We start from the raw sequence: 144179 nt of genomic DNA on the forward strand, positions 1-144179 counted from the left end.
TATTTTGGAACTGACAGACAACTTAGGAAAATAGCTTATTTTCAAATAGTAAATGAACCTATATATAATATGTAAAGTATCTTTATTTTTAAAGGGATACGTTCTTATTCAAAAACAACGGTTTAAATAAATAGGCAACTTCTTTCACAATCTAACACACATTTAAAAACATTAAAAAAAACCATTTTGCTATTTTGTTTGTTCTTTAAACGTAAGTTTTTTAACCTTTAGCCTGCTTTCGGCAAGTGATTCTGCCTTTGCGACCAGTGCAGACCATGATCAGCTGGTTTGTATTTTTACGCTATTCCAGTCAATAAATTTTCAGTGAATATCCCTTTGATAAACAAGTGGTGCTGTCCAAATTGAATGATAGACCAGTCCATTTTAGAAATTTAGCAGGGTAAAGGTTAATGTTTACAGGCCTGTATACTGATCTCCTGTATAACGTGGGTGTAAGGATTCTGTATTTCTGGCATGGTATTTCTTTTATAAAAATCTTGTAACAATACGCAATAGTCACGTTCAAACAAAGTCGTTTTTCGTCAACGATGCCTATTTATCTATGTATTGTGTGTGCAGTTCTATCACGCATGCATGCATGTATATATATTGCAGGGTGTCAACTTGAAAGTGTACGGAATGGAGACTTCATTATCTGAAACAGGCTTTTTCTTTTGGATCTTTGTTTGTTCGATTATTTCAAGTGTCCTTGTAGGCAACACACATCATGTAGGATCACAGACAGATGTGGCCCAATGGAGTGAAACATGTGAGTTTACATACATTTTAGCATTTTAGCTAGAACATGGTATAAGACAAATGTTTATGGTACGCATTTTAGAACTTTGCATGTTGCATGTAGTTATTGTACCCTCCGACAACGAAGTTGTAAGGGTTTGTACTGGTTTAAGGTTGTCTGTCTGTCCGTCCGTTTGTCTGTCCGTCCGTAGACACAATCCTGTGCGCACCAACTCTCCTCATCCCCTTGACACAATTTATCTTAATGAAACTTCACAAAAGTGATCAGTAACAACCCTACTTGTGCATTGTTCATGTTAGGTTATTTCAGAAAAAAATTGCAGAGTTACGGGACTTTGCTTTTTGTTACTATACTGTATACATAGAGTCTGCATATGCAAACTCAGTTCAATTAAAAGTGGAGAATAATTGTGTAAGTTATCTTGCAGTTCAGGTGAACTCAGAGGCTATGTGCGTACTTACCGTTCAGTTCAACAGAATTTGGAGGTTGTGTGTATACGATACCTTTTAATTGCAGGCTGTTATGACATATTCGACTTATATATTGTTTAGTTTTGGCAGGCTGAGACAAGAATATTTGAATGGCCTTGACCTTTTATGCAAATGGTGATTCTAGATATTTTCTTTTCATTACGTTCTCAAAGTAAAAAACTGGGGTATATATTTTTATGTCAGTATCTTAACCTCCACATTTACATGTCAAAAAATTAAAAAACATGTAATAAAATACGAGGAGTGTTCTAATATGGATTTTTTTCCAGAAATCTTGCATTAACGGTGGCTTATTCTAAATGACATCGACTTTTATTTAACATTTTGTAGCAACTGTCATGGACATGTTGTAAGTGTTTCTCCTTGAAACTTTTGACATGTCTTAATGTATGAAAGGTCAAAGGATTGTTTTAAGTACTTCTTTTTGTTTGGTTACATTATACTTAAAGATTATTCATAATTAAAACCTCGTTTGGTTGCAAATGCATCCTCTATAATTTTGAAACAATAACAAAAACAAGTTATTAAAATTCTGAGCACATTTTAATCACGTAATACATATAGAAAACCTTTCTTGAAGAACAGTATAATAAAGTAATAATGGAAGTAATTAAAATGAAAGTATACAATGAAAACATGTGAAAAAAAACAAGAAAAAAAGAAGAAACAAAATATTAATAAAACCCATCCATCAAAAGAATTAAATAATACACGAATACGTTAACCTTAACAGACACAAAGTTAATGTCACTGAATGCCCGGATATTATCCACAACCGTTTAAAAAAGAACGGGAACGTGTTTTAATTCACAGCTCCAAAAACCATTCGTGTCTGAGGCGAAACTTTAAATTCAGTATATAACAAGACAGTTACAATGTTCGGCTGGTATGATGTAAACAAATGTTTCTTTTTATATTTTGATACAGCATGATTAAATCTCGACAACTATATTTTTCTAGTGAAATTTTCTCTTTACTGAGAAATTAACAATTCAAATACAATTAAGTACATAGCGTGAAAGGACTTTTCTTAACAGCTGATTACTGTTAAATACCAAGACGTTCAAAGTATTGAACCAGAAACACATTGTATTGAAGCAGAATACTATATTCATGCTGAAACATATAACTTTGGCAAATTAGGTTTTTTTTTCCAATTTGAACTAAACTAGTTAAATCAAGTATTTCTTTTAGAAAAAAAAAGCCAAATATAACATAATTTAATTAAATATTATTTAACGGTATACAGACAAATTATTTAAATGTAAACCTTCCATACTCGGTAGAAAGTTCAAGTATTATTGTTTTCAACAATAAGTTTTAAAGCTTTCTGGGTTTAAATGAAATGCTCTGGGTATAAACTTAAATAGATATTTAAATGTTTTCAAACTATCTTAATGTTATAAATGAGCAAAGCGTCTGGCACGCGTTTAAAGTAGTAAATATAATTAATCTTCAGAGTATTTTATTTTTAGAGATATTTAATACTGACTTCATTTTATACTCTTGTTATTTCTTAATGTCATAATGTACATGATATAACCTCAAACATTTTTTTGTATATGAAGACTATAGGGCAGTACTACCAGGAAATCAAAATTAAAATGGGAAATCTTGAGATAAAAATATAATTATTTCTGGAGGTACTTTCTCACTGCATTAGAAATACATAGGCATGAAAAACAATACATGTTTGCTTGAACAGCTTGGGCGATATTTTGTAAATATGCAAAATAAAATCTGAAATTTTGAAATAAAAACACCAACAAAAGAATATCAAATGGGCATCTTCGAATATTGTTTTTCAAACGCGTTCCCAATTTCAAAATTTGGAAAAGTCAGTTGCAGAGTAAAGTTTGTTTTCTTTATATTGTCTCAAAATAATTCCTATTGCTGCTGGTGCTGTAAAACCTCAGGGAAACTATTCTGTTTCATAAACATTTCACAGTCCATGACTTAAAAAGAACAATTTATGCAAGGTGTTTTATTTAAGACAAAAATCGTGCAGAAAGGCATAGTGCGAAAATAGTTGTAAAACATTTACAGAGGTAAATCATTAGCGTTTTCGAAAAAAAAAGGAAAAGGAGTTTGGACAATAGAAATTATACTGTGCTCAGTAAATAAAAGAATTAACAAAACGTTAATTATATATCCAGTGTCATTAGTGTTATTTATTCCATTACTTAAATCAATCAAATTTAGAATAGACATTACTTTACCCTACCTAGGTGAAAATAAATATTTATTAGCATATACTGTTCTTATGAAAACAAAACCATTTAAAACAAAATCCGAAGCGCGTAATTTGTAAATTTTATTTTACCATTTCAAAATTAAATTAAAAACTTTTTACACCAGAAAACGTCTTTTAACGTCATATTTAAAAAGTGCAATTGGCCCTCTTTTTAAAAATACAACTTAGGTTATCTGCAGTCACGGGAATAAAGTACTGACACAACAAAAGTACTTAAAACATGATTTACCCTAAATTATGAATAACTAAACTTCAGATACTTCCAAAACTTTTGAAACAATGTTATTTAATGATAATGTTTAAGTCTTTTCTTCAATAAACTTTATTACAATGCATGATAAGTTGCTCCTTACTCTTGAACAGTTTACTAGACAGCAATACTCGTGAAAATAGCAAAATGAATTGTCCAGTACACGTGAATATAGCGCACCTCACTGGATAGCGAAATAAATGACCAATACTGGTTGCCAGGTTACTTGATTGGTAGGCCACCAGAAGTTTTTTCCTGCTTATTAGGTGTAGTTGTAAAATTCAAAATATTTGTCAGTATTTTGTAAAATATCTTGTCCAAATCATTTAAGTAGTTTCATTTTTTTATTCAATATATGAGATATATTCTAAACAATTTATCAGGATAAATAGTCCTTACTGTCTTTAATACCCATGATGTTGCGATGTTGACAAAATCATGAGCAAAAAACAACAACAAAACCCCAAAGAAATTCAAATACTTACATGTTGTTCTTAATATTGCAACAAATTTTCTACTACTAAAAGTAAAAATATTATGAACTATTTTATATCTTTGCAGTTTTTGTGTTTCCTGAGATAATGCAATTGTTGATATTTTTAGACCGAAGTTTTACGGGCTATAACCAAATATTTTAAAGTGACTATTTCTAAACAAAGGAAAGAAAATCTGTTTTACCACCAAGATAATAAAAAGTAAAATACTGTATAAAATGTCAAATAATAAAACTGTAAGTATAACATATTCTGTTGTGCTTCAGTTTAAATTTTCTTAACAATTTAGACAGAAAAATTGAAAACATACAGAAATGGTAATAAAAGTACATTAATAACTATGAACCAATTTCTTCATGCTATTGGTATCATTCTATATATTGTTCATTTTTTTTTATCTATTTCTTATTTTGTCTTATATTTCGAGGTATTCTATGTGTAACATTAATTCCGTCTTAGAATGACTTTACTGAGTAAATATTTAGAAAATTTAATTAATTTTTATTAAAAACAGTATGTTAACTCAATTTTTCATGTGAAACAACAACAAAAAAGAAAAAAAAAAACAGCAAAAATCCTTGTACTGTTGCTAAATTACCTGCTATATACTTGCGGATCATATAAATTCTACTCAGGCGTTGGGCAAGTCATTAATAAGGTAGATAATTGTATTCTTTCCCATTTTTAACAAGTAAAGGAATTTCTTTCGAGGCTTTTAAGTCCTTAATTTTCGCATTCCCGTTTCACTTCGGAAATGAGAAATATACATATGGTATAATGCTTTTTTAAAAGTATGTCAGATTTTCTCTTAATTTTACCCCAAAATATAAAAAAAAAATATTTGTGAGCGTTTACATAGTACACTTATTTTTTCAAAAAATACATTTAGCCTTAGATCATACCATACCATACTAGTTTGCGATGCCGGGTTATATGAAAGTGAGCTCCAGTTTTGAAAAATTGTAAATTTCAACTCGCATTCTACATCAAATGGTATAGTAACATTAGCTGTCAAATAAGAATATTACGTCGAATAATATTTCGTATACGTAAAATTCAAACTGAAATTACATTCACACGGGACGCGCAACCAATAAATTTATTGATATATTCTATAGTCATAACATAATGTCAACACATAAATTACATGGAAATTGCAGGGACATTTATTTTCAAACATACTTACTCACATTAAACGCACATTAGTATTCTATTTTTACCAAAATGCACTACCCAGAACAACTTCAATGATTTTCAATGAAAAGCATTTCGAAGGTCTTGCGTGGGACGCATGTAAGTTCTCTGTGTGTGTATATCTTGCACTGATTCATTGAATTTGTAATCTTGTAGGCAGTCATTGCAAAACTGCATTTATAAATAAATCTTGTACATCTCCTTTCAAGAACAAACTATTGTAAAAAGTTAAATAGAAGACATATACTTTTATGCACCATGTTACTAAATGCGAAGTTTTGACATTCGGAGTTTTTAGTTTCAACCTGGTTATAAAACAAAAACATTTGGCATTTGTTGTAATTCATAAGATCCCTCACAGAATCAAGTAATATGTCGTCGTGCCGTTTATCAGGTATCCTGAGGAGTATACATCTAGTCTCCTGATCACCTCAATCCTATGACTCTTTCCCAAGTACACTGACACTTCAGATGCTTTAATTTCAATGCAATAATATTTCTGAGAACTGATTTGAAATAATTTTCAAATTTATATCAGAAAACAAAATCAGCAGTTACTAGCTTCCTCCGTTCTCATTGGCTCATATGCATTCCCATATCGGGAACATCCGGACTATCGTTCTTGTCCGAATCACCGTCATGTTTGCTGATTTTTTTCGCTTTAATTCTTCTGTTTTGAAACCAGATTTTAATCTGTCTTTCAGATAAATTGATAAGTTGTGAAAGCTCCCATCTTCTTGATTTTGATATATAAGTAGAACTGTTATATTCGCGCTCAAGTTCCGCAATTTGAAATTTAGAGTACGGACGGCGGCGTTTTCGTAAGGTCACGGCCGTTGGCGCTAAAGTTGTTGAAGGTAAATGGATCGCATTCTGCATATCCCCTGGAAGTAGAAAAGAAGAATAATCTTTATGTAGCGGACCAGTTAAGGATAGCCGCTAAATGTTACAAAATTGTCATACTACTGCAATGTCTTTGCGGAGGGAACTATTTTATATCAATAATATATCAAACAAATTACCCATTTTGTATTGATTTATTTTAAAACAGATTATATTAGTATTTGTTATTTCCTGATTTATCTATTTAAAATTATGTAACAAACTAATGATATAACATATATCTGTATATCTTTTGTTAAAGGAATGCAGTTGCAAAATTAAACAATATTCATATCACCCTCCTTTACAGGGTGTTAAATTTTAAATAAGAATATGATAGAAAAATATTTACACGGTAATATCGAGGCTGTGTACAGTATAAAGACATTTATTTAATTATTTAAAGAATTACTGCCTGGCTGCAGCAGCTTAACAAAAGAGCTTACTCCGTATCCAAGGGACGTTTGGACGCATCAATATGACAATTGGCTAGTGTATTCCTTTAAATTGTTTCAGGGAGTCAATTAACTGTCAAAAGTATAATTGTTCATCTTTATTGTTTTAAATTAATAGGCTAACATCACAAATCTAAACAAAATAATTGATTGCCCAACAACATTTAGATCCTGCATGACATCAAACAAAAATTACAAAAAAGAATATGAAAAGACGTACACAACTGACATTCGTATTTGAACTTTCATTTATTAGACTGGATACAATTCATCATTTGCTGCAAAAAGAGGCGACAGAATATGCCCCAATCGAAAATGATGCATGATGATGATCAGCCAAATACAATTTTCATTAAATAAGACACTTAACAATGAAATGTATCAGCAATATTTGAACAAAAAACTTGCATGTCTATCTTTTTAATGAATCGCTGAAATTGTATGCATAGAGAAAAAAAAAAGAAATATACAAGCTGAGGAGGCAAAAACATTTTTACAGTCATAAAAAGGCGAAAGGACAAATTTGATAGACAGCCAGCCAGCCAACCAGCCAGACAGACAGACAAAGCAAATTGTATGATTTAAAGAAACGTTTTCTAGTAATACGATTATAGACCTGTGTATGTAATCTTTTCTTTTAAAATTCCAACTCTTAACAATTGCTAGGCCATTGTTTACTGAGTAAATTTACGATGCTTATGCAATGTTACTGTTCCAGTATATACTGAATTTCATTTTAGTTTATGTTTGAATTTTCCAATGCTTTGACAAGTTTCAGCAGACTGGTACTTCATAATTCTGGTTCTGAGAAATAGTTTCAATAAAGTTTTTAAAAACTAAATCTTTTCCAAAATAACACGTTCGTTATATTGATCTGCGTTGTAAAACCCTACCATAACATAGTTTTTGCATTTTTATTTCAGTAAGATACAAGTTTCGGACACTTTTTTTGATGAATGTGATATGGGAAAAAAATTATCATAATACGCGTCGCAGGTTTTACCTTTATTGTAAAGCCAGACAAAATGGGAGACAACGGAGTGAAATCAAAGGCAACAAAACTTTTGTGATTCAAGATTATTACATACGTAATAAGCCAGCGTCACGGTGGTCTGGTTCATTTGTCATCCTGTGACAACGTTATGAATTGTACACCTAGTAATTAGTTGTCATAATTGAGTTTAAACGCCACACGGCGACGTTAACGACACTACCACACACGTTAACGTAACTTGCATAATATGCGATGGAAAGCGTAAATTTTCAATACCATAATCTAAATTTACCGTTTTATTACCCTATGATTTGGTTTTAACTGTTTTCCGCGGTAAAATGTCGCCCGTAAATAAATCTGTTACTTTAGAAACGGTGTTAGAAGTTACGTTTAACGTTTACCATAGAATTTTTATTACCATATCTGTGACTACATATGAGTTGGCGTTTGTAGCCTTACCTTTTATAATAGAATTTAAATGTATAGAGATACGAAGTTAAAGGTATCAAACAAGATTTTTTTTTTTGTTTCAAAATTCCGACATCGAACGTCGACATTTCCTCCTTTGTTTTTTTGAATGATCCGTTTGTAATGACATCTTGAAATATCCACAAGGAACTAATTTCCTTAATTTCAATTAGACAATAGAACAGCGGAGTCTTCTCTGTCACGTGACCTGTTCTAGGGACGGGTTAGGGAGGAGGCTGTTTCTTGGAGCCTAGCTGACCTTTGACCAGTCTATAATTCTATACTAGCGGACCGCCTTGCTTTGAAATGTACCAGAAGTTTTGTTTGTTGAAAGCTCCAAAATCCTTTATCAGATTTTCTTCATTAAAGCAAAAGATTATAAACACTCGATTACTAAAATAATGTGCAGATCAAAGATGATGTATACTATGTAATCATTTTTCTATCACCAGTTTTCATTTAATAAATAACAGCAAGGACGGCATTACTTCTATTACGGATATAAAATAAGACATGTTCAGGTAAAACGCTTTCATTTCGAATTAACACGACAACTTTCCCTAGCATTTTCAAAGCTCATGAAAAATAGAAAAATAATGGAAAACTTGGTAGAAATTTATCGTAATCAAAGCAACCAAAGCCACACGCCGTAAATCAAACAACTCCTTAATCGATTTTTATAACACATGGAGTATTTATATCAGTCAATCTACGGAAGAAATCGGTTTATTTAAAAATATAATATACAAACATGTCCAGATACAATTTCTGTTAAGAAAGTAAGGGAAAAAACAAACTTCATTCAGATTAAGATATTGAGCTAGTAGATTTGCAGAATCGTTAGTGCACATTGTGTACTGATGACGCTATTGATTCTGAATATCACTTACTATGTTGTCCTGCATATTCAAATATTGGTTATGTACCATGGCCATCAGTTAAAAAGTTTGTCTCTTTGATGTCTTAAAATAGAAAACCTGTATTGTTTTTAAATTGCAAAATTCTTAAATGACGCTTTTAAATTAAGAAATAAAAGACATTTGAAAATATCTTTCTTCATGAATGTATGGTGTAAAATTCTTAATGTTTGGCATCCTGTGCTTGGAAGTTTATGGTATATGTATATGGATACATTTGTATTGGACATTTACATTCTTGTTGAGTCTTGGCCATATTTGTTTGAATGTTTGTTAATTGTAAAATACATTGCTATGTGTCGATTTGCCAATGAAGAAAACGAAACGAAACAAAAAACAAAAAAAAATATCTTGTATTTTGTACAACTGAATTATGCTAATAATCACAACCAGTATTAACTTCTTTGCAAGTGTTTTCAGTTTAAAAAGTGTTTAATATTATATTAAACTTCTGTACATTGTATTGAAAAATTATAATGATTTAAAAACTCCGCCCACATCTGAATATATGATGAATTTACCAGTCATTTGATTTAATATATTGCATTCTTGTTGTTACAGTCAGATTGTCTACGTACGAGACGTAAATTATCTATATATTGGCAATAATTAGGTCGATCATTCCGCCAAACCAAACCGAAACAAGGAGGTCAGTACAAGTTTTATTGCTTGGTTAACGCGGACAAGTTTTGTCACTTTTCAGATTCTTGCATCATTTTTCTCACAGCATTGCTTCATTTTATTTATATCAAGAACCGTCGTCGCAGGGGACGTAGCTCAGTTTTAAGACATAAACTTGACGGCAGTCAATTGAATAACTCTACTCAATAACTGAACAAAAATAAAAAAAGGAAAAAAAATCCCACCAGTCTTAGCCTTCTCCCCACCGCAAAGCTAATTCCAATTTAGCATGCGGAAAAAAACTGAGTTCTTTATTATCAATTTATGATTACCAGCGGTGGTCGTCGTAGCCAACAAGACTGCCTTATCCGTCAATTTTGACTTTATTATTACCCCGCCATCCACAGAATTGCACAAACATTCGTGGGAGATAACCTAATGTAATCATTATTAAACAATATTTCGCACTAAATCAAATAGTATTCGACGGATATGATCATGTACAATGACAAGAGACTAGCAATTTCTGTCCCGTTGAAAACTTACAAATTTAAATGAGCATCATTTATAATGAAGGAGACTACGTCCCTATTAATTCATGTACCAAAAGACAGTTATTACCTACAGATAGCAATTTATTTATTTAAATCCCATATATGTGCATTACAATAACACATTCTTACAAAAAATGTCAAAGTTAAGGGGATCTGGCGAAAATAAGTTTGTAACATTTTTATTTATACCTTTTTACCTTTACAACACCATACCTTTGGTGGAGTTATATGAAGTAACGTTTTTATTTTAAAATATTTTTTTCACTAAGAAAATATAACATTACGAATTTCAGCGTATCTATGAAGCAATGAAAAGTTTACTTTTAAACACTTATAAACACTTAAAAACTTAAAAAGAAATACTTAAAGAAATTTATATCTAAGTTCACCCAACATTTGTAAACAGAAAAATTTGCAATATTAGACTCCGGTTTATTTTATGCACTGGTACCTTTGTTGTATTTTATGACAACGCTTCAAGTGCAAGAAAGAACAGCTTAAGACCGTCCGTTTTCCCTTTATTTCGGATAAGTCATAATTCGAACATTTTAAGGTGTACAGACCATGTCTGAGAGATAAGAGACCTTTGAGGTGAAGTCGTGGTCGGGTTCAAAACGGAATAAAATTTTCATTAGTTATTTCTGCACCAATTAAATCAGTATTATTGTCCATGTGGCCAACAATATAATCTCTAAAATCATGAAAGATTTGCAGCGAATAGGATGTTTTTGTAATAGATACCGACAAGTTAAACTTGAGCGTGAAATGGCACAGATTTCAGAGTCATTTGGGATTTTATTAATTGTGACCATCCGTACTAAAATAACCATAAAATAGTAGATAATACGGCACAGTGCTTCTATCGCTTACACCGGTCAGCGGAATTATGGGAATAATGAAAGAGTCACAGTTTATTTGAAATTTATTTCTTTGAAATTTCCAATGCAACAAAAGATACTGCACAATATCAAGTTTTACCTTTATATATGATAGAAAAAGAAATTGCGGCTTGTGAAGGTACGTTTAATATAAACTGCACTTTTTAAACAAAAGGATTAACTAGCCCAAATTCTGAGGGAGTAAGATTGTATTAATTTCAGCATCGTTTATACGAAAATCACTCCATAAATGTTTTGAATATTGCACATTCTCATTAGGTGTCAATATATTTGATTATGCAAATACACGCACTTTTTAACACAGGCGCTCGAGTTAAAAATCTTGATTTTTTACCTCATAAGACTAACATAAATTGTTATGAAACACACTGTATATCATTTGTTTATATGCAAGTGTACATCTTGCGTAAAAATATCTCCCCTACACTAAATGTCCGGTTCGAATGAGTTCGTCGCCGTGGACACTGTTTCTTACTGATATATTTATTTAGATATTCTGATTTTTATAGACATATCGCCTTTATTCCTAATGGAAGGTTACCAGTAAATGACGTGTTTTTTTTTTGGCTGACCTCATTGACATGAGCATAACGCCAAGAGGTTATTCAAAATCCAGTCTAGTTTGTACAACCATATAAAATCAAACCCTTTAAACAATCGATTTGGAGAGACTCTTAATTCAAATACTTAGCATAGAGGTAAAACCAACTTTATTGTCACATAAACCCATAGATCAAAGCGTTCTTTAAGGAAAATACAAAATCGTACGAAACAACGGCTAAACGACAAATAACATAAAATAGTTTTATTGTCCATTTTTAGTGTCTCTTAGCCTTTAAGAGAGGTTCCTAGGTTGTACCGTGTAATGGTGGTGAAATCGGAAAAAATAGCGTGATGTAAAGACATTTTCCGCACCGTTCATCATAGCTTAATTTCAGCTCAATTTATCTTTAATTTGATCGCACCTTGTTTAGTATTTCTCACCATGCGCAGTTCCATGCATGCTTTTGAGAGAGTTATATCTATGGTGTAACATCACCAATATCTTATTATTATTGATACTTATTTTTTCTGAAGCAGTTATGTTCTTTTAATGTGAACAAATATTTCAATTAATTCATCTCTGAGACAAAAAAGTAACATTTTGGATTGAAATTGATTAAACAATTAATTAAAACTAGTGTCTGTAATGTAAAGCCAAGAAACATCTTGGTATTTTCAAATAATTAATTTAAGTAAGGTAACGCAAATAATCAAAGAACTTGCTATGTACATGAATGGAATGCCCGTTTAAATGGTTATGTAAATCCCGTAAGTTGATAGTTATGAATGAATAAAAATTCTGAAATTCTGAAAACTTAAAATTGTTAATACTGTTGTTAATATCGATTCCGTATTAACATCTTTGAGCAATCATAATTATAACAACAATCCGGTAAATAATAATTGCAAAATACTAACTTTTTTTGTAACAGGTATTTAATCGTTTTAAAATTCTATCAATACAAAAGACGTCTAAAATTCATTTCCCCAGCATTTTCCGTTGTATTTCCACGCAAGTGGCGAAACATAAAATTGTTGTTCCAACGTCGGCGGTTGGCTGATGGATAATAAACACAATTTTTTTTAATACGAAAAACAGAACTTTAGCTTTATGGCCGTTTTAAGTGCTCTATAAATGTTTAGACATATCAAAAGAAGCTGAATATTTATTGCAACAAGGAAAGACGACATTGGTGGGCTTCATTGAGCCTTAGATAAAAACATTTTAACGCTTTTCTAAAAACATACTGAAGAAAACTTGACAAAAAGTGTAAAATATGAGGCTGATCAGATCAGGAGATTCTTCATCTAGATAAAAAAAATATTTCAATAAATACAGTTTAATGATGACTGAAGCGTTTGGTAATATTTTTGTACCGATTCCGAATGATATCATGGAAGTATCTTTTCCTAATCAGTTCAAGCCAAAATATAATGATTTTTTTGTGATGACGAAACAGGAAACTGAAAGAAAAAGTTAAGACTGAACTTCCAGATTGAACTTTCTGGTGCCAAAACCACCCAAAAAAGTTAACCGGAAATACATGTTTTCGAACGTGGCAACCAACTAACGCTCAGGGAGCAATTATCGCCATAAATTTCGCACAAACTTCTACTAGCAGACGGTAAATTTTATCAAAGTACACGAAAGATCTGGGCGATGTCTACAATAAAATTCAAGATTTTAACACTCAAAATGATGCTCCGTTAAATAAATACCTTCCAAATTGGCTACAACCGTCATGATTTTTAGACAACGAATAACAAACAACATTGCGGCTAATGTGTAAATAAAACGCACGCCATCAAAAGTTAATGACTAACCAGCCTACCCTGCTTCCTTTTGGAAAGTTGATGACTACCTTGCAAAAAGTCTTCGTAATCTATATTTAAACTTCGAACTTTTGTTTTCATTCATTTCTTTCCTGGAGTCTTTAATAGTACGTTATGAATATAAATGGAATTTTAACTTGTTTTTAAGATATTTTGTGCATTGTAATAAAGTTGTTCATGTGTTAAATTTCTCCAAAATGCTGGAAATGCAAAATTATTAATACCGTACCTCATCTCATCATTTTTCATTCACGTACAGTCTATATGATATTGTTTTGTTTTTTTTTATTTTAAGTTATTAGATTTAATTGTCTCTAAAATAAATATAACTGAAAAAAAAAAAAAATGAAATTATCAGCATTTGTAGTATTTGTTGATTTAAATAACAATAGCATTTGGTAATATTTCAAATATCTTTACTTTATAATTATTTACCACAACTGAAACTGACAAATTATACAAGACAGGCAAAGCAGATTTTACAATGGAATCTATACATATATTTCGTTTTGTATTAATTTCATCAAATGCATATACATTCAATTAGACATATTTTTTTAACCTATACATTTTCAGGCTTTATATCTTAAAAATATGCGTTTTTTGAACCCATATTACCCTAGTCGGTCGGAAAACAAAATAAGCACAATGCACATCTCTGTACACGAAAGGATGACAACTCCAACGGGTTGAGAAAACACACAGTCGATGATGATACAAAAATGTAGGTAATAAAAGGAAAAATTACAGCTGTGTGTTGATATTGTATTGTATTACGTTTCACTGGTTGCATTACTGTTCGCATTACCCTTGCCCTTCGAATATTAGAGAGTGAATAATGAACATAATTATGTTATATAAAGACACATATGAAAATGCAAACCATCAAAGAAAGAAACGCACAATATGGGAACAGATTTGAAAACGGGAAAAAGAAAAAAAAGAAAGAAAATAACATAAATATGAAAAAAAATGTCATCAGGATTCGAAATCGTATAAAACGATTTTATGATTTGCACTCAGTATGTACATTTTACCCGACTGAGCTGTTTTTTTCATATACTTATTGTACAGTTCAAATGAAACAAATATTGATATTTACTTGTCAGATATTGCTCAAGCAATATGAATTGCTATTTGATATATTATCATGAAATGGACACTTCCTCACCTTTGTGCGGGAATATTAGGGATTAGTACATAGTCGAAACAGAAACATAACTTAATAAAGCATTTCTAACTTTGTTAATTTTGATACTGTACTGAAACTAGAGGAAATTCACAAGGCTTTCTATTTTGAAATAGTTTTATATAAGATCAACTATTTATTTGTTTTTTTTTTGTTTCTTTTTTTAAATAAACTCAAATAAAATCAGCATATGCTATTTTGTCCGATTATTCAAGAATTCTGCCACAGAGATAAGCTGTTCCTTGACCATTTAGTAATTTATCACAAGAACATACCTGCTGAGTATTAATGGTGAGTTTATTGCCATTGCCCTATTATGAATTACATGCTAGATCAGAGGCAAATCACAGATTCTGCTGAGATTTTACCCTATGTCCTATAACTGTACTGTTGTTCATCCTCTATACTTTGTACCTTTAAAAATCGTACACTGTATAATTTTTTTTTGCAACAAACATGATCACGTGGTACAAAATATTTGTATTTATGTACAATTTGTATGATGATGTAATATGTACAAGTCCTAAATAAAATTTATGTTCTGTTCTGTTCTGATTAAACGTAACACAGGCCCGTACCAACACACCAGTTAGCATACTATTTCACATGTATCAGTTTTTTCGATCACACGTAAGTTGAAGATAAAAGGTGAATGTATTTTTATTCAGCATAATCAAACCTCGTTAACTTTTAAACACATGTTTCATTATCTAATCAATAAAAACTGTGATACAGATCTGCCATTTCTGTTTTCATTCATTTACATGTGATCTTCATGCATTGCTTTATATCAGATGTAACGATATTTCATATCATATTCATATGTTCATATGTGGAATGAAACATCTCTTCTCCATGTCCAATTGTGCATCATTTACCGTTTAACACTCCCAAGGCCGGTCAAATCAGTGTCCACTAAGTTCCTTTATATGTTTATATAATAAGTATGTTTAACTTTATCTATATATATTGTATGCATTTGTTTCATGCATACTGTTGTAGAGTTTTGACATCAGAGAGTGTGGTTGAGGGGGTTGCGTTCGTCAATATTGCTTTCCCTTTAGGACCGATGTCTTTGTTATAATTGTTTTTACCTATATAAGGTGAATGATACAGGATGGGATGTCGAAACCATTTTTTTAAATAGTGTATTTTCTCTGTCTGTTCATACGCATAAGTATTTTTTTATATTTTCTAGTTATTATTAAATCAACGTAGCTATTGTCTGACTGCTATCATGGCGTATTGTTTTTGGTATTTTTTTTCTAAAATATCTTCATATTTTCTTGATGTTTACGGCTGTTTTTGGACACATTTGTACGTCAGTTGTAGTCAACCTGAAGTCATGTTCATAACTATAACTAAAATTATAGCTTAAAGTAACAATTTAATACATTTTCTTATAGTATTGCTGATGCTTTAAAAAGTCAGAGCAATGACTTTCTCTTAACAAGGAGCAAAACAATGTCATTCCATAGAAAGTTTTATATAAGCTTTACACCAGGTATATAATTAACATTGTAAATAGTAATAAAGCGGCACAAAAAGTTTTAAAAGAAAATAACCAGTTAAAAAAATCAATTTCCATAAAAACTTTAATTGCATGTGGAATTTGACAGCGCTAATTTCTGTTTGATTAAATGGGCTAACGTGATTAAGAAGCCATAAAATAATGCGAAAATTAATTAATTGTAGACATTGCAAGACAGAATTTGCAATTTATACAGTTTATATTTATACCATCAAGCTCAAATAGACTTGCACGTCATAAAACTAGAATTAGACAGATGAAACTAATTCTAGGAACATTACAACGTTATATTCCTCCGAACATTAATTGATACAAAAAGAGCCAGTTTAAAGTTGTGCAATGGTTTAAAGGATTTTCCTAGCATCATGTTCACCTAGCTGCAGTTAATTAGCAACTGAAACCATCTAATGTAGCCAAGAGATAAGACTTGTATCAAACTCTTTCCTCATCATAAGGTAAATCATTGATCTAAATGCTGATTTATATGATCTCCACGGTGATTTATGGCAGAATGTACTTGTACCTACCATGTCAAAACTAATTTGGATTTCATGCATTCGATATCTTTCTCATAAGACGGGAGTTAAGATGTCGGATGAGCTTTTGCCCTACTGCCGTAGCACAGTTGATAACATATCACCCAATTTTTGGTGTTGATAACAAACGTAATTTTGACCGTAAACGGGAAGAAATATTCAAGCTACCATAGTGTGGAAGATCTTCCTTATATATGATCGCAAAAGAGAAGTAATATTCAAGCAACCACAGTTTTGATTACGTCACTTTGATTGAAGGAGGGAAGAAATATTCAAGCTACCGCTGTTTGGAAGACTTTAATATGACCACAAAACAGAAATAGTATTCAAGAAATTATAGTTTTTATGCTGGATATTATTGATACATGTGAACATTCAGCAATAAAGGGCTGAAATATCAATAAAATATAAATATCATTAAGTTAGTAAGTTACTTAAATGTAACCGTGGAAGGTGTGAAATATTCAAGCTTCCAAAAAAAAAAAAACAAAAAAAAAACAAAACAAAGACAAATATCAAACAGGGAAAAACGCAGCCTCCTCAAAACGAAACCCACAGCACGCAGACGCGTGCACCACACACACACACACACACACACACACACACACACAGAGCCAACACATTAGGACAAAGCGAACAAACAAAGGAACACACACACACACACACACAAAGCCAACACATCAGGACAAAACGAACAAACAAAGGAACACAGTGGGGCACCGCCTTGGAACGGTCAGTGGCAAAAACACCACTAGGGAGCTTAAACCGGTTTATGGTGCGCACCCAACCTCACTCTTACCCCCACCATGTTCCAAAGACACGGGACAGTGTAAATAAAAGTAATCCCCTCCAGGTGAATCTCTTACACACGTAATGGAAACAAAAAGGCATGGCATGTAAAACACAAAAATGCTCGTGTATAAATATATAAAAAGCAAACCTTAAGAACCAGGTTGGTAAAATATCACGTGCTCATCTTAAGGAAGAAATAATCGGGATGATGATGAAATATTTATATGTGACCGTAAAAGAGAAGAAATATCCAAACAATCGAAGTTTGGAAGAGATAATTATGACTGTAGTAGGGAAAATATTCAAGACACCAAAGTTTGAAAGATGACGTATGTCTGTGACCATATAAGGATTGAAATATTCAAGCTACCATTAGTAACTATAGAATAGGAAAATATTCAGGTCACCAAAGTTCGAGAGACTGTGTTTATCTGCGGCCAAGGAAGAAAGAAATATTAAAGTGAAAATAATTTTGAAGATGACACGTCAGCAGTATATCCATGCCAGCATCCATTTTGCTTTTCTATGAAGCTTTAAGTTGTATATATCTCCTTGTTGCAGACTCAACGAAATGAAAAATAAAACTTTCATATAAATGAGGAAATCTTTGAATGTCAGTATCGACATTACTAGATAGCCAGCTACGGGTAGGGTTTGTGGTAAAAAATGTTTCAGAAGTGTTGTGAAAAGCACATATTCGCTTGCAAACCATATTCTGACTGATATTATCTAAATGCATATCCGCACATAAAATTATGGTTGTGGTTTTTGTTATATCAAATAAATTCTGAACTGAATATTTAATATGCAATATTTTTCTTCTTCCGAAGCTTGTTTGTATTTTTTGCATTGTACAAAACCAACTGCATATACTTGCCGTACTGATTAATTGTGTATATTCTTTATGTCATCGAAACTGGTTTGTATATTCTGCATGTACTGAACCAATTATATGTTACTTTGCCGTACTGATTTTTTGGTGTGTATATTCTTAATGTTTCCGAAGCTAGTGTGTATACTGTGCATTGAAGTAACAAACTATGCCGTACTGATTTATTCTTCATGCGTCTGAAACTTGTATTCAACCAACTACATGTACTAACAGATATTTGGTGAGGTCTAATCAAAACCTATAATTGTAGTACTCGCAATGACTTTCCCATGTTTAGAGGTAATATCTATAATTTGCAATGTTTGACCGAAGTGACCGTCCAATGTAGGTAAACCACCGTCTTTAATACAAAATGTTTCATCATTGTAATAGATGAACCCTTCTCCGGTACAGTATAGGTTTTTAGACAAGAAGACAAATAAATATCATAGATAACACAGTAATGGGAAATTATCCTAATCCATTTATCTATAGGCGTTAAAACTTCATTTCAGTCCTTAAATCTCGTTACGTTAAGACACAGTCGGGTGATTAGTTTGCTGTATAGGTGCATAACTACTTTACTTAATGTTGTTACATTTGTATAAAATGCATTTTTGCTGTAATAATATAATCATATATTTGTATTAAAATTGCCATTTTCCATATAAATTGGAGTATTACCATTTGTTAAACAGATGTGTTTTGCTCTTGTTATAATGCACAAAAATAACGTTAATCCAAAGCATATTGCAGGGTATTAAAACACATCTCTCAGCGGAAAGATTTATATCAATTTTATTTACCGATGCATATTTAGACGAGGGTGTGAGAATAAAAAGACAATTTTGTTCTTTAGAGGCCAACACATTTGAAATATATGTGTCTCCTGAAAATATAATAAAATAACATAGGGTAAGTTTGAGTGCCATTAGTGTCTTAAACACTTTTATGAACTTGTTTCAAGATGTCGACACTGAATATATATATGTTTATTATTTTACAAGTTATGTGGTAACTAAGAAGTTAAGGATTACGTTCTCAATCGAAATTTTGATACATTTATGTGAGAACAAGAACGCACTGACATCGAGTATTGCATATATGTCTACTAAAAGTCTGCACCATACCGTTTCTCTGATGTTATGATTCACTACCAGAGCTGATAAGAATAAGGGATCTTTGTTGCCTATTGGTTAGTTGCTGATTTCGAATTCAGGTCACTCAGATTCAAATTAAGCAAAGGAGAAATAATAAAAACTGTAAGAAGGTCCTTTAGAAGCACAGAACACCACCAAGCAATATTGATTGATATTTGACTGGGTCTCTTCGTGAGAGGTAATAAAATGTGCAGCACTCCTAAGCTTCTGACAGCGGCTTAAGTGGAATACAGACAAACTGAGTGGATTTGATGACTCAAAAGAACCAAAAAATATAACGAAACTAAACCAGCGAAATAAATTTTGACCTTGTGTTACGTTTTGGTAATGTTGCAAAACTTGAAGCGACCCTAAGGAAGGTGGTGTCTTCATGTCATCTTGGCTATTGACAGGCCATCGTTGTTGGGATGATAAGGTAAGGTTGTGAAGTTATGAAATATATGTCAAAATTTAAACCTATTCAATAATATTATATGTGTATAGCATGGCTTTATCAACAAAAGAATTTTTCCCCATAAATTTTATATCTATTGTAAGGTAAGCTACTGCACTTATTACAGCTAATTGCATATTAATCATCCGTTCAACCAGTCACAACACTCGTTACAAAATCCGATACGCCAGTCCCCGATTCGTCGAACAAACATACAGGCACGCACGAGAATATATAGTAACTACAGACAAAAAAATGCACCTGTATACAAAGTAGGAAACATAGCATTTGAAGAATCCTTCCCTACCTGCTCAAAGTAATGTACAGGAACAATTATTTCAATTAAAAACAGTTTGCCTTTCTTCACTAATGTAGAATGAGCACCCGCTGTAATTTTGCCACTTAATAAGTAATAAAGTGGCCTTCATATTCCTCGCTAGACTGGTTTAAGTTTTCATAAAATCGTCAGGTAGCCAACAAACCGAAAACATCCTTTGACAATTTTTGTTCATTATTTCAATAAACTAAGCTATTTAGAGCTGCATATCAAAGTCTCATATTTTAACGCCAGTTCTCAATTTCAGTAATGAAATCATCACCAGTTTATGAATTATTCAGCATCACAAACTCTCCTTCATTCAATAGGATTAATTATCAATCGATTTCCAATATTTTTTTCCAGATTTAGGCATCGTAGTAAAAGAATAAAATCGATAGAGGATCCTTTGGAAGCAGCCAACCTACAGCAGATTCGGTTTGGTTGAGACATATCGAGGGGTTAGACTGAAAGAGGTATAAATGCATGCATGTAGCAAAAGAAGACGTAAGACTTTTCTTTCGAGATAAAGATATTACAGTATGTAGCACTCCTTTTAAATGTAGGAATTTTCTAGGTTTAGACACTAGTTAAGAACATAGAGCAACGCATAATGTAAAACATCGCAAGTATACTTCATTCAGAGATAAAGAAAAAGTAAAGCGCCACAATCCATTTAGCAAAACCATTATTATAGCAGTTATATACAACATTCTATCGATAGTATGTTTAATATCTTAAAATATATTTAAAGTTTCTTAGACACTTTTTTTTATAATATAGTAGTATAAACGCACTACAAAACTTCACATGTTTCAGTTTTAGACAGTACAGTATTTTGGTACTTATTTACCACTAAAGTGATACGATAATTCGTACATACACAACCGCTTTTGATAAAAGTCCCTGTAAAGAGGGGGTAGGGGCGGGGACAATATTAACTCAAAGATTAATGTATTCCATTGTATTCTTTGAAAGAAAAGCTCCAAGGTGTTGTTTCTATCAGATTCTGAAATTGCTTGCATTGTCCTACACCTTCAATCTTTTTATTTACTATTCTGAAGTGCCTTATAACTGTATTTCGTAAGCATCCCTAGTAATATTACCTACTTTTATCCTTCGAATTTTGCCACACCTTATAAGCTTTGCCATTTAGGTACACCAGATAGGAATCCAGTCCTCGTTATAATTTGTGGCAGTTAGTATGATCATAAAAGACAAAGAATTAAAATGCAATATCCATGCTACTTGGGGAAAAACATTGTGGAATAGAATGTGTCAAAGGATTATATTTGATTACCAACTGGCTTCTTAATCGTAACATGTTTGTCTTTAGTTTAATCAATATTGTTCACACAATATTAACCAAAGGTGGTGGCGTAGGATGAGAGACAAGGTGGATCAAAAAATGGTAGGATCACAGACCGTACTCCTAAAATGTATATGATCCATGTAACTGCTTATTTATTGTATGTATTACGATGAGAATAAAGTTTTAATATATTAAATATACTGGGTAATAAAGTGAGTTTGGGGAAGGCTCTAATAAAAGCATCTTTCCCCTTCTTAATGAACCATAAATAGCATAAAAATACCTGTTTGAGAGACCAAGCACACTTCTTCATTTCCCCGGGGTGGGGTGGGTTCTTTACAGACATACTTTACTTTATTTGACAGGTATTTCTGGGGTCAATCTTTATTTGACAAATGGTTAAGGCTTCAAAAGTAAAACAACTTGGAAACTGGAAGTTTACGCCGAATTCGGCCTTTTAAGTTTTAGGCATGCTATTTCTGGCGCCCTTAAAATGATGAAACATTACTAAGGTATTCAATATAAATATTATTTTGATTCCATATAGTTTGTAAACAAAGAATATAAACTATTTTCAATTATTCAAGTATAGTATTCGTATTGAAAGAAATCTATGGCGCAGCATACACTCTGCATTTTAAATGGGAAGGTGAAGATGTATTTTTTACTTAAAGAACGTATTTTAATGAAAACTTAATCTTTAAAAGCTTGACATTGTAATTTACATACATCTGATCATAACAGAAATTTATCATAAAAGAAAATAAGCAAAAATGTTCTTATGTATCTCGTTTGTTCGTATCCCATCTAAATTTTAAAATTCATATTAATTTGTACTTTATCTTTCTTATTGATGTACGCCTTATGTAATAATACCGGATCAAATGGGAAAAGATTGCGTAAATTTGAAATTGCTAAAACAGAAATTTTAACCAGAATATTTTGCGCCTGTGTGTATGAACATTTAAGCTGCACACCAGGGTCGGAGGCCCATTGTCTATTGATACGATCTGAACATGTAATATGGCTTACTCGATAAGACTGGAGCGCAAAACCTGATACATATATCTACAACGACATAATTATGCAAGCAGGGCGGTATAAGATCGATGTACATTGCTTTTAAGCTTCCCAGGTTTTGATTTTGTAACTTCTTTACAGCTTAAAATCAAAGTAAGAAAAATAATTTTCAAACAGTATACATGGAACGATCTTTAGTTTTATCTACATTAGTTTTGTGCAAAATACCTGGAGAGGTTACTACATATATACAACGTTTTTAGCATTTGATTTTATATACTCAAACTCGATAATGCGTGGAATATAATTATTTTCTCCCACTAAAATGTAAAAGTGAAAAAATAAGTTTTGATTTTTAGTTTGCTTTTATGGATACTGCATTTGATATTTATTTTGTCTAAAAGATGACGAACTCATTCCGTATTAAATCGTTGGTTCTAAAATCTCTAAGACAGGTAAAATAGTCAAAACACTCCTTCGACATTATGTGTACATACACTTTTTATAAGAACTATATCAAATAAGATTGTTTTATAAAATGCTTTTGTTCTGTATAACGCATTTTGTTCTAAATATTGTAACATCGGCAAGTTCAAGAACTTGTGCAAGTACCAATTTATGGTTTACTGTGGGCTGGTTCTGCTCAAATGGACTTGAATATAATTTAATTCGTGGTGAAAATGCACTCATAAGAAACAAAATAACAAAAGAAAGATCACAGCCTTTGGCGTTAAGATTTGGTCAAACTTAAAATATCACATTAAAGTAATTATCAATACCTAATTATTTCTTTTTATATTCTCATTGAAAACATCTTCTTAATTATGCCCTTTATAAACCTATGACATAATCATATTGTATTCATATATATATACATTGTGAGCAGAAATAACTTTTTGCAAATGCATTAGTGTTATTGTCAATGTTCAGTATAGCGTATGTCAATCTATCTGCATCAGGAAATAAATCTAAACAATTTGAAGTCTGTGGTTTCTTTAGAAACATAGACACTGCGTTGTTTATTTTGATGACTACTTGGTTCGTGTTAAAACTAAAGTCAGAACCAATGCATTATTTGTTTACGAGGACCAAACACATTTCATGTTTTGCTTGGTTGCATTCCATACGCCCAAAGTCTTCTTATATGGATTTCTTCACTATAACAACACCAGGGCCGTGTGGCTGCCTGGCGATTAGACTCGGTCATGTTATATTTTCTGATCCTTTGAGACCACTGAATCTATTCATTGCTTTTGTTTTCGTACAATAAAACAATACTAATGGGCGTAAAGGGTACTGCACATTTCATTACCTCACAAGAACGGGCTCTGCTATTGTTTTGTTTTGGTGCATTCTTTGCTTCTAAAGGATCTTCTTATAAATTTTATTTGCTAATTGTAAAGACATTGCCATTTTTTCTGATATATTCCATCTCAAGTTTTTTTTTTACTTCATGATCTTTCACAGATATAACAGCTCGTTCAAATTACAAACTAGCACGACATCCGGGGATCTGCCTATTTTTTGTGATAATAAACATCATTTTATGTATGAACATCTGTGCAAATCTGAGGAACACATAAAACAATTTAAAATAGCTCTCCTACACGAAAAACAAAAATGGCCGACCTGGTAGGTTATTTCAATGTTTAATGTTACAAGACCACCTTGTATTAAAATATCCTCTTTTAGTTTTGTCAGCATGATATCAAAATTCTCTTTCTTAAAGGCAAAAAAATACATGACATGTTCTCAAATGTAAACATAATTAAATTGTAGAAAAAAAATGGTTCATTTCGCGCGGCTCGGTAATTAATTCAATTAACTTAACATTTGCTCTAGTGCTATTACAAAGTTTTTACATTCTAAAACAGTGAAAATGCACCAAATGGCATAAAACCTGGCCAATGATACGCATCGTTATGACACAACCTGCTCTTGCGTTTGACATAGATTTTAGCTAAATTTCCTCGCTGTTGTTTTTTGTACAATTGAAACGTAAAGAATATCTTGTTTTTTTATGAAAACATTAAATTAATTCTTATTTAAATGGAATTCATAATTAGATGAATTTGAAAACTTAACATACTAATTATCTTTTTTTTTGCAGGGACAAATGGAAAATGCATTAAAACTGTAGGAAATGGTATGTGATGGTATAAAAGGGACATGTCATCCAGGTTTTAGAATGTTTGTCTAAGATAAATGCATCCTTTTGCCCTGGCGACTAAAAGGCCTGATGTTAAAATTTTAACAAGGTTTTAGTCAAAGAAATCTTTTGCATCACTTTTTAATACAGTGTAAACGAACGTGTATAATGTATGATGCTGGTATTAGTCAAAGAAATCTTTTGTATCACTTTTTAATACAATGTAAACGAACGTGCTGGTATTAGTCAAAGAAATCTTTTGCATCACTTTTTAATACAGTGTAACGAACGTGTATAATGCATGATGCTGGTAAAATTAATTTAGGAAAAATCAACTTATTTCGAGCTTTTGAAATACTGTTGAAAATGGCGTTAAACCCAAACAAAGAAAAACAAAATTTAGCTTTTAGTAAATCTAAACCATGGAAACAGTTCTACGTATTTACTGGAACAGCTTTTTTTCTAACGGAACTGCTGCTTGTAGTGATTTTGGTTTAACTACTGCTTGTAGTGCTTTTGGTTTAACTGCTGCTTGTAGTGCTTTTGGTTTAACTTCTGCTTGTAGTGCTTTTGGTTTAACTGCTGCTTGTAGTGCTTTTGGTTTAACTGCTGCACTGGTCTAACTGCTGCTTGTAGTGCTTTTGGTTTAATTTCTGCTTGTAGTGCTTTTGGTCTAACTACTGCTTGTAGTGCTTTTGGTTTAACTGCTGCTTGTAGTGCTTTTGGTTTAACTGCTGCATGTAGTGCTTTTGGTCTAACTGCTGCTTGTAGAACTTTTGGTTTAACTTCTGCTTGTAGTGCTTTTGGTCTAACTACTGCTTGTAGTGCTTTTGGTTTAACTTCTGCTTGTAGTGCTTTTGGTTTATAAAACCAAACTATTTATATCCATGTAGCAGAATGAGTTTTAGCAATATTTAAAGATACCCGGTGGCCATCTTTCAGTAAAATATTTAATCTTAAGATATTTACTTCAGATGTATAAAATCCTTATCTAATGTACTTAACTTTACACGATTTATAAATAATATATTTATATAAAGCTACATCCATAATTAAATGTTGATTGTTAAAAATACAGCCAGTTTTTAGTGGTAGTACACATTTATACTGTTTTTATCAATACACGTATGCAGTGTGTACTATGTCAAACCTAATGCATAGTATGTTAATTCTATGTTTACATAAACTGTATAAACGAAGTAACTGTTATACAAAAGCTTTGATTCCAGCGGAAATCATGCACTTCTCTATCTAGTTAAAGTCTGCGATCTTCGGAAGACATGTTACTACATCCTTCATTTGATTTAAATTTCTTGCCGACTGAACATCTAAATCATCTGTAAAACTTGTTCCGTTTATATATTTGCGGCCGTAACTATTTCTCTTATTGTGCAAAACATTAACATCAGCCGAGCAATCTTCTGACGACGGTGTCCACAGGCCATTGATGGATGTGGTGTCCTTTATATTTCTACTGTAGGAAAATATATCTAGTGTGCCACAGATTTAAACCTGTTCTGCAATTTGTCTGCGAAGAATATCTTTACAATGTATAAAATGGTACAATTCTGAGAATCTGTAACCATGTGTTGAAAATCATGTATGCTGTTAATTAATGACACCATATCATGCAAATTTCCTCAAGACAGTAAATTAAATATTTCGTTTCCATAATCTGCGGATCCGGTCTATAGTCAACATGTACCTGCAAATTCTAATTAGAAATGGGTAAACTGATATAAGAATAACTTTGGTGTAGTACTCTGGCGTTTTGTTCCACATGTTTATTTTATGCCAATATTGTTAAGCTTTCTGTTTTTCTGGTCAAGCACAAATGACAGTAAAATAGTCTCTCGTAATGATTACACATTGGGAAGCGCCTCTTCTGGGCACCGTCCTTGGTTCAGTGGCATAACAAGTTTTAGTTATTGCCGACCATTAGGCATACATTAAACAATATGTGTATTCAAGAATACTGATCAAGTTAATACAATTTTTGCATAGGTGGACACATATGCAAAATGACAGGATGATCCGAGACGACAAATTAACACCTATATAAAACATAATATAAGTTTGCCATATGTATTTTGTCTTTCCGATGTATGATTTGTGATCGTTTAGACAGGTCTGGGTGGTCCGTAATTTGTTCAGGGTTTTGCTCTGACGGAGATGTCATAAGCGGGATGCAAGCACGAGACTTTGTGTCTTGCTTTCATCGATGTTTGAGGACGAACCGGTAAAAAAACAACACGAAATGAAGGAAATAAGAAAAACAACCAGTTTTTGCCTATGTTTCCACTTACAAGTTAGTTCACGCGGAAAATGTAGGTTGATAGGCACGAAAGGTATATGGCGTTGTAAACATACAGAAGGTAGGTGAACATTTCAATATCAAAATTACTAGTTATGAATACACTTCCCCATTTATAAAAATCGCTGGACAATTACAGATCTAAGATTTTCTTGAAATTCCTTAATTAGTGTTCTTCTAAGAAGTTTGTTAAATGTTTGTTATGTCGGGTTTTAAGTCGCACAGACACAATGTTAGATCATATGGTGACTTTAAGAGTTGTTTTATGGTGGAAGAAGACTCAGTGTGCTCTTCCCCGTGGGCATTATTTCAGGCACAACCGGGCACCTGGGAAGAACCATCTACCGGCTGGATGGCTTCCTCACATGAAAGAATTCTACACCACAAGCAAAATTCCAAACTCACTGCAGAGAAGGGCAAGCGACCAAAACCATGATGCCCTGGTTAAGATGTTTTATCTCTGCTGTTTAACAGTAAGATGAAAATTTTGGGACATGCATAAAAATAACACTTTACAATATCGTACATCCTCTGTAAAGTACAATACCATGTTGGATAAAACGCTCAATTGAAAACGAACGGTTGAAACAAACATTTTGTTTAAACTGATCACCAAGACCACACAACAGAAACAATGAATTACTTGTCACGTGATCCAAGGTCGCAAGGTGCGGAACTTTTCATCAGTTTTTGTCAAACGTTGTCAGTCGAATGTCTCCGAATGTCAGCGGAGATAGCATCATGGGAATTCTTTTTTGCTTCCGGCTGATTGGATGGAGTTGATTAGAGCACCAAGAATCAATAAAAAAAAAGAGTTCACCTGTGAATTCATTCTACTATTGTCGACAAGAACATGTTAATTTCTAGGGAAAACGTCTGCAAACAATTACAACAATTGTTTTAATTGGATAATTAATTGACTCAGACAATAAAGTTAGAAATTTACACAATGTTGCACACACACACTGATAAAAAGATGACACATTAAATAATACTACCTTATGTAAATTCGCCTGATTATTTCAGTTAAGCAATGCATGAACATACGGTTTACACTAAAAAAAACTAGTGTACGGATGAACTTCGACGATAACAAGCAAGTGTTTGATCCCATTTACTGACACTTTGAATTCTAATTTACGCGGGAAAATATGCAAACTGTCGCTTAAACATAAAACAACCTGTTTTTCTTCTACTGGCAAAATCACTCATTGTATTAAATGTGCAAAGTGGCAAGTAAAAGCTTATAAAGTAAAGAATAAACACTAAAAAGCTTACTTTAACAAATTGCTGACTTCAAAGGGAAATAATTTGATTCGGACAATTGAATTCATTTTAAAAATCATAATAATAATACCAAATTTATGATAAAGTATCTACGTCCTTGTAGCATCCGCTGCAGTTTGAAAAAATTCGATAATAAAAAGTATTTCATTGATCCAATTCTTACTTGGCCTCCAAAGCTAAGCAATGAAAAAAAAAACGTTTTCATAAAACTAAACTTCATAATTCAAATGTTTGGGAAACTCATAAATACGTTGCGTATGATGCAATGTTTCTTATTAACTTACACTTATTTTGAAATAAAAATAATTATGAACACTGCACACTGTTATTTTTTTTTTTTGAAAATATTCCCAGAATGTTGTTACGTTTAGAAGATAACTAATTATTGCTTTATGGCATCAAAAATATAGAATGATGCAATTATGAAATCCCCGAATACCTAACAAATCCTCTTGTTATTCTCAGAATTCATAAAAACTTAGTTAGAAATAACAAAACTGCTCTGTATATCACGTTAGTTTATGTAGTCGATATTTTATCATTTTGAAATGTATATGGTCTTTTCGGAATCAATACACATGTTCAATTGATTAAAATGGCCTTTTCGGGGTTTGAAATAGGGTCTATACGGAAACGGTACACTCTGCTTCGATCACACATCATTAGAGAAATATGGCTTCGTAATGGTTTCCGTAAACATGAATTAATTTTCTTCACATAAAGTAGTATGATCTCCCCATGGTGCAATCATTTCTTTTGCTCATGCTGTTCAAAGAAAACTGTGGTTTAGTTATGCGTTTCAAATGACGAATTGTAAAACGGGATACTAATGAAAAGCAAAACAACGCCGCAGTTCTGATATAAGTAGTTTTCCTGATTTTCAGGAAAGCATTCAGGAGCCACAGAATTGTTGTCAAAGATTTGTAATGGGCCATTTCACGTTCCGTGACTTTGAATGCCTTTGAAATGCCGATAAAGAGATTAAGTGTTTCGTTTTAATTCTGTAATAAAATGCGAAATGGGATACTCATTATTTAACCGATAGTTTATCTTTCAAAAATTATAAAGCAATTAAATCTCGAATACAGTTGCAGGACACCAATCGTTCCTCCAACGTACCAAACTAATGCAATGTAACAGCCAGCAAAAATAACTGTCAGTGTAAAGGCATTGAATATTCCCGCCAAAACAAAAAAAACAAAACAAAAAAAAAAAAAACAACAAAACAACAAAAAACAATTTATATATACTTTTCCAGAAGTCTTAATTTTAAAATATATATTGCAACAAAGTTTATCATTTACAATATGATTATATTATGCCATATCAAAGTTTAATAATAAAATGTACATTGTGCATTGTGTACTGAAACTGAATGAAATTCCCAATTTGTGTTTGTTTGTTTTTTTCAGCCAACAATCTTTGATAACCCAGCATCTCTATATTCCTGATTTAAGGCAGAGAAACTTATCACATTCTTCCAAAGGAATAGAAGGTTACCAGTTACCTTTGAATGTTACAAAAGCAATGGAAACCGATATCTTAATTTTAGCACGCATTATTTCTTTTGATAAAACACATCATAAAACTCTTTCATTAGCCATTCTAATTATGAATATGCCATAAAACACGTAGATTATTATTACCTGCGTTTTAAGGGCGATAGAGATTAAAATAACCTCTGATACACAGATTAACTATTAGCGTTTTGCTAATCGTACACAAACATGCATAGCAGTTTTACAGCGTCTTTTAGGAATTTATATTCTTACGGCGGAGTTTTTTTTCTATCATAAAAGCTTACGTAATAAACAAACATGAGAAAACATACCGGAGGCTCTTTGCACTTTTGCAGGAACATTCCTTTGCACAAAGATTTTCAATAGGAGTACAATGTGTTTCAAATTTGTAACCATTATAAATATGTCCACTTTTAGTAAGGAATATATCTTATATCTAAAACATATGAAATCATGGTAGCTCTATTTCTTGGCCGCTGCGGGTAGGTTTGTGTGACGTCACTTAGTTGATGACGTCATTTCCTTTATGCTGTGTAAATTCCCCCTTTCGTGGCATTATCGTTAGCAAACTTTCTGCATAGCAAAATTCTGATTGATACAATGTGACACCACGTGTTTTTCGATACTTCAGTGAGTTTTCATTTACCAGATTTTTAAATTCCATGAAAGTCAGGTACGTATTTTATACAACTTCATACTGATAATTTTCTCACCTGTTCGAAATGATAATAAAAGTTTGATGGCAATTTCATTTTAACGAAGATGGGCTGTTAAATTCACTAGCATTTAGGATAAAGCTCACAAATTACCATGCACCATATAGTTGCAATATATGTATTTAAAGCCAAATTTATGACTACGTGCAAACATGAACATTTGAAAGTGTTTATTTTTTGCAAAAAGGTAGAAATGCTAGATGTGCATCTTTTATAAAAGTGACAATAAAATCAACAGATGGAATTTTTATTACTGGTTAGGCTGTACCAATTTTACATAGAAGTAAAAACATAAGCCATATTAATATAAAGGTATTTTAGATCCTTATTTCATATCTGAAAATATGAACACATTCTACATAAGGTTTACCTTAACAAAAAAGTAACAAGTTTATGTGCATTCAGAGTAATATGTATCAAGTACAAAATAGTACTCACTGAATAAATGTATAGCTTAACACAGTAAAAATGTTTGTTGTATACCTATATAAATTCTGTAAAAAAAATTGGCTTGTATTTCACAATTAAATATGAACAGGCAGAAAAAAAATCCGTATTGTACCTTTTAAATTCAGTATTGTACCTTCCGTATTGTATGCCGCCGTACTACTTTCATTAATATGCATGACCTGACAGTTCTATAAATATAAAACTTCACATAGTTCCATTTAATATCGATTCGTTCAATAACAAGATAACAAACGAAAAGGTAGAGGTATAAAATAAAACGGTCATTATAACAGTAGCTAGATCTGGGATTTTTGTATTCGGCTCTCGTCGATTTTGCAAAGTCGGATCACACTCGCCGCTTGCGCGCCTCGTGAGATCCGATCTGGCAAAAATCCACTCAAGCCGAATACAGCATCCCAGATCGAGCTACTGTTATAATAACCCTATTATACTACCACTAAAACTAGGGGTTTTTTTACAACCGATACTTATGAATGGAGCCCAATATACCCAATAATTTGATATATAAAGTAAAGTTAAACACAACTGGTTAGGACTTTCTACATTTGAAATGCAGGTACGCGCACTTGTACAAGTCTGAAATCATACGTTGTATATTATCGATCTGTGGACACCAGATGCTTCGCACCAAACCAAATAATAAGCAAGTACATCATATAAAATATAGACCTACTGACACAATGTCAGGTAAGTGGGCTTTAAAAATATCATGTGGCATGTTGTGCGGTAATCAATATTGCTCAACATTTATCTCAGTTCTTTCGCTTTTTATGCTATTGATTCCATTTCTTGTGTGTGTGTGTTTGTTTTAATTTAGTAACTTTGATGCGTCTCAAAGATCTTATTGTTCTGTTGTGTCTGCTGATAAGCAAAGGAGTGACGTTACTTTTAATTGTATTGTTTTGTTTTATTAAGGCCAATCTCGATACACTGAGTAACGAGAAGTCATAGAATATCAGTGCACATCATTTGATTTTCGGGACTTCTTGAATACGCTTTGTTACATTAGAGAAAATGTACTCCATTTTGCAAGGACATGAAATGATTTTTTATCATATTTTATTCGTTATACTTTTATAAAAAAAACACATTTTGTATTTTTGTCATATTTCATAAATTTACATTCAGTTACATTATTTTTTTGGAAATTACGTATTTTATCACATTTCATAAAAATGTTACACATTTCATAAATTACATTTTATAATATTTCACAAATTACATTTCTATGATATTTCATAAATTTACAAATTTATCAATATTTCTTTTAAAGCAAAAACAGCAGTTTATTAAAAGTTTTCGTTATCTAAACTGGTTAAGAGAGAAGATCATCACTGTAAATTCCTCCATCACGACGAAACATTTTTCTGAGAGGGACATGGGTGGTCACTGTGTCCTACTTTTTTGTTTATTTGGCACATGTAACCGCTTGGAAAAAGTTGGTTCATTTCAGAATAACAAATGACTTTTAATAAACAGCAGAAATGAGCTATTGTGTGATTAGTCTATGCATTATTTATTTTAGGTCGATTGTGAAGCAAGTTCTACAACTTATAATAATCACACTCGGCACCTCACTTCTGATGGAATCCATCGCCACGAGGGTATGAGAGAAGAGAAGGAAGTTTCCCTTATAATGCTGAGCGTCAAGCAAGGGAGCAACTGGTACTATTTTTAACGTCTTTGGTATATGACGTGGCCGGGGATCGAACCCACGTCCTCCGGCATTCGAAGCGGAAGCTCTACCACTAGGCTATCGAGTGATTGTGTGTTGGAAATCAGCAGCTGAAATATTCTAGAATAAAAATTGTGCACCACTGTTTAGTTTAAAAGAAACTGTAAATAAGATATAGAAACTAAATGTTTTTTTTTTTTTGGGGGGGGGGGGGGGGGGGGGGTTTAGTAATTAATATGCTGAACTCACTATCTATTTCTATGAAATATTATTTTATTCCGGAGAACGAACAAAAAAAGATATTCTTTATTTTTCAAAAAGTCTGTAGCAATAATTCATTTACCATTTAGATCTATCAGGAGGTAAAGGTTTTGATTGTTAATCTATTCCTCTGATCTTAAGATTAATGGAATAAGAGTCATTTTTATGATATCTACGCCACCTTAACCGCCAACTGTCGTAAAAAAGGTTTCAATGAAAAATTGTAGAAGTCACCACACAAGGTGAGATGTCATAAAATCTGCTCAATTTGGGAGATACATTTCTCTAATTATGGTATGTTTATGACTTGGTCACACCACAGTGTGTATCTGATTTACAATTTAAATTTGTCACGCTGTTTAATGCTGTCATTTGTAGACTTGGGAAAATTAATCAATTCAATCAAAGATTAGTCGCGAAATTGCCATATGTTTCAAAATATGCATTAAATCATTTTATGAATGTAACTTCAAAAGATTGACAGCTTATGCTTTTTAACCTTTTATCGACTACTAGTGCATTTAAGTGTATTTTACAATAAAATGCACGGATTGTGCAGTAAAAGGTTTAGTGCAACAGTGAAATGGAGGTTACAATACACTTTACCTAAGATTTTATATTTGAAAAAGAAAACATGTTTGCGTTATTAAATTGTACTGAGTGCTAGGTCCAAAATACTACACATATAAGCAAACACAGTAGGAATATGTCACGAGACGAAAAACGGTTGGCAGTGTTGTTACAATATGCCATTCAAATGTATTGCAACTCTACGTACACAGCTATGTTATATATTTAGCCACGTTAAATATACCTATATTCCAATGAATCTCTAATGCTAAAATATTTTAGTCAAAGATAATCATAGAACGACGTTAATAAATCTTGATATTTTACCTATCTTGACGACCCTTTGCAAAGAGTGTTCAAATTACTCTGATTCGTCACTTGGTCACCTTTTCTTACACCAATGTAGTTGAAGCTTTAAATCCCTTCTTTTTTAAATGATTACACAGGAATACATCTTCTGGTGACACTTTACCAAGTTTGTTAAAATCACTCCGGTTTGTCAAAAAAAAAATTATATGACAACAAGAGGTTTATTAAAACAATCCGTGAACGAGTATTCTCTAATGGAGTAAAATGATATGACAGAAAGGCCATGATGACCCTACATTGCTCAAAAGATTATTAAAGTTTTTTCCTATACAAGTCTATGTTAAACAAATGAAGACCTTGGGCCAAATTTGTCCCAAAGGGACTTGATTTGAAAAAAAAAATGACAGAGGACTATACACCATGCTACATACCAAATATCTAAACTCAATCCATTTTTGGGGGATTAAAAAAATGTTACGGTTACCATGGCAACCAGAATTCCGCAAGGAATTGAATTCTTTGGACATCTTTGATAGATATTCCAAAGGATAACAAAGCCATGTTTCATCAACTTCTACCATATATTTTAAGGAAAATGTTGACGCAGGACACAGGAGGCTGGGCCATCGACCTATACGAAATAGTTAAGATGCGAGGCTCTGTCGAGCAATATATCCGTTTTGATTCAATGACTTTAAAGCGGAAAGACACAAATGTAATATTATTTTCTTTGCATGTTAGATTTTCAGCCGAAACATTGAACATTTTTCTTTCATTACCTGTCATAGAAAAGTCAATTCGACCAAAGTCTTATATACTTGAAACTACTCGAAGTGTTACAAAAACTATGACATGACTTTATCTCACTCACTTGTTGTCAAACATGTGATTAAGGTAGGTATTTTTATAAATGTTCCTAACAACATTTTGTTCTAAACGTATTAAATTAAAAAAAAATCAATAGCTCTAAAGTATTGACAAAATATCAACGGGGGCGTTCAAATTTTGATAACTGTAATTGAAATGAATCGTTTAGTTTGTGGTATTTACTTATACTTTTAAGAATATTTTTCATCCCTACAGGATTCTAAAATTGATATGATAACGTAAACTGTTGTTCAATTTTTATTTCTTTTTATAGCAGATAGTGTCTAACAAAAGTCAATTTTGGAGACATAGCTAAATATTATCAAGCACATTAGTTAATTATTTAAGTACGTAAAGTTTATTCAATTACAAAATTAAAATCATAGGTTTTTATAATGTTTTGGGAAATCATTTTGTCCTGTAAATAAAACAAATTCCTGCCGAGTGTAACAATTATTGAATATAGCAATAAATACTCGCGTTTAAGAATACGGTTTTGCATGAAACATTGAGAAATTGAAGAAAGATATATTATGCTTAATGTTACAAGCTAAAAAGGATTTAAGAATACATGTTCTTTTTAAAACGTGCATAGATATGTAAACATTGTACAAATGATTGCCAAAAAAATTACATCCCCGACCCGTCATGAAAATCGAAATTTTCCATTAGATTACGTTTACTCCGAATGTTATTTTGTCATTTTCCGAATATTATGAAAAAGAACTTTCTGCTATGACCGAAGGATGCCGAAAACGCATTCGGAGATCACGTAAACTCACGGAAATTGCCAATTGTCATTACGGGCTAATTGTCTAAATTTTGTGAATTTTTGGTATGTCAGCTTCTTGATATATGTAAGGAGTGGCAAAGACTTTTTCAATGGTTGCAAACTGATATATGTAAGGAGTGGCAAAGACTTTTGCAATGGTTGCAAACTGAAGTGCAACATCATTGAAATAAACTTGCCTATACTGGTACGCCAATTTCATAAATGCATTTTCAACAAAATGACATTTGGGAACACCCCTTATTTCTAACCTTTATACTTTATTTGTATTTATTTATTTATCCAGTAGTTTTGTAGATTGTTTAGCGAAAAAAAGGTGTTTTAATCTTAAAATATAGCCGACAAGAAACAAACAATAATTTTCATTATGAATAATTGTGTAGTTATCAGCACAATTCTCTCATTTTACAGCTGTGATTATGATGTAAGTACTTAATATATATGTAATAAATGTAGGATTCAGGAAATTGTTCGTTATTATGTAATAAAGTAAAATCGAAGATTGCATCCACACGCTAAGCTTTTTATGGCTGGATTTATTTCAGCTCAAAGTGATTTATGGTGTATTCTGTAACATATGTTATATGGGAAAAGCATGCATTCCGTAGATGGCGCTCGAGTGCAAAGAAAGCACACATAACACGTAGATATAAAACAATCGCGCTTTGTCTGTACCATGCTTGGGATATTTGATGCCAATTGGTATCCGTGGCCGAGTGGTTAAGGTCACTACTTCCAATCATTTACAGCTCACCACTTTCGGTTCGAAACCTTGCTTGAGATGTGGAATTCTTCCATGTGAACAAGCCATCAAGTTGTCTCACGGAAGATCTGTGGTACTACCCACTTACTTACGTGCTTGAAAGTTTGCCCGATCTTCCTACGCCATCAGAACTGGCTAGGAAATATCGCCATATGACCTAAGCTATGTCGGTATATCCTTGCAAAAAAGTAACGTTGACATTTTAATGGATTTAAAACAAATTTCCCCATTATTTGATAAAATTAATATAGATAACAACATTTGAAATTCTTTGAACACAAATACATGAATCTCTTCCGTTTTACATGAACTATTTGCGTCACTAGTAATGTATTGCTCATCCCTGAATACGATAATATTTGCAAGCTTATTGTTCTTCGTATGGAAATAGCCTTTTATCCATATTATAATCTTGCCATTTAAAGAGATTTTGCCAGTATTATGAAGGGGTGTAACTCTTGTGGGAACGTCATATCTCAGTATTAGTAATATAATAATATCAATAAAGGTAATAACCAAACGCCATGCCGGTAACAATACAATACACCTTTGTTAATGCTTCGATGACAATATCTTTTCTATAAATAGAGCAAACCTGCAATCACACAGTACAAAATCGCAGACGTAACCCGTTGTAATACAGCAATTTATCTCGTCTCATGAATCATATGTAGCATTGAAATTCTCAATAATATATTATTTTATTTATATACGTAAAAGACATTAGTAGCACCTTTATTTTTCTAGTAGTTTTTGCCCATGGAAACCATGTGGTATCCATATTTACAGCTAGACAGACTTTCTTTCCATGTAAATGATTCATTTGCGGTGGGGATATTAGTACAAAAAAGATATGGAGGGACTTTAGATTTGTTAGAATAATGTTTGATATGAATCATTAGACCCATTGCTGTCTCCTGCAACTGAAAGACTGTACCTGCAGAAAAAGGGTACATTTAAAGGTCCAATACTAAGGAAAGTGAACATTTTAATTTCTTTTAAAAAGCACAGAAACTATTTCATTTTATTGGAAAATGAAAGTTGGTATGTAGAAATTCGAAATAAATCGCAGCACATGAACAATTATTTTTCTATGAAGTATGAAGAAAGTTAAAAAGACCTGGGGGTCATTCTGTCGATGCATTGAAATTTCAACATAATACACATACATTTCTTTGAGTTCCATAGACCTTCTGTAAATTTTGACCTGCCAATCTTCATTATTTAGTGTCTTGCAGAAGTCTATGCACTGGCTATGAGAAAAATTGCCAACTCACTTTCCCTTAGTAATGGACCTTTAACCCATGCCGACGTTTTGTTTAAGTACCACAACGTAATTTTCTAATTCTTTCATCGCGATTCACTTGCATTTTGTCCCTCTCTTAAATAGTATGCAATTACTAATAGTAAGTGGATTTATAATTCACTCTTGGAATACTTAATCATATTACATTAAATACAAAACGTCTACTGTGACTTTAAACATTACCTCTTGAACCTAACATAGCTCAGTCCCAAACAACCGGTGGATATTTTAATTATCATTACGCACAAAGTATAAACAGGTGCACAATTTACATAACGTTTTCATTTAAGTAACACAAATGCCCAATTGCTTATATATAAGTTTATTCGAGAAAAGGGACGTTTAAATGTTTTCATTTTCACAGCACAGATGTTTGAAAAAAGCATTAGATCCAACAAAGACCATAATCTTCAAACCTGTCCAAATACAGTTGTTAAGTTTCGCATGTGACATATTTGGACCACATACATCGCTTATCTATCATGTATTAACCACAGGTGTTTTATTGTATATATACACAACAAATTTACATCATTAATTAGTTAATTATCCAACTATTAATTCATGCTACTCTTACTTGCGATGCATATTTAGCTAGCTTGATGTATCTGCTTATCCCTTAATAGCATGCTAATTGAATTCAGATTTAACTGTTACTTAATCTGAATGTTTGCTACACCCTTGGATGATTAAAACAAAAACAAAACAAAACACGACTGTAAACAGTACACAAGCTGAGCACATTGGAATCGAACACGTTTGAAAGCTTTAAAATCTACAATCTTCAGTACTGTAATTTAGAGAATCTGATATAGAAATAAACATTGAATAACCAAAACAACAAAAAAGTAAGCAAGTAAAACAAGCAACAAAGGATCCCTGACTGTAGTCTATACATGGCTCTGTTTAGTAAGCATAATGAAAGGCAAGGGTGAAGAAGAAATATATTTTTGTTGTATGGGCATTAACCTCTGTTCGAGGTCAATAACAGTACAATATATTTACAAATAAAGGATTGCTCTGCGCTACCTTTGGCGTCTTTCGCGTCTTCATATTGCGGCTCAATCAATAACTGTCTTTGCAATAACGTGGCGGTGCTTTACAACAGACCAAATACAGATAGCCTAAGCAAATTTTGATGGCATCCAGGACACATAGTCCTTAAATAATCTTTGTCTCTCGTACCAAACACACGATATCCATATTCTATTCTGATACTGTCTCGCCAAATACATTGCCATGCATGTCTGGAACTAATTCATCCATTCATTCACTATTTCAATTACTTGGTAGACCTTTAATATCATGCACTCTAGCTGCTTAACCAGCTGCTTGCGTTCATTCATAATTCCAGTTACTTGGTAACGCAGCAAAGCTTGCTGTCTATATCATGTATTCGTTAGGGCCTTGGAATGATCGCACTGTAGAACAACGCATATGACGAAATTCTAATGGGGCTTTAATAATATCATTAATTTCAAACATTTCAAGAAAAATTTTCATAATTTATTACACTCAGCTGCCTGTTGAACTCCCAACAAGTGAACATTTTGTTATTTTCTACAAGGAGAAGACACATAGACAGCCTGTCCTACTTTTTGGTTTTGAATTAAAGGGAAATGGTCTTTCATAATCTGTTTTGCACGTGGACATTTTTAATCTTTTAATTGTTCTGCTGAAATTTTTTACAGCTGCACTTCATGAATTCCGATTTTGAAAACTCCGGTGATTGAACATTAAAAAGCAGATAAAATTTGGCAGTTCAGAACTTAATTTTGGTCTATACCATATGATACAAACTAGATATATACAACAAGAAAACATGTTAAAACTTTCAAAAACTAATCTGAAAAATTGGTAATCGTCCAAAACCATTATTCTGAGAATTAGCCAATATCAATTAAACATTCAAAATGAATAACATATGAATTACATTTTCAAAGTGTGAATCTATATCTCATGCAAAATTATGCATTTTCCTTGCCATAATGTTCCTGATCCACATTCAGCCAAAACCCCTTCGTACACCGGGACGCCTCATTATGATCATATGTAAGCCATTATGCAATATGCTGTGGAATCAACTAGCAGTTTTAGCAAACATTTGCTCTTCTGCAAGTACCGATACATTAAGATAATTGGTAATTTATAAAATCGTTACCATGCATTTATGCTCAAATCTTGTAGTGAGAACCTTACTAATGGGCAATAATGCATACTCGGAAATCATTGACGATATCCAAAGTCGTTGCTTTCGAATATTATGATCTCAAGACATGTGTAATTATTTATTAAAAACATCGTTTTAGTAAGAGGAAATCTTCATGTTTTCGCAAGTGCGTGAGTAATAAATCATAAAATATTCGTGAAAACATTTATGAACAGCCGTCTTACAATTTGAATTGTAACCACTTTCATTAAGTACCAACTTGTCGAAAAAAAGCACGATAGGAACAATAACACTTCTAACTTAAACAATATCAGGGATAGTATACTCGAAGATATTCTAGGTGCAAACGAAAATCATTCCCTTAATGATGTTATGAAAACTGTTAACGTTACTTTTCATGTCAGCACCAAGGCCGCCATTTTAGATATGACCTTAAATTATTATTGAAAAGAGTGATTTCAATCAAGAATCATCGAGATATCAGGGAATGTTAATGGGCATCAGACTTTATGACTATACGGTGTAGGGAGACGTGGCTTTCCCTGTTGAATATTCATCCTTGCTCCACTTTCCCCCAACACCTGACCCTTTTATCTACCCCTTATCGCCCCCACACCCGCCCCCATTTCTGTATGTTGCATATGATTAAGATGTACTTGTAGTTAGATGTTCGAAGCAACCCGTCGACAATATTTTTCCGTTACAGGTTCTTTTTGTTGTGGGCCTACTTTACTGTGCATGGCGGCTCTATGGCTGTGTTTGGGGTGTTCTGTGCTTCCGGGAAATCTACTCTTACCTTTTATCTTTTATGAGAAGAAGGAGAAGCACTGTGCATACATATAGGTCTATCGATGCAATGTCTGGTCAATAATTAGCAAAGGTCGAAACCAAACAAGAACAAATAATAGCATAGTTAGTTAGGATATCAAAGTTAAGTTCATTTATTTCTCTCTGCTTACATTATGTATCAAGGACACATATCACCATGACAATTTTTAAGACGCTATACTTATTGATAATGTTTGTCAAAAGAAAAGAAAATAAGACAAAGGGTAACAAAATAAAACCGTCTGACAACGGCTAAAAGAAAAACCATCAAACGGCATTGAAGCCATTTATTAAGGCACCTAAGCGGGCTCTCATACTCACTATGAAGTATTACAATTTGTTAAAACTCTCTGGAAAATATTTTCGCTACACATAATACGAATCCAACTATAACGATTTTGTAACCTCTGCTGTCCAGTAATATATTCAAGTTTACCGTGTTTCGAATTTAATCCTGCAAGACTCATTCATTATGCATATCTGAAGACAATTTGTCGGCGCCTTTGATATAGGGGAATTTAGAGTGTAATAGCATACCATAACATAAATTCTGAAACGATTGCAGCATTTACAAGTCCGATATAAATATTCCATTCACAGTTTTCATGTAAAGGATGTCTAATGTTTTGAAAAACCTTTGCTGCCAGTGTACATTCGTTAAATTTGTGGCACTACTTAAATGAAAGTCACCGGACATGAAAATATCGTGCTTCTTTGAGTCTGCATAGAATACAGTGTTTACACGTGGCATCGACTTGGGAAAGTAAATACTATGTGAGATGTAAGATGGCCGTTGGTGTACATGAAATGCTCAGCAACGGAAAGATGAATGAATGACGGGACCTTGTTTTAAATATTTAATGGAGACAAAAAGCGGAATTTCACATGTTTAGAAGTGTTTAGCCGTGGATTAAATTAAATGAAGGAACTTGTTTAATTAAATATTTAATCAGCTACACAACATTACAACGAATTCAAGCAGATTTCAAAGAAAAAAGCATGATTAAAGCCTTAATGATGAATAATTTTTATGACAAAACGCACGTTACATTTGTCATGTCAGATTTAAGCTGTTAAAATGTCGATTGTCTGAAAAACATCATTTAACTTTGACAAAATTTTAACTAGGGTCTGCAGAAATACAAGGCAGTCTGAAAGACAGCTAAATCCCCCGCCACTGCTATGGATAGTGAAAGGGTAAAACCTTTGATTTTAGCTGTGACCTTGACCTTGAACTTACAAGGCTGACTCATGAATTCTGCACAACGTCTTGATGAGGTGATCATTTGACCAAAGTTTCATGAAAATCCTTCAAGGGGTTTAGGAGATACAGAGCTGAAACCTTTGACCTTCAGTTGTGACCTTGACCTTGAGTTGACATGGCTGACTCATGAGTTCTTGATGAGGTGATCATTTGACCAAAGTTTGATGAAAATCCTTCAATGGGTTAAGGAGATACAGAGTGGACACCAAATGGAAGGCTCAAACCTTCGACCCTTAGTTGTGACCTTGACCTTAAGCTGGCATGGTTGACTCATAATTTCTGCACATCGTCTTGATGAGGTAATCATTTGACCCAGGTTTTATAAAATTCCTTCAAGGGGTTAAGGAGATATAGAGTGGACACGAAATGGAAGGCTCAAACATTTGACCTTCAGTTGTGACCTTGACGTTGAGCTGACATGGCTGACTCATAAGTTCTGCACATTGCCTTGATGAGGTGATCGTTTGACCCAAGTTTGATGAAAATCCTTCAAGGGGTTTAGGAGATATAGAGCGGACACAAAATGGAAGGTTCAAACCTTTGACCCTAAGTTGTGACCTTGACCTTGAGCCGGCATGGCTGACTCATGGGTTCTGCACATCGTCTTGATGAGGTGATCATTTGACCCAAGTTTTATAAAATTCCTTCAAGGGGTTTAGGAGATATAGAGCGGACACAAAATGGCAGGCTCAAACCTTTGACCTTGAGTTGTGACCTTGACCTTGAACCGACAAGGCTGACTCATGGGTTCTGCACATTGTCTTGATGAGGTGATCATTTGACCCAAGTTTCATGAAAATCCTTCAAGGGGTTTAGGAGATATGGACCGGACACGAATTTGTTACGGACGGAAGGACGGACGGAAGGACGGACGCAGACCATTCCTATAATCCCTCCGCCACGGCGGGGGATTAATAAACGTAAAGTATAAAAGAATTTGTTTTTGTCATGGGTATTTTCCTAACATCTATTTTCGGAAACTGTTTTATCAGATTTTATAACATCAATTCTCGCACGAAGCTAACAGTTTTAGTACTATTTTTCTTAACATCACGACATATGCTTGATTTTTAAAACTCAATTATTTTCTAAAGTGTAACAGGCAATAAAATGTGGCTTTTGAAGTCTGCAAAAAATCGTTAAAACTTTCAAATACCATGTTTATCAATGTAAAAATTATTTTGCATCTGGGAATCAAACCCGTATGTAGGGATTGATTATTCAATTGGAACTGATGAAAGTTATCAATGCAATTGCTAAGTATTGCCTCAAACTTGAGCTAAAGAGCTTTTTGATTTCTAAGAGAAGTTTTCCCTTTGAGTAGATCTCATGTTGAGCAGATCTCATGTCATGTTGAGCAGATCTCATGTTCATGAAGAATACATCGATTTGAAAATCAGGTGCTTTAGGCTGAATAAGTAAACATGATTCACGACTCAAAATAGTGCGGGGGAGTAATACATCTCAAGTCTTAATTAGCTATCCTTGAAAGCTAACTTCAAAACAGCATCATCTGGTTAGGAAACAAAAAACCGACAAGTCATTCATTTATTATTTTGAAATTATCGATCATGTGCGTTAAAATGCAATTGGTCACGCATGCGTTGATCTGTGACAGCGGTAATCGATTGCGCCATAAAACAATAGGCTACGTTAGCTAATCTTGATAATATAAATATCTTACTCTATCTTTGAAAGGGCAGCCAAGCGAATAAGTACGGGGGTCATGACGGGACAAAATATAGTCGATACGAAATGATGGATCATCTATGTTATATTGACAGGCGGGGAGAAGCGTGTTTTGACAGGTCTTAAACTCGTAACGGCCTTTTACCATCATTACTTATGTCCGTAGTTTTCCTCGTGTTTATGACATAAACCTTGGTGAAAATGGGCCAAATTTTCGGCAATAAAACTTAAGCCATAAAACGTTGAGGAAGGTCTTATGAATATTATTCATAAATATTGAAAGTTACTTAATAAATAACTATGAAAGCTTCCTTATTCCGAAATTTATCTAACACTTAAACATTTAATACTGTGGCTGAAGGCAATGCAATACGAAACTGCACATGTATATTTCAGATAGGCGCAGCGGCTAACTTTGTTGGTCAGGTGTCTTTAAACAGAGACATCCGCTTCCATCAGAGAACTGTCGATCCATATTCAGGTAACCGAATGGATCTTTCATTTATGTAACATCATTTAAGAATCGAAGACGTATGTAGGTTCACTCGAGTCCGCGAAGTTTGATTTAATTAGAAATGATATCAATACGCATGATTTTTGTTGACAGAAAATCAACGAGTGTAGAAAGATGATAACGATATTGTCATTCGTGTGCAGCATATCAGACGTGTCAAGTACCGTGCCTTAAGCAGAAAACGCGTGTCTGCCTTGCTTGTCAACAGTGACCTAAAGATAAGCGTCTCAAGGAGAATAATAATTCTAAATGTATCAATAATATAAAAAATATCAAGAAGTAATCTTGTTAATGTTTAGAGAAATACCAGAAAGAATTTGTCAGTTTTTTTGTTTTATGTTTTATGTCAAACCAACACAATTTTAGGTCATATGATTTCAATGGCATAGATCATTCTGATGGCGTCATTTCAGGCACGGGCAGGCACAACCAGCGACCTTCTGTAAGTCAGCTGGATGGCTTCCTCACATGTAACACACCAAGGGAGATTTCTGAGAAGCAGGAGTATCAAAGTCAGCAGTCTAAAATTTACACACGGACATGGAGCCATCACAAGCATTTGTTTGATGTGTGTTTTTTTCCCCAGTACAATATATCCTATTAATATATAGAGATTTAAAAGTTCATTGTATGAATAAAAAAGCATATAGGCCTACCTAATTTTAAAACTAATTTAGATAATACATGTGCATATAATTGTCTAATTTCCATGTCTAAACAAGTGCATTATTTGCGAAGTTGATGCCGTATTTAATTTGACATTGACCTTGAAAATACATTATTTTATGTGAGTTGACAGCGTACACGTTTTTACGTGTATATGAATTGTTTGCATAGTACCACTACATGGATATATGACATAGTTACTTCAGAAAATTTCTTGCTTCTGGTGTGCCACAGAGTCGGTCAATGCACCGAGATACTGCGGAAAAACAGCAGCGTTAAACTAATAGCATAGGAATCAAACAAACAAGGCATCACATTGACAACTAGTTTGGTTTGGTTTAACAGTGTTTTTCAGCGCTATTTTACTTATTTATGAATTAGTTCTTACCAGTATTTACCGCTTCTCCGTAAATGTATCAGATATGAAGGAAGAAGAACCTCCAATATACTGATATCAACAAGAACGTATCTTCGACCGGAGTTCCAACTCTTCTGACCTACTGACTTAACCAAGCGAGGGGCGCTGGATCGATTTATCATGTGAAACTGAATAATGAATTCTCTTTAACCTCTTACCTGTTGATATTGCTCATATTTGATTCTTAAAATCTTTTTAAAAAATCATTTCGTTTCCATTGATATGTTCCAAACCACAGACACTTTGGGTTTGTAAAGGCCAAGTGAACGGCTCTTTACCATATGAAACATCTTGCCCAACTTCGTGTCTTTGAAATCATTCCATGGGCATAAAATCTGACAAATTTAGTCATTTCAACATGCTTAAATATACCATCAAAGCATTAGTTGCATGAAGTTCAGTCATCCAAAATTTCCAAAATATACTACCAATGCATTACTTACAAACTAGCATTTTCTATGATATCATCAAATAATCCATACGGACTAAAGTTATTGTTTAACCATATTTCAATTCATCTGAATTTAATGTGTAGTAACTTTGGTTATGAAAAATATATAAAGCTATTTTAGGAAAAACAGTATTCTACGTATAAATTGACATGTACATTGCATATAAGAAATAAAGAGAAGTCACTCGGACTATCCGAACCCTGTGTGTCTGTGTTCCTAACTAACTTATATCCGCCTACGCCTTGTGGTGTAATTGCTACATATGAATAACTGTAACATTTTCCAACCTGATTAAAATAGAACTGTTGACATCACAAATTACTATGGAGAGTCGAAATAAATGTTAAAAATGGCAAAATACAAATACCTTCCTAGTTGGTTTATACATTAGAATATAAAACTAAAATAAGATAGCACAATACCTTTAACAATTCTTAAAGAGACATAGTTCATTCGGGTAGCTCAGAATGTTTATTTCATTTATGTATTTCTACTTACAATTTTAGTTCTGTTACTGAATACCATTGCATCCATAAAAGATAAAAAAATGATGGACAAAGATGGCGTTCTTATTCAGATTCTTTTCCCGGATTTTCGTGATACATTCGTGTACGAATTTAATACAATTATGATAGAAAAAAGAACCTAGCTCAATATGAACTACTTTAATTATGAACCACTGACGTCAAAATGACGTCATTTCGAATGTCAAGGTCACCCCATGTCGACGCATTAGCCATACACATAAGAGTAGAGCTATATAATACGAATAGTAGGCAAAGAAAAACTATCGTGAACTTCGTTTATTTCAACATACATGTACTGTCAGATCTGAAAAGGGATACTAAAAAATTCATTTAGTTACGTTCAAGTCGTAGGGTAAAGCTGTTGTTTTGCTTGGTTCTGTTCTTATACGTCCGAAAGACCTTATAGACATTTTTCAACAGCATGCAGACGAATGACTAATTTTATTTTTCATTGCTAGGACAATTGTTTTCTGATTTTAAAGCAGTTCTTTTTTTCTTTTGGTGTTAGTACAAAGAAGATATGAATGAAATACATTTGACTTGAAGCTGCGTTACAAATTGCCTATTTTAATAGCTCATATTAGACGAAAATTGAACAATTTATTGCCTTAACATCGGAGAGGCTTAAAACATTTTTACTTAACAAGAAAAACAGCGCCAAATTGGCTAAAAAAGCAATAAAAACGACTCAAAGTTATAAAGCTGATATTTTTCATTACAGAATATGAAAGATTTCTCCTTCTCTTGCCATGGATCATAAATTTCAAACCATTTCAATTAAACGTATGTGAGGTAGTTAAGGTAAAGAAGTGGAAATAAAGACATATTTCACCCGATTGAACAATTCATTTTGTACAGTTAAAATGATTCTTACATCCAAAATGCAGATCTTAAATATGATATGTTTAAAGACCATTAACTTAACAATAATTTATATCCACCCTGTGTTTTATGGGATTAATGTGCAGCATTGGTTTATTGTGTCTACATTAGGGCAAAAAGGCAAAGAAAGTTAATGTTGCAACGGGAATATTAAGACAAAAAGTACAAAAGGAGCCAAAAGAGAACTCTTCCTCTCATATTTTGAACATTAATATTGCTAAATCGGGCATATGTGCTATTACTTACTGATTTATGCATACTGTTCTTTTTCCATTTCCTTTGTCGACAATGGCGTAACAACACTTCTTATTTTCATCGCATTATTTAACATAATATTATGTACTTTGAAGAATACATCCTCTTTGATGCTTACTGTTTTGTGATAGAAAAAGTTTCAAGTACAATTGCAAAAGGGCATACAGTTTATCAAACATGTGCCTTTAACAAAAAAAATAAGTTTTAGCAATTTTAGAATGACATGCATGTGAAATAAGATATATGTTTTATATCGTGTGTTTGTGACAAAATTAATACAGAATAAAGTACATTGTATAGCAATATTATGAGGATAAATATGTTCGACGCGACTGTTGTGTGAAATGTTACTGAGAAAAAAGGATGTGTTTGATATAAATACGCAACAAGTACCCGTCTCTTTCATTTACAAAGATGCTACATGAACGACAAGCACGATGTACGCGTATTTCTATTCGCAAACAATACAACTAGAGGCCAAGAACGTTTCAAAAATGTAAAAGGATAAGCACCAGTATTCTCACAATATCTTCGACAAGTATTCAGCATGTTATTTATTCATTGCCTTGCCCAACCGGATTCTTATTAAAGCAGCCTTTGAATACACAAATCGGCATAAGTTATTCCCAACAATGCCAACATCGGCATTTTTCACTATACTACTTTATTTCAGGAAAATGATGGCGCAAAGTTTGAAGTGCACCCCTTCCACTGACGACAGAAAACATTGGATTCGACATTAAATATATTTAAACTGCCCACACTTATAACAGAATTTACATATATTTACTGTTAATGTAGAAAATGATGGACATTTTTATAAATTGAACACAATAAGAGGTACCAGATATTTTGTCTGGACTGCTGCAAAAGTTGTGCATATTCAGTACCATACACATACTGTATTCGGCAATATGTACATAGATGTGAACCAGTGTCTTTAAAAGAAGTTTAAGCAGGCGATCGACAGAAAAACAGACACAAAGATCCAAGCACAGTTTTTACCTGAAATTAATTAGTACACATGCCATCGAGGAATTCTAGAAATGCATATGATATTGGCATTACTAAAATTCTAGCTTTCGTTAAATCGTCAAGAATTTAAATAGCACGCTAATTACTATCCGTAAAGCATAAACATTTGATTAATATTCATTTTGTTGCCGCTTCTAGATCTCGTATTTTTTGTATAATCTCGCGAGAATTTCCAAGCTCTATACCGTTATATATTTATGGCCGAATATAAAACTTTATATATGGGTATAAATTAGCAATAAATCATTCCTAATGAGAACAATATTGGCAATTATATTGACAATGTAAGGGCAACATATTTGAAACAATATCAAAAGAAACGCTCAGGAAACATTACTAAATGCTGGCATCAGATACAATAAATGATATTTTCGACAGTTCTTATGGCAGTTTGTTGTTCTTTCGAATCTGTTTTTATAAGTACACATATCATTTTCTTAAACTTGAACTTGCTGAAGACGATAACAGAAAAATGTCAATGTCCATTACAGAGTGAACAAGGCCATATTTAAAATCGTTTTCTTAGTGCATGCATGTTTTTTCAGTGAATTATTGAAAGCATCATGTATATTTCCCGTTATTTGTCACTGGTATAGAACAACAAAATGGATTAAAATTGAATAATAAATATTTCAAAGACTTCAAATATAAAGAAAACGCGTTTATTTAACATACAAGATCGAAATTTATTACACATGTGAACAACAGATCTTGTTTCTACGCCACCCGTTAAAATATTGTATCATGTGTTCACTCAGTGGACCATAGTACGATCTTACACTGAAACAAACACATATCCTATACATGTATCTTTTTTTCTGGCATGGAAATTAACCATTTTAAAGTCTTCAATGTATATATTTGAAGAAAGCTTTGATATTGCGTACTATTTCTGTACTTGAGAGGTCAGAGAAAAGTCACATGAACATGTATTCATATTTCAAATCTTTGTCTAAACCGTGGTCACTTATGAAATATAAATGAAATACCAAGTGAGGTTTGTGATGTACTAGAAAAAGTAGAACTTTGAAAACTACATTAATAGAAAAAAGTTTGAGAAACAAACGCAGTTGACGTTATACAGATATACGTATTATATACCAGTAATGAATCGTTTAAACTGACCATTTATGTTCCCAAGACTGTGTGTGTTCTTATAAAGCCAAAACGTGTTAGATATGAATTATGTATTATATGATATACATGTGCTTTTAACTCTTTTTCATCGTATAATTAAAGGAATAGTCTGATCTTTATATTATGAAAATCTTCCGTGTAATTACATGTTTTAGAGAGGTTCACCATTTAACATCCAACTATCTGGCGATACTTTTATCTACATGCGCAATCTAACACAAGAGAAAGCTTTTTAGCGAAGATTACATTGTTTTACGTGTAGTTTTCAACAAAACATACTGTTCCTCAAACATCAAAGAAATTTCGATTTAGACAAACAGCTGTCACGTGACGTTTCTAGAAGCCGGAAACCAGGCAAGAGAGATAATTTGGTCAGATATATTTTCGAAAAATAACGTCGACGCAAATGATTTTGCTGTAGACAAATGCAAAGAAAAAAGAGCACGCTTCATTCCGTTTGAAAAGAAGTGCTATGGAAGTTTTGACAAGGATAAGACCACAAAACATTTTGGTCCTTGCTTGATAATAAACAAAACAGATTCGGCGGAATTTTCGACGTTATCTTTGAGAACGAGAACATCCAACTTACGAGCTCGGCAACATTATTTTTGTCACTAACGATTTTTTCGCGAGAGATACAGAGGGCGTTGAAAAGCCTACAAATGCTTATCAGCGACAGGCTCGGGAAGCATTGTGCAAGATTATGGCGTGTTAGACCTTGTAATTAATTTTTATTGGCGCTAATTATTTCTCTTTCGTATTTTTGTCATTTCTGTTGTTCTTTTGTTAAGAGTTTTTATCTGAATAATTGAGAATTTTGGTGCATATGGAACACTTTATGAATGCATAGTTTCCTAGTTAAACCTATATGTATAATAAATTGTTTGAGTAACCTACATACGTTATCATAAAAACGCTGGTGTTTTCCGCTTCAACTGCGGCTGAAGTTTCATGAAAATAAAACACACTTAAACGACACCACGAGTATTAATCTAAACAGGACAGAGGACCAGGGGAACATGATGATGATGATGATGACGATGATAGTGATGTCGACGACGACTATGGTGCTGTAAACTAGGATGGACTATATGTTTAACAATCTAATTTCAGATAGTGCCACATTTTGAAGAAAACGTGTGTCTGGTCTATTCCCTACATGGGCATGCCTATAGTTTTACGCCAGTTTTTAATGATAAATAACAACTTAATTGACTGCGTTAGTCACGCATTAGAATATATTATGTAAATTAGACTGAACTAGGGTTGACCTTAAATTACAAGAAAACAAATATTTTATGATGTTGACTTTGCTGTATGTTTTAAAATTATGATATTGGAAGACATTCACGATGCATGCTCCTTTTTCACAATGCATGCCGCTTTAAACTGTTTCGTAGGTTTTTAAAAATATAGTACGAAACTTCAAATATCAAAGCATTCATAAAAAGGGTTCGGTAACAGCTATTTCTACATTTAAATAGTTTTAAATGTTTACTTCCTAATTCAATAAGCGATCTGACTCATAAATTAAAACCAGAATAAGCCCAACAGCAAATTTTTGACTTTATGGCTACAGCCAATTAGCGGAAAATTGACCTCTGTGTTTTTCGAGCAGTAACCGCCCTTGGGCCCCTAATAAAGATGCTTTCAGATAAACAAGGATCTTAGCTACTAAACTGATACAAATCTATACGATATTTTAACGATATAAATGGACATGATTAAATGGACAGTTTTCAATTTGTAGCAGAAATTTATAAAAACACAAAGCTGAAAAAAAAGTTTCAAAAATCAAATTTTTGCACTGTATTTTCATTCATTCGATTTCAACAATTCAAGTAATTTCTCCAGTAAAAATTGTTATTTTAAGAATAGCTATTGCTTAACATCTGAAAGTACATGCTATTTGCAGTAACAACTAAAACGAATCGGTATTCGTCTTCAAGTTTGTACTTATATAAAAATGTTTACCTTCATTCGGTTGCATAAAATGTCATTAAACAATACTGATATGTTATTTTAAGGATTGTTATTGCATAACATGTTACACTACATTCTTAAATAGCAGTTACCATTAAAACCAATCTATATCTGTCCCAAAACTACCCAACTGTAATAGTACTCTAATGTTAAGCGACATGCAATTTGGAGTACAAATAGTCATAAAATATTGCTATCTGCCATTTATCGTATCCGCAATGCTTAAAATTGTAACATTAAGAATAAAATCATCTTTCTACAGTTTTAATGTCATATAAAACGCATAAATGTGAAACACGCGAATCGATACTAAGAGTTAAAAATGATCGATAGATTTGTCGAATTGAACAGATAACCTTAATGGGGTTTCTCTAAATTTTTTAAAGTAATACCTTTAGTGTTAATTTGGTATTGCATGATCACTGTGACTAATGGAAAATAGATATTATGCATACATTAGGCCAAGATAGCAATTTTACTCAGTACAACATTCATGAGTTACAAATTAAGGTTTGTTGAAATCTAATTTACGTAAAACGAAGAACTGTATTCTGTAATTAATACTGACTATTGACTAGTAAGCCATTCTGTGTATAAAAAAAATCACAGTTTTATCTTAGCATTTAGCACAAAATCTAGATCGGAGATTTATATAAACAGTCATGTAGTTTATTTATCAAACTTCATTTGATAATTTAGTATTGTATGAAAACGTAAATTCTGTCAGTTCTTTGTCGTACTATAATATAACATGTGCGTTTGTTTCTGAAGACAACGAACAAGCAGTTGATCTGCAAAACACCATATCAAATACTTTAACACAAGAGACAAAATACTGAAACATACGTGACTACGAAATGTAACAATACGAGACAAAATACTGAAATATACGTGACTACGAAATGTAACAATACGAGACAAAATACTGAAATATACGTGATTGCGAAATGCAACAATACGAGACAAAATACTGAAACATACGTGACTACGAAATGTAACAATACGAGACAAAATACTGAAATATACGTGACTACGAAATGTAACATACGAGACAAGATACTGAAATATACGTGACTACGAAATGTAACATACGAGACCAAATATTAACACATACAAGACCTTGTGAAGATTTTATTCTTTAATGCCTAACAATAATATACACCACATATTATTTATTTATTTATTTATTACCGACGGCATTCTTTATTGTACATTTATTTACAAGACAGAAGGTATTATAGGTCATATGGCGATTTTCCAGCTTTTGATGGTGGAGGAATACCCCAGGTGCCCCTCCGTGCATTATTTCATCACAGCGGGCACTTAGGTAGAGCCACCGACCTTCCGTAAGCCAGCTGGATGGTTGTAAGTATAACTTGTTACATTGTGTAAAGCGTAGATACTTATGTTTCGATTCTGAACACAGGCAGCATGTTGAAATATTTCGTATTCAAACACAGACATATAGTAATTATAATAATTGCTTAAGTAACCTGAAATTACATCAGTAAAACGTGTAATCTGAACTGTAGACTATCAAAACATGATCTGAAACTGCACGAGTGATTTCCGAAAGTTTATCATAACAATACTTAATTTGTTCCATGGGAATATGCAATTTTGAATATTGTATATTTTTTAATATTTCTTTTAATCGTTTAGTGTGCAATTAATAAACGTAGATGCAGCATTAGCAGACATGATGTTAATTGATATAAGAGTAATGTAGTTGATAATACGTTACATCACAGGTGCATATCGTAAGAAAAGTCATTTCGTAAATTCCATTGCTTTCCGTGGAGAACATTAAGAAAATAAAATGGGTGGCTAATGTAGTTTTAACTGTGTTCGTAAGCGATAATGTAGGCATAATGCTATCTAACTAATATTTAATGTTTGCTGTCAGCGCACACATTGGAAAGCAAGCCGGGTTACTAAATGTGGGGGGAAAGTAAGATAGATGTTTTACTTACAAAAAAGACCCAAAAACATTTTAATAATTTGATAAACTTTGATAAACAAAATGTCGGTGGTCTCGATATGCTTTTTTTAGAAACGTTTTTAGGGCTTGTTTGAATTATAAGTGACATTGTGGTGACATAACAAGCACTTTTTTTAAAACTAACAGTGTCTTTTCCGAAACGGGGCGGTAATTTGATATTTTCTGTGGATCTATTTTCAACAAGCACTCGCGACACAATTTGTCACAAAACAGCGGCAAAAATTCAGAAGTCACATTATTTCATACTTGTTACATCATCTAGGACAAATAATTGTTCGTGAACAAAAAACAATGGCGGAAACAAAAAACATAGGAGGAACCGTTTTGGAGCCGATGATTTGAATAAATGATTATGTTTTATTTAAAGCAAAAACAAAATGTGTACAGAACAAAGAGTCCTTCACATGCAAATTCATTTAAATTCATCTAATACCACTTAAAGCTTGAACCGGGACCATCTTGTTACCGTAATTTACTGTTTCACTTTTCACTTAATTGCAATTTGAAAAGGCAATTAATTAATTAAGTACCCAAACCAATCGTTTTAAAAGCATAACCTTGTAACATTGTGAGAAAAATAATAGGTGAGCATTTTATTAAAATGTGATGTCGCGGTATCACTAAATTTGCACCATCCTGATTTCATATTTGATGCATATAAAATGACATCTGTCTCGATGTTTACGACAGAAAATGGACAAAATGAGAAGAATTTATCAAAAAATGTCGAAATAACTTATTTTTAGAAGCTATCAATTTAACAAGGTATGAACTACACGACAATACGTTTTTGCGACAGATGAAGCTCTTGCCCATGACATACGGAAATTGAACAATGTATATTTTTTTGCGTTTGTTTAAGTAGTGATTTTATTTAATACTTAGACTACTTTAAAAGAAAATGTTCACATGCCATGGAACATAAAACGAACCTTCTAGATGTCGGTCTTCCAAAAAAAGTATATTGTGCCATAAATTTACGAAAAAAAAAAGAAGAAAAAAACAAGATTACATCATAATGAACGCTTTTAACATCGGTATGTTCTGTATTGAGACTACACCTTTTTACATAAATCAAACAGATACGCATCATGTACATAATACATCATATAAATCCTAACTCTGAGCCGTATCCCACACGCATGTGGTGGAGCAATGTTCTCCTTGTCTTAGCAAAGAGAACCCGCATAGATTGATAGTTAAGTAAAGATGGATACTGTTCCAGCAATGGATGTTCTTGTTTTGTGGTATGTTTAACGCCGTTTTTTAACAGTATTTTAGTTATTTAAACCTAACTAATGTTCCTGGCTGACTTGTTCTCCGCAAATGACTCACAAATCAGAGGCAGAGGACGAATGACACCAGGAATTATCGCCGCGGAGAACATACGCCTCACTCCGGGACCTCGCGATTCCTAATTGTCCGCTCTACTCTACTTAGTAAACAAACTGGGCGATCCTATGTGCTTTCTAAATAGATAATTGAATTTGTATTTATTGCAAATGACATCCATTTGCGGAATAAATGATGTTGCTACATGTGGCAGAGTATTCAAAAAATCGGTACAAAAATATCAAGTTTTGATTATGATTTAAAGATAGGACCACCACTTTATTAGTATGCGCGTTACCGCAATCGCTATATTTGTTGGTTTTTTTAAACAGTCCTACGGATGATTCTTTACATTATACATGTGGTCCATGCCGTACATAATGTGTTATATACCATCGTTCATGCCTTTAATAAAACACACTATTAAAATCAACAGTATTCAACAGCTTGGCAAAATAAATCATTTTTCAAAGAGAAATAAATTATAAACGAAAGACAACCATACTTAAACGAAGACCGATGACAGCACTATGTAACTCTAAACTTTTATTCCTCAAATACATGCAATAAAACAATGCAAAAATGGTGAAAATTGAAATAAATGCGAAGAAAAAAAACTTTCTCTCGGGTTATTTAGCATTAGGAGATGGGGGCCATGAATGTATGGCCACCCACAGACGCAGATCTGTGATAGATGACCGAAGTATGGTAATTAAAAATAGAACAGTAGTAATGTAATGAATTGTCCCGCTATAACGCAGTATCGTTTTTAAAGAACCAGTAACACCATCGCAGAAACAGCGCGCATTACCTTTAATGAATCGAAAAAAAAAAAAGGATATATGTATTTCACAGAAAATAGGCTCATCAAGTATGCATTACTAATTTTGAAACTTGGTATAATTACTGAAGTCACAATTTGTCCTGGGATTTTCTGTTACGTTTTATTACAGACATGACAATTAAGAAATTCATGAAAAACTGGTCAATGGTATTGCAGTCTGAATTTTTTAAAATATCATTCCAAGTCAGGATTCTTCTTAACGGTTACGTATAGAATAATTAAAAACGGCGAAAAAGTAGAAAAAATATAATAACGAAATCACTATTTTCGTACTTAATTTTTAAGTAGTCACCATCAAAAGTAAACGATAATATTTATAGATCTCAGATATATTCAAGTAACCAGTAAAATATGTCAAGATAAAGCCATTTTAAAAGAGTGTTTACATTTATGTTAACTTTATGAAATTTATATCTTTACTTTTTTGCCTCTTGTTAATACTTCATATTCTGTTTTATGCATATCCTCGTGCATTTTTATGGCTGATAATGATTTAGTTCGTATGTTATGCCGAAGGCATTCTGATTTTATGCTAATAATATTGCTTCAGTTGAGGCCATAATAATTCTTTTAATGTCTAGCATCTTTTTGAGGTTTAGTTTACATATCTCAGCAGAAAGTGCAGTATTTTGCTGCGATCCTTAGAGCACATTTCTATTCGTACACCCCTGGGTTCCTTTTTGTTTGGATTTCATAAATGCGCCGTCATAGTAGATCATTTTTAAGCGACATTTATTTGATTACTGGCAACTGTTGGCTTTGAAGTTTTTCATCATAACATTTTCCGGGCAAATTTTGAGAAGATAATAAATCAAGACCTAATATTCAGATATTATCACACATGCATTTCTTCTATGCTGGCATGGGTAATTAATCGTATGTGCAGTTTCTACAGACAATCAGTTTAAAACATTTCCTTATACTTCTTTTAAAAAACTTCAAATTAGTTTTTGCGTTCAAAGTTATAAAACATTTGTTTCGCAAGGGCAACTTTTACATTTACTTGATTAGTTTTGTTTTAATTTGGTGGACCCTAACATAGAAAACAAGTTAATTTCAGTTTGACCTAACAAGATCTGACTTTGCACATATTTTACCTAACTTTGCACCTCTTTCTGGGTTGAAGTGAAACATGATTCATATTTTTACAAAGAATTAATGCTAATTCAATACACGTCTCAAAAGAGCTGTAAGCATATACTCCTCAAAACCCGACTTTAGATGTTCTTTCGCAAATTGAGGCGCGCTTTGGAGTTTCAGTGTTACAGTCGTAAACGCAGGTTTTTATGCCAAGATGCGAAATAAAGATTATGAAAAGGCTTTGCGTTGTCTGGATTCAGAACAATATTATTGTCCTTAACCCCGCGAATGCAATAAAACCTGACTGAACAGCCTTGTTGAAAAAGGTTTATCAGGTTTCACGCGGGCTTGATTTATCTCCTTTCCCCCTTACGATATTCTGCAGAAAGATAAAAAGAAATGGTAACATTGCTCATTGACAAATACATATTTTCAAACTGCATGTGTATTCTTTTTCATCTTTCTTTTTTCCAACGGAAGTGTCTCAGAAAGAGTTGACTTTGAAAAGCGTTACCGTTGAACATTCAGTACAAACATTTCATGTGTAGTATTGCCATTTTTTACACACTTCAGACACCGGTAAAACTCGTGCAAGAAAGCTAGTTATATTGTACCTTGTTGAAGCTTATCCGTCTACATTGAAATGCAATTTTGTGTATTTATTTTATTCCCATTATCCACTGTAATAACTATGAAAAAGCTTAGTTTTTACTTTTAACAAGTTGAAATAACAGTTTGAAGCTTATCGTCGATAAATTCGGAACGGAAAAATGTTTGGTGTATTTATTTTTTAATTCTACTTATACCATTATAGCATGTTTACTGAACAAAGCTTAAGTACTTTTTAAAAACGTTTAAACACAAACAGATTTCGTAAACATTCCCATGAACAGAACAGAAAATTATCAAATTGATTCATTGGGAGTAAATTATTGCATTTGTTATGCTCTGTTGTGTTATCATGGATTTTGACTCCCCTAAAATTCTATAGGATTCTAATTTGTCCTAATAAATTTAGCTTCTGCGGTGAATATAAATGGGAATACAAATGGGAATTACGACTTTATTTCTTTGTTTCGGAGTTGTTTACCGGTAACCCTGTGTGAAATATGGATGATAAAATTGCACTTTATGTTAACCTAGGGATATCTGACTTTTTTGACAAACAGTGATTATTCGAACTTGGATGTATGGTCTATATTGGGAGTGCGGCAAGGCGTATACATGTCACAATGTTTTTGTTTTATAGCAATTACACACATTTGTTCGGATACACATTTATGACAACACGGATGACCCTAAGTGAAGTTTATGAGGCTTTTATTTCACTTTGTCCTGCTAATCAGTCAAAGGGAAAATATGGACGAATTATCACACACATAGATAGACATGAATCTATTTGTATCTAAATTAAAGCATGTGGTTTAGTGAAGGCCGTAAAAAAATTGTCCAGGACAATGCAGTCCACTAGTACTATGCCAGATATTACCGACATAAGTCTTCAATACATGAATAATATGAAAATTATTCATTTAAAATAGATCATGTCTTGCTTTTGTACTTTTAGTTTTTTTTCTCTCACTTTTTACCATATGAAGTTTGTGATTATTTTTTTTTAAAAAAGAGGGATGATAACTTGAATAGAAGTAATTTTGTTTGAAAGGTCATATTTTGAATTTGGCATAAAACTATTAATATGCTAAATTAGATAAATGTTTGCAATGTGTTTCATTTATTTCTAGTGAAAAAAGGATATAGTTATCTTTATAGCTAGATACTTTTACAACAGTTATTTGAAAATTTTGAATTAATTGCAATAAATTGTTATCTGATTAGCTCGTTTTTGTAAAATCACAACATTTGTTTTAATTCAGACGAAAATAAAAATAGGAGGAGCCTGGGGAGGTTGCTGGATGATTGCCTGTTCTTATTTAACTTCTGCTTCCGGTTTCTCAAAACAAATTTTCCAAAAGACATAAACATCATAAAATTTTCAGGCTTTTCTGTAAATAAATTATTGTATAATTGATTAAATGGTGTTTTAACCCCTATTTTTCAAGAGCTTGTCCAAATTAGAATAAACCCACGGCCCATTCAAAGTAGGATAATCTCGAAAACATCTGTACATTTCGAACCAATTAAATATTGATATTATATAAAATAATACATGATCACATGTACTGCAGTAAGTAGAACATTATAGATTCAACTTGAATTAAATCCTCTACAATTTTTTAGTATGAAATTTGCTTTAACAAGAAGTGGGATGTAATGCGAATCCTCTGTTTATAGATACAAAGCATTATCTAAATGATATATACATCTTACAGACGAATATTATATTTACGAAATATTTCTATTCATTCATAAGAGAGGTAGTTCCCGCGAAAATGATGACAAATAGAATGATATAAATAATGTATATTTTAACATCTTAATCGTATCTTTTTTATGTCATGTATAAAAACTTTAAATGATGGTAACATTTTTCCTATTCGCTCAAGGGTTGAAATTTTATTTTACCAAAACAAGTCATACATCATGGTGTAGTTAAATTTGTAATATTTACTTAACTCGTAAATTTCCGTTAAAGATGTAACTTTAATGTCTGTTCGTTGCACAGTTAATTCAAATTCCTGTAAATCATGAATTACCCGTTTAATGATTATTAATCTCAAGACGAGCCCCAGGAAAATAAAAAATAATTTACTATTATATTTTCATTCCTTTAAAGGCGTTGTTTTTTTTTAAAGATATACAAGATAACAAAATGTTTTCATAGTGACATGTGCATTCGTGTTACAGTTACAATAAATATCAAATACAAAAAAAAATCACCCGACCTGGTGGGCTTTCAAGTTAATTTACTTTAATAATGAAGTATAGAATGTACTTTAATAAATAGGTATGAATAGATACATTGATTTATTTGAAAGATGTTTATAAAATAAAATGCGTGTAATTGCATTTTATGGTTAACCCTGTCCTCGGTAAAATTGTTGTTAATTAACATATTCGGATGCGCATAAGGTTATATGACGACAATGAAAGACATATTCCACACCGCCTTGTGACATGCCTTTAGCAGTTGTAGGTCGGAATTGTTTGTTTAGCCATAAACTTTGAACCACTTCAGCGCAATAAAATACACTATTACATGTCATTTGTTCACCCCATTCATGATGACAATAAATCTTATTTTTATTTTCATAAATAATTTCTTTAAATTACATTAACTTGTTTTTGGTCAACACTAGACAGATTTGTATATCTGAATTCAAATGTAGCATGTTTATTTTCCTTCTTTTTCATATTCAAGGAGTTATGACAAATGATTTATGATGTTCTTTTTTGTTGTTGTTGTTTTTTTCCCTTGTAATTTCACTGTGTTTATAATCAGGATTTACACAAGTTTCAACCTTTTTTTAGCCATATAATTTTCAAGCTGTTATGTTTTCAAATTGAAAAAAATATTCTAGAGACTCGAACTTACCTCTGTTACAAAGAGATTGATATGGTGTCATTGATGACATAGCCATGGTTGTTTTGTTGAAGTCCAGGGCTCCGCTCAAATCCGCTCCAGCCCAGGAATTGTTCAGCATTGGCAGCCTCTGTTGCGGGCTGCTGCAAGAACACGACAGGGCACAGCAGGACCGCTGGTGTTCGTCAGTACTGTCCGCATTTCTGCAAGTATTTGGCTTATAAATACTGTCATAGCCGCCAGGTTTTGGTATACTCTGATCCCGTAAGTTATTTGGCGATCCGTCTGAAGAAGTTGAACACACGGACGAACTCTGTAGCTTCCAATCTCCATTATGTTGTTTATTGTTTTCTGGGTTAAAGGGATACACCGACGAAGACGGGAAATATCCCGACGGCAAAGATCCATACATGTGATAATTTCTCTCATAATTTGCAGCACCGTCGGCATACGACGGCAGGTGCCAGCCACGGAACGCGTAAGGATTCATCGCTGTCATTATTGTAAGAAAACCATTAATTAAATATTGATACCTCCTCAGTTTTGTTTGGTTCGGATATCTTAATTAGAAAATCATCAAAGAGAAAATTGACTTTCGATCATAACAATCTTTGTGCCGTGTATTCCTCTCTTTTTTTTATCAAACGATAATGTCCATGAAATTGAACGTAAATTGATCTGATTTCTCTATGAAACATAAAATCCTATTTCAAAGCGAAGTTCCAACTTCAGAATGAATCCAGACACTTATCCTAAAAGCAAATTACACAAGTTTTATGCCATAAACTACAAATAACGGCGCTGGAATTGTTCAAGTCTCTCGGAGCCAGTTTGTTTCACGAGCCAGTAAAAATACAGTGATACAAGCAGGTAATAAATTATTCCAGCCTCCCAGAGTATACTTCGTTCAAGTTTAAGAGTCTGTAGCGAGAAATGAGTTGCCAACGAAAATTGATATAAAACCGAATACTCAAACAGTGTGCCGTCTTGTGAAGTCTAATCATAACGCAGTAAAATCGCCATCGGTTGTCGTTTAAATGTCGATTTAACCATTTATGTATACGAAATATACGTATACATCACAGGTCAAACGATAGGTGTAAAAGTTCCTATATATAAAACCACAAAAGCCTTTGGACGGTGAAACACTCCTTTCAACAAAAACTAAATAATCCGCCTCCTCATCACTGGCTTTCGACCTAGAATAAACAATAGATTGCAATTAAGTTTGTTTACACTTATTCGTCAATAAAACTATGTGTATTTTAAACACCTGAATTATTTCATGAACGGAAATAGTCAATGATCTGATATTCCTTAAGATATTAGTATAAGTTCGCTACTAAAAATCATCCACGATCTCTTATATCTTGCAATAAAGTCATTGCAAAGCATTCACTACGGATCTATGCTTAGAAAATAAATAATATAAAATGGTCGCCTAAGCCAAGATGTAAGCTGCTTTGTGATTGGATAATTTCAAGCAGCTAGACAGGCAGATGACGATATGATTATTACACGGCTCCGTAGGCAAGATGGGAGGCCTGAATTTTGATATGTAACGCTTTAACGATCCGCAAACTCAACAAGGTATACCAATAAAAATCTATCATGACACAATTTTGAAACAGTAGACAATTTCATTTTTTACACGCAAAACTATTTAGAATTTGAAAAGTATTCTGAACAAAGCGTGCACAATTGGCGTTTTAACTCGTTCTGTATAAGATCCTTATTATTTTTCGACCCTTTGTATACTTTTTTAAAAATGCATGTTACTTTTTCAGTTACAATTAAAAATGATCTTAGTTGTGTACATGTGTAAGCTTATACAGAATCAATTTTGCAACATTAACCTTATTTAAGGGTGCTGCACTAGTCACTTGATTCTTGTTGCTTTTTTCATATAACGTCAACAGTCGCTACCATACATGATCTCAGGTCGCATAAAATGGATTTTGTGATCAACATTCTAACACTGAACAAAAACAATGCGATTTTACTTTTTACTGCTAGCTCTATCAAAATTAGTAAGCCGTAATTAACGGTAATAAAGAAGTGAAATGAGCCGTGCCATAAGAAAACCAACATAGTGGCTTTGCGACCACCATGGATCCAGACCAGCCTGCGCATCCGCGCAGTCTGGTTAGGATCCATGCTGTTCGCTTTCAAAGCCTATAGTAATTAGAGAAACTGTTAGCGAACAACATGGATCCTGACCAGACTGCGTGGATGCGTAGGCTGGTCTGGATACATGCTGGTCGCAAAGCCACTATGTTGGTTTTCTCATGGCGCTCATTAAAAAATGCACTAGAATGCATTATGATTTCATATATGCGCAGGACCCGAAAAGTAAAAAGAAACCAAAACGAAAACTGAAATCCGAGCTTGTTAACTGAATTCTGTCCGAAAAGGTCAAAAGGGCTACGTTTTCCAACAAGTTTGCCGATTTACATATTTTCGCCCTGAGATTGGGATCAAAATTCGGCGTATATGAGAAATTCCGAAACGAAAAACAAATAGCCTTAGTTTGGATTCGGCTTCGGCTCTTTGTATAATGCGAAATGGCCTTAAGCCTTTAAAAATGAAAGAAAGGGGTACACATATGCAATACTCATGTTTATTTCAAATGTTACATAATAGCAGGAACTATGTACTTTAGTTAAAGTAATCGCATTAGTTCAGCATTTCAGAAAATCTTATTTTACGACATACAATATCAAATATACGTCTTGCGGTGGAAAGTGAAGACATATTTAATGCATTGCATGTTGTATAAAGACATCAAATTTTTAAATAAAAGAAGTAAAAATGAAAGAAAAAGAGTTATACATTTTAATAGTCAAATGTATATAAAGAAACATGACGTGACAATACTTATAGGCCTAATGATGTTCCGGAATAAGCTCCCACATCGCGAGTATACTCGTCTAGGGTGAGGTGATTACTGAAGATGATGAGTCAAGGGACCCTGTTTAAAAGTAGTTAAAAATGTCAACCTTAAATTGTGTCTTAAAACGGATCTTTAAAACACCATTCTTTCCGACAGGGCGAAACATTTACTCTGAGGTGTATTAAAACCGACCAGAACATTTTGCGTGAAACTGTTCCCAGTCCTAGTTTTAAAATGAAAAATTGCAACAGCGTTTTTACTTAAATTAACTATCGCGAAACCTATTTCACCCTCAAAGTTCAAAATTTCATTTAAGTAAGCTTTGTGAAACAGGTCCCAGCTGTTTTTAATGCGAAGTCATTACAACATATTACATACATCACTATTTGTTCAAACAGGCGAGTTGAACTCTACAGTTAAGGGATTATGAATAATTGATAATTTCTAAATAATAATGACATAAAATATATCACTTACGATTTATTACAAATGTTCAAAGTCACATTTAGGCTAATCTACTTATGCAAAGATACAATTGCCGCAATGAACAGTAGTGTAACTCATGCATTATAAATTACTTGTCATAAATTCTATGCATGTAAACATTTACCAGTTATCTCCCTTTGCATAGGTTCAATTTTAAGAGTTTACTTTAAAAAATGGTTAATAAACATTTCCGGTCGAGTAATTTGTATAAGTAAAGTTTAAAAAAAGAACAAAAAATTAAATATACCTGAAGGAATGCGTAATAATTTTTTCACATATTTCGCATGTTGTACCCCAGCAAATCTCTGTTTAGTATGAACGGTCATTTTACTTTTTTTTATTTCATTTCGATGACATGTTATTCAATATTTAAAAAAGAGCGCATGGGGGCATCCAGGAAAGACAATGTAATGTTTCTATTATCGTTTTTGCCTTTATTTTTACATAATCATCAATAAGAAACCTAAAAAGAAGTGTAGACTATAAATGTAAACATAATAATTTCACTGTTACCGATATGGAAGGGTTTACGGCCACACAAAATTCTTTATGTAGGCAATAAAGATCACCTTTGTACAGTACGTTCATTAGTAATGATCAATAAACAAAGCTTTTACACGCGATCAACGTCAAGCACGAGGAAATTGAAATCTCTGTTGATAAATGTGGAAACATTTTTTTGTAATTTATTTCCAGTTTGTGTTATGTATGACCATTGTTATCGCGATATTATGGCTTCCACCGATTTTTCTAAAATTTGAAATAAAAGGAAAAGTACCCGGCTCGGCCACAACCAATTCGATAATTAGGCTTGCAGGTAATAAACTTGGTCATTTAGCCTTGTTGTAATTACACGCAGTGCACACAAATTGTGTAGTTCATTATTCCGTTAGTAAAATGAATGCATACAGCAATATAAAAAGAACAAAAGACAGAAATAAGGAAAAAAGATAAAAGAAGAAAAAACCGTGCAAAAGCATACTTGTATAGCGGACGAATATCTTTGAATATTTCATATAAATTACTTTGTAAATATCCCCAAGACGGGCTGACCAAAGCAAAATTTGCTCATTTCTCATAACCCTGTTTTACTTTTTTCTGCAAGGAAATGCTGTGTCATCGTCCTTGTGTAATAATTATTTTATGTTTATACACTGTTATTGAACTATTTGTTTCCTATCATCGATTTGAGTGTAAGACGAACATTTTCAATGTACTTTTCAGAAACATATGATACATATAAGACACATATTTATCGGGTAACACGTTTTCCTCTCACACGTTATAACAAATATTTAAACTGGTTCGGAAAAAGTAAACATTTATGCTTCACAAAATGAAAAAAAGCACATTATTCGAAGTCAATATTTCATAAATTCCTGCTTTCCTCTATTAAAATAGTTGATATCAAGATGTTTTCTTCAAATTAACCTTTCCTTTGAACGAATTATTGGAAGTTAAAAAATGATAAATGGCAAATTCATTGGTTGGTCGTACAAACCCGGCTAAGTCACAACTTTTCACCGCTTAATATTTTTAAGGGAATCGAGCAATTCATACACTGGCGGTACAAACCCGGCTACTTCACAACTATGCCTCCTCACAGGAGTAACGTAGAGAAGGCCAAGGGAATCGAACTTAAGAAAAACTCCAGCGGAAAACTGAATTCAGTTTTCAATGTTTAGAGATGGATTGGAAAAAAAAACCCCTAAAAGCTTGTGTACAAACATTGTCACAAATACATCTAAACACAATATTCTACTGTTTGAATAAAGTTTGATTAATTAATCTTTACAGAAAATATGAAAATTTATAATTCATAAAACACCTCTTTCAACTAAGGTGAATATGTTAATAGAGGATTAATAATTAATTTACAGAGTGATATATTACCACGATTCATTCACTTTCATATGTTTTTTTTCACTAGAGATTTAGTTCCGGTTTGTACTATTGATAGTGTAAAATACGGTACATTTTATTTTAGCTGATGCATTTTTATTCAGAAAGTTGCTTCTGGATGTATGTCTCTTTTGCTTGTATATTTGTGTCTGTTTTTCTAAACAGGGAAAAACTGTACCAGTAATTGTAAAGAAAATGTGAATACATTAATGCGATATTGCAAGTCTGAGCCAATGTTAATTCAAAATTTCATTCTGTGTAACACATCTTTCCTTTGATTAAACTCTAATAAAAACTACGAGTGCGTTCTTGCGTTCTTTTATTGTTGAACCTTACAGTATACAGCATAAAGACCAAGTTATTTACTATTATTAAATTACTACAAATATATTTTAAAGGCTCTTTATAACTTTGTTTCCGTTCCAAAAATTATAATTTTAGGTTACTCTGTAGAGGATCACCTTTAATATTTGACAATCATTATGGCAAACATGATATAATTTTGTCTCGTGTTAAAAATGATTTTGAATCCTGTGAGAAACATGTATCACTTCTGAATGTGCATGTAACATTTACATGCTGCTGTTGTGTCTATGAGTCTTTGATTGTGCAAATCAAACCCATCTGAATACATTTTTTTTTATTTTAGGAATATTCGGGTACTATCAATATGAAATGAAACACTCATCTGCATTAAGAGTATTAAACTATTCATTACTTTTGGTCGTATATAAAACTGTCTAGATTTACTCCAACCGTTTGTTTACAACATCATCATTGCCATCATGACACTATAACGAAGCTGATATAATTTGGAGTTCTGGTCGGAAGTACTTAAAGATATATTCGACACAAATTCATATTTGAAAATTTAAACAAGTACTTATTAGTATCTATCTAAAAATAACAGGTTTCGCGTATAATCAGTACTGTGTATTAGTTTAAAAATAGTACACACTTATTAAATTATAGCTGAGCGTAATTTAATTGTGTACTTCCACTGAAAAACTGGAAGTTCTTTTAAAACAAATTAGTGTTTTAAACGACATTTTATTGCGAATGTAGCATATTGGTTTTTAGTATTTAAGTTAACTTCGTTACTTGAGGATTTTCTACATTTTAAGTATAAAAAGCTATTATTTTTTTGTGTGGAATTTTATGCACCGGATATCTTTAAGTAACCAGAGCATCACATCATCCTAACTGTATGAAAAAAAGATCTATGAATGTTTGCTTTCAGAAAGAGCTTGTCAAGCATAAGAAATATTTGAGGTAGCTATTTCATTTAACGTTGTATTCCAGTCCAGTCTTCACAGTCCAAAACACAGAAAATGAAATGAATTTTTAATTTTCTATCAATGTATTTTATAATGGCGTTCTGAACTTTGTGACCAATGCCTTAATATCCAAAAATTTGGTCCTAAAGAAGAGAAATATAAAACCACTGAAATAGCATAAACAAAATGTCAAATGGAAATCTATAGTACACTATTTCAACTGTTTTTTTATACACTGAAGATACAGTATTATATGAGACTTTGTATGATATTAAAATACTTAATGTAGACACGAAAATATTGTAAGCGATCCCAAAAATAGCCGTTAGAAATATAAAATCCACTGAAAATAGCATAAAAAGCGAGCCAATGTCAAATGCTTTCTTTCAACTACATTAAACAATAAAGTGAAATAATGGTATATGTTATACTTTATAAATTCGTTATAACTAGTATAATGTCCAACAAATAAACATATATACACATTAAAAGTGAATAAGTGTAATCAAAACTCACCTTTCAATAACCGTAAAGGCTGCAGAGTAGCCGTAAAATTCAGTTTAATCGCATTTACCCGTCTGGTTGGCCCCCTTTACTGCGCTATATACGCTACATCCACTTTAGCCTATCAACGCTGCAACTCGCTAGCTAATTGTCATAAACTAGGCCTGTGGGAACGCTACGCGAGAAAAATCGATGCGTTATCAGCGCAACGGTAAACAATGCGCATTAATATAGGCGGAGTCTCCTGTATTCTAACCAATAACGCACGCGCGTATCCAGACGATGCTAATTTAATATTCCGGCTGTGTTTTTGTCAAAGTTTTTTTTATTGTAATACTATACGACGGGTACTGAGGGCTGTAAAACCGTATCTGCATGTTTAATTAAATGTTGATCAGCATTAAAAACTTTATAGTACTCGACTGATTGTTTAATAATACCATAGATGATGCAGTATTAGTAAAATAAAGCTATACACCAAGGGGGAAAACATGTCTTAAAAATTTTAAAGTCTCGATTAGCTAATTGATATGTTTTGTATCCGTTTTATGCACGCTGCCTCGTAATTTGTATGTGTGTTTTGCCCCAGAACACGTGTATTGTTGAGTTTTAAAAGGAAAATGGTATCCTATCGACCAGGAGCAACTAAAATGTTGGGAAAATGCTTCGTTTTGGATAATTAAACCACATTATTTATGAATGTGTGTAACTTGGATTTTCCATTTTTTGTTAGCAAACAGAGCTCCGCCGACATTACTATTCTTTTAGCACACCATATGACAATGTACGAGTGTTTGCGAAACATCAATCCGTAATATACAAAGTAGGTATGCTATTACATAAAAGTAAACGATATTCGGATGAATAAGAAATTTGATTTCAGTCCGCTTACAGTTTCGAAAGCATACCCATATCCCAACTTTCATAAAATTGAAACTCAAAAATTTAAAAGTTGAAATGAAAGTTGCCATATGACCTATAATTGAATCGGTGTAACGTTAACGTAACGTATCCTAGTGCAGTTACTTCGGCAAAGGGAAATATATGGATCCTTATGAACGGTATGAACTAATTCAATAAGTGAACAAAACTTAGGGTCTGAACACAGACTAGTTCCGTCATTGAACATTATGTCTGACGTCACACCGCGGTTGCAAGAAACGCCAGTTTTGCTTTGCTAAGTGGCTGGATGCCGCATAAATTTCATTGGAATACGTCCATTTTTCTGGTATGAAAATATTGCTGATCTAGATTCTTTATTTGCATCTATGCTGCTCTTGATTTTGAGGCTTCCAACAAACGCACATTCCATCAAATTTTGCGTTAAAAGCATATGAAAATAATGTTGAAAAAAATGAAAGTCTATTTTCTTTTATACTGATTACATGCTTTAGTTATCAATAAAAACGGATAGATGCATTGTATCGCATCATTATATCTACTTAAAATTCAGGTGTGAAGCAACAGCTGAATGCAAAACAATTCAACAAAATATATAACTCCCTTTTTTTGGCAGTACATTGGAATTTAGAGAGAGCGAAAATGTGAAAAGACACGCGCCTTTCTCGAATTGGATAGAAATTCTTCCATAACATGAATTAGTATAATTATCACTAAGACATATTATGTTGTATTCATAGACATATTTAAATGTACATAATATTATATCACTACATGCAGAATACAAAATATACCATTTAGATTTATTGCTGTTTCTTTTACATCTGGTATTAAGTATAAATTCTATGTCAAATATCTCAAGAACTTTTGTTGATAGTGCTTACATAGTATTTGCAATCCGTCTTTTTGTGGGGAGTACTCGTATATGGCATCGTTTTTGAAATGATATTATCTTCGGAAAATTGGAAATATCTTGCTCTGATGAGCATGTTTTTTTTTTTTACAGATTGCGGTTTACAAATCAAAATCATGTTAGAAACCTAATTTCTTGTCGGAGAAAACAGTAAAACAGATATGTATTCACATATTTTAACAGGCATTAACAGACTTTTGTGGCTTTCAGTTAAAAGGTGGACATTTATGTTCTTGCCTAATATAAAACAGTGACATATAGCCAAGAAAAAAATTGAAAAGAAAAATACCAGACGACCGCCGTAAAATTGTATAACATTCCACTTAATGGTTCCCGTGCAATGCAAGTCATCAAAAATGTGCTGTTATGTCAACTAAATATCATTGTAAATATTTAAAAAAAAAGTGTTCCCCATAGCAAACATCAAATTAATGCGTTCAACGAAAGTGCATACAAATAACACATAGAAGGATTTTGCCACAGGAACCTCCCCAATTTGTTTTTTGTTGTTTTTTTTTTGTTTTTTTTTTTGCGCAAAGAATATATTCCGGATACGTTGGCCAAGACCAGAGACAAAAAATCTGGATCGTCTGAGGTCTGTTCAATTTGATTTGAGTAGAACTCTACCATATTTCCACTATACCTACCATAGAATATTCTTCTTAGCTTAACATGTCTTACAGTCACTTCGCTTGAATCCCTCTCCAGCTTTTATCATCTTCCGTAATATTTTTTTCTCATACAAATTCGAAAGGATTGATTATATAACATGTCTTCTTAACTTATGATTGGTTTACAAATATATTGATGATTTGCGCTAATTGTCATCATGAAAAATGATCTTCATTCTTGTCATGAATGCAGCCTAGTATGCGCTCACAAAATCTTCTGTAACCAGAGAAGAATGATTTTTTAAAGGCTTTTTTGTGGAAACTACAGTCATGCTTTCACCTCATTCTTTTAAGGTGAACAGGGTTCGGGTGTTACATATTTTGACCGACTTTGACAGATATTGATTATCGTTCATTTTGTTTGGAGTAATCTAATGCGAAAAGTTAAACATACCCTTGTAATTAAATGGTGTTTTTTTTAAACTGGAGCGAGAAATGTAACTGTGTCAAAATGTTTTTCCTCTTTTTCCTTTTTTGAAAAATCACAGTTTATCGAATCTTGGTCATATGTGTCAAATATAATATTAGTAACTGGAGATAATCATTATTGCAGTATTGCGAAGTACATGTACTTCATATGCAAGCACTATGCACAATAGCTCTTGGTTTGACGAATGGTATTACATCTAAATATGATTAAAAAATCAGTGAGGGAAGTATTTAAATAAATCGGATGCCACGAACAAATTTGCACTATACTTAACAAAGCAACAATAAAGTAGGTTGACCATCACTGTCTGATCCAACAAATCTGAAACGTAGTTGTTGTTTTTTTTATCACTAAATATTGCTATTACATATAACAAGTCATTAGAGGTGGTAGTAGATTTCGTTTGAATAACCGCGAAAGAATCATTTGAAAATTTTAACAAGGCAGTGCAGCAATTTCCGTATGATTACGTAATCTCGTTATGCAATTCGGCATACTTCGGACGTAATTGTAGCTGAACGCGCACGTGACGTTCGCAAAGAAACGGAGAATGCCGAAATCGCGCACGGAGATAAGGTTATAACACACTAAATAGTTGTTGTAAAATTGACCTAATTCCAATGACCACAGCACACATCAGGACCCATTTTAAATTTCTGTAACCTACATTTTCTTGAAGAATATTGTCAGTACTAACTAAAAATCAAAAGAAAAGTGGGGGTCATGTTTGATGCAAGAAAAATAATTTCAGTCAAACACACAAACTGCAAAATCAGCTAAAAAATGAGACCCCAAATTATACTGTTGGTGTATGATCTACGTTTCCATGAACAATTTTGTAATGTTGTTATTTCATTATGAAAATGCTACCTACATGTCAAGCATAGATCTGTCATGAGATTTTAGCAAAAAAATTGCAAAGAAAATAAGGAAAATAGCTCTACAGAGCATAAAAACTGAGGACTATTTGTATCCGCCATTATGCGACTACCATTTTTTTTTCACGCTATTTTTCTTTTTAGTGTCTGTATGCCATAAACGTAATTTGCCAAATGTTATTACAGATCCACTACCTTAAAACAATGACCGAGGAACATTATGCTTTTGCTCGGATCAGGATGTTAGTTCCTTTATAGTGCATACAGAAAGACATAAGGAATGATTTTCTTTATGCACATAGCAATTAGAACTTACTATGCTTGCATACAAAGGGTTATTGAACATTTTGTACATTGAATATATTGACTATAATATCAAAAAGCAAGATCTACATTTATTTGTGTGTGTGTGTGTGTGTTTTGTTTGTTGAGTTTACAGTTACACAGACACTATTTTAGGTCATATGGCGACTTTTCCAGCCATTAATGGTGAAGGAAGACCACAGGTACGCTGATATGTGTGTATGTAAGTTGTTTTTTTTTGTCTTGTACGCCATTACGTGATAGTAATTGATACATGTTTATTCCAGTAGTTTTGAAAATATACTTTTCCATCTATACGCAACCTTAAAGAAACCATATTTCTGAGTGTAATTTTCACTTTTCATTGTAACTGACATTCAAGCTTAAATATTCCATTTTTTTTGTTTGAAAACGGAGTAAACGTTATAAATGCTACAACGTTTATATGTCTTTAATTGGTCGCCAGTTTGTTTCTAAGGAAAATCCCTAAACGTAATGTACTATTCGTATGAATTTCCGCTTACAGAATAATCTAAAACTGGAGCATCTTACCAAAAAACCTGCACTTTTCGATAGTGATTTATGGTCTACTGCTTGATCGGCATTTTCCGTACCAAGAAGTTTCCTTGATTTAATATCCACATTATACATTATTCTAAAGAACTCCAAGGATAATGATAGGAACATATTAAATGTTTTTTACTATTTATCATCGTAAACAATTTGTATAGAGTATTTCGATTGTAAATTTCAGCCATTAAGGACGACATGTCAATTATGATTTTATTTGTTGACTGATTGTTACAAATCTCTCAGAGTGTCTTAGTTAGCATTAAAAACAAGTTTCCTGTAAATAGTTTGTACAATTTCGAAATAAAAAACAGTTTTACAATTGTTTTGCATTGGCCAAAATTGTACACAGCCAAAATGCATTTCTGGCCGTAAAATTGACATCGATGAAATATGTTTGTTATAAGAAAATGTCTTAACATAATGGAATCATTTAGCATGTTCCATAACTTACATATGAGTCTTGCACAATACAGCAAAAACACTCACAAAAAACATATTGTTACGGATTTTGCGGATTTAACAGTAAAACAAATTGCCAAAAATCTACTTTTCGATAGTGATTTATGGTCTCAGCTAAGCACAATATTCCTCGGGTTTTCAGCTTCAATATAAAAACAATTTATTCACCCTGCATGGCGGTTTACGACGGGTTGTGCCGAATTTCTGGTCTTAGTGCCTATCTCCTTTGATTAAATCAGAATGTTTACCAGTATATAAGATTAAAAGGTAATAAATATATCAAATGTTAAGTTTAAGAATAATGTATTGCTGCTAATACTAGCGTGTGTGGTCGGCCTTCTCAAAGTGATTTAGGTAGATGTACTGTCTCGTTTGTGTAACAAATTTGAATAAAGTGAACGTTATCAGACATTGTGTTGCCTATTTTACATATTATTTGGCAGTGTAGGAATTAATGATGATATATTATTAATTATGCATTGGGTCTTAAGTATTCTTTATATTATATATTACACATATTTGAATCATATAACACATACCAAGGTTATGTAATTGATAAAAAATAGCATAAATCTATGCTGTCACATTTATTGATTGATACTTAAATTGATGTGTGTCTTTTTTTTTTTAAAGAGATTAGGACAAAACGTTTTATTTTTAGTTTTTTTGGAATTTTTATATCGTTACGGCATTTGCATATTTTAGTATGTCACAAGCGTTATTTATTATAATAAAATACTGAATAAGAAATTCAATTTATGCTTATCATGTCATTCTCCTTTATTTATCGACATAGTGTACGGTAGACCTCTCGTATGCGAGAATAAAAGTGTAAACACGTGTCGGCATATTCACAAAAAGTTCGAGACAACATATATTATCATATCATTTTCTTTTATCAGAATTGCGACATAATGTTGAGCAAACTCTTAGCAATACATTATCATTGACGTCACAAATACCACATGACCATATGAACATCACATGACCGTTTTATTTTCCGTTAGATGGCCCACTTTAGCCTTAAATCTCTGAAAAAATACTCATCCAAAACCTAATTTCAAATCATGGTGAAAAAAGTGATGTATCAATGTTTGCAAGGGGAGACCTGAATCTTGAGATGTTATGCCTTTGTAGACGTCAGGTATTGTTTCACATAATGACGTCATTCTCGGCATATTCACAAAATGTTTGCTACATCACATAATGGCGTCATTCTCATTTATATAAGAGTTGCGATATATTCTAATTCTCGAGACGTTCTCTGTTATGCTATCTGTCATGTGAAAATAAGGAATTTAGCTCTAAAGAGCAAAAACAACAACAAAAACAACAACAACAAAAATTCCGTATCGAATCCGCAATTATGTGACTACAATTTTTCCGCGCCATTTTCCAATTTATCAATTTAGTCTGTATACCTTATATAGTCTACATGAAGCCATCCAGAAGTAATTCACGAAATCTTTCTAGACAACTATTCGTCTGTATAAGCTGTAAAATGAGCGGCGGGCAAAATTGTTGTGAGTCGAATTAATTCTAATGCAGATGCAGTTGCTGATCTTTTAGATCACAAATTTGTGAAATTTGCAGTAACCGATTGAAAAATGTGCCATCAAAGCTCATGCTGAAAGCATTAAAACAAACATTCGTGTAAACTGTTATGAAAAAAGGACAATGTGAAACAATACACCAGACGAGAGAACACTAGAATCCACAATTGGGCAGTTGATGAAAATGCTCCACTCTCACGGCAAGTAGTTAAGCAATTCAATCACATAGCGCAACTGAAAGCGATGAACCGTCAACATTCGTGTAAACTGTTATGAAAAAAGGACAATGTGAAACAATACACCAGACGAGAGAACACTAGAATCCACAATTGGGCAGTTGATGAAAATGCTCCACTCTCACGGCAAGTAGTTAAGCAATTCAATCACATAGCGCAACTGAAAGCGATGAACCGTTATGGATACGTAATGGAGACGATGGAAGCAAAGGATACTGATACTGAAGAAGTCACAAAATAATCGACTGTTATCAGAGTCATCTCAGAAAATGACGAATGTTTACTTCCTTTCTATTAGTGACACTGTCTCTGATCTACTGAAAAGTAAAGAAAAATCTACAAATAACAAACAAGTGATCGCTAGTTTCGTATCCACAGCCAAGGTTTCTGAAGTGTTTTTGTTGAACAGACATTTGAAGAATTCGTAAACTTAAAAGGGTATTTTCATCACGGAAGACTTGACAAACCTACGGTGTCAGATATTAAGTTATTAGACTTTTTGCTAATAAGGCTGGTGTTAAACAAAATCTGTGCTATTTTAGATATCTTTAAAGGATTTGAATGATCTTATGTCTAATATATATACAGGTCTACAGCTTTTGTCTGAAAATGTTTACACAATGATGTACTAAAGTAACTATTTTTGCTATTATATACTGACAATAAGTCATTTTAGCAGAACGTTCACTTGATTTTTGGTGGTTTTGAATGCTATGTCAGAATATTGTAATTTATTGGACCTTAAAAAGTCGCCGCGAAAACTAAACTAGTAATATTTTGGAAAAGAAAGAGGAGGTTACGTAACTTTCCAGTATTTCGGTTCGATGAAAACATTTTAGATATTATCGACCACTTTTCTGATTTCTTTTTCTTTTAATGGGAAATTTGGTAAAACTAAAGCTTATTTGACGGATCTAGCCCGTAAAGCCATGTTTTCTATTATAAAAACTAGACAATTGCGCTTGCCTATTGATATGCAATTGCACCTTTTTGGTACTTTGGTTGCTCTTATTATTTCTCATTGCTTGGAAGTACGGTGAATTGAAACGTTGATACTGTTGACAAGTTACAATTGAATTTTGAATTAGAGTCAGAGTACACTAAACTTTATGTTAAATGGCGACCGCGGTATTATACCGCTTTCATCTCGTATTAAAACAGAATTTTAAATGCTTGGTGTAAACTTGTTACTATGATTTCATATAAAACATCTCCTTTGCTTAAAAGATTGTATATCAATTTTAGTTAAAATCCAACCCATCCGCTTAGCTCAATAGGGAGAGGGCAGATCTACGAATCGTGGGGTATTGAGTTCGATCTCCGGGCGGGTCGTATGTTCTCCGTGACGATTAAATACTAGTAAAAGACATTGTGTTTTAAACCATTCGCCACCCACCTCTGATTGATGCGGGAACGTTGGCATTTACTTGCGGAGAACAGGTTTGTACTGGTACAGGTTAGGTTAACTGCCCGCCGTACTGTTGAAAAACGGCGTTAAACCCAAACCGAACGAACAAAAAAACGTTCGAGATAACTTAATAAACCGAAATATCTGGTTAGAACAGAAATCTCCGTCTTTAGCTCATTTGAAAGGATTGTTTAGGATCAGTTTGGACAAGTGTTATTAATAATTTTAGCTACAATAACAGAATGTATAAGCAATAATTTGCATTCGAGAAATATTTCAAGCTTCTTGCATTTGACCTTGCTGTCACACTATGTAAATCAGGTGTATGAGAAGGAAAAGGCAGATTTTATCATATTGTTATAGAACACTGTTATAACAATGACTATGTCACTATCTCTGTAATTACGCGCTTACTTTAGTAATGTTAGAAGCAATGTATAGATGCATATTTCTTTAAACACCCTTGTCTCGTTTAGTTTTTTCGAAACTTATTAAATGTTAAAGTTTCGTAACTTTATTGAAATTGGCAGTTCTTTGAAAAAAATGCATTGCCAGTTTCAATTACATCCTGCACGCATATTGTTCACCATAAATATGTCTTATGAAATTCAGTGTTGTTTGCTATGTTATGTTTATGTTAGTTGCCAAAGTCAAATAACTTAAATCTTGGAAATATGTGTGGCCAATATATGGTGGTAGGGGAATGGGGGGTGGGGGCGGGAAAGAGGAACATATTAGCCGAGTCCCCATATCTATCATATTTACCCCACATACTTCCGCGGAGGATTTTTAGCCTTACCCGACATGACTTCACAGAATGATATATGACTATGTTTCTGTAAAAATAAGCTGTTATAGACAATCATTTCTATTTTATTCTTGGGCATATCTTGAACAGTCTTGTATTGATTCAAAGTTGTGTAGTCTTGTTTGGACTTAATAGGTAAGAACTAAACGAAAAACTATTTAACCAGACGCTTTAGTTCCAATGGAAGCAATCAGAGAGATATTAATTTTCACACAAATACATTGTATCACATATTCCTGCAATATCCATTATGTCCTTATATTGTTTTTGGTTATCTCTTATGATTTAACGAGCGGCCACACTTTTTATGACCGCGTTACATTAATTTTCTATCAAAAATATAGTTAGCAATGTCCCTCCTGGCAAGCCTTATTTAATCAGTGGTCAGCGATACCTTTTAGTTTTATGAGCCAAGGAATGTGTGAAAGTCCGATTACAAGTTTACGACCTTGATAAGTTATAAAACCTTAATGTAATTTTGTCCTGAAGGACTATTTTATAACAACGTCTCATCTTATCTGTACATTTGTCCAATTTGCAGTAAAATCTGTTTTATGTCTTCTGTCCAGCCCTATGGAAGATAAAAAGCGTTATATTTAAAAGTAAAATAGTTAATAACACATGGCACAAGATTTTTTGCATGTCTAGTTGTTTTTGATTTATTTCAAAATAATGTAATATTATTTGTGTACAAACATTGTAATATCATATGAATAACGTCAACTCACACATTTTTACTAGTATCGTCCCAACAACAGAATGTCACTTTGGGCTTTTAACACAATTTTTTTTCGAATCGAATCAAGATCGAATTATTTGTGAAACAACCTAGCTGAATGGTCTCTTAAACAACCTAGATGAATGGTCTCCACTTTATGGAAACTATAATAATATGATCTGTAACACAAAAAAAAATGAACGTAAAAAAATCGTGCTTTAAGACTTAACACATTCCTATAACCCGTGGGTGGGAACATGGTATATTCATTTTATGACTTTCTTTAACATGGAACACAAGAATCAAATGAAAAAGGAAGACAAAATGGAGAAAAGTAATAAATATGAATTAAATAATTTCCCTGAAGGTACGGGTATATAATAATGTGCAAATAATTGGTTCAGTGCTTAACTTTAGACAATATCATAATTATTATGTTATCAACGGAACTTGTACACTATGTATGTTACAAATGCAACACATATCATAAAGTCACATATTCAACACGTGTATACCGTACTGGTAAATATTTCCAAAAGGATGGGTTACAAAACCCCCTTCATCTTTTTCACAAGGCGGACAAAACCCCCTTCGCTGAATTATATAAGGCGGACAAAACCCACTTCGCGTTTTTTGCAAGGAGGACAAAACACCCTTCGAGTTTTTTATGGCCCCCTTGTGAAAAAAGGCGAAGGGGGTTTTGTCCTCCTTGTAAAAAACATGAAGGGGTTTTTGTCCTCCTTGTAAAATTCAGCGAAGGGGATTTTGTCCTCTTTGTAAAAACGACGAAGGGGGTTTTGTCCGCCTATGCAAAATTGAGCGAAGGGGGTTTTGTCCGCAGGGGATTTTGTCCTACCTCCAGATGATCTCAATGGCATATACATGTGTAGCGTTTTAATTTGATAAGGCTCTTTTCTTATTATAGTTTGAGCATTCATTATTTAACTGTAAGTACGCTTATTTAAATATTTTTCTCATATTATTTTTAAAAGCGAATGATACAGTTCTTCTATCGTCATAACACATGTAATAACGGGGATTTCTCTCTGGTATCAATTAAATTAAGTACTGATCGCCGTTACATTTCAGAGAACATTATATGAGAAGACAATATACGTATTTTGTTTTATTTTTACATTTATTCTGTACCGTTATTAACCTTTACCCTGCTAAATTTCTATAATGGACTGATCCATCATTCAATTTGGGCAGAAACATTTATCATTTGAAGGGGTGTTAACTGAAAATTTACTGACTGAATAGCAAACAGTGTAGACCATGATCAGACCGCACGGATGTGCAGACTGATCTTGGTTTGCACTGGTCGCAAAGGCGGAATCACTTGCCGCCAGCAGGCAAAAGGATAAAATACCCTGTATTTTTCTGATAAAAAATAATGAGCAAAGTTTCAAAGTTTATTGGCAAATCGGCATAAATACAATACCTTTGGCCATTAAACAATTTAAATACAGTACAGATGGCCAACATTTACTTCACAATGCATGCGTGATATTAAATTTATCAAAAGATACTAATTAAGTAACTAAGAAGCAGGTATGATGTTTAGCTTTTCCTGCCTTTTTGACAACAAAAGGATTTCTCTTGAAGTTTCTGGCGTAATTTTAGAAGTATGTAGAAACAGTTCCTTCGCCGCAATTAGAATATTGTATTGAAAATATCAAGAAAAAAGACCCGAAGCGCAGATAAATAGAGAACCAGCCTCTTAAGGTATTGGACCCATAATAGAGTACCTCCTTTTTGAAGAGTATTCAATTCCTACTATAAACCTACTTTGACTGCAATTTTCAGGGGGGCGTAGGTTCAAGCCCCACTGGGACCAAAATTTTTTTTCCATATTTTCCTTTTTTCCTAGTAAGTGTTTACTTCTTTTAAGACTTATTATGGATGTATTGCACAAAAATGGAAAATTTTCAGTTTATAAGCGATTTCTGGCTGTTTAAAGTGAATTTACCTCCAAATCAGGAGGGGTAGAGTTAGACATCTTTAAAAATACTGAGTTACATGCGGTGAAAGTTCTCTATTTTGCCTTCATGCTTTAGATTACATATTGTGGAAGAAATGCAGGTAGGTTTTACTTCTGCCCCAAGGTTATTTTTGAATGAAGTGAGCAAAATTTAAAACAGACCCACAGGATTTTACCTAAATTTTTCAATGTTGGAGTTAGAATTCTTGTCTCATTAAATCTGTTTACTTGAGGCACTCTAGAAAAAATGATATTTACAGTATTATTTTGTGTTTTATAGTTGTTTAACAATACTTTGATGTTTCTTTTCTCAAAAACAATGCTGTAATGAATTCTCTGCAAACGTTTTAGATAGTGGCCATCACATTGAAATTTGTCTCTATTTGAGCTTGAGGAAATACCATAAATTATACAAAATTTACAAAAAACGGCACGGTAAAAGTTGTTTAAAATTTGCAACACAGTGCGAAACATGGTCAGCTTTAATAATAAATCAAGCAAATGCCATTTTTTAAACATTACTATTAGGGGTCCAATACCTTAAACAGTCCCATTTATATACCATTGACAAACAATATTACATTTATGTCACGTTGCGGAATTTTCATAGTAACCACCAAATGCAGCATATACGTATTTGTTTCATGTATTACATTATTATAATATATTTTCAAGACAATTGCAAAAATGAAGTAACTAGCTAAACATGTTTCATGCAATCTTTACTTATTGTCATACACAAACTTATTTTACTGAATTGTTTACTCCCTTGGTTTTGTCTATTTATTTCTTCCCGCATAAAAACGCAGATTTGAAAATTAAAACTTTATTAAGACAAAATATATACACACATTCTTTCTGTTGTATTGAAATGCATAAAACTAATATAACCCGAATGCTTAAGGCCAAATAACTAAGATCGTAGCTAACTAGTACCTTTCGGCACCTTTTACGTAAAGCCGACAAAGGATTTGACATATTAATTGTTTAATTATTACACTGCGGTAATTGACAGAGTATACAGTGTATTATCAACAATTTAATATCAAAATCTGTGCGAATATACATAAAATCATTTCATCTTGTTTTGAATATTTGTGTACTATTTTTAGAAAGCCTGTAACGAACATCATTTGTTATTATTCGACAGTTTGATAATATTTTGTAGGTCTCACAGAAATATATAATGCTATTAAATATGAAATAAAGTCTTAGTAAACATTACTTAGTAAAAAAACTGTTGTATGATTCTTGTTTATTGTATAAATTATATTTGGCAAACGCCAACAAATCAGAATGTTACAGAACATGTTTAGCTGTCATTAATTATCAATCTTTGAAAAGAAGCATAGAACACGGCAAATTTATTAATAACTGTTTATATTATTAATACATTATCCCTTTCCAGATGTACAATAACGTCATATTATGGTTTATACAATGACGTCATGTTATGGTCTGTGTTTTCATTAAGGAAATAATGTCATTTATATTACGACAAATATTTCTGAAGATGAAATTGTTCGTTTTAAGATAGAGGCGGGGAAAATTTGCTCTTGTGGTCATTATTGAAAATTAAAACAAACCAATTATACTGTAAGAGGCGGATGTTATGTAAATGTGTTCGATGTACAACTAAAACAAACTGTATAAGCCAGTCTGGTAGTGTGGTCAATGAAAAAAATATGCTCAAATAATTGCTTGACTTTACGAATGTTTTAGGTTAAAATGTTTTTCAATTACCTCTTAATGTTAAAATTAATTAATATATATATTAAACAGAATGAATGCCTACACGGTTCTGGTAACGTTTGGTTTGGTCATACAAACAGGTTTGTTTAAAAAAAAATCAAACTGAATTGGTACTGATTAGTATAAATTCTGAAGCAGCTCAACGAAATGCATAGAAAATATTTCAAATATTTAATTTAGAAAATATGACCACCAAGGCAGCTATGCTTAGACTTTCAATCGCACAGACACATGCATCTATTATAATCTTCTAACGATTTTGAAGACAATAAAAGAATACTTTGCAATTTTATTGCCCGTTTTAAGGCATAGAATGTTTATATTTGCCATAGCTGGTTCAAATAAAGCATGTTTCCCTTAACTATAAAACCGGTAACTTCAAACGGTTCTTATCTTCTTTAATTATCACGGGTTCCCGTTACTTTTCCAATAAAGTTGATTTGGAAGGAGAATTCGGACTCTACTTGCATATAGAAGCCAAACATTAATGATACAGATGCGCCCTTGAATGTGTATGTCGTAAACAAATATGAAAATAAATGGTACTCGTCAATACTCTTGAGAAATTTAATTAGCTTTACAAAACGGCGTCTAATGCCAGTGTCGACTGATTGTTAAAACACTCATTTTACATAGCCAAAACTCCCAATCCGTAAGATACTTGAAAGAAAAAAAACCGGACGTAGATCCTAGGCGTAAACAAAATAAGCATTGGTATTTCAAGTTCAAACTAAACAGCAACACTTTCACAAACGGTTAAATCTACAATGATTACATAATTGGATTATTTGACATAACCAGGTGCTTACAAGGTGGTGACCTGCTGCGTTCCTCTCTATGCTTGTTTTGTCCTTGTCCGGCTTGTTATACTTTGTCTATGACCTACTGTCAAAAATGCATATCATTTAAACATCCCTACATATACAGACACGTGGTTGTTATTTTCCTATTGTTCTGGACTCATATTTGAGAAGAACAACTGTGATTCCACTATAAAACAAGATGTTCAAATGAAATGCTTTTCATTCAATAAAACTATAAACTATTGCATTAACTATTGCATATCCTTTCCCGTGATATATGAATTTTACCAGACGCTGCCCATCGAATAGAAATATAAGAAAATCTTTCGGATGCATAGAAAGCCGCCGAGCAAAATTATAACAGACTCGGTTTGATTGAGTATGTTCGTGAGAGGTGACGGATTATGCAACACATCGCTGGCTTAAGCGAGCGGAATTCTATTATCCATATAAGTGAATGTACTCCACAACCTCGGAGGACAGGAAAATAAAACATTTGTCCAAGTACGTGGAGACTTTTCAGCCGCCACAATGCACCAAAAGACTTTACGCCGCTTTTCATGGAATTGTACTCTGAGCATCATTGAAGGGTTCATGTGAGCCTTCGTATGAATACATCTGCGGATGTCACTAAATTATATTCTGGTACTTATAACATGCGTAAAAATTGAGTTCTGCTCAAACCGGGGCTAGAGGGCGTGGACGGTAGCTTGCATTTCCACTACCATCCATGATTAGGCTCAATCAAACCGAGCCTGCAACATTTTCGTGTATGTCGTGTTGGGCGACCTGTGGTTTTCCACTTTTTCTATGCTGACAGTTAATAAAAGTTGTAAGATCCATTGGAATCTTGGAACGCAACAAGGCAAAATGGCAACAGACTGCTTTACCGAGTCTATTAACGAGAGGTAAAGAAATAATCTGTACTTTCACGGCCCAAGCACCAGCCTAAGCGGGATGTTATTCTAATGAAAATAGTACAATGTGCCGTCGATATGGAATAAACGTCGCGAGTAGACGATTTTGTCGTTTCAGTGGTTTATCATTTTAAAAGTAGGTATCACTATTAAAACAATTGGACTGAAATAAAAAGCAAGAAGTGAATTGACGTTTTAGTAATTTCCATTCGGAATCTAAACATACTCATATGGAATCTACTAAACCGCGAGCTTTGTTAAATGAAGACCTTTACGAAAAATGTTACATAACTTACTGTTTTACAGATAGAAACAGCTTTACTGATAAATGTCCTTCATAAGGAATGGGCAGAATACCTGTGTTATTCATACGAAGGCTGTCATTTACGTGCAGAGAACAAGTTTGACTAGACACACATTTGTCTGAAATTGAAAAAACAATACTTTTTTTTATAATTCAACTTGCCATAATATATGCCGTTTTCTGTCTTTACTGACCTTCATATATTAATTACAAGAATATTTTAAGTAAGAAGTTTTAGTGAGTGAAACACTAACAACTTATTATTTATAAAAGTAGAGCAAATTGAAAAAACAACAAAAAAAAAAAAAAAAAAAAAAAACAACAACAAATAAAACAACAGAAAAAATGTCTTTGAACAGACTCAAACCGAGTCTGCTATAGTTTTCGCTAAGTTGCCTTCTGTGCTTAAGGATCTTCTTTTAGATTTTATTAGCTATCACAGGAGCAGTCTTTAAGTGTTGTGTAATGGTAGTAAAAGGTTCCCCCGTACATGGACTTAGTGCTGTTATATTTTCCCGTCCTTTGAGATCATGGAGTCCATTCATTGTGTATGTGTAATAGAGTTCCGTTTAAAACGGTCCTAGGTGGCGCGAAGGGCGTTGCACATTACAGTACCTGTCGTGAAAAGAATCAATTAAACCGAGTCTTCCATTCATAATTTTAACATGTCCAAAACATTGCGGAATGATACTTATTTCACTGGGGTAATGATTACATTTTACTCGGACTTTATAATCGTAGACTCCCTGTGTAAAATCTAGAATTTTTAACTAAAATAAAGGTATTAAATCGATATATTTCAATGAAACTTGAAGTTTTGTTGTTTGTAGCATCATCTGGGGCATGTGCAGTGAAAACTCTTAATTTGATGTCTAAAATAGTGTGATATTTATTTCTAAAATCACTATATGTTCATTGTAAATATACTTCGTTATACCCAAGTGGAAACTGGCAGGTACTCGAAAATGCAGCTCTCTGATTGGTCAGTTAAAACCCCTGATGTACTGTGATGTCATGATAAAGTTATGAATTGTTTTTACTTGGTTGCGTTGTATGCTTTTAAAGGCTCTTCTTACAAATTTTACAGACACCCAGCAGTGTTTTGGCCACAGGTCGCTCCAGGGCGGTGCCCTGTCATGTTCCTTCTTGTCTACTTATTGTGCTTAGTCTACGTATTTTTGTGCAAGTCTTTTACAAATTATGGGATACAGTGGTGTTGATAAATGTCGTAAGACTTCCATCTCGTTTCATTGTAGATACAAAACAAGATCGAAATGGCAGACACATATTCCACGACAACAGCCCTCTAAAAGCCAAACCCTACACCAGTGTATGTAAAGATGTTTGTATAACATATAGGCTCGTAAAAATAAAACTAAAAACACAAACACATTAAGGAATAAAGTTGGGCACCGCCTATGCACCAGTATATGGCAAAAAACAAACCACTCGGGAGTTAAAACTGGTCACCTCTGAATCCCGACCATATTCTAAAGTTACAGTGCAGTGTAAAGAAGAGTTGTTTGTAAAACAAATATGTCTCATATAATGGCCTGTCATAGGCAACTGGGTTTGTAATTTTGCATGCTGCGACCTTCACCTTGAAGGCTTGGACCTAGTGAATGACCCATAAAATGACAATGACCAAAACAATATACCTATTCTTTTTTTTCCATTAGTTAAATCCCTAACACACATAATTGTAATATCACAATTAAGTAAAATCACAGAAATGCTCACTAAAATCTATATAAAAAACCTATCAAATCTAATACGACTTTGCAGAAAGCAAAAAGAAACATGAAAAATATCATAAAAATAGCAAAGCAGATAAATCTGAGCATGTCAAATGTTTATGATAAATTTTTCATTAATTTTTTCATAGCAGGTTATTTTTCGTAGGTAGTATTGGAAATTTTGTATGTACATTTCAAAAAATAAATGAATTGGAAGTGAAAGAAGAACAGACAAAATTACAAAATGATTCTATATGTATATTTAATAGTTTTTATTTATTTATTTTGTTGTATTTAACGTCGCACCGACACAATTATAGGTCATATGGTGACTTTTAATAAAGTTTATTTCTGTGGTTAGCCACACTACATAACTAGGCGTACTACTAGATATTACGGTGTTCCAACATCATGATACCACGATTCGACAGCACAACATCACGATGCGACATCACGACATTAAAAATTGGCGGGGTCGTGAGTTTGATCCCCGGGCAAAGCGTATGTTCTCCGTGACGATTTGATAAAAGACATTGTGTCTGAAATCATTCATCCTCCACCTCTGATTCATGTGTGGAATTCGGCAGTTACTTGCAGAGAACAGGTTACATAACTGAAATACTGTTGAAAAACGGCGTTAAACCCAAAACAAACAAACAAATTACACAATAGGTATTGAAATTTCATTACCAATACATGTGCTCATTAGATAAATCCTCAATATCTATGTGAAAATAAAGGATCTGTTTAAACTAATTATAACATTCTGAATGGCTCTTACTATATTATTATTATTATCATTACTTATTATTACAGGATTTTGATAGAGAAAACGACAGTAAATCTTCCTATTTCAACGTATCAGTTGTAGCCTAAAGTAGAGAAAACATTTTTTTTTTAAAAAGAAGAAAAATTAGGAAGAAATAACAGCAAGCTTTTAAATAGGTCACGAGTCATTTACCAAATGTTGTCATTAGTTTTCACAATCGGTCAAAATTAGTTTTATCTTTCAATTCTTCATATGTATTGGTTTTGCAAGTTAGTGTGTAACATAGCAATAAATTTCATAACAATAATTGTGCTAGAAATTGTTTTGTTGAGCTCATTGAAGTCACATGGTAATTTCTGTTGTTTTATTTGATTTTTATACGCCCGTCTCTGAAAGAGCGGGGCGTTTTATGTGAACACCCGTGAAAGATAGATATATTGTGTTGAGCAACTTGATTAAGTACACAAAAATAGCTATATGCAAATCTTTAGTCTTGTATTTCTTGACTTAATTTTCAAATAAGACGCAGTATGACCCAAATATAGCTCAGCTTTGGCTACAGTCATAACACAATAAGCAAAATGTTTCCAATCTGCTGATGCTGCAAATATATGTATATAAATCATATAATTGATACCTAAAAATTAAATGAGTCACTAGGGGCAATGGATGTTCCAGGTACAGTTAGAGGAGTTCGGGGCAAGCTATCCTAGAAATAATTTGAATACACAATAAATGTAGTAACAGCTCTGGTGCATTTGTTTTACATATATTTCGAGAAACAATCTTCCCCTCCTAGAATAATTAATATAACAAATTATACCAGTGATATCAAGCCCATATCTTGAACCCTTGGACCTGATTAGTGACCGTGCTGATGGCTACCCTGTATGGACCGGATATAAATCAAGAAAAATGCTCGATAAAGTTCATCTATATGTTTCAATAATATTAGATTGCTTTTAGATGAAAGAAACATCATAATTATCTAGACGTAACTCAAGGTAGTGAGTAACAGTCTTGTTTGAGAAGGGAAGAAGGAATGGTGAAGAATCTGGTGTAACAAAGACATGTATGTCATCAGACAACGGGCTTGTTGTCTTGTTTCTCCTCGACTTCCGCTTGTTATTATACAATTGATACCATGTTTAGCGAGCAAATCGAGCAGAATAAATTCTTCTAAAATGATACGAGGTCTGAGGTTTTGCCTATTATAATAATATATTCTTGCTGTTTTCTTTGCATCTGAATCAGATAGTGTATATGCAGTACTATACATGTACCTGTTAGTGTAGGGTCATTTTCAAAGTTTGGGGGCATGGTAGTTTTCCTTTGAGAAAAATTTCATATCTAAATCCTGCATTCTGGTGAGTTTGGGGAGAGAGAAACCTCTGTCTCAAACTAATGTTTCACAAGTGTTTTGTGTTTTTTTAGCTAAAGAAAAGATTGTAATATACTATTTTAACCGGAAGTATGTTTCACTATAGGTAGTTTGAAGATATAAATATTGTTATTTACATCTTTTGTCTATGTGTTGGTGAAAGCATTGTTCAATAAAATGGTCGTCTTACTTTTAGAAACGCCCGCCCGCTTAGGTCAGTAGGTAGAGCGTTGGTCTACGGGTCGCTGGGTCGTGAGTTCGACCCCCGGGTGGGACGTATGTTCTCCGTGACGACTTGATAAACGACATTGTATCTGAAATCATTAGTCCTCCACCTCTGATTCATGTGGGGAGAACCCGCCCGCTTAGCTCAGTAGGTAGAGCGTCGGTCTACGGATCGTTGGGTCGCGAGTTCGATCCTCGGACGGGGCGTATGTTCTCCGTGACTATTTGATAAACGACGTTGTGTCTGCAATCATTAGTCCCCCATCTCTGATAATTCATGTGGGGAAGTTGGCAGTTACTCGCGGAGAACAGGTTTGTACTGGTACAGAATCCAGGAACACTGGTTAGGTTAACTGCCCGCCGTTACATGACTGAAATACTGTTGAAAAACGGCGTTAAACCCAACACAAACAAAAACAAACAAACAAAAAATCATGTGGGGAAGTTGGCAGTTACTTACGGAGACAGGCTTGTACTGGTACAGAATCCAGGAACACTGGTTAGGTTAAAAGCCCGCCGTTACATGACTTAAATACTGTTGAAAAACGGCGTTAAACCCAAAACAAACAAACAAACAAATACTTTTAGAAAGTGTTGTAACATTTCTGTAGAAGAGTGGGGGTAAAATTTTGTGAAAGCTAAATTCTGAATTATTTTAACACTGAAATATGGTTGTCAGTTATTTAAGGTTTAAGTTATATAATGACGAATAAGTCTTGGAGTATAAAGATATTTTGAGTAGGATTCTTATTAGCGTGTGCAAACCTTGTAGGAAATGGTACTATAGATGATTTTGAATATTTCAAATACCACATGCTCTATTCTACTGATTGTTTGTCCCCCGCCTTTTTCGAAGAAAAAAAGGGGGACATAGAAATAGGCTGCGTCCTTCCGTCCTTCCTTCCGCCCGTCACACTTCGTGTCCGGTCCATAACTCTGCCATCCATGAAAAGATTTTGAAATAACTTGGCATTAACGTTCCCCATAACAAGACGACGTGACAAGACAAGACTTAGACCCCTACCTCCTAGGTCAAGGTCACACTTAGAGGTCAAATGTTAACAGGGTCTGTTTCATGTCCGGTCCATAAGTCCAAAAGATTTTGAAATAACTTGACACAAATGTTCACCATCATGAGACGGAGTGTCATGCGCAAAACGCAGACCCCTAGCTCCAAAATCAAGGTCACACTTAGAGGTCAAAGGTTAACAGGGTCTGTTTCGTGTCCGGTCCATAACTCTGTCATCCATGAAGAGATTTTGAAATAACTTGGCACAAATGTTCACCATAATGAGACGACGTGTCATGCGCAAGATCCAGACCCCTAGCTCTAATGTCAAGGTCACACTTAGAGGTCAAAGGTCAGATACAAGAATGACTTTGTCTGGAGCATTTCTTCTTCATGCATGGAGGGATTTTGATGTAACTTGGCACAGTTGTTCACCATCATGAGACGGAGTGTCATGCGCAAGACCCAGGCCCTAATTTAGAATTACTTCTCTTTGTTGTTACTATAAATAGCTTATATTGTTACTTTTTTATTACTGGTCGTAGGGAAAAATCGAGACCACTTTTCTGTAGTACAACATGCATGTTACATCCAAGATTTATATGTTTTTGACCTATTGCTACCTGGTAAGGATTATTGTGTGGACTAAGATTTTTTATAAAACTTGTTTCAAGATTTACTTCCCTTTGTTTGCCTATAAATAACTTATATTGTAACTTTTTTATAACTGACCGTAGGAAAAATATCAAGACCACTTTTCTGTGGTACAACATAGACGTTACTTTCAAATTGTAGGTGTATTTTAAGGTATCTGTTCCTGGTAAGGAGTTTTTTTGTGGTCTTAGAAAAACAAAACTTACTTCCTTTTGTTGCTACTATAAATAGCTTATTCTTGAAACGTTTTGACCTTGTTGTTAGAATTCGATATGTCATTGTTTTGGCTTACTGTCTACCAAACTTATACAGAATATGTTTTACTGTAACTTCTACATGACGGACGTATATTGTGACATTCTGGCACTCTTGTTATTTTTTGTTCATGCCAAGATGCTGTATTGGCATGCAGTATATTTTGTGAAAAATGTCCTTAGGCGTGGGACGTTGGTAACACTGTTACAAATTCATGTTTAGATAAAATTATATAAAGGAAATATGTTTGCAGTCAGAATTACACCAACCTTACTGTTTTATCATTTTCAACTTCTTATTTAAACATCGGTGAAAATGATGTTCTTCCTTAATATCAGGGAAGAGTATTATGTTATATATAGCGATTTATAAGCTACGAATATGGCTTTTAGAGTAATGTTCTTTTCCCCGAAAAGCCTGATCCGGAGCCAGAATTGTTTTCAGTATATCGAAGCCTGAATATTTTTTCGAGGAAATCCGAAGTCAGATTTATTTGTTATAAAAATCACATCGCCCCCCCCCCCCCCCCCCCCCCCCCCCCCCCCCCAACATCCCCCTCCCACACCAGAATATTAAATGATCCAAATGGTCTGCCCTTTATTTGTTCTGGATAAAAAATATTATTAAATGTTATGAAGAACAAAGCTCAATGAAGAATACACTTCTTGTGGGGATGGGGGCTAACACATCCTTAAATTCTACTATTTTGAGACTCATGCCTTCCTCCGTTTTGTGTCTAATGTACCAAATGGAACACGATAGGCACTGCCTAAAGTCAACTGGAACCGAGTTGCTTCGATATTTGTCTTCTGGTCTACTAGTATGACCCTGGATCCCGTCTTCTACAAAATGCGTACATGCGTATATGGTTCTGTGGGTTAATATTATATAATTATTTACACGAGCATTTTTTGTGTTTTACATACCATGCATTATGTTTACCATTGCGAGTGTTAAGGATAAATCAGCCTGGGATAACTTTTATTTACATTTTCTTGTATTATAGATTAAGAGAACTGTTTAGTTCGCACCATTAACAGGTTAAACATCCGTCACACCACTTAGTGGTATTTTGACATCGGCCGTTCCAAGGTGGTATCCAGCTGTGCTCCTTTATTTATTTGTTTTGTCCTTGTATATTTTGTCAATGCACTTTTGTGAAAATGTCTGGCTGTGAAGGGTTTCGTTTCGACGAGGATGTGTTCTTTGAGCATAGCTGTTCCTATCGGATAGTTGATCTTGTTTTCTCTTCAAATGCTGAAAAAGACTATGTGGCATGTTTGAATGCGTTTTGGTTTTGGTTTTCTTCCAGCTTTTTGCATTTAACGGAAATGCTCCGACACCAGGTCAGAACATCAGTTCAAAACGAAATATATGTCTTTCCGATTTCACATTTAACATGCTGCTAAAAGCTACATATCTTAATAGGTGGAATATATTTTATGAGATAAAAACACTAATCGGCATGCAGTTTAGCATGATCGTCCGTCCGCTAAATTGAATAGGAAGGAACACAGTTGCTGTCCATTTGACAGAAGACAATAGTCTGAAGTAATTTGTCCTCCGCCTTTAATTATGTTTTGGAAGTTGTCAAAATTGCACGGAATGGGAAATCTATGATCACGAGCTACACAACCAATCTTATGATGGAAAATTGCATTAAGCGAATTTCTTGCAAATAATTTATATTTGTCACCCTAGCATAATTTTTATATGTTTTATACAACGCGGTTAGCTGCTTCATGTGAGTTGTAATCATTATCAAAGGTAATCAGTCACATTTAAGCAAAATTTTATGACATTTTTCACCTTTCATATATTCCATAAGAGATTTATTAAAGAAACTAAAGGACCGATTACAAAGTCAGTCCGTTACCTAATGAAATACTTTTGAAAAACGGCGTTAAACCCAAACATACAAAGTGTCAGTTTTCTTTATTAGAAATATATATTTTATTATACAGTTGTTGACTTATGTTGAGGTCAATATGTGTTTTTACGGGTGCGTAGAAACACATATTGACCAAAACATAAGTCTGTAATTGTTATATTATATGCTCTTCTCAAATGCACTCATTTGACTGCACTTATAAGAAAAAGTGATATCATAAGAGTCATTATCACTTTTGCGGGTCAATATCGCTTTTAGCGGAGCCGTGCGTGCACCCCTTTCGACCAATCAAATGAGCGCATTTGAGAAGGGTATATAATATTGTTTTATAAACTTTTGTAATTATACACCCATTACTATAAATGTATTGAAAAAGTTGAGTATTTCTTTTGATTTCAATATAATGTTTAGTTTCACATTTACCGGTGTTATTTAACAGGATGTTTCAACAAACTGAACAAAAAGGTAAGTTATGAAACTGTACAGCTTCCAAATTCATTTATTTTCAATCTATCTTGATGGCTTAACCAAGGCAGGCAAACGGAGGCAATAATATTTTTTATAAACCTGCATTGCTAATGAACAGAGGTAATAATACCTTCTATAAACCTGCATTTCTAATGAATATCAGCTAAATATGCATTCGTTATGTAAATCTTTAACAAACGCAGTTCCTTAGGCCAAGTCTGTTTATCGAAATACTCTTAGTTTGTTTGGCAACCAGGATAGGAATATTAAATTTTAAAAATATCTTCAGAGGAATTCTAACATTTATGAATACTCACTGCCCACAAATAAGTGTAAATAATCAGATGTTAAGAGTTTTGAACGAATCAATTGCGTGACCAAAAACTGATTAACCACATTTAACAATCATACCAGATCATTTTCATTACACAGAAAAGCAAGGGGGTGGGGGCTCTGTGGCCGAGTGGTTAAGGTCGCTGACTTGAAATCACTTGCCCCTCACCGATGTGGGTTCGAGCCTTACTCGGGGCGTTGAATTCTTTGTGAGGAAACCATCCAGCTGGTTTACGGAAGGGCGGCGGTTCTACCCAGGTGCCCACTCGTGATGAAATAATGCACGGAGGGGCACCTGGGGTCTTCCTCCACCATCAAAGCTTGAAAGTCGCCATATGACCTATAAGTGTGTCGGTGCGACGTTAAACCCAACAAAAACAACAAGGTCGTCTTCAGATTTCCCTTTTTTCAGGTATCAATGTCATGAACGATCGGTTTCCCTTTCTGGATAGATAATAGAAGATAACTTGTATATCAAAGACTTAAGACATGCAGTAAATGCATCGTTTTAATCTATCAGTTTGATTCAAGCTGCGCGCAAAATCATGTTTTAGAAGAATTTAATCTTGTTTCTTAAGATAATGTTTCTGTAGACCACTATCCATTAACAACGTTGAACGATTCAGAGACATAATTTATACTTAAATATCAGGTGCACACACTTATTCACAATCTCTTACAAGTGCACCTCTTATATGAAGAAAATTAAGCGTATTTGCTGCTTAGGGTTTACCCGAAATTAGCTTTAGAATTTAATAGGCTTATAAATCAGTTAGATTTTAATCTTAACATAGTGTGTTTTTCAGGAAGATGAGCAAGACACGACAAACAAGATACAATGCAGTTCGCTTTGCTACCATTAGTTTTCTCACAATTGTTAATGCAAGCTTCTGGTGTTCCGGTGTTCTGGTGTTCAAACTCGTATTGTATTGCATATGTGATGAAATGAAAGTAAAATATTTGGATGCCAAACTATGTGTTAAATGATATATTACTGCAAAACTAAAATTGTTATTTACTGTCGTTTGTAATTCGCACATAAGCTTTTATTTTATATATGCTTTTGGGATACACTTACTATGTCCATTTGTTGTGTTCGAAGGTCTCTTGTAAATAAGATTTTATTCTGTTATGAAAGAATAAAGGGTTTATTTTTATTATTATTATTATTATTACTATTTTTGATGATGATATTATTTGGAGCCAAAAGTGTATCCTTTCCAGTATGTCTCTAGAACCGTTTTCATCAAACCGAATCTTTCTTTTATGCTTATTTTTGTTCTATGTTTCCAAATGATTTTCTTGTAAATGTATGAACGTTCCTGTATACGCGACAGTACTGCCATGAGGTCAGTATTAATAAAAGAAATTTAATTATCGAAAAAACCATGTTTGTTAGCCTATATTTTCCTTCAAACTGCTCTTGGCCTTTGAAATGGGAGCACTTTCTTACGTTTGTTCATTAATTAAGATACAACAAAAACAAATTATAGAAAAACACCGGCGCCTTTGTAAAATAACATTTTCTTTATGTATAAGTTCTTTTAGATCCTATATACTCTAAATATAAAAAGAAGCCAGCATATAAGTTATTTTCATTATGGGAAATGATGGGGAAGTATGACTGTACTGATGTTAAACTGTGTGCGTAAAGTGTGTTTTATTTGTACTAGCCATAGACCTTAGGCTGTCCATATAATAGCTGCGTACAGAGTAACACTTAGTGAAGGATGTTTTAATTCGCCTGAGCACAAAGTGCACATGGTAAGCTTTAAGACAGCTGGGTACCTTTTGTCCGTCCACCTTCTGTCCGCCGTCCAAAGTTTGTTTGTGTGCACTCACAGTCATATTTCTGCAGCAATCCTTATAAAATATAATGCATTTGGAAATGATACCTGGGACAGTTTTAATTATGGGTTGTTATTACGAGTAGTTGAAGAGTTATTGCCCTTGATTTATAATTATTCAACCATGCCAACGCTCCAACACAATTATTACCACACCGATCCAAATATTTTAGAATGTACCTATCAAATTCGATTATGGACCGATACAAAGTTGTATAGCCTTGATTTTTGTATGATAAAAAATCTGTGACCTAAGATCATGTTCAATTATGGGCCTGTATTACAATACATTTACCGAACTAGTATGTGGTTTCATATCTGGTTGTTTAAGAGTCGTGTACTCAAACTGGTTCTCTTTGATATTGACCTTGCATTTGTCTTTAAGATAAGTTATACTCAGGTGAGCATTATCGTGACCCTCTTGTTGGAAACTGTTTTCGAAAGAATCAAGTAGTATCTTTTTTTTGTTAGAAGTATTTAGTCCTAAGACGCTACATGCTTAGAACTGTGTATCAAAAGTATAAATAACATTACGAATCTAAAGTAATGTGACAAAAGGTAAGAAACATACCTCTCAAGTAGGTTTATATGCATCAGTTTATAGAAATAATTTCATTTTGTTAGCATTTAACGGGCTAATCCAGCGAGTTGTTGGCAGTAGTAATTGATAAATAAGCCCTCGTGTAATCTATAATGTATGTAGAAAAAAATATTTACTGCATTAGTTGCCATAAAAATGATGTAAAATATATACTTCGAGTTTACTGCACATTGTATTAGAAACATAGAATAGACATCATCTACAGATATATGATCAACCTGTGCGTAGGAATATTGTCGAACAATTATACCTGCCAACTAGCAAATCGGTAAGACTGTTGTAAAACCATGTGATCTTAAGGTGGTACCTCCTTTGAAATTTCCAGTGAGTGACAAAAAAAACCAAAACAAAATTATTCTGTTCTTTCCAAAATTAATAACTTTTTGATTTATACTAATGTTTTTCTTTACCAATCAGAAAGGAACCATTCTTATGCCCTAAAATTAAGTTGTGGTACCCTTACTACCAACAGTAAACTAGAACAATAGAAAATCCTACACGACTTCTGGCTTAACAAAACATTTTCAAGCACAACTATTGACATGGAATTTATTGTATGGTTACCTTTCAAGATACAAAAGCAACGCATACGAAGAATGGAGAGACAAAACTAATTTTGACAGATCGTGAAAACTTACGACAAAATATGACAGGTGGAATGACCTAATTAAAAATGTTCTGTTATTTCTACCTTCAAGTTCGATTTTCTTAATAAGGCTCTTCTATACTGTAGCTTCCAACCGATAAATTAAAACAATAAAAGAACTGACTGTAAACTTACTGTTTTTTTTTTCTTTTCATGTCTAGTAAGAATTCCTATTGTTTCAATCACCAGACACTGATTAGGGCCATTCACAACGTTGTAATAAGACAAAACAGATACACCTTTTCACATGTATACTGAGGATTTATTTAATGAGCGCATATATTGGTAATAACATTTCAATAACCTATTGTGTATTACAGTAAAGCTACAATATCTCAAACAATTGGCGAAGCGCTCGGCCACACGCATGCCGTAATCTACAGGCAAATAGTCTTTTATGCCACAACCTTTACTAACTTCCTGAAACTATTCAACCTGTAAACATCTTTAACTTTATTCATTTTTTTTTTCAAGTAATTTCATTATTTACATTTTAACCTGTTCCTGCCAGAACGTGAGAAAAAGTATTTCTGAGTTCTTTTTACAAGCAAAATACGTAATACTTAACGGTTGAGATATGAAATTTGTACATATAATTCGGCTGAAATTCAGCTCAGTTTATATGCAGTGGCAATATCTACTGCACCGATAACGGGAAGTAACACCGTGTTTGAGTTTGATATATGATTAATAATGTTACAAAAGCGTAGATGTTTGTATTAATTATGATATTGTGATGTATGCAGGAGGCATGCTCATTTTATAATGTTCGTTATTCTTATGGTAGTGGGTCCATAATGACCCTCAGTAATTTCCGTATGTAACGTATTATTGTTAGACTGGTTCGGCATTCTTCGCAAGTAATTATAACTCAGCGCGCACCTGCTATAAAAATCGGCGAGGAATGCCGAAATACTATACGGAGAATATGTAATTACGGGGTCCACTACATAAATAAAATTATTTGCTATTTCAGGTCTTCTTACTAGAGATCATTTATTTGGACCTTCGGTGGTTCTATACAGGTGCCCTCCCATGACTGATACAGTACCATGAGGAACGAAAGCTGAACAAGTCGCCATGTGACCAAAATAATGTCGGTTTAACTCTTAGCTAAACAACAACAACAAACGTACGTACCATGATGATATGACAGATATTCGCAATAACACAGTGACGTTGTTTTCCAGTTGCGAATCAGAAGCACGTTTTATGAAGTACACTTGTGAGAAAGCTTGAACTTTTGCAAAATGTGTTCGAAAGTTATCACAAAAATTATAAAACGGGCCTCTGATTTGTAACTGAACATCAGTCGCTATATGTCATTTCTAAAATCACAAACGTTGTCAGCATAAAAAAGACTGACGTTTAAATATAATTAGTAGATACAATGATACCTTGAATACAAATATATTGATGAAAGTTCTATATAAAGTTTATTTTGTATCAGCCCTATGGTTATAATAATTGCAATAGGCAGTTAACAACAGGAAGCAATTTATGCGGACAAATTAATACATCTTGTTATTTGTTGATGATAATGTGGTTCGCTTTCCAAAAAACTTATAGAGCCTTGACTTCCAGACAACAAAGAACAATTATAACCAGCGTTAAAGGCTAAACTTGTATAATAAGATGTTTTGAAAGCAATGTTAATTGCTTCTCCGCTTTCTAGTTTACTCTCAGCCAAAACTAATCAAGGTTTGTACATTCATTGTCTTATCATATTGACTTAAATTCTCGTAAAATGACATGCAAAAAATGCACAAAGACATTTAATTTAATATTTAGTAGGTTTACATTGGTCTGGTTTTGCACGTGAATGTTGTTTTTCTTTTAATCTATTTTTAGCACTGTATGGATTATAGGCTAAAATTCCGACATCTATATAACAGGCGTCGACGCACGTTGGAGCGACTAATGTGTTCTTGCTTATATCTCCTTGGTTCCTGGGCAGTGCGTGTTTTTGTTCTCGGGGGTAGGTAAGGGAAATTAGGCGGTCTTGTTGATGAGACGTCACTTTGGCTCCTGGACGTGGACGATTCGCAACAGAGCTGGTTTCTTCGTGTCGTATAAGTGAGAACAGTGCATGCAACAGCGTGATATGACATTCCCCCGGCTACCATACCGGAGACTTCACAACGTTGGGCGTCATTTAAACGTCCAATAATTTAAATGGAGCTTTGATAGTCCAAAGTCAAACTATGAATTGCTACCAGTGTACAGTTATCTGGTTAATAATAATCATAATTGTCAGCATAGTAACGATTTGGTAACGACAAGGTTCATGAAACTGGGTCATGTGCAGAAGATGTCTTTCAAAACTCACCACATGTTATTCAAAAGCGAGAATTATGTATACGTAAAGCATTAAATAACGAAACATGGAACTAAAGAGAATAGGCCAAAGATAGTGGTGCATTTTCATGGAACATGAGTATATTTTTATGTTTCATCTTGTTTTTTGTATTTTTGTGTATAATACAAATATATAATATCATACACTGCTGTAGGGCTTCAGTTTGTGAAGCTGCATTCTTAGAACATAGCGTATCCCATCTGTATTTTTCCTGTTTGTATTTTGTTATAGTTTTTCGACATAGATATTAACTAATGCCACCCCACTGATTTCTTTTTAGATTTTGTTAAAACTTTTTTTTTGGTCAAAACAGTGGTTGAGACTGAGACTTAAAGGTTCATTTGAGAGGCATTGTTGCCTCCCCTTAGGCATAGACTTTTTCTTGACGAAAGTTATTAAAGGCTATTTACATATCTTCTTCTTCTTTTTTTTATAACGGCAAACGTTCAGTAATGAAACATTATGGCCATGCGTGGGGGGTTAAAAAGTGATAGAACCATCAGCTTTCCCAGGCTACTCAATCAACCTAGTACTCACTGGCAGTTGGTGATAAAAATTGCGCGAAACCTAAAGAGAACCATAAGTCTCTATCTGAATAAAAACTACATACATACTATGTTGTGCAGAAAGGAAGATGTATGTAGAGTATAAAAAAAGGATAAAAGCAAGTGTAGTACATTTATGGTTGGAACATGTATGCAGCCAGCGCTGACTTGAATCCGGAGATTGATTCAGTGCTGACAACATACGATGGAAGTGTATTCAATTGCACAACTGCCCGTGGAAAAAATGAAATTTTGTAATAATCTACTGTGGTAGCTGGTAGCTAGGTGATGGTAATGTCGAGATTGTCTGGTGCAGGATGTAAGGTACTGACTTAGACTGATATTAACATGATTATAAACCATTTTGTGAAAGAATGCTAATCTATTATATTTTCTTCTATCTTCTTAAGTGTGCCATTTGAGATCAGTAAGGATATTTGTGACTGTGCTCGGGGTCTTGTAACAAATCTTGCGGCTTGCCTCTGAATATTTTCTAATCTCTCGATATCTTTCTGATGGTAAGGGTGCCAAATACTTGATCTATATTCTAATTCCGATCTTACTATTGAATTATAGGCTGCAGTCTTGGTGGAACGTTTTGCAGAATGTATATTACGTTTAAGAAACCTAATTTCTGGTTGGCTTGACTAGCTGTTGAATTTACTTGAGGGGTCCATGCCAAATTTGATGCTACTTCACATATGTTAGGTACCTATGGGTATTTCTCTTTTGTCATATTATTTTGCCCTAGTTTTTGCGCATGCGCATAAGCGCTGAAAAGATTGCCTTGGAAGTGCAGCGAAGTTGGTTTTTAATTTTACTTAAATTTTACTTGTATACGTACCAATAAAAGTGACACAATAAAGTGGGTTTAAAAGTTAGCATAAATTAACTTTAAACGTCCAATAACGTAAATGGAGCTTAGGTAGTCCAAAATGGAATAAAAAGTCAAATAGGGAAGGACTCGTATAACAAATCATTTAAAATTAAAAACCATCTTCGCCGAACTTCCAAGGCAATCTTTGCGGCGCTTATACGCATGCGCAAAACTAAGTCACAGGCTCAGGGGCAAAATAATATGACAAAAGATTAGTTATAGGAGTCTTTCCCTATTTGACCTTTTATTCCATGAAAAAAATATGGAATAATAAAAATTTGACCATTCTGAGCTTTATGGAGTTACAACATTTTGACCCATAAAACATCTGCTTGTGGTTACCTTTTTCGTGTGTAATAATTTTAGTTTTTATTTTAGTTTAGATATGATTTATTATATTGTAGGCATTGTTATTTTCCACATTTATTTCATATGATAGTGGGGTATAGGCCTTTTATTCCAGCCGAAATTCCGGATACTGCTTTGTACATGCATGTAAATATGTCGTTGTTTCTATGTATTTCCACTCCGTATAAGTACAAGGCTCCATCCCTCTTAGGCCATACCAAATTGATTTGTCGTTCGTCGGAATTAACGCATCAATGATTTCATTCCCGAGAAAAAGAAAAAAAAATTACCCGCCCGCACGTACATAAAAATCGCCGCAAAAAATATTTTTTTGTCTGATTACGCGGTCCGGAATGATAACGGTAAACAGGTTTTTTCGCTGTTTTAATGCGTCAAAGTGATATTGATCGGAATCCATGCGTTCGTAATACATGTAGCTGATGACACAAACTCAGAAAGTCAGGAATTATGGTGTTGTTCATCATTTGTTTTAAATCCGGAGTGTCTGTGCTAGTGCCACACATGGCCTTCGATGTGATGAAGTAGGCACGTTCTACGGTTGTTCAAATTATACAGTGGAAAGAACAAAGCCCGACTTGTAAGACGTGCACGGCCACGGGGATTCAGATTGAAAATATTTGGATTAAACATAGAAATATTGTTCAGATAAAGTTTTCAAACCATTTGTGATCAGTTGTTTAGTTAAATATTTTAGATCTAGAGCCAAAACCAGTGCTTTCTTGAAAAAAAAGGTTTGTTCACAGATCCTGACTGATCCATCACATTAATTGTCTCGGGCCCAGTAACTTCTTTAGTACGGCAGTCAGATAAGTTGTGTAGATATAAAAAATAATTTCTGTCGTATTGTAACCCCAATTTTCCCTGTTTGTATATTAATTGGCTGTGAATTGATTGAAAGAAAGAATCTGAAAAAAAAACACGGAACTTCCCAACTCAAAATTTCTTGGTCAATCAAAGCACAACAAATAACACTTTTAAAGACTGGCCATACTGGGATCATTTTTTGTCCGTCTGTTATCATTTTTGACTGAAATGAACCTCTACCACAAAAACTTAAGCTCCATTGTAACCTTATCTGTTAAGAAATTATTCCAATGGATTCGAGCAATGTCGAAGCATTTGTGTGCCCAACTCTGTTTGGTCTCATTGGTCAAGTGATTTATTACTTTCCTCTCACCTTTACCGTTTGGAGTTTCACTAGGGTCACAAAGTTGCTCATGTGTCGAAGCCATCTAACTGGGTTTCAGAAGATATGTTATTCCACTTGGGTGCCTGTTTTGTCTTAAATATTCCTCATCCTCTGCCGTTAAATGGGCACGCCTTCAGATTAATGTAGAACAATCAAAATTAAAAATAAGACACTCATCCCTCAGTAATTATAAATAAAAAATAAAAACAAAGTGATTCAGTGAGTTTTAGCAAGAATTTATTTGCAAAACCATTCATGTAGTCTTTAAAACATACAGAAAAGCTATCTACTGTCTTAGTCACACTGTAAATGTTTAAGTTCTGTGTTATTCTTAAAGAAATGTTAACTTCATGTATAATCATAACTGCAAAAAAAAAAAAAAAAAAAAAAAAAATACCCGCTCGCTCCATGTAAAAGCTACCCGCCTCTGAAAAAATCAAAATTGAGAAAAAAAAAATCGTTCGCTCGCTCCCATTTTTTTTTGAAAATTTTCCGAAGAACTATTAATCAATTTGGTGTGGCCCTATCGTAATCAACACCGAAGTTATTACACAGTACGTGCGCCTGGAACAAACATCCGTAAACGGTGTCATTACACAGTAAGTGCGCCTGGAACAAACATCCGTAAACGGTGTCATTACACAGTACGTGCGCCTGGAACAAACATCCGTAATCGCTGTTTTATATTTTTAGTTTTATACTTTGATTATTATTTTAGGTTAAGTATTTATGTGTTTCATGTTTGATATGCATAATTATAGTCAAACGTTTAACAAATTTCACCTAACAATAAAGCAAAAACAAGTATCCTGGCTCTATTATCTCAATGTAGGTTTCTTACAGGCTGAACTTTAACAATTTGAGAACAATGGTCTTTCTTAAGAGATGGCCGATTGCACAACATTCCAAAATACTGGTTGATCAGTATATGACGGTATATAGTGATAAATATGTTCCTAGAAGTGAACTGTACAGTCAACATTCACTGCGGTGTATTCATAAGCTGTTCTACTACGGAAGAGGTGAAGAAAACAACAACAACAATACTCTCTAAGTAAATACACCAACGTAATCGTTAACATATAACACTTGGGTTATAATTTTCTTGTTTATTTTATAATTAAGTGAAAACGTCTCATTAAATATATACAAAGTCGAAGATGCATTCTACAGACTCGCTTTAATTTTCCTTATACATGTTATGTTCTCATTCTTTATATATTATCATACACCATATTATACTTATTTACTTTTTATTTTCAATCGTATAACGCATGATTTCTCTATACTGCAATGTATGTTAATATTGAGTGACTGATGTGTGTGTGTGTTCGGGTTTAACGTCTTTTTCAACAATTTGTCAGTCATATAAACGACGGTGTCTACTTGTAGCAGTGAGCACAATGCCCAACTTTATAGTGCTGCCTCACTGGAATATCACGCCGTAGACACGTGGAATGATACCCCACCCAGTCACATTATACTGACACCGGGCTGACCTGTCCTAGCACCATCCTCTTAATGCTGAGCGCCAAGCGAGGAAGCTACTAGTACCATTTTTACGTCTTTGGTATGACGCGGCCGAGGATCGAACCCAGGACCTCCCGCACTCGAAGCGGACGCTCTACCACTAGGCTACAGAGGCGGTTTAGTGACTGATAATCCTTAGGCTAGATACTGATCTGAACTCCTTCTTTTATAAATTTGCACTGTATCTATTTATTTTGTACTTGTCTTTGTAATAAATGATGTAATATATATTTTACAATTTCTTGTTTAAAAATGTTTAGTCTCTCTTACGCCTTGTCGGCCTTTTTTTACAAAACATGTATTATCCAGTGCACGCTTTTGCACATGTATATCTAGTTTGTATATATAGTCAGAAGAAGTCGAAACAGCATGGAAACACTGACCAAAAATATCATTAATTGAACTGTAAGTACCATTCGGTGATCATCTACATTTGACCAACATTTAGTAGATATATTCATAGCGTAAATGCAGATTGATAGCTTGATACAGGTCCTGAATAGTTTCTGAACTGATGTAACCATTGTCTTTGTATGGTTTAGTTGTGAGACAAAATCTTTAGATTACAATGCATTTACACTGATGCTTAATAAACAACATTTCATTTTTTTGGCAAATCAGTAATATTATTAAAGCAAACAAATGTATTAAAATACTTACATGGAGATAAAACTGAACATTTCGCCCGGATTAAACCCCAGACAACTCAGAGTTAATATTAGATTTTTTTTAATTCTTCAGCGGGTTTCGCCTACTTTTAAAGCATTCTTTTTTCCCTCCTGATACTAATAAAGGATGATTTATTTATGAATAGTCATAAAAATGTATTTTTGTCTTCTTCTTATATTACTGTTGTAATAATTATCATTAGTATTATCACTAATGTTGTTATGTTTATTATCATTACATAAATGCGTGCTTGTTTTTTTTTGTGGTGGAATGTCTCATTTATGACATAAAGTAAACATATCACACTTACAAACCAAACTTCCAACAAAATTATACTCGGCTTCAAAAATAACAGAACAAAAATAGCAAAATATATTTAAAATTTATTTATCAAGTAAGTTTGTGTAATATGATAGATAAAGTGTTCAAAAATAAATTTTAACATGCGTTCAAAGTTTACAGATAAAGAAAACTTATTTGTCTTATGAATTATCACAAAAATTTAAAATCATTTAAGCATATTTTCTTTTGATTTTAAAACGACAGTAAATTTACCAAAAAAAAAACCTATCGAAACGTTTGCAAACATTGCAAGTTATGAGTAATTTTCGAATAATAACACTAATAATATTCACCGTCCTGTTTAGTTCCTATATTGATCTGATAGGCATGTGCAGAAAATCCATCAATCAAAAATAAAAGTACAATTTGTCCCCTTTTCATCCGGCCATCTGTTCTGTAAAATCAATAATATTTTCCCGAAACTAGTAGAACTACAATAATAAATTTCTTCTTGATTTCTGCATAGAGATAGAACAAAACGAAAAATATAATAATAATATGATAATAATAAAAACAAATATAACAAAAAATAATAAGAATAAAAAAATGAAATAATGATAAAAAATAAAACAAGAATGCCCCGAGAAACAGCATCAACAAAAACACCATCTAAAACAACAGCAGCAACAACAAACCCCGAAAGAAAAAATGTGAAGAAAACAAGTAATATTTATTTTTATATATTCAACAACAACAGCGATACCAATGACACCAATGCAATTTATTGCATAAAACAATATACATGTAAATAACAATTATACAATTTTTATAGCAAATACATTTTACAAATGGCAAAGTAGGCAAAAGACATGTATTTTACAAGAACGAAATGTTATCAATATAACTGACATCAGTTCTGTTGGTCATATATGGCGATACAATCGTATTTACATTTTTTTTCTTTCTTTTTTGACAAATCGGCATGATAAAATGGCCACTGATTATTTACAATAACTCATAAATATATGATCCTTACATACAATTATGTAATTATACAAACGTGATAAGCTTTTATGAAAATGAGTTTTAACCTACCTACATCAAAATAATATCGCCGCACGAGTATCATAGCATACTGTCGATCAACATATTTACATATTTGTCTGATAAACAAAATAATAACATTTTACATGAATACTACAAAATTAATTTCACCACAAATACATCCTGGCTAAATGTCATCGTTCCGTTCAAAAATCTGTCCAAGAAATCTCCATCCACTGTCATAAGTGTAACAGACTTTGTGTTTGATTATCGCATGTTATTCGACTGTTATTGCGCATGCTAGTAGTTTTCTTCACAACTTCTCCATTGTATTCTAAAAAGTAAATAAAATACATGAATCAAAATGTTTATTAATTTTTTCCTGATCATTTGCACTATTCTGCAAAGTTATTTTGGCACTTCGTCCAATGTCTAATATAAAATTTTAATGAAAAAACAAGATGTGTGTGTGTGTTTTTGATAAACAGAAACATGAATTAAATTGCTCATTAGAATTATTTCTTCTGATATACACAGTTTTCAATATTGTTCACAGTTATTTTGACAGTTTACCCACTGTTTCAATTAAAAAAAAAAAAAAAAAAAAAAAAAAAAAAAAAAAAAAAAACGTGCATCAAGATGCACATATCTTTTTTTAAACAGAATAAAAATGTGAATTAAAATGTTCATTAGAATTATGTCTGGTTTGCAATATTTTATTTTGACAGCCCATTGTTACAACAAAAATATGATCAAAACATGCATTGAGATGTACATATCTTTTTTTTTAAATAGAATAAAAATGTGAATTAAAATGTTTATAAGAATTATGTCTGATTTGCGATATTGTGCATTTTTTATTTTGACAGCCCATTGTTACAAGAAAAATATGATCAAAACATGCATTGAGATGTACATATCTTTTAAATTAATAAAATATGAATCAAAATGTTCATAAATGTTTGTCCATTATTTCAGCTTAAATATAAATAATAGCATGCATCAAGAGATATGTATTTTTTTTGAACAAATAATAATATGAATCAAAATATTCACTAAAATGATTTTACATTATATGAACTGTTTTCAATATTGTGTGCAGTAAGTTTGACAGTTTGTCCATTAATTCAAATAAAATATAAACAAAAATATCATGCATCAAGGTATACATAATTTATTATTATATTTTTTACATATTTTTTTTTATTTCGTTTTGTTTGAATTTCCGATATTTTGCAGTTATTTTTTTCAAGATATTCCTTTGAAAATTAGCATCAATTATGAATCAATCCAAAGGTCATCCTTATTTATAAATGATTTTTTAAATATCTAAAATTACAAAATAATTAAAATGATTTTTATGATTCAAAATTAACAAACAGAAATTCCATCAATCACATGACAGTAACACACAACAAACATAAATCAATGTCTGATTAACCCATGAAAATAGTTTCTTAATATTATGAATTAATTATATAACTGTATTGCATCATTTTGAAAATAACGTCACGTTCATTGATTTTAATGAAAAATAATCCATTTTATGTAATTTTAATTAATACGTTTACCAAACACTTGATTAGAGACTGGAATTTTCATATAAATGTACAAAAATAAACAGAAACAACATTGACAAAATATAGCCGTATGCCTACCAACGTACATAGACATGTTACCCACCGAACATTAGTTTCAATCTCAAGTTTACACGTATAACGAGCTTTTTAAGGGACAAACTTATTAAGTTTGATATTTATGTGAATAAATAAATTACTTGTATGTAACATGGAGACATGATAACTATCTGTACAACACGAACCAAGCTCATATTAAAATGTGTTTCTACTAAGTGAGTTATGCATATTTTGATTTATCATCACATGTATAAGGTATATATTGGATGTCAGACCAGCATAACGCAATGTTTTAGAATGCCATAGTTCGTATATAAAAAGCTGCTCCTTCACATATCGAGCGAAAAAAATTATATAAAGGCATAAGGTGTATCCGTGTTTTCGACAAAACATCAGGATGTGTACAATCCTTTTTTTTTTTATTAAACACATTTAGTTGAAAAAAATGTCAAATCAGTTGCAACGCGTTTGACCATCTCGAAATATGGAACCTTTGCTTTGGTGGTACGTCAATAAAAATGGCAAGACCCCAAATAATGCGAATGGCCAATATACGTAGTGCCCAACGCCAAACTGACAATAATGTTGAGCTTTGTGTACGAGTCGCTTTAGATCATTGATATTTTGGCAAATTCGGTCGCAGCAATACGGATAAGCCAAAGCCTACGGTTTCTGTTATACCTCCCGCATACTTATCATATTCACATACCTCATTTTCTATTTCCTACCCACAGTTTTTAATTAAAGTTAGCCTGCAAGAGAACCTTTATCTAGATTTGCATATTTCAGATTTAATTGACCTTTTAGTTTTGTACCACCTAGGAAGCATTGCAATATGTTTTAATCATAAATGAATGTTTCTTTCTCAATAATTCTCACTTCATTTCCTAATCAGTTTTATAACCCAATGAAACAGTTTTATTTGAAAACCACCCAATCCAACTACCCCATAAATGTTTATGGTGCAATGAATGGTTAACGCAAAGGGACCCATGTGTATTAACAAAAGGATAAGATTTCAAGGAATCAATTGAAATTACATTTTCTTAAAATACGCTGTAGAGAATCGCTAAATGTTTTAAGCCTAAGGGTTTATCCGCTGTAACGAACAGTTATTAAAAATGTCGGAAACTCAATATTGATTATAAAGAAATATACGTTAAGATATATATAGGAGAGTTGAGATACTCTCAAGAATTTAATTAAGAAAAGCAATCAGATAATGTCAGTTCTTGTGCGTCTTGAAACAGATGAAACGATCAAAATCAAATATTCGCACACTACATTTTAATTACATTAAAGTATTATATACAAACCATTATCTGAATGAGCAAAAAAGGAAAAATTCTTTTCCCAGAATAAATGGGAAAACTCCTGGTTTTATCAAATTAACTAATTTAAACATAATTAAAACAGGAGAAGAAAAACCCACAGAAGCAACAACAATTTATACATTTGATAGAATCATCAACAGATCAGTGACATCTTACGTTTAATTAAAGTTTTGACATCCACGATCTGACTGCTGCCATGTAGGTACCAACTGCTGATGGTGGGCGACTTTTCACATGCACAATCCGGCATTTAGCAACAGACTGCTGATGTTTAGCGACTTTCAACATCCACGATCTGCCATTAAGCGACTAACTGCTGATGTTGAGCGACTTTCAACATCCACTATCTGCCATTTAGCTACTAACTGCTGATATCACCATCAATAATAAAATCAAACGTACTAATACTACGGAACATTAAGAATTTCTATTAAAGCTAGTTATCAAATTCCATTTTTATAAGTTTTTGTATCTGTTCTTGTTCAGAGTAACGTGCTTTTCATTGACAAAATGTATTTTCTATTGTTGTTTAACGTCACACCAATACAAGTATAGGTCATATGATGACACAGCTTTTGACGGTTAAGGAAGACCACAAGTGTCATTTTTTAAGCAAGGTCCGGCATCTCGGTAGAAAAGGTACTAGTCCTTGTCATGTATTAAGAGTTCTGCAATGTTTAAATGTATGACCATTAATAAAATACTTTTATGAAAACAACTAAGTGGTGTTTGGTTCCTTTATGTTTTCGTATGTCGATAATCTGTAAGTAGCAAGCATATTTGTCTTACTAGAAAACAAGTTTTATATTTTGTCGACTTCTACCATTTACTTAAGAGACTTGTGTTAAATGTCGACTCAACGTGAATATTGAAAGTTAATTAACAATTGAAAAAAGCTTTAATAGGCAAAAGAAAATAGAAATATTTGAAGCATTTTATAACCTCTCATGAACAGACTCAATCAAATCGAGTCTGCTATTATTCTTTTTTGATTGCATTCTATGCTTCCAAGGGATCTTGTTACAGACTTTATTAACTACTTTAAGTGCCGTGTGGCGGCTGTAAAAAGTCTCCCCATACTTAGATTAGTGTTCTTATATTTTCTGGTCCTTTGGGATCATGGAGTCTATGCAATAGATGTGTAATAGATTTCCGCTAAAGCCGGTGCTAGGGGGCGTGAGAGGTGTTGCACATTTTATAACCTCTCATGTACAGACTCAATCACACCGAGTCTGTTATTATTCTTTTTTGGTTGCATTCTATGCTTCCAAGGGATCTTTTTACATATTTTTGTAGCAATGACATTTTTAAACGCATCGTAATGTGTGTACAGTTAATATGTTCGGTCTAGGACGCCTAATGACCAACTCGCTGTTATAAAATATCAACATAATTAAGAACAGTTCTAATAAGCATTGAACTTATTTTTATCTAATGAAATTCATGATACTAATTACAACACAAAATGTTCAATTTTATACCATGGACTGAGACGTAAGTTTGAAATTTTAATACTTTGGGTTCATGAATAGTCATTTACTTAGCGCGCAGAAGGCAGACGTCATTCCGTTTTGTTGTGTCAGTTATCATGTCTGGCGAACTCAAAAGCCCAAAGAAAAGAAAACGTTTGTATTTAATATTTCTAACGGAAACATGACCTTTTGTGCAAGACTTTTTTTTCTAAAACAGTATACTAAACTGTTTGAAGTTTTGCATTTACTTTAATATATATTTTTTCATATTTACGATACGTTCAAAGGAAATGATATATCGACGGTGAATAACAAATGAAATACAAACGTTTTCTTATGACAAGAACTAAAGGTGACGCCGTAAGATAAAAGACAAAGGCCGACCCTACAAAAGTCAGAAAATCATAAATAACCAAAATATTCGAAGTAGGTCCTTAATGAGACTAATTTTGATACTATAAAACATCACTATCTGACGGAGGCCAATAGATAAACGTTATTCACGACGACTTTCATTGTATGTGTGTTGATTTAAGACCAACGCCGGTAACCCGTCATAACAAAAGGTCAATAAGTCCATATTATCATGATAATTATGTAAATATTCAGCAAATTCTGTGTGTAGAGATGAAATAAAAGACGGTTATGAAGATTTTCTGTTTTATTTTCTATGAGCTATATGCATTAAACATTAAATAAATTAAACATACGTTCCACGTGGAAAATATATTAATTATTTCTATTAAATGCAATGCAAATTCACTCACTTACTGTCAACATGAGCTACACAAATGATACTTTTTTTCTAGAGATCTAAAGATTTAAACAAGGCAACTTAATGATATATGACATGCTTTTTTTTAAACAATCCTAGAAAACAGGATCAAGAAATTTTAATAATTATGTTAATTATATTGTTATGTTTTCTAACATAATTTAACAGTAGTAATATCTACTTGTCCTTATTAGTCCGCATGAGTTTGTATGAAAGGAAAGTAAGCAGTATTAAAAAACATTTGTATTTATATACAGTCTGGTAAAGCATTAAAACTAGTAAACAATTATGCACAATTGTTTTAATGAAACTACTTTCAGTTTCTCATTTTCTAGTAGTAAACATCACGAAACATGCAAATATAACCTTAAAATATCTAGTTATCCACCAGTGTGAAATAATATCCTCAAGATAAATGATTTACGTGCAATTTAGCTAAATTGGAATAAATAGGACTCAATTATTCGTATTGTTTATTCAACTACACACTACAGAACGAATTATTGCTAATACGCCTAAAGTAAACCAAAGAGCAGAGCATTACCCAATCATTTGTCATGGTTTGAAACATCATTAGACATTATAGCGACGTTGTCATTCAATTCAGGTCACATTCACAGAAAGAAACAAAATAGGAATATGGCCGCTTTTAAAGAATCATTGTTTTCTTCCCTCTTTTGTTCGTAGTTTTTATTTCTTTTATGTTCATTTTGAATGTTTAATAGATCCATAACCTTTTAGGGACTTTGTGTCTGCTTTAATGAAGAATATTTGACGAGTGAATAATTTCAACATTATTTCCATATCAGAAATGTCGCTATGTTGTAAGTAAAGCGGATATTAGATAGACAAGCGCTCCTTCAAGTCTGAGTTTTGTACTTTTTGTATTTTGTATTTGATCATTCCAAATTTACAAGCACCTAAAGCGCTGCTCACAAAAGCAAAATTTGCTTCCCGTGCGAAACTTGCGCTTACGCAAAAGCAAACATTTTGTAATGTGAACCAAACTGAACCCCAAGCAACAACTGCGTAGGATTTTTTATGCACATAGCAGGACCTTGTGCAAATTACATTTATGCCGACACAAATATTGCGCCGAAGGTATTGTCCGTCATGTGAAACAAAAATAAGAATATACCCCGCGCAGTTTGGTTGCAAATTTATTTCAGGGCTGATTTTTAAAAGAATTTTATTCACACAAAAATGGAATTGAAAATGTAACAACCAAATATATGAAGTTGATTTTTTAAATTTCCTTAATTGAAAACAATTAAACATTTTATAACCAAACGTGTCATGATACTGTTTAAATTTCTTTAATTGAAACAAATGCTACCAGTTCCGAGGTCTAGTTTTAAATGTAAAAATCATTTTGCTCACAGTCTTGATATCAATTAGACAGTAAATTAATAAAAAAATATTTGATTGATCCATCACTGATGAGTTACATTAGTCAGATTGTACGGTATAGATCGCCATGAGAACTGACCTTTAACTTCTTGTACATTTTATATATTTTTGACATCATTTTCAAACAAAAGTAAGATGTATTTCATCTGCATGCATTTTTTGTAATTTCTGGAAGCAATATAAACTCGATTTGTAAATTCATTAGTCGCAATGACGCCATTTATTAGCTGTTTTGTAACATCAAATGACTCCTAACAGCGATACTTTTTTTATTTCGATATTTTTTATATCTAATTTAATATTCACTCAGTTAAATGAATGAATCAAATTTAACTTATAACCATGATTCAGCCCGATTACGGGATAAACCTTGTCAGGTATGGCTTTAATGAAACTTTATTTGGAGAAAGCCTGTTGATGATACATGGATTTACAAACGAATTGTGTAACTTATTTTGTTATTGTCGTGAATGACATTTTCCTAATTTGTTTCCGTGCTCCCTCTAAAGGGAAATGTACAGACTTGTCAGTTTACACTCGCATGTTGCTGGGTTTTTTTGAGATCAATAGCTCTGATTCATTGTATATTGTTCATTACAAATAAAGTAGACATAAATATCAAAATCAAAAGGAAGATATCTACACAAATTTGTTCCGTGCCATGGGAAAACCAACATAGTGGATTTGCGACCAGCATGGATCCAGACCAGCCTGCGCATCCGCGCAGTCTGGTAAGGATCCATGCTGTTCGCCAACAGTTTCTCTAATTGCAAAAGGCTTTGAAAGCGAACAGCATGGATCCTGACCAGACTGCGCGAATGCGCAGGCTGGTCTGGATCCATGCTGGTCGCAAACACATCATGTTGGTTTTCTCATGGCGCGGCTCATTTGTTCTTTAGTTGTGTATTTTATTTCTTATTCTATAATGATAACTGCCATCCAAGTGCGCAGTTTTACGTCATCAGAGACAACATATTTTATACCTAACAATGAAAGATTTACAATGAAAAAAATGCAAGCATTTCCGCTATCTCTTAATATTAAGCAAAACAGTTAATCTTAATAACCGTGTATCTATTGACCGTGGCTCCAGATGACTACTTGTATTTAATAATCATAGTTTGTAAAGGCATATTAAGAAGTTTTGAAAGCACGAAAACCATTTCAATTTTGCAGTCAGTATATTTTTCACGGCGACCGACAAGCTGGCAAGAAATCGTAATACATATTAGTATCTTTAAATGTAAAATGACGTCAGAAAGTTAATGCAAACCTATGGCGATGTAGACCTGGCATTTTTACCAGAATTTGGAATGTGTATGGATACATCCACATACATATGTGAACGTTTCAGAATATATTTTTTCTATTGCTTACAAAGAGAAGTCTTTATTAATACTATTTTACTAAAACGAAGCAAAGAAAACACAGAACTTCAAAATTCTTAATTTGCAACATTTGTTGGTATTTTGTGTTTCATGTTCATCTTTGTTGTCTCTTGACACTGAAAGGTATGGAACCTGGCACATTTATCAAATCCATGAATTGCTACAGAGAATAAAATAAACGTTCTGTTGAAATGGTAAAAACAATAATTTCTCGGGTACTTAGTTCAGACATACATGAACAATCTTTTTTGTTGCTGTTATTGCTTTCTGGTGCTTACAATATATACAAGTGTATGCAATTTACCACGTATTTGAAAAATGATGAAGAAAAAGGGCCGCATGCAGATTTGCAGATTCTAAAAGTTTGCATAGAAATACTACAAAATTGTGTTGTTGTCATCGAATGAAGCCGTATTGGTTCCATTTTTGTAATGTACATTTGTTTTTGTCCTAATTTCTTAATTAGCTTTGTATTTCATAGTTATCAGTATTATCATTTTAATTATCATTATTGTTATTATCAGCATTATCATCAGTGTTATTATCAGTATTATCATTATTGTTATCAATATCATCGTTATTGTTATAATCAGTATTATCATATTATTATTAGTATTATCGCATAGTGCGGCAATTTTCCTTTGATCTTTGCAGCATGTTATACATAGTAACACACATTATTACTACAAAACTGTGCTGATATCTTACAAAACTGTTGCGATATATATCAACACGGAAATCTCTATGGAGTTTCATAAGAAAAAAAGTGTTCCGATATATATCAGCACAGTAAAACTGTTCCGATATATATTGGAACACTTTTTCTCTATTGAGGCCCTATCAAGGGAGTATAACTTTTTCCTTTCAAAGAAAAGATGATTTTAGCTCCAATTTACAGTTCACAGAGAAAGAATTGTCACAAACACCTACATTTATAAAGTAAAAGAATAAATAAACTAGAATATTTCAAAAACTTGATAGTTATTGCCAAATTCAGAAATACATAAAATATATGAAATTCTGAGATTTCTCAAATGTTTCTTTTTCTTTGATTTTTTTTTACAAACAAAACAACAAGTTTTACAATATGTCTGGCCAATGAAATGCAAAGATTTAAAACCAATGCAGAAATTTGTTGGGTACTTTTATCTGGGGAACACATTTTCTAAAACAGAAGTTTTAGTGTTTCAGTCAGCGAGGCGCAGAAAGGGAATCAAAATAGTAAAAATAATAATAAACAAATTTAAATGAAAATGATATATAAATTTTAATGATAAACTATGCGATAAAACAGTTATAATATGTAGTGCTCGTGTGTTACCAGGATATATATCAGAGCTAGGGGTACATCTCGTTATTTTTCTCTTCACATATCTGTCTCGGCCTACCGGCCTCGACGATATGTGCAGAGAAAAATACCCTCGATGTACCCCTAGCTCTGATATATCCAGGTAACACACTCTCACACATACTATAACTATTACTAATCATCATTGTTATTTTCAATATTATTGTCATAACTAGTTTTAATCATTATAAAAGATGCACTATCAGACCTTAAACGGACAATACTAATATTTATTTAGCAAAAACCTCAACAAAATATATCATAATAATTATATATACATATCTCTATTTACATCATTCCACAATATATTTCATTTTAGTGACATTTAAACGTGGGTAAAATTTCTAGCTTTATTTTAGCTGTAGTGTTTGGATAAAAAAAACAACAATACTTTCACAGCAATGTAAAATATATATATTTACTATGACATTTTTTCTCTTATTATAACCTAATCAAGAGGCACTCTATGAATATATGATATCTTAACATGTATATTATTCTGTGCAAGCTCCTATCACAACAAAAAAATAAAAACAGTTTTTTCCAATAAATAAATGGATAAATAAATTCATATTTCGAAACGTATTTTGTTCTTCCCTTTAATGTGAATACACATTATCAATCCAGTCAATGTACTAGACATCAACGCCAAAGTTATCATTCAAACTGTTTATCACGAATAACAACAAAAATGTCCGCTAGACTTTAATAGAATATAATCTTTACACTGATTGCCACTTCACGTATTCACAATTATACATTCAATCATTCCATTTAACATGTGATATGCAAATTAGTTTATTATGTAACATCTTAAAACATTAGCCCATTGCAAATGAAAATACACATTCCTTATTCCTTGTTTTCATTTTTTTGTTTGACCGTAAATAATCAGGCTTAGACCACAGCGAAATAAAAATCATCTTTAGAATTATAACCAAACAAATACCATAATAAAACAAGGGGGAAACAAAAAGTAATTTATGAAGAACATTTTGGTTACGGTTGGAGAGGGCCATAAACCATTTTGTTCAGACAACTTCTCAACTTAGGTGGTCTTTTCCCTAGGCGGCTTCATTTTTACGACCTATTTATGATTCCGTGACAAAAACGAGGTTCGTCAGTCAGTTTTATGATTAAGCGCCCATTGCCACGTTAAGTATAGGTTGCAATATATATACGGTTTATTTCCTTGATTAAAGATATTGCTCGCCTGGTATTCTAAAGCTAAGTGGGGGTGTTGCAAATGTCTGTACGATCGTAAATCGCTCTAAAGCGAAATATAATTAACTGAATACCTATACATTACCCAATACTTGCATTCGAAATACTATCAGAGCGGGTAAAATGGACATAAATCGCGAAGTAACTTTTCGGTTGTATGGACTGTAAAGAGTAAAATATCATCATTTTGTTTATTTTTGCTTTTTGACTAAATGCAAACATAGTGTCTGTTTGCTAGAAATAAAAAAAGTATATAAGTCTACATGAAAACCTATAATAGCTGACAGGGATTGTTTGAGAGTATTATGATTATCATTAGTCGAAAGTAGTGTGCTACAAGAATTGGATTATTCATCGGGTGGTCACTTTGCCCCAGTTTTAAATTACTACTGCACCTCATTTGCTACTTCTTTTTCTTGGTGAAACTTTTTCGTACATTCAATTGAAAGCATATTAGGGTATGTATGTGAAGTTTTGGTATAGCTTTTGGAACAGTCGGGTAGCTTTTTTTTTGGCATTCAGTTTAATAAAATATGTAAGAAGATCCTTTGGAAGCATAGAATGCAAACCAAGCATAGCAAAAGCAGACTTGGTTTGATGATGAGAATTAATGGAATGTGCAACATTCACTAGTACCGCTTTAGGTGGAATTCTTTTACTAGCTCTTTGATCCCAAAGGACCAGAAAACACTGAACCCATGTAGGGGATACTTTTTACGGCCGCCACACGGCACTAAATACTGCAAGGTTGCTCTAAATAACAATTATTCTGTTCTATAACTGGTTGACCTAGTGGGTTCAATATGATAACCGCGGGAACCATGAACAGCAAGATCCAGACCGGAGAAATATAAAAATTCATGACATTTATTGTAAATTTGGTTTAAATTTAAAGGATGCTTTTTGTAGGTTAAGGTTAGTGGGATATCGAACAACGAAATGTCTTGGATGAAAGCCTGTAAATATTCTTTATAAAACAAATATATCAGTTTGTATAAATAATTCAAGTAATAAATAGCTGATGACACCGGCTTTGCCAAGGTATTTGTTGTTCCTCAAATCTCCCAATAATGACAAATCTAATATAGTAAAAATTCTCTTTATGCGTATTATTCCATTTTTTATACCAACATATGGTTAGAAGTCATTTAAAATATTACCTAATGCTGCTGTGTCATTGCTATTTCGAAACAAATAGTGTCTTTCTTAAGTATGGTGTGTAGTTTTAAAATATCATCACAAAATGTTAAATGGACAAAACAGCAAACATTGAAGTCAATGACAATAGCAAAATGATAACTACTTTGAGGTCATCTTAAACTTGACATGGCATTCTTTGGTATTTTGAGAAAGGTTCAGTTATACACAAAAATGTCCTAAAACTGAAAGTCTCTAAAAGGAGTAAAGTACAAGCATTGTTTTATGAAACTGCATGCACTATTTTACAATTTATTCATTATTGAAGAAAATATCTGACATAAATGGAAATACTTTTAACATGAAGGGTATGGAAAACTTTCAGTTTTTAACTGAATTTTTAAACAAATCTGAAATTTTCAATACTGGCACAGCTGTCGACCACAATAAAATAAATTCTGTGAAAAGGGCTTGACCTATTGTCAAAATACTTTTGTGGTCCCTGACTGTGCTTACTACTAAACACATTCCTATGTTTTTTAAAATCTGGCAAAAATATTCACTATAGAAAATAACATTCTACTTCAGCAAAGTTAGTATCTATTTTTCCAGTTGTCGCCAGTTTGAAAATGTTCCATATAAGGCTAAAGTGAACCTTGTCCTTTTAGTTCTAGAAAACAGAAGAATCTTAATAACCATTAAACGTGTTAAATTATTGTTTTACAAACTAAATAACGGGCCTCGGAGACATGGAGACATTGTTTGTTGGCCCTGAACTAGACAGTATGGAAGCAAATTATATAAATCCCACTGCAGAAATTATACATATATTTCTAATCTCTAGAGGAAAATGTTACATTTGCGCAGGTATTTAAAAGAACTGACACCAACAAAACTGTCCAATAGAGATATATTGGATTAACTACTGTCTATATATATATATATATATATATATATATATATATATATATATATATATATATATATATATATATATATATATATATATATATATATATATATATATATATATCTGTACATGTATTTTGGCTTGTATTCAAATGTCCTTTAACATTTCTTACTTACTGGAAGAGAAAATCTGCAAGTTTCCAAATTTGGATAAACTGAATATTGTTCGGGGACAATATTGGTGGGTCAATAATTTACAAGCATGATTCAATCTAGTAAATTAGAAATTCATTGTCATACTAGAAACAGACAACATTAACAGCATAAACTCGGAGCTTACATGCTTCCCGTTTGCAGAAAATACATTACGTTTCAAATAACACAATGTATTGACAACATCTATTTCGCTTGTTCCTGGCAGTAAGTCTGACATTGAATTCAACTTGTCACACATAACCAACAAATATTTACATGTTATTATATGTTATAATTGATATTTCATGTGATATGCTGCATTAATTGTAAATACCTTGTTTTGGTGTCACAAGGTATGCAGTGTAAACAGTCTTATATATTCTGTATGTTTGGAAATTCAAGTTCTTGTTTCATTCATTATACTTTTTGGTTTAGTCTGTTTTCAGTTACAGAATGAATAGCCGCTTATGTTTTAAAGACTATTTATTACTCATTTTGGCAAACTTATAAAATCAAATTAAGAATGAAACGAGCTAAAATGTTGGCCTTTTTGATCTTTTTCACATGACCATTCAGCTAATACCACGACTTTAATGAACATATTTGACACACAACGTCAATACTTTACACAAGATTTATACGCTGTAACATTTATTCGGTCTTAAATAGGATTCGAAAATTTCAAAACAAAATGATACTAAATCTGTCAATTAGAGACTTGCTGGACTATATTCAACAGAATGTGATTTACTAATATGAAGATGTTTCCTTTCTTGTTTATGGCTCAGAAATTAATGAGAAAAGTCGAGAGCATTTTGGATTGTATGTTATTTGGCTATTTAGTGTATTTTTACATTGAGTCCTCAGTACTTGGTTTCAACTTGCAAAACTTCTACCACTTTCACACTAATATTGCCAGTTCTTGTCAATTTTAATAAGAAATCACAAACGGCTTTTCATTTAGTTTTTCAACACATAAATTCGACCCAAATCAAGCAGATATCTACATATGTCAGTTATGGTTTTTTCAGCAAATTTCTCATTTTCTTCGTCAAGAAAACACGATTACCAAGTAGCTAGATTTTGCAATTAGAAAAGTATTTATAGATTTAAAACAACGACGCACAGTATCTAAAAATGAAAATGAATTTAATAATTTAAATTTAGAATGTTCTCTGATAACGACAAAAGCAAGTTCTTTGTTAATTGATTTCATTTTTTTTTCAGTTGTATGTTATTCAATTTGCTAAACGCAAACGGGTGTGATATATCGTTGTTTTGTTTTTCACTCTTTTATTTTTAAACTAACTATAAATGTGCAATTCATTATTTATCTTGAGCGATGGCAGAGAAATGCTAAACATATTCACTTGATCTTCTAGCATTCAGGGCCCACCACGTTGCTGAAAGCCTATACCCAGCACATAAACGAATGAAGACAGCTTTACTACCATTAGTACTATAATGGCATGGCAATAAGATTTTTCTGTGCGATATCATACCATGTAGTCATAAATTATTCTAAAAGAGCCGACAGTTATGAGATATTAGACAGAATTGATTAAAAAGAAAATGGGCAGGGTTGATAGCTTTCGTCACGTGGCCACGTGTCAATTAGAAAAGGCTCTTACAAGATCTTTGTTGTTTTTGAACAGTTTTGTTCTTTTGTCTTTACTTTTCTTTAAACTGCATGCTTGCTACCTGAGAAGAGTATCATTCTAAATAAGGATAGTATGGAGAGATCGTACGAAAGTTACTATTCTTAATAAAAATTGGTCTTATGAAATAAACTTAATAAAAAAACTGTCCTTGTATTGTATCTTTTACTGACCGTTCCAAGATGGTATCCTAGTGCGTTTCTTCACTTGTTTGTTTTGCGTTCATTGTCTATATGCTTTTCTTTGTATTTATTTTGATACTGTACACATCCATAAATACACTACCGCATGGTTTCAGTTTGAGAGGGCTGTGTGACCTTTCATTGTGGATATCAGTCCTTGCTTTTTTAAGAATAAGATATTAAACCAAAGACAGACAATAGGAATTGCTAAAGTCCAAGAACCTAGTCTCCCCAAAACAAAACCCGACATCAGGGTGTGTATTGATGTGAATAATACATATCCAAAGTTTAAAAAAAAAAGATAAAACAAAAGCATAAAGATAATTAGTGGTAACAACATCATTTTAAGCTGGTTAATTACGAGGAAACCCCAACTCTTTGTTCCCACTATGTAGCAATATTGCAAAGTGACAGAACAGCACACCACTGGACAATCCCCTATAAATGTAAGGGTATGTGCTGGTTGTATGTTATGAAAACACAACAAAGCTTTTGGGTAAAGTATAAAAAGACGCCTGTAAAACAGTAAAGGCCCACAACTGTCACAACAATAGCGGCAAATGTAAAAGTATAAAGCATAAAGGATGGTCTTGTATATCAAAAACAATGTGAATTTTCCGCCAGTGTTTGAAAATGTTATAAACAGTCTGAAAATGAACGCTAAAATCTGGTCCACTTAGTATATGACGATACTTCATGATGATTTCTAATATTTCTAAAATCATCATGGAATTCAAATTTCTGCAGAAGCTTCCGACCAAAAGTTTTAAATAAATCATTGCCATGTTCGAAATCTTTAAAAGCTTCAAAAGACTGTATTTACCCTACAAAACAGTCTGACTGCAGCTAATATCAAATGTACATTAAATGCATTATACCGAAAAGAATTTATTTGTTTAGCTTTTTGGATATTACAAGAAAGGAATAGCCTACGTGATTTGAGATACATATTTCGTATTAAACCAAATAGTTACTTGGAAATGAATAATAAACTTCAAGATAACTAAACTCCTATCGGATAAGGTAGAGAATTGATGAGAACTTAAATAAATCGATGGAAGAGGAGGCTGATAGACGACATAAAAATTAATATTGCATATAAAACAAATGATAAAATAACTCCTATTTGACGGCTTCGTCAATAGGGAATAGATATTCCTAAGTAATGAAAAAATACCATTTGCTACAGCAGTATTAAATCTCGGGAAGCTAATTCTAAATAACTGCTATCTTGAGAAAGGAATTTTGCATTTTGTATAGAGATTCCATTTATAAGTCTATGAAACCGACAATGTATCAGAATATATCTTTTATATTTTAACAAACTCAACCGTTTTAGGTCAACTTTTTACATATTCAAGATTTACTTTAGCTACACGTTGTTGCAGTATGAATTCAATAGTACAAAAGTGATTGTGTTCTATTAATAAAATATAAGTAGCTATATTTTTTCTATTTTGTTAACATGATCAAAGCTGTATGGCTCGAACTCTTGACGTAAGGATATAAAGTCTCTATGTCTGGGATGTTCAGCTTGTCAAAAGAGGTTATCAATGTAGGTTGGTGCCCGGCAGGAAAGCGATGCTATAAACATTATTTTGTAGTTGGAATTAAATATGAAGTAATGTATATCATACTTTGCAAATTTCTTAAAATATTGACCTTACTGTGAAAACTCGACACCACATTCTCTCGCCGGGGTTTGAACGAAGCCTAGTGCTATAAACTGAACAACATTAAATGGGTAAAACGCAGGCACACATTTTATAGTTTTATAATCCTTCAGGTTCTACTAACAGTACCTCGCTTATCGTCAATTAAAATTAACAGTTCCTTGTCTGTTTTAATATTCAAAGTTTCAAACTGCGGGATTCTTAACCGGGATAAATAAAATGAAAATCACCAAACACTTAACGCACATTTCTATGAAAACTTATTTCGGCGACGCGTTCATTATTACATCAAGTAACTGATAATAGCTTTTATATTTTATGGATCTGAGAAAAAATCTTTATTGCTATATATCTCTACTAATTCGCATTTGGATTGTGACTTTTGTGTCGTTCATGATCTTCTAAAGGCGCATTAATATGAGTATCCCTGACGTTTCTATTGCCACTGCATCTTAGCATTGTACATTTATGAAACTATTACCAAAAATCAGTTTGTATTTTTCTGTTGGTTTTGAACAGTTTAGTTCACCTTAAGCTTAAATTTTACGTGCGTTTTATAGATATTGAAAGCAGATTTAAACAAAGCCACAATAGATATGAGGATGTTATGTCCTTTTAAAAGTGGTACTAAAACAAAACTATAAATATGCGAATTCAGTGTGTATTTGCTTGATGTTCAGATAATTTGTAGTGAGTTTCATACATCTGCATTGGAGGTAAAACGTGTTTGTTGTGTTGGATATATGTGTATAACCCAGTGAAAAAAAAAGTGTATTTTCTAGTTTTATTCGTTTTACTGGATATAACCTATATTTAGAACGAACTGTCGTTATGTTGATGACGTATATGGTAAGTAAGGTGAATTGTAATAACCTTCAACCTTAACAAATCGAAATGAAAACGTTGCCTAGGTACCGTTGCGAATATACTTTAAACATAACTATTACTGTTACAAATTAGACCAAAAGACCATAATACCATGTATAAAAACCAGAAAGCTTAAACAATTAATTACTTGTCCTGATCGTTCTAGCAGTGAAAAAAAATATAATATATCCGAGGGTGGGTAGGATGTGAGTATCAGCAATACATTAACAGGGGACTAAGTATGCATACCTTTTACATATTGAAAAAGTTCAAAGACAAGAAAATATATAACACTTAAGGAGTTGAATCTAAATCTTGAAGTACAGTTTTATTTGAATGATTTCATGATACAATGAACAGGAAAAAGAACACATGAAATATATAAACTTTTCTTTTGATTTCAGGCAAATAATTTATTTTCTATGAGATATAGAGACCTATCATTATATCTTTTTCTAATAAAGTCAATATGTTATACTCATTCGACTTTTTTTTCGTATGCTCCCGCTCCAGTATAAAATAATTCTTACTCGCTATCAAACAAATGTAATATTATTTACCAAGATGCCACAGACGATTTGGCGCCACAAATCGTAAAAGCACAGACACTTACATAAGTTTAGATGATGGATCTTCTATCGCGTATTGCTTAACCAATCAAATAATATTCGAGCGCTACCGTCTTGAGACCGATAACAATGATAAAATAACATATAATGTTGTAAATCTTATTTTCAAAATGACATGATAACATGTTCAAAGTCACCGCTAAATCGGAACACCCAGAATGTGATATTACTGTCATAGAAGTTCATACATAAAAGAATGCGACCGTAGTAAAAGTCAGAGTTTTCACGGTAAAATCTAAATTCGTCACATAAGACAGAACAGATTTTAATGAAAATATGGTAAAACTTAATTTAAGTAAAAAATAATCTTGATTGGTTTGTAAAACAAATTGTATCTTTAAATGTCTGTCATTCAAATTGTGTTTTTAAATTTTACAAAATCCAAATGGAAACAAGTGCAGAAGGTTGAATATTAAATAAACAAAAGAACTTTGCTTTATAAATTTTTCCATATTAACATATTTGGGCTATCATATTTGTTGTGAATGTTTATCTAGAAGTACAATGCACTGTTAATTACTACCATTTACACCCATGAAAGTACTATGATGATCTGGTGGTTGAAATATTTTTCAGACCCTGTAATGATTCATTATATATGTTCATATATTTTCATGAACATGGTAGAAGTTGATATAGTATGCTATGCATCTATGTGTATGAATTATCATCGAATTAATACATACTATTATCAGCCAATTGGTAAGACTATTTGTTAAAATTCAATTTTCATTGGATATCATGATATCCGTTTGCATCTTTAAGCCTAATGGAACATCAGTTGATAGAATTGCACAACATGTTCATGTTATTTGCCAATAAATGAAATGAGCTGCGCCATGAGAAAACCAACATAGTGCGTTTGCGACCAGCATGGATCCAGACCAGCCTGCGCATCCGCGCAATCTGGTCAGGATCCATGCTGTTCGCTAACGGTTTCTCTAATTGCAATAGGATTTGAAAGCGAACAGCATGGATCCTGACCAGACTGCGCGGATGCTTAGGCTGGTCTGGATCCATGCTGGACGCAAACGCTCTATTTTGGTTTTCTCATGGCGCGGCTCAAATGTCATTTCAAAATATTTTGATAGAAACGCAGACACTGAAACAGAAATTTCAGCTTACATAATAAATCAAAATGATGAAGTACAAACAACATACTGCTGTGTACATTAAATTCATTGAAACGCAAATATGACATTTATAATATTAATATTACTCAAAACATAGTGACTATTGGTTTCTGACTAAGAGATGAAAAACAAATCAATAACAATATTGATTAATCTTAATTACAAGAATACAACTCTCAAAAGTTCATCTGAAATGAATATTGACATGCGAGCCTACGTGTTAGATGAAATTGGCACGCTACATATATTTATATCATATATTCAAAACAAATCTGGTTAAGTATCATAAAAGTGTGTAGTAGTAAGTTAATTGACATTAATCTTGCCTTAAGAAATTATTTAGAAAGGATTTGTATCAATATCGTGAAATGTTAAGGACAAATAATATTTACAAGCAAAGACTATTAGATGGTAGAAAACAATATTTTCATATCTTATATCAGTCATGTGTTAATTAAAACCAAAACAGATATGATTATTTTGAAACGTTTTCAATAATAATGAATTATTTTGAGTGAAGTCATTGTCTAATTATATAAAAAATAAATTTGGCTTAATGTATTGCATATTCAAAACATATCACCTACAATAGTTCCAATGTTTTATAAAGTTGTATGGTCAATACATATAATTAATTTAGTCTTCAAAATGGCCAGAACGTTTTGATCCAAAAATGACGGCTGCTTATTTACATCTATGCAAGCGTTTTTCTCTCGTTTTGTGATGTTCGCGCATTTGTTCTAGTGCGAAAGTTCTATTGAAAATAAATATTTATAGCAGTATCAAGTTGGTTCATTCTCAATATGAAAATTAGAATATTTAACACGTATTTATTTTAATATGATATTTTATCTCAAATAAACATAGATATTTGCATACAAATGATGAATAAACAAATATATAAATACCATAATAAAATAGTAGAGAGACAGAAATTATTATGTATAAAGAAATACGTGTTAAATAATATTATATATATTTGTATACAAATGATGAATAAATGAATATCACAATAAAATAGTAGAGAGATATAAAATTGATTTGTACAAATAAATAAATAAATAAATAGATATATACATATTTCAACTTACTAGAAAAATGAAAGAATATTAATAAACAAAAAAAAGTAAGGAATGACTGAACACGAAAATAAATCAACAATTATATATGGACGTAAATAATCGGCAGATAATTTATAAGAAATAAATGTTAATAAGTGAATATATAAATAATGAAAATAATAATCATAATCATAATAATAATCATAATGCAGATGTAAAAGCTAATATCCTCATATTTATAAGATGATAAACAATATTGAGCAATGACTATGAAAAATAATTTCTTTTTTAAGATATTCATTTTGATGTTTTGAAGAAAACATGCTTGAATAAACTAGTTTTTTTTCAAAAAGGATTCTTCCTATAAAAATGCAGCACAGCTGTAGTAAAAGTAGTAGCAGTAGTAGTAGCACGATTAAAAAAGAATTAAGAAGACTTAAATCTTACTGAAACTTTCATAAACCATTATAACACACCAAATAGTAAAATCTGACATTTTTTTCTGAAAAAGAAATGAACTGACAAAACAACATAAACAAAGGTAGACTGAAATAAACAGCAGCAACAACAACAACAAATGTTCTGACAAACAACGATAACAAAAGCAAATAGAATATTTTTTTCAAAATAAATCATTAGAAGCGCACATTTACAAAGATAAACACTACTAGTCTAGGAATAGTACTAGTACTTTTAAAGTTGATTGTTACATGTAGGTATTTATTTGTTTAATACGAACAAAGATTTTTTATCACATAATTTGAAACAGTTTTGTCTTGCACACATGATATTAATTCTTCACCTTTTTCTACGCCATTTTTTTCAGAGAGAAACATTATTTTGGCTTTAAATACAAATAGCTTACTTCAACAGACTGAAATAATCGCCAAAGAATCCACATTGTAAATAGATGCTCATACATTCTGTTTTCCATTTCTAAACAAAACAAAAACAAAAGATACTTTCAGATACAGTCCTTGAACCACAAGAATATAGTTGTGACAAAAATGTAAACGGACCAAGTTAGCATCCGCAAAAAAAAAATGCATAAAATAAATCAAAATCGATATTGACTAACCAATTAGTAACCGGTATAAAACTGTGCTGGAGCTACTACGTTCAATCGATGTACATACTGATATATGACATACATATATGTTAAACAAAAATGACACTTGATCGGCACTTAGTGTAAGTTAAGAACGTATCGAATTTTTAAAAAGTAATTTATGAATTTAAACATATGCGAAGGAGATGATTATTTATCGTAACTCATATTTATATTTAAATATTAGTAACATAATTTATGCCGTTTATCCACATTGCTGCCATGCCATACAGTTACTATCAATTGTTGATTATTTTGATAACTTTATCAAATAGTTACAATTGATACAACTGTTACAAATCCTACTGTAGTAAACACTGAAGCTTGCATCACATCTTGAGTCTTGCATCCTTTTGTATGAAGTCTGAGGCCAGCCATTTGTTTTGTATAAACAATGATACAATAATTCCATAGAGCCATTCATTTCGACGGTTGTGTTCAAATTTGTAAAATTTTAATCATGGCCACATTTCCTTACCATGAGTGAAAGTTTGCCTAGCTAGAAAGGTAGGAGCTTTATATGTTTTCCATTCACATATCGTTAGGAAATGTATGCTGTACTGAATAAATCATTTTTAACCAAACTTATTCTCACTTTCAAATAGAAGCATCTGCTCCAAACAAGGAAAACCTATATTTATATTAATAGAATAATACATACTTCAATACATAAAAGATATTTCATTTACAATATATATGAGATAAACTTACTACGAAATGTGTATGCCATAGAAATAAAAAGATACCACACAACGTTGGTCGGTGGTGGGCAAAACTATAACAAACCAAACGTCTGTCTGATGTTGTGCTGTTGGGGGTACACTTGCTGTGATTATGATTGTTCTCTAGAAACCAAAGTATGATCCGCAGACATGAAGTGCTCGAGGCCGGTCATAAAACTGTTAACTTTTAATTTCTAGAAATGTTTTTAGTATTTCTACTATAATCCCTTTAAAATATGATTCTATCTCTGTTCCCCTAAGGTGGCCTGGTTTCAATAGGCAACCGCTCAGGTCTAGTGAGCTGATGTCGATAATTTGAAAGAGTAGTTTTATAAATGATTTTTGTAAATAAAGTTACAATAAAAATAAATGAATCAGATTTTACACAAACGAATTTAAGAATGCCATAACGTGTTTAGAGAGATTTATTAAAAGAAGAAAACAAACTATAGTATATGATGCTAAATTGACTGGAAATATATCTTGAATTCAATACACATAGATCTACTTAAAATTCATTAAGATACCACGTGCAAACATAAGATACATGAAGAAATACAAGTAAATTAATGGTTATCCCTGTCTAAGAATGCCATAGTTTCAATGCAAATAAGAAGTTTATATGATATAGACTAGCATTTAATTCTCCAGTTAGGTCATACTCTACCCACCTTTTGTTTTGCCAGAAAATATATGAAATATACCATTGTTGTGCTTTACCTTAGAGGTCAAGTTTTGTTAGAATCTTTAAACTATACTCTTGTTTGCGTATAGCAAAGGGAAATATTCTCTAGCAAGCAAGCAAGCAACACAGTTGCAAAAGCATGCCATAAATTTTAGGCACTTTTCCAAAACATAAGCTTTCCATTATGTTAATTTTGGTGGAATTGGCAATTTTAAAAAGAAAAGATCAACCTGTTTACATTAGTATTTTGTTGATATTAGTTTTCTTCTCGTTGCCTCTTGAAATCTTTATCTTTTACGCATTGTCTTTTGCAAACTTTAGTCAGTTAGTTTTAAATTTACTTGAAGTACTTTCGTTTACAGTGAACAATATTGCAATTATGAAAAATAATGTTTTAGACGGATGTACAGTTCTGCACTGAGTTCAAAGATCTTTCATTGCGACTTCTTCCGAATGTTTGGTATTGAACTTCCGTTTGCACAAACCATTGAATTGAAATACTTAGAATAACATTTGTTTATACGCAACAACTAAATACTTCCCTCTTTGCAAGGTATATTGCCATAGTTTTGTCTTTTAAAATACTAACAAAAATTTGAATAATTCTGTTTCTATAATTTTTATGTAAGAAGGTATACAAGCTACCAGCAAACAAGTTATCTTTACAACAATGTACGTTGTTTAAGGTCTTCAAATGCATTTAGATACAGGATGGGATTTTCTAGTTGCTGTAAATCAGTTCAGACATTGTTGAGGGAAGAAAATCAAACATTCATTAAAAGGGAATGCTTGTTCACTAAGAGATGTACGAGATTTGTCCAGAATAACCACAAAAATTGTCTGAAAATAAAATTAAAACTGGATTGTACACAGAAAACAGAGATGATTATTCCCGGCGTAAGCCGCCGCTTAGCTCAGTAGTTAAGCGTTGGTCTACGGATCGCGGTCGCGATTCGATCCCGGCGGGAGTATGGTTCTGCCTGATATTGATTAACGACATTGTGTCTGAAATCATTAGTTCTCCACCTCTGATTCATGTGGGGAAGTTGGCAGTTACTTGCGGAGAACAGGTTTGTACTGATACAGAATCCAGGAACACTGGTTAGGTTAACTGCCCGCCGTTATATGACTGAAATACTGTTGAAAAACGGCGTTAAACCCAAAACAAACAAACAAACAAATTCCCGGCGTAACAAAAAATCAAAACAAAACTCAGAGACAATTCAGTCCCACAAACCGGGATACGTCTATGTCCATTCTGAAATGTATACCACGGTCCAAGTGTAAAGATGCCAGCTGGCTCTGCCTGAATCAACAACACTACTATACACAGTCAGCAAAGATGCATGTATACATTTCCCAAATTCGAAAAAACACAATTCCATACAGCAAGACAAGATACATTTAGGTCCAGCCTGATCAAGCTCTATACTGCAAAGCAAGAAATGGTCAACCAAGAATTCTTACCAAACAAATAGAACTCAGATAAATAATAATAATAATCATAATCTTAAAAGGTAAGGAAAGCCTGATAATAATTTAATTCTGTGTGAAAGCCATCCGCAAGCCTTTCATAACGCTGAAGGAATTTTTAAAATCGGACAACAATTGAAAAAGATATAGCAGTTTTAAATTTAAGTAAATGGCTGATCATGGAGGCAGCCATTTTAGTGTGTTTATGACGTCATTTACACACTGCTGAATTCTTCATTTAGCAAATAAACTTTTAATAGATTAATTTTCATAATGTTTCTTGAATGTAAGGTGTAAAACATGATAATTTCTTTCATTATAGCTGGAAAAATTAGAGAAATTGTTTTACAGAAATAAGTAAATACAGTTCAAATGTGTATCTAAAAGTTTAATAAATCCGCCATTTTGTTTTTTGTTGCTATGGAAACAAAATGGCCGCTAATTTGACAAAATATTTAAGTGCTCATAACTTTCTCATTTTTACTCCGATTTTGAAAATTCTTTCACTTCTTTAATTGAATTGAGAAATTCCAGCTGATAAAATTAACGTTAGAACAACGTTGCCTTTCCCTTTGATAATCGTAATCAACATCATAATAGTAGCACGTATAACACCAGCCTAACGCAAATACGATTATACTCAAACAACTCTCCATATACATAGTAGCTTATCAATATACATGAAGGCCAAGTCTGATCAAAATATAAACAAATGTATACACAACTGTATGCGGAAAAACTAAATGTATGTAGGTCCAAAATAACCAAAATACGAACAAACGCAAACAAGTCTACAAGATACCTTTATGACTGACTCAGAAACAAAAACAAAATGCAAAGTAGAGCTTCAGTAAAACACAGCTTCATTTCTTTAAAATAAACTGAAATATTTCTAGGCTGGCGCAACAGAATGGTTTCGAAACAAAATGTCAACACAAGCACATATACACATGTCATATTATTTTGCCCCCTACGTCTATGAATTCGAAAAGAAACAAGGTCAAATATTGTTTCTGAAATTTGTAGGTTCTTAGGGAATGTGGAAATAAGTAGGAAAGTTATGTTTTTTCAAAAAAGTATTTTTATGATAAAGAAAATTATTCACAGATTAAGTCATATGAAAAACTTCTTCCGAAAGATGTCTTCCTGAAGAATAGTCGAAGGGCAAGTGATTTGAAGTCATTCAGCCACGGAGAACCGGATATTCCAAAGATCTCTTGCAAAAGGTGAAGATTTTAAAATAGACATGTTATAGCTGTTTTGCAAAGCTTTTCAAAATTAAAAACAGGCTAATTCCAAAGAAACCTGCAAAAGATATTGAAAAAAAAATACAACATAAAAGCTATCAAGACGAACTAATTCTGTGGAGGTATCGGAATCCTCAGCTGTTCAAGCTTAGGGAATTGAACAAAATTCTATCGAACACTCTCGTAAATAATTAATGAAAATGTATAATTGCACATGTGTTATGCAATGTTTTCAACATCTCATTTTATTAATTAAGGCTGCATGAAATATCAACGGAAAAACCAAACACTTTCCTCTTGATGATTTTTAGTAACCATTGGAAGGAATGATGATTAAAATCTTTATTGATTATTACGTGTAAACCTTTCAAAAATTTACTTTCCTTTAGTGATATGTACTTCTACATTTTATATTTATTTACTGTCATTGCTCAGTAAGAAAATGAATAAAAAGGTTTTCATTGAAAGTTACCCCTAATTTCGGCTTATAAAGCGTTGCATTATTTGCTACGGGTCATTATATTATATGTCGTATAAATTAATGTGAATTATTCTTTTCCAAGGTTACGTCTTAAACGAAATGTAACTTCAAATGAGTTGGTCAAAATGTTTTTTTTATCTTATTTTTTTTTTTTTTTTTGAAAATGTTTTCATGATTTTCCAAAAATATATACGTTAGTTTTAATTTCTACGGATTAACCCAGATTCATCTTCTAGTTTTATTTGTAACTGTAGTAAAACCATATTCAGTTTCTTTTCTGTTTGATGTATAAATAAAAAAAAATAAGCGAACAATTTTATAAACGAAAACACTGTCATAACTCTACTCCGAAAGAGGATGAAATAAACAAAACAAATAAAAAAAAAATTTAGACAAAGAATCTGCAAAATCTTGTCTTTACCTAAACACAAATACATCCTGAAATAATATTGTTTTCATTCAATTATCTAAAAAGTTAAATGTGTCCAACATTTTTAAGCACTAATATTACAAAGTTTCTTTAAAATTTCTGTATGCTTCTACCAGTTAATAGCTTTATATATGTTTCAATTTATTTTTCATATTAATTTGTTATGTCTTATTTAACTGTGCATTTTTCTGTCTTTTATGATTTTTATGCAAGTGGGAACAATTGTAAATCCTTTCTATTTCAATGCTTACGACGCAAATATTGAAATTTCAATGTATGTAATTTTGTAATATACAAAATATAAATGTTATAACAATGATCTAGATCATGCACTGGTAATGATGTAACGAATGAAAGTAAAAGAAAATCGAAATACCACATAAAATAGAACATTGACATACAAAAAAATGTTTTTGGTTATTTAAAAATCATTGATGTATCCCAAAAATTTAGCAAGTAGCGCTCAAGGCAAAAATCGTTCATGGTGAAAAAAAGTGTTTAAAAAAACATGTATAAAGCGACATGAATATTTCAGTGTAAATACAAAAGATAATGCGTTACATCATACTTTGATGGGCGATACGGGTGATCTACGGGGAGAAATGAAAATTCTTCAGGTTCCTAGAAATTTAAGTTCCTATTTCTTTACTAAAGTACAGTCTTGTTCTAACTTTGATAAAGCGCATGTGTCATTTTTATGATTTTAATTGACCTACGTAAAGCTTTTTTTTTTTTTTTTTTTTTTTTTTTTTTTTAAATATTTCGTACATTAGTATATTTAAACAATATTGTTTTTATTTTATTTTTGACATGAATGACTCGCATGTGATTTTTTGTATGATTTTTAGACGCATTTTTTTTATTTATACTAAAAAAGCACTCGGATTATTATTGAAATTTAAAGCAATTAAAACTGAAAATCAGTTTTGTAAATGCACTGGTAGTCTTATCTTCTCTGGCATAAACTATTTATATAATGTAACAAAGATATTGCGCATTATAATATTTGAATATTCCATTTTTTTTATAAACAACAATTCTGTCTGTTTAAGTAATCATGAATATAGGATGTCTGATTCATGACTGTCTTGTGATTGCATTTTAAATACATCGGAAATACATTTTTTTTCATCTTTATCGTGAGAGTTACACACCTTTCGTATCATTTGCAGCGAGCTGTAAAGTTGCTTGGGGAATTGAAACAAATTGACGGATGGTTTGGTAAATAAGATCTTTATTGGCTATTTACGACTTCAGAAAATGACATCAGCTTTGAGCTTAAGTAAAATCTGGTTTACATTTCCAGTTTTCTACACTCAAATAGAATGTGTGGTCCCATTGTGTGGTCTGTACATTTTAAATTTTCCAGAAATGCAGCTCGATAAAAGTTAGGAGAACATAGATAAAATAATGAAAAAGCAGAAATCTGGTTCTGTTATTATGTTTTTACCATACTCTAATGTTTCAAGTTTAAGTCTGCTTTTATAATAAGTACATTATTCAATTTGAACTGTGCTAATCAAATACTAGTTTGCAGAATTTCATGGAAAAGAAATACGCAAAATGTTTAAACATAATTATATTCACGAAGGGAAGGCATTGCTACAAACGTTAGAATTACCTCTACAAAATTACCTCCCTTTAAATGAATCATTACTTGCGGTCAATGGGCAGCACATGCCACCCACATAAAATTTTATACCTTCTTTAGAGATCTTGATATTATACATAACTTCTTTTAAGGTCAACATCAAAGAGGCTGAAGTATTGTTCGACCCATTATCGTACATTTAATGCTTATTTTATAACGTCGTAAAATTGTTTCGAGCCTCGATCTTTATTACCATTCAAAAACATATTCAAACAAAACGAAACACAAAAATGCTGCATAAGGCTTAAATTGATAAAAGCTGGATAATGTACAACTGTTTTATTGATGCGTCACTTTTCAGTGTACAAATCTTCTTATCTAACTGTACTTAATATTTACGTATAATGTCGTAGACTTTTATAAATGAAAATACATTTTGGTCATCCAATTGTACGCGGCCCCTAGGGTTTTGGGAAAACCCTGTCTTTCCCCTAGATCTTCTACACGAGTAATAATTTCTTGCCTTCCTAGCGGAGAAAGACAAGATTACCCGGATATCAGCGATATCTGGTTTATATTTTTTTTGAAAATATTAAAATAATACCAATGGTAGGCAAAAAAATGATTGAACTGGCGCTTGGTTTTCCATTCCACGCTGTCCCTCGGGTTTGGGATAATCCTGTCCTACACAGGCAGATATGTCTTTTCCCGCTAGGTAGGCAAGAATAGCCGCTCTAACATAAGGATTTAGAAATTCCAGCGTTAGTATCCGCTTAGCTCAATAGGGAGAGCGTCGGTCTATGGATCGCGGGGTCGTGAGATCGATCCTCGGGCGGGGCGTATGTTCTCTGTGACGATTTGATTAAAGACATTGTGTCTGAAATCATTCGTCCTCCACCTCTGATTCATGTGGGGAAGTTGGCAGTACTTGCGGAGAACAGGTTTGTACTGGTACAGAATCAAGGAACACTGGTTAGGTTAACTGCCCACCGTTACATGACTGAAATACTGTTGACTGAAAACGGCGTTAAACCCAAAACAAACAAACAAACAAAATATGTGCTTTAGGATAAGAATTGAAATAACGTATTATGAACATACTAATCCTTAGTGGCATAAACAGTATGCAGTAATAAAAGAGTTTACTTTCTAGGAAACACCAGAAGTTAAAAGTACGCACAAATGGTTAATGAATAAATCTAACAACTTTGGCATGAGAAAAGTACAGGGAAGTGTGGTAATAATGTCTGCATAAAATTGAATATTTGTAATAAAACAAATAGGGTAAAAACAAAACAACAAAATATATAAAATGTGAACACTGCAAAGACAATTACACTTTGTGATTAGACATGAAGAGGAGAAAACGAAAAAAAGCAACAGCAAACATATGTTGTGACAGAATTGTCATATGAATTATCACAATTACAAAGAGAGGAAGAAAATAATACGAAACTATCTCTACTAAGTACAATTTAGTGAAAAAAGCGCAAAGGAAAATGTGTCGATAATGATGAATACAGTATTCTACATGTCAGAAAAATAATAAATTTATATGGACTTTACAATGTCCGAGGACTCACGAATGGCAAGCAGGAACAAAGATATTATGCAAAACATTGTGGTTGGTGGCGTTCAGAAAAATGGAATGCACAGTTAAGGAAACATGGAACAGAACTGATATAACAGTAGGTTATCATTCCCTTTCTTACCGGATCCTTACACGGTACGCCCAGCCGCGTCGAGGGGCTACATCTAGCGGTTCATTCATAGAGGAAAAACTTCAGCAGAGCAAAATAATAAAGCAGATATGTCACAATTAGAAAAAAAAAGATCTAAAAGAAACAAAATACGCAAACAAATAAAATTTCAACAACACTTCATAGCAACATCACTGCATTGAAACATATCAGTACGTCGCATCTTCAACTTCACTGCATTGAAAAATTATTGCATCGAAGTTCCACTGCACTGAAACGTTACTACGTCGCAATATCACTGCATTGAATTATAACTACGTCGCAGTATCAGTGCATTCAAACACCGCTGAATTGAAATGGCACATCACTGCATCGGAAAATGACAAATTACCACATTAATGAGGATATATGTAACATAACAAAATAAAAAGTTATCATAAATTCGGCTCATGTTTCAGTAGGTCAGAACTGAAAATTTTATTTGTGACACGAGATTAATTTGTAACTATTATGTATTCAAAAGCAGTTTTAATTGTCCTATCGAATTTATAATATAAATACAAAACGATTTGAGCCGCGCCATGAGAAAACCAACATAGTGGCTTTGCGACCAGCATGGATTCAGACCAGCCTGCGCATCCGCGCAGTCTGGCCAGGATCCATGCTGTTCGCTTTCAAAGCCTATTGCTATTAGAGAAACTGTTAGCGAACAGCATGGATCCTGACCAGACTGCGCGGATGCGCAGGCTGGTCTGGGTCCATGCTGGTCGCAAAGCCACTATGTTGGTTTTCTCATGGCACGGCTCATATAATTAATTTTAAGAGATATTACAAATGACAAACAAATTGTTGTGATCTTAGTAAAACAATAAACATATTCATGGCAATAACAAATTGCACATCAGTAAAATTTTATCAACATGTTAAATATTCATGACTTTGCACATCGATTCAATATCTTGAGGCTCGCACAAAAACAAAAAAAAGATATTTTCTTATTTCCATTGCGTCCTTAATGCATAATCGTGTTGAAGTCATGTAATTGGATTGTGCTGAGGAATGCATTAAAACATTTAACTTACACATGTATTTCTTTTAACATACACCTTTATTTCTGCTAAGATTAAATCGATGACATCTATGTAATACTACAATTATCCAGTATTTCAATGTTACCGAAAATCGTTACACAGTAAAGATAAAAATGTGTAAAACTCAATAATTCATTGTCATATAAATAATTGTGTAGCAACGGAGTGTCTTAAAGAACTGAAAATAATAGCAGACTAGCGTTGTCTTTATTTATTCAAAAGACTTATGGTGATAAAGATGAAGAGAATATAATCTCAACTGAAGTCACTTTATTTTATTTCCCAAGGGAAGCAACGAACTGGCTTATTTATGTAGAGAACTGTAGAAGTAGCGTCCCTTTAGTTGAAAAAGGCTGTCTCTGATGAAAAATGAATACAATGATAATACAATGATACCAACGAGTGTAAGTTATGATGAGGTCATAATTTACTTAATCAGGTAAAATAAGGCTCCGTGGCCGAGTGGTTACGGACGCTGATTTCGAATGACTTGCTCCTCACAGATGTGTGTTCGAATGTTGAATTCTTCACGTGAGGATGCTATCAAGCTTGTTTACGAAAGGATGTGGTCTTACCCCGCCCATGCCTGAAACAATGCCAAAAGGGACACCTGGGATTTTCCTCTGCTATCAAAAGCCGGAAGATTCACCATATGACCTAAACTGTGTCGATGTGACGTTCAACTGAACAAGAGAAAACACTTATTTTGACAAAGCTAAGCTAAGTGTAGGTGAGATTCTGTGCCTCAAAGAAGTACCAGATATCAATCATAGATTGAGAGCTCAAGCTTTTTTAAGGTAAAATTGTGTCGGTAAACAAAGTACCAGAACAAAGTCTACAGTGTAATGATGTCGATCCAAAAGGTACTCCTTGCACCTGACCAAATATTCTTGACCTCTGTATTTTGCCTTTTGATAAAGTATTTGACTGAGTGCCTCGAATGACTTCACATAGACCTATTTCACAAAAAAAATAAAGCTATGACGTGCAAATTGTTTTGCTTTATCATCATGATCTAATATTAGTCTTAGGGTCAGAATTGGTGTATCCATTCTAAATATGCATAGAAACAATCAACGCGCTTGCCTATGCATATCTATGAAGTCCTGACATAAGCTTTAAGATGATTTTCAATTTTCAAGTAATACATGATCTCACAAAACCATTCTTCTGCAAAGGTTTAGATAGGTAAACACTCTCTTTAGCGAGTCACATTAATTATGTTATAGACTATCCAAGAAGTTCCATATAATAAATTAACAACAATCTGCAAACTGATGCATACAGACATTTTACAAACAACAGGTATACATACGGTAAGGCTCTGACCCAACGTGCTCCTTTGTTTGCCAATGTGTTTTACTAACATATACTAATTCATTTTAGGTTGATACTGAAACCACTTCTACAACTTATATCAATAACTCCCATACCTGACGAGGATATGGAAGAAGAAAAGCCAGTTTCTCTGTCAATATTTGTTTAACTGTGTCTTTTTATTTATGTGGACACATGCCTGATGTAGAGTTCCTTTAACTAAGCCATTATTTTTTATTAGGATCTCTCTTCTTACCTTTTAAACGAGATATTGATCCTCTCAATTTTGGTGCCATCAAAACATTTTAATGTAAGTATATGTCCTCATTCCTAAAAGAAAAACTGGTCTGGTAATCCTTATCATCTGCTACAGACTTTGTTCATTTGTGGGACCCTGTGTTTTAGTCAAGGTACTTCTCGTTGCAGACAAATTAAAACATCGCTTAAAAAGTAACTACACAATTAACAAAATACCGAAAACAAACTAATCAGCTCACTTAAGGTCGTTAGTCGCATTTATTCTCAAATACAGAAAGTCATTGCTATTATGATAAGAATGTGTAAATAAGTTATAAGAAATGACTGTTATATTGAAACTTGCTATTTTGACAATCTGACAATGACGCTCTAGATTAAAACAAAAATAGAGGAACATGATGTGAACTTGTACATTCAACGGTTAAAGCGAAATTAAAGCAGTGGCCAGAATGTCAGAAAAGAAATGTGAAACCAAATAAGACCTTTAGTGTTGTAGATAAATGTCTTACTGATATACACATGAGAAAGCAATGTTGATATAGTACGTAAATGAATTTTACATTTAAGGTATCCGATCCAAAAATAGATCAATTTCGATGCCTGGTGAACCCATGTTTTGTTTTTGGTATCATTTGAAAGTGTTGTGTCTCCTGAACAAAAATTAGTAAATAAGATGACCATAATAATATACACGATTCACTACAGTCATGTTTTTTATTGACTGCGAAATGATAAATCTTATACTGTAATAACTGGATATCTGTTAAAGTATCATTGAAAATTATAAAGTAAAAAATAATAATTCTATAACATAGTTTGTCATGTGATTTCTTTTTCAGTAGGCAGTACACTTTCAAATGATACCAAAATTATGAGTTTACCATGCATCAAAATTTGATATATTTGAATAGCACTATTATAAAGAACTTGCTTATTTGTGAACTGGATACCTTAAACAAAGTCTGTCAGAGTTCTTTTATTTACTTATTTATTTCTACAAAATATTAATTGAAATTTTCATTATTTAACATCGTAACAGCTTAAAACTTTTGACTTCTGAAACTTCTTGTTCAATTCATAAGGATATGTTTTCTTATTCTAAACACATTAAATAGTTTTAAAGAAATGGTAAATGTTTACTCACAATTATGTTTCCTTTTCTTTGAAAGTGGTTCATGTAAAACACGGGTCATTTCAGGTCTTGTGACTGTGCCAGGTGAACAAAATAATGTAGGGGTTAGTAACCGGTCACCGTGGCCTAGTGGTTAAGGCGTCCGCCTCGGGATCGGGAGGTCGAAGGTTCGAGCCCCATGGGGAGCGTTCGTCCGGGGGATGTTTGTCATTGGACTCGTTCCGAAAAGGCCGGTTCGTGAGCCGCGAGCTAGTTAAATAAATGGTTACCGACTTCTATCCGCCTGGCGCCTGGCATAGTGGTAGGAGTTGGGAGGTAATTGGTACGCACAATAAAGTGTCTTATAAGCCAAATTGGTTGGCCCTTTCAATAGGGATGACACTATAATAAACAAGACCTTTACCATTACCTTTTAGTACCAAAAGGTAGTTAGTGCCTTCATTATTTATATGTAGTTACGACATTCTGGCTAACCCATCAGAATCTCGGATATGTTTGCTTACATCTCATAAGTTTCATCCCACTTCTAAAGTAATCGCATCTGTGTCCTTGTTGTCGACACGAAATGGGCTACGTTCGGGTTGGAGAGGGTTGATCTAGATCTGAAAACAGAATAATATACCTAGCTGGTATCTACTTTATGCGTTTATTGTGTCAGCTTTAATGCCTGAAAAATATAGATACAATTTTGCTAATAACATCTACTTTCTTACTGAGTGGTGAATCTTTATGAAATGGTAGATGCCAGGTTTTTCTGGTTAATTATAATTATTGCTGTTTTAATGCATTGTACAGAGATTTTAAAGTCAAATTTATTTACTGAAAGAACTTAATATATCTTCTATAATTAAGAAATATATAGATAAAGATCGGATGAAAATAATATAGCCTAACAGATAGTTAGACCAACCAAGGAGAACAACTTCGGTCGTACTAATTGACTTCATCTAACATATTACCTCCCTTTAGTCGGTAACGCTAGATAAAATGAGTTCAATTATACACCGTATTACACGCATTAAAATTATCAAGAAAAAATGAACTTGTGGGTACATACTTGGGAAAAAAAGTGTTTATGTATTTGCATTTTAACGAAGCGCACATAGTTTGCAAGATATTTATGAGATATAGCGTTACATAATAAGTGAAATCACATGTCAAATCAAGTATGCTACAGAGCAAATATTATCTACACATTTAAGATTATTATGCCTTTCAATAAAATAAAATCAGTCGCCTTTTATAACCAGTATTTTATGCGTTTTCTTGCATTTTATGTTGATTTCTACTTTCTTTTCAGACACAAAACATGTGGAAGTTATTCGGGGGAAAAGCTACTGCTTTGATTCTGTTTGGATATATGCCACCGTGAGGGAGTCCGGATATTAAAAGATGGTTATCTAAGCAAGAAATTCACAGGAAAGTATTGCAGAATTCCATTCAAAAACCATGACGTCATCATCATAGACACGCCTTACTGACATAAGGTAGGCGTTTACATGTTGGTATGTACGTAAAGAATCGCATAAAGTTTAGTTATGACTTCTACAGATATGAAAAATTATATAAAATAATTATACTCGCACAGGTAGCGTTAACAACTATGAACAATGACATTTAGTATCTGCATTAGAAATTATTCCAGTTCTAAGAACAGGTTGCATAACATTAAAAAACATTACATTAGTTTATATTATTTGTAATAAGAAAAGAAAGCTTTGGAAACCAATATCAAACCCATGGCAATAAAGTCGGTTTTAAGACAATTCTAAAGATAAAAAAAACAGCATTGAGAACGCATTGAACACCAAAGTTTGAAGCATTAACATTTGAAATAGTTATAAATAGATATAACAGAGTTTTAAGGGAAGAATAAAGGAATTATGAGTAGATTTGTATAAAAATGACGTAAAAATTACGGCGATATTATGAATCTAATACCGTATATATATAATTTTATTTTCTAGTTTTGATTACACATTCTTTTTTTATTATTATCTGGTTCTCATAAAGATACGCGAGAAATGTTAGAAAACTAAATGAAAACGGTGAATAAATGAAAAAAATAAAGTATTTTAGCGCCCAATGATTAGATTTAAACATGATAACTGTTTTCCGATGTAACTTTGAAACAACAGTATCTTAAGGTATTTTTAAAAATATTAAGCAAAGGAAAAATAAGAATATTTAAATTACCGCTGTATATTGCACTTCATTTAAAGGAAATAATGGACCAAATGTCCTAGGCATACTGAAAATTGTTGAAAAGTAAGTAAATTATACTATATACAAATCTGACATCCTTGTATAGAATTACAATTTATTGTACAAAAAAAAAAGTTCTGCGAACAAACACAAAAATCAGCAGACATCTGCCTTACGCATGCTCTTCAAAGAGAGTTATTCTCATGAAAAAATTCTAACTGAGAATTTTTGTAATTTAACAATGTACCGTGATAACATGTTTGCAAAACCCACAATTTCACATAGTTTAAAAATATCTTGGGGTATCTGTGTTACAAAAAAATAGTTTTTAAATTTGAAAAAAGAAATCTGCATCGGAAATATTTGTAAACACAGGTACTTACAAGTGTACCCTGGATAATCAATATTTATTTTCTTCTAAAAACGTACATTTGAGTTGATAAATTGTAATTTTAAAGGCCAGTCCTCTACCAAAAATATTATAAAGGTAGACCTATGTTCAGATTTATGTATCAATATTTTTTTCATTATTATTAATAATAATAATAATAATAATGACAATATGAATGATATTATATAATATAATTATTTTTTCGTCATATTCAAATTATTTAATACTGCTAACGATTCATTTAGTGACCTATTTCTTCCTTATAATATTCTTGTCCGGCATATATATATAAGCCTTGTTTTAAAAACATATTACACAGAGTATATGTGTTCGTCATAATCGGAATAAATTTTATAGGGTGAACACCAGATGCATTTTTTTCAAAAGCGGCTAAGCCACTAGTGAGAACGTAAGTTCTGGCGTCCATGAACAAACGGCATTTTGATGTTAAACAAACATTTTTTTCTTTTATTTCTTTTTGTGGTTTTAACCTAACTTTATTTCTTTAGTTGTTCAAAGACAATGCAAAGTATATCACATTCCACTGTTATATTCAATAATTTACTGAAAATACTTGCAATCTTGAAATTTTCAGTTCTCTTGTTGTTTTTTTCGTTCGTGTATGTTTAAGTACTGATGCCATCTATTTTCTAGAAAATATTCATGAATTTAGAATATTAGATTGTAAACATGATAATGTTTAGTACTATCTATTAAAACACACACACTGTTGGACATATTTCTAAAATCTTAAAAGTATGAATACCAATATTTCAGTGTAACATTTTACTCATGTTATAAAGGCACGCAGGCATATGGTCATAAAATAAAAAGCTGCGATAGTATCTTCAAAATTGAAGAAAAATATAGAGCACACCTTACTCTCCTTTTCGTACCTTTTTGGTGAGTTTCTGATTTGATTGCTCAATAAACATTGTAAAAGGTTTGGGATTATGACAGAAGAAAAATATTTATAAAATAGAGTTTGAGTGCTTATTATTTTTGGTTCGCATTTAAGTGTGAATTTGTATGGGTTTTGTGTAAAACATTTAAAGAAAAATAAAATGTGTACATTTTTTGTGATTATGTTTGAGAGTTGGGGAGCTATATCAAATATTTCCATACACTATTCAAAAATAAATGACATTTTAAAGTTCAATCTCTTATATGACACACAAAATCAAATAATTGCAAAATCTGTGTCTTAATGTAAACAAACAATTAATTTTGAGTATATTCTGAACTATGTGTGCAATCGTAGTATGGCATATTTCAAACGGTAGGAAGCAATTATAAAATGACCGCACATGAAGTACAGGGGATATAACCTGGTTTTAAGTAATACCTTGCTTAATATAGGGGCATAAAACCCTGCTCGAAAAGGTGGTTTTTAATTAAGGTGAGAAACTTACACGCTGTCGTTAATACCTTAACATAATGTGCTGTTATTAAGCAGAACCATAAAACTATTCGTATTTATTCTTACAACATTTTGAAATTAGACGGGTATTAACTTTACAATATTCTCACACATTTTCAATTAGTCCCGATCCTGACAATCTCGGGCTAGATGAATACACGTGTATAATTATGCATTTATTACCCCATAAAATAAATTGAATTTTGTAACAGATAGGCCGTAAGTCGACTTCTCTAAAAGCATTGAAAATACACTGGGTATTTCTTTCCTTAATTACCAGACACCTTTAGTCTGTGTCATTAATACAGAATGGCAAAATAGCTGTAAATAATACACAGGGACTCCTGCATGAAATGTGTAAGAAAGTGTCATATATACTGGTGACATGTAATATACTTTATTAAATGCTGGAAAAAAGATAGGCTACCTTTGTATACCAAAAGAAAAGTAAAATACATTTTGAATATTGTGTATGCTTTAATTGTTATGAATAATGTGTTTAACCTATGTAGGTCAGGTTTGATTTTGATTTGGGTTTTAGGGCGCACCAACACAGTACAGATTATATGCCGCTAAAATGTTTGGTTTCACATCTCATGTTCGTCGAAATAGAAATTATGGAATAAAAACTTTTACCCCTACTGCACAAAAACCAAGTAATCAAGCCGTAATATTATGCAAGGGTAAGGCAGTAGTTCCAGTTCTTTTCTACACAAAGTGACATCCTAGAGCCACAACGGACTATATAGGACACGATAAGGCATAGCAAATTTTTCCTAAATTTTTGTATTTGTCATCAGTTCGTTAAGAAAATTATTGGATTTTAGTAATACGTATATTTATCATAAATATATTTTTGCATTATGACTTACTTCGTTTCTTTCATACGTGTTACGCAACACTGTAGAAATAAAAAACAAATATCATTTTATTTCAATTCTGTACTGATATCCTTTCATACTATTCTGAAAAAAGTTCCTTTATCATGAAAATAGGTTACCTAAGTTCCTGTATCCTATATTTTACTTTGTCCTTGAAAATATAAAAAATAAAATGCACCATCACATTTTAATCAGGTAGCTACAACGTTTCATGAAATTTTAGCTAAATTCTTCAAATGTTTATTTCTTGTTATCACATGAGAAAAATATATAATAACTATACATTTCTAGAAAGATCTTTTAATATAGAAAGTTAATGGTCAATAAAAGGAATAAAGTTTGAACCAGGCATCCCTATAACCTCTCCCCTAGTAGTTTTTTCTGCTTTTAATATACGTTTCCCTGCTTGGTGGTCTGTGTCGTAAGTTTTGAAAACTGCAGAGATTTGATATTTTCGTATGGTTAAGGGGAAATAATCCTCTTCATTTCACATAAACGGGCACCGTTCCGTCGAGCAGGAAATATGGAATTCAACGCAGTAAACGGTCGCCTCTACCTTGAACTAATGCAGGATTTCCTTAGCGATAATATTCTATTGGTCATACAGACTATGGCCAGTTTTGCTTTATCTGTTAAGGGATTGTAGTCTCTTTACAAAAATGAATAGGGATATAAACCTTTGAAGACGTTAGCAATAGCACTAATAGATGCACCACATTAGGGGACCAAGACTTCAGATTTATATCACATTTGTCATAATGTAGAAAGTGATTTCATTAACGATTGCAAATGAAGAATAAAAGTGTTCTGTACAGTATTTATTTATGCAAAAACTCATGTCAGTATGTCAAAAAACTCAAAGTAGAAGGAATTTAACTGTACCCTATTTCGTAGACATAAATGTATCAGATTAATTTCAATCTGAAATTTGGTAGCCTAAATAACCCTAAATAGTAAAGCTGATAAGATTTTAAGTATTTTATCATTTTACAGATTTCGTACTTAGCAAAGACAGAGCGCGATAGACTTGCTGGCGACATTATTTTACCTTTACCTTTTGCCATTTTTTATGCATAACTTACTCGGTAAATCTTTCATAAAGAAGAAACAACCATTGACCGAACTTTATTTTACTATACTATAGATTTTTTTTGCGTTTGAAGGCAAAATTCCTTGCATTCTTTAATAAAAATGTGTGTACATAAAATATTTACATACATTGTATTTACTAAAACGGAATATTATGAATGTATGTTTTTGTGTAAAAGCATGCAAGCCATGAAACTACTTTTCGATTTATAATATTACATTTTCAATAGCAAACATGTAATAGATATTCTTCAAAGAAATATATTTATTTATTTATGTTTTGACTGATGCACAACGTTAATTTCAAACTTCATCATTTTACACAGAGTTATGCAAATAAATTGTACTCATGAATAAACACGTATAGTCGAGTTTCATTCACCGAAAAGATAAAGATATCGATTTGTTAGACACGAAATTAAACCCGCCCCGTCTGTTTTCATATACAGAGTGCCCTAAATACGACTGTTTTCTGAATTTATATTTCATTTTAAAATGTATTATTTCATTTCCTCTGAAAAGTAACAACTTCATACACAGTGTCCACCATTTTGACGCCAAAACATTATGGTTTCCTTGATAGTTTACAATGACGGAAATCAGAATTGCAAAACATTAGGAGGATTATTTCCAACAGATAAAGCTCCATATGCAACAAACCTGTACTTATACCGGGTGAACCAACGGACATATATGGGGATGTAACCAGTTCAAATTATTTATTTTAACACTAATATGAAATTGAATTGTGCTTACTCAATCCATACAAAATTATCTGTATTAAAAATCTAAACGATTGGACATGCTTACAAAGACTGCAAACTACTGATACCATCTGATAAGAGCAACCCGGCCCCTAAATTCCAGGATAAGCTCTTGGTGCTTGGAGGGATAGTACCAATCAGTGGTAGCCTTCGACCCATAACCATTGCCGGCTGCAGAGCTCTTTTATGTAGCATTTGAAACTGTCCAGTAACAGACTCCTTTAGACTACATTATACTGTAGGGATGGGAGGGAAATCCAGGAGTCCCTACCTCCACACTCCTAAAAATGTTCTCCTCTAGTATCAGAATGAAAGGGAATGATTGAAGGCGTAAGAACAAGTAGCTGATTCAATTAACACCAGAAATATAAAAAGGGTCATTTATGCCATCTGTAACTTTGACATCAGTATCTATTTAGAACGAAACATTAAATCTTTCAAATAAACGCGATTTGTTCTGTAATACAGCTTGTGTGGGAAGATAA

The 144179-nt window shown here is 32.7% G+C and overlaps 1 protein-coding gene across 3 annotated transcripts; it reads right to left on the reverse strand.

The window, feature by feature from the left end:
- Positions 1–5017: 5017 nt before the first annotated feature.
- On the reverse strand, positions 5018–67528 carry LOC123561812 (homeobox protein Hox-A9a-like). 3 transcript variants are annotated; one of them, XM_045354420.2, is made up of 3 exons: positions 67401–67528; positions 60339–61525; positions 5018–6351 (listed from the first exon to the last, which is right to left on the reverse strand). In XM_045354420.2, exons 2-3 carry the CDS (start codon positions 60823–60825, stop codon positions 6017–6019), a joined length of 822 nt encoding a protein of 273 aa, XP_045210355.1. In that variant the 5' UTR covers positions 60826–61525; positions 67401–67528; the 3' UTR covers positions 5018–6016. The 3 variants fall into 3 exon arrangements, with proteins under 3 accessions (XP_045210355.1, XP_045210356.1, XP_053408901.1); XM_045354421.2 differs by lacking the exon at positions 67401–67528 and having other exon boundaries at positions 5018–6327; positions 60339–61712; XM_053552926.1 differs by lacking the exon at positions 67401–67528 and having other exon boundaries at positions 60339–61712.
- Between the last annotated feature and the right edge of the window lie 76651 nt (positions 67529–144179).

The sequence above is a fragment of the Mercenaria mercenaria genome, chromosome 10 (assembly GCF_021730395.1).
Source record: "Mercenaria mercenaria strain notata chromosome 10, MADL_Memer_1, whole genome shotgun sequence".
Lineage (NCBI taxonomy): Eukaryota > Metazoa > Mollusca > Bivalvia > Venerida > Veneridae > Mercenaria > Mercenaria mercenaria.

Bases quoted from the DNA above. Each gene is read 5' to 3' on its own strand.
- LOC123561812 (XM_045354420.2), bottom strand. From the start codon at position 60,825: ATGACAGCGATGAATCCTTACGCGTTCCGTGGCTGGCACCTGCCGTCG. The intron at 6,352-60,338 runs GTAAGTTCGAGT...CGCTACATAAAG, and splicing joins TCAATCTCTTTGTAACAGAG to ATTATTCTTCTTTTCTACTT.